This window comes from Python bivittatus, unplaced genomic scaffold (assembly GCF_059951505.1).
Source record: "Python bivittatus isolate LINGU-HERP-01145 unplaced genomic scaffold, Pbiv_v1 ctg000180_np1212, whole genome shotgun sequence".
Classification (NCBI taxonomy): domain Eukaryota; kingdom Metazoa; phylum Chordata; class Lepidosauria; order Squamata; family Pythonidae; genus Python; species Python bivittatus.
The window spans coordinates 737,196-848,687 of NW_028277047.1; the positions used below are offsets into that span (position 1 = coordinate 737,196).

At 57.8% G+C, this 111,492-nt stretch overlaps 11 protein-coding genes across 26 annotated transcripts in view; 6 read left to right on the plus strand and 5 right to left on the minus strand.

Moving 5' to 3' along the window:
* PI4KB (phosphatidylinositol 4-kinase beta) overlaps nt 1-8,003 on the plus strand; it is a 19,182-nt gene extending 11,179 nt beyond the window's left edge. For 4 of the 7 annotated variants that reach the window (XM_088137111.1, XM_088137112.1, XM_088137110.1 and 1 more), the window contains 8 exons: nt 2,435-2,662; nt 3,059-3,286; nt 3,543-3,652; nt 4,144-4,248; nt 4,613-4,736; nt 4,982-5,247; nt 5,503-5,635; nt 6,008-8,003. In XM_088137111.1, the coding sequence (XP_087993237.1) occupies nt 2,435-2,662; nt 3,059-3,286; nt 3,543-3,652; nt 4,144-4,248; nt 4,613-4,736; nt 4,982-5,247; nt 5,503-5,635; nt 6,008-6,412 (1,599 nt within the window). In that variant the 3' untranslated portion in view covers nt 6,413-8,003. The remainder of the gene's footprint in view (nt 1-2,434; nt 2,663-3,058; nt 3,287-3,542; nt 3,653-4,143; nt 4,249-4,612; nt 4,737-4,981; nt 5,248-5,502; nt 5,636-6,007) is intronic. The other 3 variants (XM_088137114.1, XM_088137115.1, XM_088137116.1) reach the window with 1 other exon arrangement.
* Nucleotides 8,004-9,566: 1,563 nt separating this feature from the next.
* On the plus strand, nt 9,567-27,727 carry LOC103058241 (unconventional myosin-Ie-like). Its single transcript, XM_088137119.1, has 28 exons — nt 9,567-9,805; nt 14,390-14,527; nt 14,776-14,865; nt 15,636-15,730; nt 15,820-15,907; nt 16,021-16,110; nt 16,726-16,857; nt 17,016-17,150; nt 17,839-17,971; nt 18,190-18,386; nt 18,913-18,993; nt 19,288-19,374; nt 19,827-19,913; nt 20,372-20,539; nt 20,627-20,712; nt 21,082-21,163; nt 21,499-21,605; nt 22,371-22,469; nt 22,695-22,839; nt 23,018-23,132; nt 23,941-24,110; nt 24,381-24,526; nt 24,813-24,959; nt 25,373-25,530; nt 25,660-25,740; nt 26,102-26,285; nt 26,636-26,817; nt 27,028-27,727. Exons 1-28 carry the CDS (start codon nt 9,803-9,805, stop codon nt 27,102-27,104), a joined length of 3,303 nt encoding a protein of 1,100 aa, XP_087993245.1. The 5' UTR covers nt 9,567-9,802; the 3' UTR covers nt 27,105-27,727.
* Nucleotides 27,728-28,366: 639 nt separating this feature from the next.
* ZNF687 (zinc finger protein 687) lies at nt 28,367-45,488 on the minus strand. Of its 2 annotated transcripts, none has more exons than XM_088137118.1 (10): nt 45,266-45,488; nt 38,113-38,210; nt 34,872-37,186; nt 33,997-34,175; nt 33,226-33,402; nt 32,896-33,058; nt 32,083-32,412; nt 31,650-31,762; nt 31,462-31,567; nt 28,367-30,645 (listed from the first exon to the last, which is right to left on the minus strand). In XM_088137118.1, exons 3-10 carry the CDS (start codon nt 37,164-37,166, stop codon nt 30,172-30,174), a joined length of 3,837 nt encoding a protein of 1,278 aa, XP_087993244.1. In that variant the 5' UTR covers nt 37,167-37,186; nt 38,113-38,210; nt 45,266-45,488; the 3' UTR covers nt 28,367-30,171. The 2 variants fall into 2 exon arrangements, with proteins under 2 accessions (XP_087993244.1, XP_087993243.1); XM_088137117.1 differs by having other exon boundaries at nt 31,426-31,567; nt 45,266-45,486.
* Nucleotides 45,489-47,679: 2,191 nt separating this feature from the next.
* Nucleotides 47,680-50,084, plus strand: LOC148216343 (uncharacterized). Its single transcript, XM_088137516.1, has 6 exons — nt 47,680-47,983; nt 48,081-48,230; nt 48,760-48,879; nt 49,252-49,362; nt 49,595-49,712; nt 49,879-50,084. The coding sequence occupies exons 1-6, from the start codon at nt 47,918-47,920 to the stop codon at nt 49,911-49,913; spliced, it is 600 nt and encodes a 199-aa protein (XP_087993642.1). The 5' UTR covers nt 47,680-47,917; the 3' UTR covers nt 49,914-50,084.
* Nucleotides 50,085-50,808: 724 nt separating this feature from the next.
* PSMD4 (proteasome 26S subunit ubiquitin receptor, non-ATPase 4) lies at nt 50,809-54,601 on the minus strand. The gene is made up of 10 exons (XM_088137120.1): nt 54,442-54,601; nt 53,981-54,121; nt 53,671-53,785; nt 53,022-53,108; nt 52,780-52,848; nt 52,470-52,685; nt 52,137-52,245; nt 51,701-51,832; nt 51,544-51,611; nt 50,809-51,158 (listed from the first exon to the last, which is right to left on the minus strand). The coding sequence occupies exons 1-10, from the start codon at nt 54,465-54,467 to the stop codon at nt 50,991-50,993; spliced, it is 1,131 nt and encodes a 376-aa protein (XP_087993246.1). The 5' UTR covers nt 54,468-54,601; the 3' UTR covers nt 50,809-50,990.
* Nucleotides 54,602-55,613: 1,012 nt separating this feature from the next.
* On the minus strand, nt 55,614-74,406 carry PIP5K1A (phosphatidylinositol-4-phosphate 5-kinase type 1 alpha). Of its 6 annotated transcripts, none has more exons than XM_088137122.1 (16): nt 73,226-73,419; nt 67,459-67,496; nt 66,610-66,699; nt 64,003-64,133; nt 63,758-63,875; nt 63,444-63,596; nt 62,899-63,198; nt 62,030-62,235; nt 61,731-61,814; nt 61,159-61,207; nt 60,727-60,811; nt 60,433-60,570; nt 59,921-60,050; nt 59,361-59,438; nt 57,908-57,992; nt 55,614-57,698 (listed from the first exon to the last, which is right to left on the minus strand). In XM_088137122.1, the coding sequence occupies exons 1-16, from the start codon at nt 73,284-73,286 to the stop codon at nt 57,696-57,698; spliced, it is 1,749 nt and encodes a 582-aa protein (XP_087993248.1). In that variant the 5' UTR covers nt 73,287-73,419; the 3' UTR covers nt 55,614-57,695. The 6 variants fall into 6 exon arrangements, with proteins under 6 accessions (XP_087993248.1, XP_087993251.1, XP_087993250.1 ...); XM_088137125.1 differs by having other exon boundaries at nt 67,459-69,887; nt 73,226-73,364; XM_088137124.1 differs by having other exon boundaries at nt 67,459-71,993; nt 73,226-73,341.
* VPS72 (vacuolar protein sorting 72 homolog) lies at nt 74,399-77,850 on the plus strand. Its single transcript, XM_088137127.1, has 6 exons — nt 74,399-74,585; nt 75,358-75,510; nt 75,696-75,807; nt 75,927-76,109; nt 76,517-76,661; nt 76,838-77,850. The coding sequence occupies exons 1-6, from the start codon at nt 74,424-74,426 to the stop codon at nt 77,217-77,219; spliced, it is 1,137 nt and encodes a 378-aa protein (XP_087993253.1). The 5' UTR covers nt 74,399-74,423; the 3' UTR covers nt 77,220-77,850.
* Nucleotides 77,851-78,926: 1,076 nt separating this feature from the next.
* TMOD4 (tropomodulin 4) lies at nt 78,927-86,979 on the plus strand. Of its 2 annotated transcripts, none has more exons than XM_088137130.1 (10): nt 78,927-79,035; nt 80,960-81,124; nt 82,143-82,299; nt 84,041-84,163; nt 84,758-84,847; nt 85,456-85,586; nt 85,866-85,973; nt 86,114-86,257; nt 86,433-86,577; nt 86,753-86,979. In XM_088137130.1, exons 2-10 carry the CDS (start codon nt 80,999-81,001, stop codon nt 86,773-86,775), a joined length of 1,047 nt encoding a protein of 348 aa, XP_087993256.1. In that variant the 5' UTR covers nt 78,927-79,035; nt 80,960-80,998; the 3' UTR covers nt 86,776-86,979. The 2 variants fall into 2 exon arrangements, with proteins under 2 accessions (XP_087993256.1, XP_087993257.1); XM_088137131.1 differs by lacking the exon at nt 78,927-79,035 and adding an exon at nt 79,107-79,404.
* Nucleotides 86,980-87,668: 689 nt separating this feature from the next.
* Nucleotides 87,669-92,790, minus strand: SCNM1 (sodium channel modifier 1). Of its 2 annotated transcripts, XM_088137128.1 has the most exons (8): nt 92,134-92,751; nt 91,424-91,494; nt 91,172-91,260; nt 90,615-90,712; nt 90,321-90,421; nt 90,045-90,202; nt 89,603-89,729; nt 87,675-89,515 (listed from the first exon to the last, which is right to left on the minus strand). In XM_088137128.1, exons 1-8 carry the CDS (start codon nt 92,599-92,601, stop codon nt 89,416-89,418), a joined length of 1,212 nt encoding a protein of 403 aa, XP_087993254.1. In that variant the 5' UTR covers nt 92,602-92,751; the 3' UTR covers nt 87,675-89,415. The 2 variants fall into 2 exon arrangements, with proteins under 2 accessions (XP_087993255.1, XP_087993254.1); XM_088137129.1 differs by lacking the exon at nt 90,045-90,202 and having other exon boundaries at nt 87,669-89,515; nt 92,134-92,790.
* A 35-nt stretch (nt 92,791-92,825) lies between these two features.
* Nucleotides 92,826-95,769, plus strand: LYSMD1 (LysM domain containing 1). Its single transcript, XM_088137132.1, has 3 exons — nt 92,826-93,142; nt 93,496-93,827; nt 95,052-95,769. Exons 1-3 carry the CDS (start codon nt 92,972-92,974, stop codon nt 95,221-95,223), a joined length of 675 nt encoding a protein of 224 aa, XP_087993258.1. The 5' UTR covers nt 92,826-92,971; the 3' UTR covers nt 95,224-95,769.
* A 534-nt stretch (nt 95,770-96,303) lies between these two features.
* TIPE2 (TNF alpha induced protein 8 like 2) lies at nt 96,304-100,230 on the minus strand. 2 transcript variants are annotated; one of them, XM_007435486.3, is made up of 2 exons: nt 100,015-100,230; nt 96,304-97,844 (listed from the first exon to the last, which is right to left on the minus strand). In XM_007435486.3, the coding sequence occupies exon 2, from the start codon at nt 97,696-97,698 to the stop codon at nt 97,138-97,140; it is 561 nt and encodes a 186-aa protein (XP_007435548.1). In that variant the 5' UTR covers nt 97,699-97,844; nt 100,015-100,230; the 3' UTR covers nt 96,304-97,137. The 2 variants fall into 2 exon arrangements, with proteins under 2 accessions (XP_007435548.1, XP_025027113.2); XM_025171345.2 differs by lacking the exon at nt 100,015-100,230 and adding an exon at nt 99,750-99,998.
* Between the last annotated feature and the right edge of the window lie 11,262 nt (nt 100,231-111,492).

Below are 111,492 nucleotides of genomic sequence, written 5' to 3' on the forward strand. Positions count from 1 at the left end.
GCCCGAGCACATCACAGGGAAGAAGACACTTTGAATTAAGCCTGGCGACACAGAGGAAGTTTGTGCAAATGTTACGAGGTGGGGCCGCATCTTTCCGGTTGCCTGGCCCCCCCTCAATTCCCCAATCAAAGTTTCCCAACTGTCTTCAAGGGCAGCCCCACGGAGAGCACATTCCAGTATCCAAGCAAGGCCTGGCTATTTTATGGCGCTCTCTTGATATGGGCATTGCCGCTCTACCCCATCTCGCCCCCCGTCCACTGACAGAAAAGCAGTTTTGTGTAACACAAAACCCTGCTTATTTCTACTTCACACTTCCTGTTCCAGCTCTGGTGTCCGAATTATGGACATGAACGTACGGAAAGGGATCCAGGTCCATTTTCCTCGGTTCAGATTTTTTGTTCTTATTTTGCTCCCTGTTTGCTTAGCCAGAATAAACAGCGGGGTGGTTTCATGAACACGCTCGCCCCAGTTCATCTCTCGGAGGTGACGCTGTCCTTAAAACGTGCGGAGTGCTGCGTGCCGCTTGGAGAAGCGCTCTCGGCGCGCAGTTTTGCAGCAGCCTCAATAAAAAAGGGAAAAAGAGGGGAGAGGAGAAAACAAGAAAGTTCAGGGGCCGCTTCCTTCCTAACATTCGTTCCTGGGAGTGGAGCAAACTTTACAAGCCCAGTTCCACTGCAGAATTTTGGAAGGAGCCGGATGTTCTCCATTTGGGCTCTTTCCATCAGTGATCTGTCTTGGGGTCTGCAGAAAGCAGACCACTTACTGAAAAAAGAGGAAATGCTGTTCTTGGGTGCCTGGCATTGGTTTTGATTTAGCATGTCCTGGGTTTGGTCCAAATTTTCAGCTGCTCCTTTCCTGCCTCAAATTAAAAATCGGTTTTCTCTCTCTGCTGAAATTTTGCTCTCGCCAATCACACCTAAGGTTTTTTTCCCCTTGCCTTCCGCAAAGCCGTACTTTTCCCCCTCGTGAAATGGGTAGGAGCGCAAGTCTGGGATATAGGGAGAAAGTCACTGGGGGCTTGGCAAGGGTTTTCAACCCCCCCCCGCCCCCAATCAGCAGCCTCTGCTTCTGCGTAAAAGTTATTCTCCTCTCCTGGATTCATAGCTTCTTTCCAGGGTGGGAGAGGACGTGAGATTGGGGCTGGGTCCTTGGTCACTGGATGGAGGTGAATGTTTTATGAGGATGGGGGGGAGTAGGAGAGCTACCTTGACTTTTGGGGCGTGCTGAGTACCTCTCCGTGGCTCCCCAGTCTTCCATGCTGCCTCGCCCACCCTCATTCCCTCATTCTTACCCCGAGCTCCGTGTGGTCAGTGAGGAGGAACATGGTAGCCAAGCCAGCGCCTTTGCCCACCTGGCCATGGCCCGGCCTGTTCCAGAAGCAGGGCTTCTCCTGCATCATCTGAGGGCACCACTGGAGATGCCGCAGGTGGCACCTGGGAACTTGCCAGGCGGCTCATCTGGGGGGTTGGCACATGTTGGTGGCTGGGACACAGCCGGGCACCAAGGGGTTGAAGCCGAGTGTTGCCCTCCTGGTACCCGGCCCCAGGCTGAGTGGGCGTTCCCACAGTCAGTGCTGCCCCCAGCTGGCCTGGCTTTGAGAAGCTGGAAGGGGGGGGGCGAGGTCTGAAGCAGAACCCCAAACTTGCTTTTCTGGGCCAGTGAGGTCTTCAGTTCATTGGGGCCCAGATTGGCTTAGGGATCAAGGGGGCACGTCCCTTTCGGGGCTCAGCTGGGCATGCTCTTCCCCCCACCCCAGCGCAGGCCTCTCTCTGTGAGCCCCGCTCAATTTGGGCTGTTTGGTCGCTGGTTCTAGGAGGGACAAGGAGCCCGTGCACGTAAGGTCTGTGCCCACCTGGCCCCCTGCCTCGGTGGGGAGAAGTTGGAGGGCTGCTTGGCAGAAAACGGATGGATGGATGGATGGATGGATGGATGGATGGATGGATGGATGGATGGATGGATGGCGCAGATCCTCTCCGAGGTGCAGGGCTGGGGATGGGCCTGCTTTTTCCATCCCGCAGGCGCGCTTTGAGAATCGAGGACATCTGCCCGGCCCAGCCTCTAGCAGGGGGAAACAGGAAACCCAATTCCTTTCTCGATCTTCCTCCTCCTGCTCGCTGCAGAGCAAGACTAAACGTACGAGCCCGCCACCAAGTTTGGGCTTCCGGCAGGGAGAATGGTTCGGTCCAGAGCTCGTTGCAAAGCTGGGGAGTTTCATCTCTCCCCATCTTCATGGGGTGCAGCGAGAGACGAGGCCACCCGTCTTCCTTTTGCCCTTTGTTGGCTTCTGCAGCACAACTGGAGCCTCTGGGGAGGGAATTGAACTTCCTCCTATCTCCAGAACAGGCCCCCCTGCAAAAAAAAAGCAGCTTTGGGCTTCACCATCTCTCTTTTTTTCCTCCCCTCCCCGAACACTGATCTCTTCCACCCCGCGTAGCCGGTCCGGCTTGCCCCTGAGCGAGAGTTCATCAAGTCGCTGATGGCCATCGGGAGACGCCTGACGACGCTGCCGACCAAGGAGCAGAAGACGCAGCGGCTGATCTCGGAGCTCTCCCTGCTGAACCACAAGCTGCCGGCCCGGGTCTGGCTCCCCACCGCTGGCTTTGACCACCACGTGGTGCGAGTCCCCCACACCCAGGCGGTGGTCCTCAACTCCAAGGACAAGGTGAGGCGGGGCGCACGGAGCTGCTGGGGTAGCAGGCGGGCCTGGGGGGTCGCGGCTGCCCGTCCGTTCTCAGAGCAGGAGGGAGACTTCGGGGATTGCTCCCAGGACCCATAGCCGCTCTCTGGGGGGCTCCTTCTGGTGCTGTTTGCTCGCGCTTTGGGCTTGCAGATTTGGGTCCTCCCCGGGGCCGTGATGAGCAAGCTTCCTCCCTCTGCAGACCCTTCAGCCTCTGCAAAAGGATTGGTCTCCAGTCCCCCCTCCCCATTAGATCCCCCCCAGGGCGCCTTGCCTCTGTGTAACGCGACACCCAGGCGGGGCAGAGCGTTCGTCCAGAGAACGGGGAGATCCGCCCGCAAAGGAGCCCCACTGCATCTCCCTCCTCTCCCCCCCCCACAGGCTCCTTACCTAATCTACGTGGAAGTACTTGAATGCGAAAACTTCGACACCACTAATGTCCCGGCCCGGATCCCGGAGAACCGGATCCGCAGCACGCGCTCGGTGGAGAACCTCCCCGAGTGCGGCATCACCTACGAGCAGCGCGCCAGCAGCTTCACCACCGTGCCCAACTACGACAACGACGAGGAGGCCTGGTCCGTGGACGACATCGGGGAACTGCAGGTGGAGGTGAGCTGAGGGGGCTGGCGCTGGGGTGTCCAGGAGGAGCGCTGGGGCAGCCTGGGGGGGTCCTTGCTCCTCTCCCGCCCCTTCCCTGCCCAGAAGACCGGAGAGGCAGCTCGAAGGGGGGAAGGTCATTGGGGGCCTGGCAGCTCCTTCCCCACCGAGCATAGCCCCTGCCAAGGGGGAAACTGGGAAGGGCAGGGCCATCAGGAGCCCCCGGCCCTCACGGCTGCCCCCCACTGGGCTTCCTCTCCCCCCCCAGCTCCCCGAGATGCACACCAGCAGCTGCGACAACATCTCACAGTTCTCCGTGGACAGCATCACCAGCCAGGAGAGCAAGGAGCCGGTCTTCATCGCCGCTGGGGACATCAGGTGAACAGCCCCGCCTCGGCCAGGCGGCCCGTGGCCCCTCACCTCTCCTGCCCCCCATGGCGGGGAGGAAGGAGGCTGCTGTAGTTCATTAAAAGAAGAAGAAATACAGGGTTGATCTTTTTAGGGTGGCCTAGATCATGGGCAGCTCACGTGCCTAAGGTGAATAAAATGGCTTAGCCGGCCGTTTTTTTTTTTTTTTTTAAACACTAAAAAACCGTGTTTATGCTGGGAGCTGCGTGTGGTAACTGGATTTTTTGGAGGGGTCTTAAAACACCACTGTTGAACGCCTACTGTTCTGGTAGCGATTTAAAACTGTAAAGCAAAACTTTAAAGCAAAGTCCGTCTGTCCGTCCTCTGAGCCAGCTGAACAGCAGCCAGGATTAGAAAGCTGGGGGTGAGAGAGGCCCGGCGGGTGCTGGCCGTGCCCAGGCTGCTCGGCCGCCGCCGCTGCCACCTCCCGCAGAACAGCTGAAACCGTCTCCCTTTCGCAGGCGACGCCTCTCGGAGCAGCTGGCCCACACGCCCACGTCCTTCAAGAGGGACCCTGAGGACCCGTCAGCCGTCGCCCTGAAGGAGCCCTGGCAGGAAAAAGTGAGGTGAGGACGGGGCCGGGGGGGGGCGCGGCAAGCGGCAGCTCTCTGTCGCCTCAGGCCGTGGGAGGAGGGCAACCACAGAAAAGTTCAGCCATGAGGAACTAAGGCGCCTCCTTGGATTCCTTAAACAACACTTCGTGGTGCGGCAGAAGCGAAAGCTGGGGAGTTTCCAGTCTTATGAAGCGGACTAAGAAAGGGGGCGTAAAGGAAGATGTATGGCAGGCCCTTGTTTCTGGAGGGCAGCCACCGCGTCCCGTTGGCTTCCTCGGCTGGTAGAACCGGGGCTGATGGATCGTCAAGACCCCCCAGCGGGGTGCCATCACGAGCGGAGTCCAGCGAAGCCTCAACCCTTCCCTGCTCTCCGCAGGCGGATCCGAGAGGGCTCTCCCTACGGGCACCTCCCCAACTGGCATCTCCTCTCCATGATCGTCAAGTGCGGGGATGACCTCCGGCAAGAGCTGCTCGCTTTCCAAGTTCTCAAGCAGCTGCAGGTAGGCAGGGAAGGAAGGAGGGAAGGAGAGAAAGAGGGAAGGAAGGAGGGAAGCCAGCCAGCCAGCCAGCCACTGGAGGGACTGTCTCCCCACAGGTGTGATGGGTCGAGGGGGTTCAAATCCACCTGCCTTTGGAATTAAGAACAGGCAGGGGGCAAAGATCACGCCTCCGATTCGCCATCGTTTGCGTCGGGGGCTCCAGCCGGGCTCCATGGCAACGCCTACCCTCCCGTCTTCTCTTTCAGTCCATCTGGGAGCAGGAGCGGGTCCCCTTGTGGATCAAGCCCTACAAAATCCTCGTCATCTCGGCCGACAGCGGCATGATCGAGCCAGTGGTCAACGCCGTCTCCATCCACCAGGTCAAGAAGCAGTCCCAGCTCTCGCTGCTGGACTTCTTCCTGCAGGAGCACGGCCAATACACCACCGAGGGCTTCCTGACCGCCCAGCGCAACTTCGTGCAGAGCTGTGCGGGCTACTGCCTCGTCTGCTACCTGCTGCAGGTGAAAGACAGGTAAGGCTCGGAGGGCAGGGGCGCTCGGCCTTTACGGGGCCAGGAGGCTCTTCCTCCGCGCGAGGCGAAGACGGAGGCCCTCTGGATCCTGCGCACGTCCTAAGTGCTTCTGTTTAAAATCTTTCATGAAGGAGACGGCTTCGCGCTTCAACTCGCACGAGCGGGGCAGGACTGGACTCCGTCTACCAGGAGAGGAAAAAGCCTTGCAAAAAGCAAGACGCCTGATTCTTTTTCCTCCTTCTCCCCCCACCCCAGGCACAACGGCAACATCTTACTAGACGCATATGGGCACATCATCCACATAGACTTCGGGTTTATCCTCTCTAGTTCTCCCCGGAACCTGGGTTTCGAAACCTCGGCCTTCAAACTCACCACCGAGTTTGTTGACGTAAGTTGCGCGGCGGGCAAGAAGTGAAATACGAGAAGAGAAGCCTCGAGGGGAGGCAGCGTTCCCCACCCGCACCCGCACCCCTCTGGATTTTTCGGGACTGTAAGTCCAGGAAGGGGGAATGGTAGTCCGGGCATGCGCAGAGGGCGGGGAGGCAGATTCAACGGGCAACGGAACAAGCCCCTTACGCTTCTCGGCAGCCTGTTTTGTTCCAAAGGAGCGCACTGAAGGCCGTGGTGCCTTCGACGCATAATCTGCGGGCCTCTTTTTCTAAACGCATTGAGGATTCCTCGGATCCTCCTCCCTGCTCCCCCCCGTGGGGCGTGCGTCTTCCTGCGTCGCAATGCGCGTCTTCCTCCCGTCTCCCCTCAGGTGATGGGCGGCATAGGCGGGGACATGTTCAACTACTACAAAATGCTGATGCTGCAGGGCCTCATCGCGGCCCGCAAGCACATGGACAAGGTGGTGCAGATCGTGGAGATCATGCAGCAAGGTAGGAGGAGGCCCTCTCGCTCGGAGCCACGGAAGGGGGGGCGTGGGCGCAGCCTGCCCCTCCTGGCGGCTGACTGGCGCATGCCGCCCGTTCTTCTGGCAGGTTCTCAACTGCCCTGCTTCCACGGCTCCAGCACCATCCGGAACCTGAAGGAGCGTTTCCACATGAACATGACGGAGGAGCAGCTCCAGCTGCTGATCGAGCAGCTGGTGGATGGGAGCATGCGCTCCATCACCACCAAGCTGTATGACGGCTTCCAGTACCTCACCAATGGCATCATGTGACGGCCAGCCGCGCCGGCCTCCCCCTCCGGAACCGGACCTTCCCCCCGCGGCTCTCCTCCTCCTCCCCCCCTCCTCCCGGCCCGGGGTCCGAGAGGCCCCGGATGCCACTTTGGAGGGGCCTCTGCCGGGCACAAGAGACAGGGAGGCGGAGGGTGGCCGCCGAAGAAAAACCAAGAGAAACTTGTGACTAGAAACGTGGGACGTTGACGTAGTGAAGGATCATGGAAGGACCTTGTCGAGATTTGCCTCCCAGAGAAAGGAGGCCAGGAACCTCAGAACCGTGGGTCGGTCTGCCCCCCGCGCCCCTCCTCCGGATCTCTCTCATTTCAGTATTACACCTCCACCCCTCCTCTTCCGCCTGTTTCCCAGCCCCCTCGCCAGCGTTCGGAGGGTCTGGGCAGATGGACGGGCTGGGAAGATCGTGGGCTTCTGCGCACCCTGTTTTTATGGCTCCTCCTCTCCCTTCTCACGTGCGGCTGGGGAGTGCCCCCCCTTTCCAGACTCATGCATGGCGAGAGAGAGTGCGCGTATGTGTGTGTACCTTGTGTCACTAATTAAGTCCCCCTGCCACCTGTGCCCACTTTCCTCCCTGCACAACTGAATGCAAGATGTCATCGGCGAGGACGTCGCACAGGAGCCTTCGCCTCTCCTCCTGGCCGCCCGAGGGCCCTTCTTCGCTGCTCGAAGCACAACTCCAGCCTTCCTGGAACCAGGGCTGGGGGCCTTGGCGCGGCGGCGTCCTGCTTTGCGTAGAAGTCTCCGGCCCCTTCCCTCTGCGGGGTACGGTCTGCCACCTTTTAAACTGCTGCACGTTTGTGTTTACACCGTTTATGCCAAGGGGCGGGGAAGCTGGAGTGCAGAGGATTTCTTGCCCCCCGAGTGCCCCCGTGCTGCTACAGGAATTCAGGCCGGTCCACAGAAGATTCTCTGGGGAGCACCGCCCCCTTTAGCTGGGACGTGCTCCACGTCCTTCCCCTTGGGGGGCCCCTCAGACCCCAAGGCTTCCACGCCCACCCTTGGCCAAACCAGCTCTCTTTTCCCACGGCCCGCCTCCAGGTCCGGCCCCAGTGGAACTGAGCAGAAAAGCCCCCCCCTTTCCAGGAGCCGTGTCTCTTTACAGGCAGAGCCCACCCCCCTTGCCTTTGGGACTGCGGAAAAGGGTCTCCCCGGCCTCTGTGCTTTGGAAAGTGTCCCTGGGAAACATCGGTGCACAAGGCAGTTTCCAGTATGAATTTCAGGCCTGGCTCTGCAGGGAGGTGTCCCTTTGGGATTCCTCGCCCCTTGGGGGGTGGGAGGGAGGCTCACCTTTGTCGATCCTTTGACTCGCTGAAAATGTGACTGTTTGTTTGGTCCTTTGCGACCCAAAGGAAGCCGATGGGCAGATTTGGAATTCGTGCTCTGAAGTGCGGCGGTATCCTAAGACCAGGGGAAATTGTGTCTGTTCTCCGTCTTTTTCCCTTTCTTGTCCGGTCTCCCCCTTTCTGAATATGAACTTTTTTTCACACTGTACCAAACTTGTCGTGTGTGCCTCGTTCCCCCTTCCGATGCTTAACCTCCCCCCCTTTTTTTAAACAAAAAAGGAATCTCTTGATTGTTGGCTGATAATTAACGTGGGAAACAGATGCATGAGAGGGGAAGGGAGGACAGGGCCTAATTTATCGGGGCCTTCTGTTTTTAAATTACCTCTGGGGTTCCTCCCCACACACACCCTGCACAAAAAAAGGGGGGGGGGGGAGAAGCAGTGATTCTCAGCCTGGTTCTGCAGCCAGGTGACTGTCGGGAAGCCTTTAAAGAAAACTTGGGCGTTTTCCTGCAAGAGGCCGGGAAGAGGGTTTTCAAGGTGTGCGTGTAATACGTTGCACATGGAAAACCAATTTCGCGTGTTCCTGCAGAGCGTCCCGGTGCAGCGCCCTCCAAATGGGTTGGATTGCAACTCCCCTCAACCCCAAGACTGTGCCCGTGTGGGTTGGAGAGGAAGGGAGTTGTGGAAGTTTGCAAGACACCGGGCAAGGGAGCAGGGCACAGAACATCTGGGGGGGCCTGCAGGGCAGGAAGAGCCCCGGTCTCCAAGAGGGCTGGCCCTGGCATTGCTTGGGAGAGCCATCCCTTGTGGTGCCCAAGGAAGGCACGAGGTCCCCTCCCACCCGCCCGGTTCTGCTTCCTCTTGAGGGGTTTGGAACTGTGGGCCGGGTTCGGCCAGGCAGGTGCGCCCTGCAGGGCGGGGGGTTTGGATGTCCCTGGGCCCAGCCAGGGTGGGCTCTTCCTCCGCATGCAACTCCGTTCCGCTTGGAGATGGGTGGCGCGTCTCCCATGGCAGCTGGCTGCATGGCCAAGAAGTTCTGCTGCTGCCAACTTCCCCCTCTCCTGCTGGTCAGAAGCCTCCCGCGCCAGGAGCAGACCCCGGCCCTGCTCTGTCTTTGCTTGCTCCCCTCTGGGGTGCCCCCTGCCCAGCCGGGGGTCCTCAGAGCACACCCACACGGGAATAAGGCCTTTGCTGGGGCTTCTTGGCCCCCGATGCCTCCTTCCTGGGTGGGTTCCCCTCAAGGGCACTTTTGGGGAGCAGTATAGCAATGGGCACCGCTCCAAGGCCCCGTGGAAGTGGGGAGGGGGTTGCGGTTGTGCAGGGCTGAGCACGGCCGCGTTCCTCTTCCCAGGTTCAAACCACTAGAGCGAGCTTAGGCGTCTAATTTTAAAAAAGCTTTTGGTCGTTTCCTAAGAAATGTGGGGCGGGGCTGGGCCTAGAGCCCCCAGCCCGCCGGGGCCGATGCCGCCGTCCCAGGGACCCCGGGGGAGCTGCTCGCCAAGCTGGATCCCGGTCTCCAGATCTGGAAAGCGGAGCGTTCCCACGTTCATCGGCTGGTGGCTCCTGAGTAATCAGAGGACAGGCAACGGTTTGTCGTTTAATCCAGACGACCCCGAGCGGCCGTAAAATCACACCCGAGCCCGGCCGACATCAGCACCGCCCGGGCCGAGCGGCTGGAGTCACGCCGGCAGGCGCTGTTCCCCGCCCAGGACTAGAAACTTGGTCGGGCGAAACCTCCGCCGCGCTCCCGCAGGGGGCGGGCGTGCACCAACCTCTGGCCCGCAGCTGCCCGCGCGTGGCGTTCCGCTCCGCCAGGGGGCGCCCGCCGGCCCCCCGCCCCCCCGCCCCAGCCCGAAACTCAACCCGGAGCGCCTACCTGTCGGAGCCCGTCCGGCCGCGTCGGGAAGCAGCCGCCAGCCGCGCTTTGTCTGCCGCTCCGGGCCGGGGAGCCGTCCGCCGCGCGCGCCCTCCCTCCCAGCCCCGGGCAGGGGCTTCAGCGGCGAGGCTCCCGGGGGGGCCGCGATGGACCCTTGACCGCCCCCTCCACCTGCGAGAGGCGCGCCGAGGAGCGCAGCCGCGCTGGCACCATGGTGAGTCGGCCGCCGGGGGCTCGGGGCCCCTGCGGGGAGGGGAGGGGAGGGGAGGGGGCTCACCCTCTCCGGCCGCTGCTGTCGCGGGCGCCGGGCGCGGGGGCAGGGGCAGGGGCAGGGGCCGAGCCGCGGAACCGGCCGCGCTTCCCCGGACGCCGCCTGAGCCCCGCCGCCGACCGGGGCCCCGCCGCGTCTGCGCCGCCGGGGTGCCTCGCCCGCCGGAGACCCTCGCCCCTGGGGCGCTGCGCCGCCTCGCCTTCCGGGCCGGCCCTCGGGGCAGCCCGGCTCCGGAGCCGCCAGGCCGGTTTCGGCGTTCCCTTCCTGCTTTCGGGCCGGGGCTGAAGCAGCCGCCCGGGCAGCCCGTCCGTCGCGCTCTCCCGGTCGGTCGCTGCCGATGAGAGTCGCGATCGCGCAGCGGCCGTCCGCAGCGCTCGGCTGCCCGCTTCCGCGGGGCGGGCGCTTTGGGGTCGCAGAGGGGCCCTTGAGGCCATCCAGCCCACCCCGCGCAGGACCAGAATCCCGTTGAGAGCCTCTCTCGGCCCCTCTTGCTTGCAGCGGCTTACGAGAAAAGCTCGCCGGGCTTTGCCCAGAGCCCTTCTGAAGTTAAGGTCTGTAGTACTGCGCCCCCCACCCCCCTTGCAGCGAAGGAAGGGGATTCATCCGAGAGGAGAAAGTTGCATCTTCAACTAGAGCCGATCGATCAGCTCTTTCGATACTCGGTATTTGGGGCAAAGTCCCCGTGGTCCTGTGCCATTGATTATGCTGGCACAGACTGATGGGATTTGAAGTCCCAAACTTCTGGAGAGGGCACTCAACTTCCATCTTGGATCGGAGACATTTTACCCCCTCGGGGCCCAAATCTCTGCAATGTGAAGCGCAGAATCTCCAGTTTCATCATTCAAGAGAAATGGAGCAAATGTAGGGAAGGTCTTGTCTGATGAATGAGTGACATGGGGGGGGGGGAGGCCGAGTTTTCCCCACTTCTGAGTCTGTCTGGCTCACTCCACAACAGGAGCCCCGCTCTTGCTTTACGGGAATTCTGGGAATTGGACCAATAAAGTACCCCGAGCATGTGCAAAGCGCCTTCCTTTACTAGGCTCTGTGCAATGAGATGTGGAGGCTGACGCTGGGGGAAAGGATTGTTTCAATCAGTCTGCAAATATTTTGGGGACAGAAAACATGTACCAGAGGAAACATGGCAACCTTTTTTTTCTCCAGATTATTTCCCCCCCCCCCCCAAAACTTATTTCCAGAAGATTTGGATTTTTCTGCTTTGGGTCCCTGAATCCTGGTGGGGGGGCGCGATGGGATACCTGGCGGAAGGTGTCTGGCTGGGAAAATTGGTGCCGTGACTCCCTAAGGAAGAGGCTCTCCTCTTGCTTCCTGCCCCGTCCTCTGGCGCGAAGCAAAAGCCATTTTCCCTCTGCCCTGCTTAGCTAATGTTTACCTGCTTGGTCTGCCGGGAGTTTGACACCAGCGGAGGGCGCATGCGCGGGAGGTGACGCGCCACCCTGTCCAGCCAGGTTGGACGAAATTATACAGGATGAGGCACGAGGCTGAGATGGCCTGGAATGCCTGCCCACGGCCTGACTCACCACGCAAAGCGCCTGCCTTCCCGGTTTCTTCAGGGCCCTCCAGTTGGGGACAACTGGAGCAGCCGCCTCCAGTCTGATTCAGAAGGGCGAGGCCTCGCCCACGGGCCTGCAGCCAGGCAGCGGGTGTGCGCTTGCACGCCTGCAAGGGTTCACACGTGGCTTCTTCACTGCGGTGGGACGGGCGGACCCAGCCGCTGGGTTTGCCCAGCCCATCCAATTTTTGCAGTCACGTTATTCCCGTCGCTGCCTCTTCCTCGAAAGCCGACTCGGTTCATTTGGAGCCCAGGTCCCAAGGATCCCACCAGGAAGCCCGCAGTCTTGTCTTTCGGTTGCTCGTGGTTAAAAATCCACTGTGCGTTTCATCTGGCCGTCTTTCTGCTACCAGATGCCATTATTACGATGATCATTCAGCAAATACTGGTGGTTTAAGATCAAGTTCAAGCTTCGTTCTCAAAGCCTAAGGAGTGCCAAAATATCATTGTAATATGCATGTCATGTCGTTCCAAGCAAAGGGGTTTTTTTATAAGCCGAATATGGCGAGGTTGAGTAATTTTGTCAGCTGTTTTGACAATTCTGCTGTGACTATGGGGAAAACTTTTGCTGGTTCATGCTATAATCTTTGTATTCCAATAGTTAAGTCCTCCTCCTCCTCCTCCTCCTCCTCCTCCTCCTCCTGCTTTATGCAACTCTGCTTCCTGGACATACTTGCAATATATTCCCTCCTGTATCTAAGATTATCCACTTCTGCGGAATTTTGGCTTGGAAACCAGAGAGGGGTTTTCTGCTCTTTCTTCCCTAAAGGCAAATCAGGCCTGAGAGCAGAATTTCTACCTGGCCTGCAAGGGTGGCTGTCGGTGTGCTGAAAAGTTTGAGTCGTTGGCTCCCAAACTCCGGACCCAGAGAAGCCCCACGTTCTGCATTGCCCTGGGGGGTAGGGGAAGCCAAGGGGATCCCCCCCTCATTCCTGCGTGGCACATTTAAGCCAGGCAGGTTTGTTGGGCGTACAGTCCTCACCGCAGAGTGGCGCAGGGTGGGGTCTTGTTAGCCCTGCAAATACTAACAAGTATTTTGCATTCTTTTCCGCGGCCTGGAATGTGGAGAACGGACACGGCAACCTTGTTTGCTGCAAAGCATTTAGGTTTGTCAAGTGAACTGACGTCGCACGCTTCCCCGCTGGGAGCTGCTGCTTCTGTGGGCTTTTTGGGGTGGGTGGTGGTGGGGAGAAAGGTTTTCTGTGGTCTCCTCCTCTTCCTCCTCCCTCTCGCCACCGTTGACATCCAGCCAGGGAGAACCCAACCCAAATGAATGCAGGAGAAGCCAGTTTCCCAAGCGCTACGAACAACATCCCCGCCCGGGTTGTGCAAAGGCGCAGACAACTCATCCCCAGCCTGGAGCAAAGAAACTAAGGAGCGTAAGAAAAGGAAGGAAAAAGAGACATGCAGAAAACCGAGGAAGGGCTGCGTATCTTTCACCGGCTCCAGCGAGCTTCGCACAGCAGATTTACCCTCTTTGACACTTTCACCCCTTTGCTAGGCTGGCCGTGACCATGCTCAAAAGTTTCCCTTCCCACAAGGCACCCTGACCCGGAATAGCCCCAGCTGAGCTTGGGAGGCTGTGTGAATGCACCTGGCTCGGCTTCCCTGGACCCAGTTAGGTGTGCTGTGTGAACGCAGCCCCAGAGACCATCCAAGGGGGCCAGGGCGTCGCTGTCTTTAAGGTGGCCGAAGGGGGAGAGAGTGGGACGTGTTCCACTGTCCTTTTGTTGGGGCTGGATTCAACCCGGGGTAGCTCCCCGATTTGGTTGGGTGGGCCAGGCACCCGTCCCCCCACCAACCCAGGCGTGCTTCCATTGCCGAACGGTGGAATTCGAACTCTGCTCCTGAGCTCGTGGCACATTAGACATTGTGGGGGGATGAGGGTGCCCCTCTCTTTGGCACAATCTCTCTCCATTCCGGGCACCGAACAGTCAATTGGCCTGCCGTCGTCCAAGCGCCCGGCTTCCTCCCGGCTGGTCGCTTGGCAACTCCGGACCGGCATTGTCTTTGCTGGCTAGGCTAGAACAAAACTTAGCAACCGTCTTTGGGAAAGTTGGTGTGGGGGGGGGATGTGCCCCGAAAGGCCACCCAGGTTTTGTGGTGCGCGAGAGATCGCCCGTCTCTGAACGTGGGGCGACGGGGAGCGTAACGGGGCCAGCCCAGAATCCCCAAACTCACCCCCAGCCCCACCCACAAGCCCCACTGCAAAAATGGCTGAAAGGCCAGTAAGAAATCAAACTCTGCGAACTCCGAGCCCCCCCCCAGCCCTCCCCCTGGAGCTTTTCGCCCGTCCGGCGGGCTCAGCCAAAGCCTCCAGATCTCAGCCCTGCCATGCTAATGAATGGCAAGTATTTTTAGCCAGCTCCTCCGCTGAAACCCAAAATTTCCTGGAAGCTGTTCCTTGCGATGGCAACCTGTTCTTTTTTGGGGCTAAGGCGAAAGTGGTTTGTTTGTTTTGCTGGCGGCTTTGGCCGTAATTTATCGCTAAACGTGGCTAAACAGGTTTTTGGAACGGCAGGGTGCTGGAAGGTTTGGAGGCTGCCGACCGCTGGCGCTGGCCCCTCCGTCCCATCTGGAGGCTGGGAAAAATGTTAGCGGTAGGCTTGGAGTCTGTACCCCTTGCCCCCCCGAAGATCGGAAGACAGATGTGACTTGCAAGGACCGTCCAGCTGTGGGCTTAAAGTACCAGCACCCTTCACTTTTTAAATTTTTCTTGGAGTTCGGCCATTTCTTTCCTCGGCTTTCAAGGGGTTGCCCAGTTCTGTCTAGATCAATATTTCCCAACCTTGCCCACTTGAAGAGGGGTGGACTTCAACTCCCAGAATTCCCCAGCCAGCATGGGGAATTCTGGGAGTTGAAGTCCACCCCTCTTCAAGTGGCCAAGGTTAGGAAACACTGGTCTAGACAGGGGGAAGGCGAGGACCCCCCCTCCATGATTCGTTCTTGCTTTTCAGGGCAGCAAACAGCGATACCACTGGCAGATGCAAAACGTCAAGCAGAGCGGGGTGGACGACATGGTCCTGCTCTCCAAGATCCACGAGGACGCCATCGTGGAGAACCTCCGCAAGAGGTTCATGGACGACTACATCTTTGTATCCCTTCCTGCGCCCAGGGCGGTGGGGATGGAGGAGGGGGGTCCCCAGGGAATTGGCCGTTGGGCACCCCTCGGGGTGGCGCGGTAGAGCCTCCATGCCCAGGAGGAGTCTTATCTCTGGCAGGAAGCCCAGGGGAAGGGGTGCTGCGGGAAGTGAGGGGCTGGACCCTCGGCGGCCCACAGCCGCTGACCTCAAGGCAGCTCCGGCCGCCTTTCCGTGGCACCCCTTAACTCGGAACCGGAAAGACGTACATCGGCCCGGTCTTGATTTCCGTGAACCCCTTCAAGCAGCTGCCGTACTTCACGGATCGCGAGATCGATATGTACCAGGGAGCGGTAAGTGCGGGCCGGGGGCCTGCTGGCACTGACGCGGCCCCTGCGGGCCATGCGCAGAGTTCCTTTTCTGCCTTCTGAGAAAAGAAGCGATCCTGCAACTCAGTTTGCAAACCTCTCTTGAGAGGGACTTTCTTTTGGGCTAAAATCGGCGCATCCTCTTCCCTTTTTCAACCCCCCCCCTCTTCTCGGCCACCTTCCTGCTTTTTCGTGGCCAAAAGCCTCATGGAGGACTTGCAGGCGTTGCACGGACAGAGGGTGCCAACGAGCTATCAAAAGCGTCAGAGGCCATAAACATTCAAGCGGTAACCACACTCCTTGTTGGAGGAGAATTCTGATTTTTCTAGGGCAGCGTTTGTCAACCTTGGCCACTTTAAGATGTGTGGACTTCAACTCCCAGAATTCCCCAGCCAGCCATGCTGGCTGGGGAATTCTGGGAATTGAAGTCCACATATCTTAAAGTGGCCAAGGTTGACAAACATTGATCTAGGGAGAACTGCAGCCCTTAAAGGCCTCCAATTAAACCCTTCCCAGCCCTGGAATTCAATCCTACCGTTGCTCCAGTGCTGAGCGGAAAAAAGACAGAGGTGTGCCCTCCAGATGTGGGGTGCCTCTGCTCCCAGAACGGCCACTGGGATCACGGGCACCGAAGCCTAACCGAACAGCAGAGCTTCCAGGTTGGGTCAGGCTGGACCAGATGACCTCTAGGTGCCCCACCCACTCTGGGATGCCATGATTCTGGCCAGGAGTTGCCCAGTGTGTTCCTCTCGCAGGCCCAGTATGAAAATCCCCCCCACATCTACGCACTGGCGGACCAGATGTACCGCAACATGTTGATCGACAGCGAGAACCAGTGTGTCATCATCAGGTGAGGCTGGGGGGCATCTGCGGGGTGTGTGTGCCAGGGGTCTGTTGAAAGCTCATTTCGGGGTCTGATTCCTCCCTTTCCTCTCCTAGTGGGGAGAGCGGAGCTGGCAAAACCGTGGCTGCCAAATACATCATGAGTTACATCTCCAAGGTGTCCGGCGGAGGGCCCAACGTTCAGGTAGCCGTTGCTCTGACGCCAAATAACCCCCACCCCGTTCCCACCGGCCCAGCCTTGGTTTGGCTGGCAGCGGGGCAGAGGGTCCCGTGTGAAGCTGCCCGTTTTCATTCCAGCACGTAAAAGATATCATCCTGAAGTCCAACCCGCTTCTGGAGGCGTTTGGGAACGCGAAGACAGTGCGAAACAACAATTCAAGCCGATTTGTGAGTGCCGGGGAGAGATCTGGCGGATCCTAAATCTTAGACATTCCGGTCCCAGTTGCCGTCATAAGTCGAGGACTATCCTGTCCATAAACAAGAAAAAAAACCCATCTGGTTCTCCAGAAATTGAATTATAGAGCAGTTCTCTTTTAAGGAATGATGGTATATGAGGGCGCATTGAATAGGTGGGATTTCTTTATGTCCAGATGTAATTTCAGTGAGTCAGGTTTCCTTTGAATTTATCTTCTGGTGACTCAATGGATACGTCCCAGGACTTTTCTCAGAAACATCGTGGAACATTTGACTGTTGTCTTCCTCCAAGGGGTTTTTCTGTCTTTCCAATCCAAAATACTTCCCCAGGATCTCCTGGTGGTCCCTCAACCAGGTCTGGCCCGATGGAGCTTTTTGAGATCGGCACACTCAAGCAAGTGCTGCCCCCTAGTGCGTCGGGTTCCAATTACAGGGTCCAAAGGGACCAGTAAATGCCTCACCCACAACCACAAACTTAGGCAGAGCGGGTGAAAATTACGGACGTGCAGCAGAAAAGGGTCCCCTTCAGCATTGGGAGCAGGGGGGGTGCGAAAGGGGGAAATTTAAGAACACTCCGTTTTCCCCCAGGGCAAATATTTTGAGATCCAGTTCAGCCGCGGTGGGGAGCCGGACGGAGGCAAAATCTCCAACTTCCTGCTGGAGAAATCTCGCGTGGTCAGCCAGAACCCTGGCGAGAGGAACTTTCACATCTATTACCAGGTGAGCGTGCCCCCATGGAGCGTGACCCTAACCCTCTGGATGTGTTCGACTCCCATCCCCATCATCCACACCCTCGCCCACGGCCGTCGGTTCTGGACACCCTGATCAAAATGCTGCGTTTTCAACCTGCCGCTTCTGTTCCCCTTGTCTGGACGCAGCTGCTGGAGGGAGCCAGCCCGGAGCAGCGGGAGAATTTGGGGATCACCAGCCCGGACTACTACTACTACCTCAACCAGTCAGCGGCGTATAAGGTGGACGACATAAACGACCTGCAGGAATTTCAGGAGACTTTGGTAGGGACACGTGGCTCGACGTGCTGCTGGTGGGGGACGTTTTCACCCAAAGCGTCTCAGCCTTCCAGGGAAACGCACCCGGACGTTGTTTGAAAAATGGGCTGGGGGGGCATTCTTCAACCCCCCTGTCCACCATCCTGGACTACGCCCCCCATGATCCCTGCCCACCTCCTTGCTAGCGGGGCCTGATGGAACCGTAGTCCAGAAGAGGCTGCTCTGAGGTTAGAAGGGAAGAAGCAGATTTAAAAAGAAGCCTCCGTCAGTCAGACCTTGAACATTTCTCCTGTAATATTTGACTCGGAGGAACTCCTTCCTCTGGGGCAAGGCCCATGGGGACTGGGGCAGGGAATCGTGCCCCTCTGCTGCGTATGCAACAAAGCTGGTTTGGCTCCCCGGGCACAGAGGGGACCCCAAGGGGCTCCCAGTCTGCACTAAAAATGTAAGAAGCAAAGAGGAACCCAGTTTTGCTGTTCAGGGAGTGGCTAGGGCTGGCGTGGCATCTGTTCAAAAGCAACGTTTACCAACATAAACTACCAGGCTGAAAGGGGAGTGGAGCCGCTGAGCCTTTGCCCAGGGCCCGCGACGTTTGGGTTGGCTTCGCTCTCGCTGTGCCGCGGGGGAGCCCCGTTTTCACGTGGTGGATGTCTTCCTCCTCCTCCTCCTTCTCCTCCTCCTCCTCCTCCTCCAGACAGCCATGGAGGTGATTGGCCTCTCGGAGGAAGAGCAGGCCCTGGTGCTGCAGATTGTGGCTGGCATCCTGCATCTGGGCAATATCACCTTCCGAGAGTCGGGCAACTACGCCGTGGTGGAGAGCGAGGACTGTGAGTCTGGGCAGCGTGACTGGCTTCAGCCGAGAGCGGTGGGGTGGTGGGCTTTGCAGAGGGTCCCAATCAGGGGCTCTGGGCAAGGCAGGGGCCACGGCCACTGAGGAATGGCTGAGGGCCCCACAGGGCGTGCCCTCCTCTGCCCTTTTGGGCTGGGTGGCCGAAGATCAGGGAAGGACATGGCCAGTTCAGCTGCTGCTCCATCCCTCCTGCAGTCCTGGCCTTCCCGTCCTACCTCCTGGCCGTCGACCAGCAGCGCCTTCAAGAGAAGTTGACCAGCCGCAAGATGGACAGCAAGTGGGGCGGCCGGCAGGAGGTCATCGACGTGACCCTGAACGTGGAGCAGGCCAACTTCAGCCGAGACGCCCTTTCCAAAGCCCTCTACGCTCGCCTCTTCGACTACCTGGTGGATGTGAGTTGCCGGCCGGGCCCCAACCAGCCCCCCAGGGGCATCTCTGAAGCCAGGGCGTCAGGTTTAGCTGCTGTGCGAATACGGGCGGCGAGCACCCATGGGCCGTGGCAGTGCGGCTCTCGCGAGACGGGGAGAAAGAGCAAGCTGTCGGTCGCTGCCCCTGGCCGACCTCGCCACCCCGCTTGGAAGAAAGCCGCTTGGGTGGGGTTGCCAGGAAAACTGCCTGGGGGGTGGCACGGGGTCGCCAGGCGTCTGATTCAGAGAGATTGGTGGCAGAATAGCCTGTGTGGCTTTGGGGAGCAGTGGCGGGCCTGGCAGTCGCCGCAAAATTCTCCCTGCAAATTCTCCCGGCTGTTTCTCCCTGAATGCAGACTTTCTGACGGAGGGGAACTCCAGGTGCGCTTCAGCTGGAAAGCGACCTTCCCTGTCTGCCGGAGGAAGAGTCTACCCCTCTTTTGTTCCTCGTTTTCTCCCCCTTTTTTCCTGTTGCCCTCCTCCCCACGCACTCTCTTGCTCCCTCTTCCAGGCTGTCAACAAGGCGATGCAAAAGGAGCATCAGGAATATAACATCGGCGTCCTTGACATTTACGGCTTTGAAATTTTCCAGGTAAACCTGTAGCGCGGCTCCCTCCATTTCCTGGGTCCCCAGACGGGGAACAAGAGATCTTCCCACAGAAACGTCTTCTCTGGGACGTCCTGCCCGTCACAAATGGTCACTTGAAGTTCAGAGTTCATCAATTTAATCGATCGAGCGGGTGCCACAAGAGGGGCACTGTTGCAAAGCAGCCCGGCTGGGCAAACACGACATCTTGCCTGGTTGCACGCGTTTGGGAGCTGAATTTGGGGAGCTCAGCGTGGCATCTGGCGTGGCCGGTCTGAGGTGCCCATTCTCTCCTTCCAGAAAAATGGCTTCGAGCAGTTCTGCATCAACTTTGTGAACGAGAAGCTGCAGCAGATTTTCATCGAGCTGACCCTGAAGGCTGAGCAGGCGAGTGCCTTTTTTGCAACCCGGGATCGCTTTGCACTTGGTTGGCCGCGGGCTGGGGGCAAACGTTGGACGGCGCAGGATGCTAGTCGGTCGGTCCCCTCGGAGGCTCTGCGGAGTGGATTTAGGAAACAGAAAGCAAGGAGCTGGATTCCAGAACTAATAACCTCCTTCTCAGTAATGGCTAGACGTACAACAAATGTCCACTTTATGGCGATCGTTGACAGTTCCTTGAGAAAACAAACGGCTGTGTAAAGTCATTCGTGATCCGGGGACTTCAGTGGGAGAGAACCGTAGATGGTCAAGGAGGATTGGCCGGGGCTGGGGACATCACGAACTCACAGCCACACGGAGACTCGTGTCTCTTTTTCTATCAATTTCTCCCTGTTTTATTCCTTCTCCCGTTCTCTGTCTCCCTCCTGTCCGTCTCGCAACCATCCCACTTCGGTCTGCAGGAGGAATATGTTCAGGAGGGCATCCGGTGGAACCCCATTGACTATTTCAATAACAAAGTTGTGTGCGACCTGATCGAAAACAAAGTGGTGAGCGAAAACCCGCCTTCCCCATGTAGACCTTATTTATTTAAACCACTATGGGTATGGCCCCGCTCCCCTCCGTTCTCGGTGGCTGAAAGGAACGCTAAAAACTTTTCGATTCTTTGCCGGGCTGAATTCCTTGCAAGGTGCCTGGATTTTATCGTCTGAGATGGTCCGAAGGAGGGTGTTTAAGGAGATGTGAGGGTCCTGACCTACCCAGGGAAAAAAGGATTTTGATTTTTTTTTTTTTTAAATTTTGGAGGAGAGGAAAATATTACCAGATTGCTTTAAATCTGCAGTGGAAACGTGCCACTTCTGGGTTTGCACAGTAATTTTTGCATGGTTTTGCAGGGGGAGAAAAAGACTTCCAAAGCACAGGAGAATCAGACAGGACTGCGGGGAGGAGGCAGAATTCCTTTGCTCCCTGCCTTTTATCTTGCTTTTCTCTTCCTTGCCCCCCCCAGAATCCCCCAGGACTCATGAGCATCCTCGACGACGTCTGTGCCACCATGCACGCCAAGGGCGAGGGGGCCGACCACACCTTGCTGCAGAAGCTTCAGTCGGCGCTCGGCACACACCCCCATTTCAACAGCTGGAACAAGGGCTTCGTCGTCCATCACTACGCTGGCAAGGTAAGGGCTCGGGGCGCCCCATAGGAGCCCGTGGGGACCACCCCGGGGCCAGCTGGACTTCAAGCAGCCCGTTTCCTGGCTCTGCAGGTGTCCTACGACGTGGAAGGATTCTGCGAGCGCAATCGGGACGTCCTGTTTACGGATCTCGTTGAGCTGATGCAGAGCAGTGAAATGTGAGGGCCCGTGTGTGTGTTGGGGGGGGGGGTTGCAAGACTTGATGGTCCCTAGAGCAGTTCTCTTCCTGCCCCTTTTCCTAAACCTTGGTTCTGCTCCAGTCTTCTTCACCTCTGTCCAAACAGCGCATCTCTGGAGGGAGGTGTTGCAGCTGAAGGACCCTTTTGAAGCCCACCTCTCTCCCCCCCACAAAATGGGAACTTTCAAGAGCCGATTTCCTCAGCCAGGGTGGGAGGAGGTCTGAAAAAAGAGGCAGGGAAGTGCTTGGAGTGTTAATAACGCCCCACGCGAGGCGCCCACCGGGCTCTGCGGGCGATCGCTCCCTCCCGGGGCACTAAAGTTCGCTGCTTCTCCGCCTCTCCTTCCAGCCCGTTCATCCGAGACCTCTTCCCCGAAAGCCTCAGCATGGAGAAGAAGGGGCGCCCGACCACGGCAGGCAGCAAGATCAAGGTATGGGGGGCACAGGCAAGGAAGGGAGCCCCTTGGCAACTGCGGGAGTGGGAGAAATGCAGACCCTCCTCAGTGCCGCTGGCCAGGGAAGGAAGGAACCCTTTTGCTCTTTGGGAAACTATTTGCACGTACAGTGATGGTGACTAGCGGCAACCTGGTCTTTCTTCTCTTCTCCTTCTCTTCTCCTTCCTCTTCCTCTTCTGCCTCCTCCACCATCTCCTTCCTCCTTTTCCTTTTCCTTCTCCTCCTCCTCCTCCTCTCCTTCTCCTTCTCTCTTTCTTTCCTTTCCTCCTTCCTCCTCCTCTCCTTCTCCTTCTCTCTCCTTCCCCCCAAAGAAACAAGCCAACAGCTTGGTGAGCACGCTGATGAAGTGCAGCCCCCATTACATCCGATGCATCAAGCCGAACGAAACCAAGAAGCCTCGAGACTGGGAGGAGAGCCGGTGAGGAGGCGCCTGTGGGGTCCCGGGCCCAGAGGGAGCGCGGGAGGGGGCTGCCCTATAGTTTTGCCCAATCCTTAAGGCCGGGGACACCTGGACTCTCAACCCCCGGGGGATCCAGTGCTGCTGTTCCCCCCAATCGGGCGCCCTCCCTCCACTGTTCCGGCCACTTTGGCTGCTCCCCCACCCTCTGCCAGAAACCCCGCTCGCTGGGGACGATGGCAGTTGGAGTCCAAGATTGCAGGAGAGATGCCCGGGAAGGTTACTTTCTGGGTCGCCGGCTGTGATTCTCCCATCTTGGCGTACTGGTGGGGCAAGGGGGTGCCAGCACTTGCGCCCTCCTTGAGAGGAGCTCCGTTGCCAGTCCCGCTGGGCAAAGAAATGCTGCGAAGTAGCTTAAGGAGGAGTGGATCAATTCTTGCCAAGGGAGAGGTCGATCCGCCATGATAGCTGAAAACGAAGGAGCCTCCACACGCAGAGGCAGTATATCCCTGAAGATCTGGCAGGGAGGAATCACCACGGAGGCTTCACAGCCCGCCTGCAAGCTTCACCAGGAGCCCTCGGCTGCCTGCTGACGGAAGGAAGAAATTAACTCTGACCCCGCGTGAAAAGGAGCAACCCGCTTCCCATTATATCAACCAGGATTGCTTAAAATGCATGTAGAGGGAGCCGCCTCCCGCAGGGACCCGCTATTTGCGTCGTGGGTGATGGCAGCAAGGGAGCAGGGCGGGGGCTTCAAAGACCCCTCAATTTTTGCATCCTTCCCAGGGTGAGGCATCAAGTGGAATACCTGGGGTTGCAAGAGAACATCCGGGTGCGCCGGGCCGGGTACGCTTATCGGCGCGTTTTCCAGAAATTCCTCCACAGGTGAGAGCCGCGTTCCGGCCTCCTGGCAGCCCCTCACTCACCCCGAAAATGTACTTCTTCGGCCCGCTCGCCCGCCTTTCGCCGAAGCTCGATCCGCCGGGCACCCTCTGAGGAACAGCTCTCTGTCCCGTGGTGCCAGGCTCAGAGATCCCTTTGGCATTTGGGGCGGCACCCGAGGGGGTCCACCAGTCCGGGGAGTCTCCCCTCCTCCTCTCCTTTGCTCAGGTATGCCATCCTGACGCCGGAGACGTGGCCCTCCTGGCGCGGGGACGAGAGGCAGGGCGTGGTGCACCTGATGAAGTCCGTCAACATGGACCTCGACCAGTTCCAGCTGGGACGCACCAAGGTGTTCATCAAAGCCCCCGAATCGGTGAGCGCGAGGAACCAGTCAGGGAACGCGGGCAACTGGCGTCGAAGAAAACAGTGACATGCGGAGAGACGCCTTGGGGAGGGACGTTGTGCATTTCGACCCCTTCGCCCTCTTGCCTCGTGGTCACACCAGGCCTCGCCGTGTGAGATTTCCCTCTTCCTCTTTGTTCTCCCTGCAGCTTTTTCTTCTGGAGGAGATGCGGGAGAGGCGCTACGACGGCTTCGCCCGGGTGATTCAGAAGGCCTGGCGCAAACACGTGGCTGTCCGTAAAAACATGCAGATGAGAGAGGAAGGTGAGCCGCCGGACGCCCAGCCAGCCAGCCCTGCGCACTGGGACGGGTGGCTGGCAGGCAAAAGAGGCCGTGCGTTTGCCAGGCTGCAGCCAAACAGCCGGGGGCACCCCGCACTGCGGCACCTTGCGCAGACCACCGGGAGAGGAGCCAGATGTTGGGCCGACGGGGCCCTCATCTTTTCCCAGATGCGTCAGCTACCTTTCTGCTTTGCTGGTGCTGTTTTTGGTATTTTAATGTAAAGCGAGATTCCCACCATCGGGCTAATAGCTGCTGAAAGGTCCTCTGAGAGGAGCGGGGGGCTTTAAATATTTTACCACAATCATCATGGTCTGCCACTAGTTTGCACAAAGCTCACTGAAGGGGGCTGGACAGAGCCGCATCCTACGAGCCCTCGGGTTTACACCGCAGTTCCCAAAACGTGGTAGAACAGAGGATGCTGGTTTTGGGGCTGAGATGGCCCAGAGGTGAATGCCTTCGTCCCACCCTTTCCTCCAGTCCCAGTGGGGGCCTTAGAAATGCTCCCCCCCCCCGAGGCTAAGGGGAGGAGAAATGGCTGAATCCTCCCCCTCATTTCTCTCCTCTGCAAAAGTTGGGTGCTGAATTCAACGTTGGGTTTGTCCAAGCGCAGTGACCAACCTGAGCCACCAGAGGGCAGCATTTCCCCTGCCCTTTGGAGCAGCCCATCTCCTCCTCCTGCAGAGGAACGGGGGCCCGGCGGCCTCTGAGCACGCGAAGAGGGGCTTACACCTTGCGCCCCGAGCCAACTGCAGCAGGGCCTCACCCGGATTTTTTCCACCTCCCCGCAAAGCTTCCAACATCGTCCTCAACAAGAAGGAGCGCCGTCGCAACAGCCTGAATCGCAACTTCATGGGAGACTACATCGGCTTGGAGAACCACCCTGAGCTCCGACGCTTTCTGGGCCGGAGGGAGCGCGTCGACTTCGCCGATACCGTCACGAAGTATGACCGGCGCTTCAAGGTGAGCCGTGCGTGGCTGGGTCTCGCTGCTTAACTGTTGCCTCCCATCGCCTGGCAGATAGGCAATTCCTGCGGCTGGAGGCTCTACACCAGAGCTAGCAAGGTGTTTCACGGCAGAATTGGGCCTCCCTCCCCCAGGAGGCCTCGGGCAGCTGCTCTCTCGGGTGTTGGGCTGGAGGGCCCCTGGCTGCAGCTGCGTGTTGCCCCTCTGAAGCACCACCTGGCGCTCTTGCCGGCTGGGGGTGCCAACTCTTCCCCGTTCCTCTGGCAGACGGTCAAGCGGGACCTGATCCTCACCCCCAAATTCCTCTACCTGATCGGCCGGGAGAAGGTAAAGCAGGGGCCCGACAAAGGGGCCATTAAGGAGGCCCTGAAGAGGCAAATCGAGGTGGAAAGGATCCAGTCGGTCTCCCTCAGGTGAGCGGGGAGGATCGGGAACGGGGCACGGGGTGCCTCTTCGACAGGTGGGAGTCAAAGGCCTTCCTGAGCCACTTGGCATCTGGGGAGGGGGCTGGAACTCCCTCCCGCTGGGCAACCTGAGATCCCCAGAGGTTGGCAGATGTTCCTCCTCCCAGTTCTTCAGCCAGCCCCAGCGTGATTCCCCCAGGCCGTGGCCCCGGCCCCTTCTTGGTGCTTATGGGGGGGCAATGCAAATAGGACACAGGTCCCCCGCCCCCTCCTGACTGCCCCCGGGTCCCTTTAGCACCCTGCAGGATGACTTCATCATCATCCATGAGCCCCAGTACGACAGCGTCCTGGAGTCCGTCTTCAAGACGGAGCTTCTGAGCCTGCTCTGCAAGCGGTACGAGGAAAGGACCCAGAAGCAGTTGCCCATCAAGTTCAGCAACCAGTACGTAGCAGCCTTCCTGCCAGGCTCCTCTCCCCCAAGGCTTCCGGGGTAGACTCCTCCTGGACATGGAGGATTTTTCCACGGCTCGTTAGGGCTGGTTAAGGAGAGAAAAATTGTTACGGTGGATGAGGCAAACTCACAGCCCAGTTCCTCTTGGAGCTGCTTTGGCCAGTCTCCCCAGAAGTAGGGTGGGACCTCACAGCAACATGGATGGGAGACCATGAGGAAATCCCAAGTCAAAAAACACCCCAGAAAGCAGCAGTGGCAAACTGCTTAGCGGTTACAAGGATTGAGGTCTTGAACCCAACCCTCATTTGCCACTCTGACCTGAGAAAGGCAGGACCCCAGTTTCTGCACCGCAGACCTTGCCTCGTCCTCTGAATCCCACCCCCGTCTCTGCATCTCCCTCCCAGGCTGGAGTTCAAGGTGAAGAAAGATGGCTGGGGACCCTGGGGAGCGGCCGGCTCCCGCCAGATCCAGTTCCAGATCTGCCAGGGGGATCTGGCTCTGCTCCGCACAAATGGGAAAGTCCTGGTGGTCAGCATCGGGCCCGGTCTGCCCCGCAATGCCCGTAAGTCCGGCGATGCGAGATTTGAGGCAGGAGGGAGGCTGAGCTCGTCTTCATCGCGAGTCCCTGATGGAGATCACGATGAACGGGGCTGCTGTCGGGCAGAGGATAAACATTTTGCAAAATTCCCAGGACCTAACCGGAAGGACACCCGGAAAAGCCGTTACTCTGGAGGAGGCCCCGCCCTCGGCTGGCACGCTCCAACCAGCGCAGGTAGCCGTTTCCTTGCCCGCTTCTGCTCCGTCGGGGTTGCCCGAGTGCCCCGATTTCACGGATTCTCATAAGCCAGCGTTTCCCAATCCAGGGCCCCTTGGAGAGACGGCCGACCCCTCTCAGAACCCCCAAAGTGACCCTCCTGGCTGGGGACTGACCCCCGGTTGGGAGGGGCTGTGCAGAAGCCAACAGCTGCCCCCAGACCCGGCGGGCTGGCTTCCCAGGATGACCGTTCAAAATGCCTCCTGGGTGTCTCTAGCATCTTTTGGCAGGGTGCCTGTGTCTGCTTTGCGGAGTTGCTGGACATGTGGCACTTGCCTTCCCAGCCCAAGGTGGCAGCTGACTTTCTCTTTCTCGGCAGGTTCGCAGTGGGGCCAGCGTGGCCGTGGGGCGAGGCCCTCCTTCCAGCACCGGCACTCCATGACCCGGCAAGCCAGCGTGGAGCAGCCCAGCCTGCCCCGCCAGGGTGCCAGCCCGCGTGCCCGAGCCTTTCCCGCTCAGCTTGACCTGGGCTTCATGAACGTCCCCGACCAAGGAGTAGCTGGGTGAGGGGGAGTCTTCCTTGGGGGGCTCAGCCACGCTCCTCCGAGGGTTCTCTTCCTTTTACCCCAGCTGGCCCTCCGTGGGGTTCACTGCCTTCAAGCAGGGACCTCGGAAGTTTTGCGCCCCAAGACTCAGTGCTTTGCTCACCTCTTCTGGGAGGCTGGGAACCGTGCTCTGCTGCTTCAGTCAGGGCACCGGGATGCCTCTCCAGGGCTGTGGGGCAATCTGGAGAGTGCTTCCTTGAAAGAGGGGCATTTTTGCCTTTTGCGTGCCAATGTCGAGGCGAGGCTGCCTGTTCCGGCAGAAAGTGAGACGGCCTGGAGCTGAGAGACCCCTTTTTCTGTCGTTGCAGCCTTCAGCGCCACCTGAGCAAGGAAACCAAGCCCATCCCGGGGGGAGGCCGGGCCAAGCCCACACCCAAGCCCAAACCCCAGCCGTGCCTTCCGCGGTGCAGGGCTCTGTACGCCTATGACGCGCAGGACACGGACGAACTCAGCTTCAACGCGAATGACTTCATCGAAATCATCAAGGAAGGTGACCCTTTTCTTTCCCAAAGCTCGAGCGCGTCCTTCAGCTCCTTGAGTCGGTGGGTGGGTCTTGAAAGAGACTACCAGGGAGTTGGCCCCTGGGGTCCCCAGAAGTAATCTAGCTGGGCTGGAGAGTGGGTCCAAGTCCAGGAACCTCTTCCGACAGCTAAACTTGTTTTTTTCCCGAGCGTCGCTAAGGTTGCCCTCCTCCTTCCAGATCCGTCCGGGTGGTGGGAAGGCCGCATCCGTGGCAAAGAAGGGTTGTTCCCAGGGAACTACGTGGAGAAGATCTGAAACCAAGGGCGTGACGGCCTTTCTCCTGCGCTGCGGGGGGGGACTGCCCGTGACTTCCGCCTGGTGGCTGGAAAAGACCCGGAGTTACCCCGCAGGACGCTGTGGTAGGGCAGCTGACCGACACCCGCAGGAGAGCGAAGAAAGGCACCTAGTTGACCTGGAGAGATTAGTACCCACTCCTCTGCGCCCCCTGAAAGCAGCCAAGATAACCCCCTTGCCTCGCCTTGTACTACGCAGGAACAAGGCTGTTTACGGCACACACCAACGGCATCCCGCTGTCCTAGAAGCCTCACCTGTGAATATCAGCCTGGTGGACCTTTAACACGGGGAGGCGGAATGGGTAGCTGGGGAAGGAAAAGAGCGCTCCACCCTCAAAACGCCTTAAAAGGCAGGGAAAAAAATGGGAGTTGCGTCACAGCACAAAGCCTTCAGCCAGCCTCCCTCGCAGGAGCTTGGGTTTCAAAATGTGCAACGACCCGAGGGCCTGGTGCCGTCCCCGTTTCCTGCCAACCCGTGCGAATCTGAAAGTCTTCTGAAAGAAAAGAACTGCAGTGGTGAAAACTTAGAAGCGGGCAGCAGAGGGAATGTAGAAAATACAAGTGAAATAAATTATGTACATCGAGGCCCTTTCTGAAAATGGGTTTTATTTGCAGCTGCATTAAAAAAAAAAAAATCACCTCGTTTTCCCTGGGAAAGGATTCCAGGACAAACATTTTCATAATTTGCATCGGGGCGAAACCCAGGTCACTATGGCTTCTTCAACAGACCATGATTAAGAAAGCAGGCCGGCTTAGCGTGATGCGCAAGTGGAATTACTGGCCGAAATCCGTCTCCTCCTGCTGTTAGAGCAGAGGGTCTGTAACTTCAAAGGTGCAAAGGAGCCCCGACCAAGCTCAGGTTGCGCGCCACGGAGACCCCCATGTTTGGCCTCTGGAAAATGGGAGCCGCAACCTTGAGCAAACGCGCCAGAGAGTAAAAGCCGCCGAGAGAGCCTTTGCAGGCTGTGTTTGCGGGAGAGGAAAATTCATCGAAGGAAGGCCTGGAGGATTCGAGACCACCAGCCTCTGGCCTGCCAGAGCTGCTAAGAATTCCCACGGAACCGAGATAACTATTTTGCACAATCCCCACCCCAGTAGTACTAAGACAAGCACCAAATTAACATGGACATCCTAAACAAATGATGATGAAAACCTAATTTTAACCCATCGCCCGCCCCCGCCCCCCTTTTTTGCCAAGCAGGAAAGGGTCTTTCTCCCCAGATGCTCCTTCTGGAAATAAGAAGTTACCACAGTCACCGAACCTGTTTGCTTTCGTTCGCTCGTTTCTTTTAAGTATATGTTACAAGATTTGTTTAAAGGACACGCGCTCGGTTAGTTTGCATTAGTGACAACTCAAAAACAAAACGAAACCCCAGAACTAAAATAAACACAAATCAAAAGAGACCCCCCCCAAAAGAAATACCTTAAGACGAAAACCAAAGTCATTTTCTCCATTCGGCACGATTCAAAGGGGAGGGGAGGGGGGTAAAGCACATGGAGGCCTAAAGCACGGAAATGCGCCTTTTTGAACCCGCAGCGGCTACCTAAACTCTTCCAATAAAAAAGGTGCCCGGTCCGACCGGCTGCCGCCCAGACGGGCTTGGAGTTTGACCGTTTTCCAGGGGGCTGAGCTGGGCGTGGTCGGGTGGGAACGTGGCTTCGGATTTTGCTTAAACAGTCGAGGAAAGCTCGGGGCGGGAAGGTGGGGGGCAAGGACGGTGCTGGGAATCGGGGTTTCGGTGGGAAAAGAGATGGGGGAGATCAGACTCCAAAAATCACTGTGGCAGACAAACACGTGATTACCCAGCCGATCCCTGCTGGAACATCAAGGATCCGACAAAGGGGAGCATAGGGACGGGGGGGGGCGTTGAAGAGCAGTACATAAGCCATCCATGAAAACGCCCTCCTGAGTCGGCTTGGCTACCTGCCCGTTGGGAGAGAAAGACCCCCCCCATTTAGAGGAACCAATTTCCGCCTGCTGCCCCCCACCCCACCGGGGTGTAGACGCGTCACACGAACTGGCCAAATTGTATTTGACAAGCAACGCCACGTCGTGGAGAACGTGCAGATTAGTCAGGGTGTGGCCTCGACTAACCGGGTTTGTTCTAAGCACCGGATGCTCTTGAGGTATTTTGGACTCCAGCAAAGACGAGGGGACAGAGATGAGCAGAGGGGAAGTCCCGAATACCGGGAGGGCACCAAGCTGAGGAGAAGTGGGGGCCAGGCACAGACCTCCAAACCCCGTGCCCTGGGACGGTCTGGGAAGGTAAAAACTTTTGGCTCGCTTTCGTTAGCCTTCGCCGTCGGTCGGCGGAGGGAACGCAAATCCACTTCTTCTGGGACACAAATGAATCAAGCCATGATTTGGGGTAGGAGACGGCCCCCTTGCCCTAGGAGCCACCCTTTCCAGACAGAGGGGGGAACCACCCAAAGTTTGAGAAGCGTGAAATAGCAAAAGAAAGACGGGAAGAGCCAGAATTCCTCTTGGGGGAAAACCTCTCAGAGCCTTCAAGCAGCCTTGGGGCAGGAAAGGAGGATCGGAGGGGGGACAGCCGAAGAACAGACGCCACCCGCCTTTCACGCCAGGGCGGTTTTTGCAAAACACACGTCCTCTTGACACATCGGGCTCCAACACCCGTGACATCCAGGCAGCACAGATGACGAGAGCTGACGTCCGGCCCCTCGGCGGGACACCCCCACGTGGAGACAGCCGACGCCCTGGGATCGCTTCTGGGTGCGGGGCGCGTGGAGGGGAGTGGATTTAATGCTTCTACTCTCTCTGCTACTTAAGCCCTACAACCTTTTACCGCAAGAGGTTTAAAAAAAGAGCGCGAGACCCCCAGCTCCACCCCAAAGTCGCCTGCCGAGGGAGGCTCCGACTCCAAGAAGCAGCCACCGAAAGCCCTTCTAGGATGACAAATGAGGCCCCTTCCCCAGCCCCAATCCCAGCACCTCGCACTCAACCCTCGGAAGAAGCCACGCGGGGGACGCCCCTCCAGTCGTGGCCCCGGGGCCCGCTCTGGGCCCAGCTAGTTCTCGGCCCCTACGGTCTGTCGGGCTTTGATGAAGGCCATGCCGTGGGTGCGGAAGTGAGTCTTGAGGTTGAGCTGGGTGTCGAAGCCTTTGCCGCAGACGGTGCAGGAGAGGTTCCCTTCGGCGGCCGAGGGGGAGCCTTCCTCGGGGCCCCCCCGGGGGACACCGGCCTCCCCCTCCCCTGTCCCTCGCTTCTTCTTGTGGGTGATGAAGCGGTGACGGTTCAGGGAGACCTGAGAGGTGAAGCAGAGTCCGCACTCGTGACACTGGTGGGCGCTCTCGCCTGTCCTGTGCCGCGGGATGTGCTCCTGGAAATCGGCCGCCGTGGGGGCAATGTAGCCGCACTTGCGGCAGTGGTACAGGGACCTCCGGTTGCCTTTGGGGGTCTTGGAGGGTGGGGTGGTGCTGTCCGGCTCTTCGCTGCATGAGTCCCCTTCGTCAGAGGAGAGCTTGCGTTTCCGGCTGGAGACCTGCAGCGCAACAGAAGGGGAGGGAAGCGAGAGCACCTGAGTTCGCAGCTGGCGGGCTCAAGGGCCCCCCGACCCTGCCAGCACCAAGAGACAAGTCACAAGGGGACAGCAAGCTTCTACCTCTTTCGCAGGATTGGAACGGAACCGGGAAACGCAACAGAGGTGCTAAGTCCAAAGGAACCAAATTCTACTTGGGTATAATCTCCCTAGCCGTGTCCCCAAAGCCTTCCTGCCTGACCTTCCCTCTGCCTCCCCCATTGCAGACCATTCCCTGAATCGGAGCGCTGGCCACCTTTGCTAGGGTACAGGTGACTTTGCAAATTTGCTTCCACTTTAACTCAGTATACTGTGAATCTCAGATTGGCCCCAAGACAAGATTCTCATCCTCACGGAGAGAAAAAATACAGATCTCTTTGTTCCTGCTGTTATCCCTCAGTGCCAGGTGTTGGACCTGAACACGGAACAAGACTGAACCTCCTCCTGAACCAAACCCTTTTTAATGGACTCGTTTGTCTAAATGAATCCCACTAAATTTATTAATTCAAACCCAAAATAGTGTTTTAATCTCGTTTGGGTTTAGCCACGTCAGAATTTGCTGTTCCTCTCGACGAACAGTGTGGTTAAACTGCCCAGAGAACGGTGAAAGGCCTGGCCTTTGGGGGGAAAGCAGGAGAGAAGTCGTGCCGTCAGCCGACCAACCGAGCGGAGCGCACGATCCCTTGCGGCAGAGATCCAGGTCTCTCAGACAGGGGAGGGGTCAGCCCCATGCAGCCCCTGTACCTGTGAGTTCCTGGAGCCCAAGCGGGTGGCGAGTACCTCCTGGCTCCGGTTGGCGTCGGTCACCTTGATCCCGTGCCGCACCTGGATATGCTTCTCCAGGATGAGACGGCTGCTGAAAGTCCGTTTGCCTTCGGTGCAGTACCTGGAAGGGCGGAGAGGGTGAGAGGCTGGAGCCCCAGAGCCCCCTCGGCCCTTCCCAAACAGCCAGAGGGCCGGGGACCTACCTGCAAGGGTAGACACGCTTGATGCCCTCATGATTCACCCGGATGTGCCTCCGCAGGCTGGGGGCGGAGCAGAAGGACCGTTCGCACAGGTGACACGGGAATTTCTTCACGCACTGGGGGGACAGAAGCTGGTGGCGTGAGGGAGCCTTCCCAGAGCCCTTCCTTCCAGGAAGAACGCAGGCTCCTGGGAACGACCCCCCCCACAACTCTCCCTGGCTGGGTTCACACGACCCGCGGGGCTGGCCCTGTGAGCGGGCTCACGTACCACCCAAGCTTGCTTAGAAGCTGCTGGACTTTTGCCCTTTGCAAGCCGGGGAGAACCTGCCAGCGAAGCTGGAACGCCAGCCGTGGAGACGCCTGGAGAGAGATGCTGCCCCAGGCCGCTTCCACCTGCTCTATCCGGGACGAGGGTCTCCCCCGTTCCCATCCTCACCTTCCCGTGGATCTTCTTCATGTGCACCACATACTCGTCTCGCTCCGGAAACCACGAGTGGCAGATCCCACAGGTCCAGCCATTGCTCCGGGACCTCCTGCCCAGCTCCGTCTTGCGCTGAAACCGGCCCCGCTTGCTCTTGCGCAGCTCGGGGGAGCTGGGGGGGTCGTCTTCCGAGGAGGAGGAGGAGGACGACGACGATTCGGAGGCCTTGGAGGCGGGAGGCGGGGGCTCCTCCTCGGCCGGCCCCTGCTTGGGGGTAATTGGGGCCGCGGCGGGGGCCAGCTTCTTTGCAGGCTCCTCCTTGGGCTTCTGCTGCTGGTGGCTGTTCTGAGGGCCAGGAGGAGGGAAGAGGCAGGTGGTCAGGCTGGGCCCAGCTGCCCTGCCCTGCCCTCCAGCGGGGTTCCTTCCCAGCTTCTGGCCAGTTCCCGTCCAAACATGCAGAGCTGATCACTGAATGGACTGTCCAAGTTGCTTTTAGGGCCAGAGGGGGCCACTTTCAAGTGGGGAGGAGGAAAGAAGCAAGCCCCCCAAAACTTTGTTTACTTGGGGAAGACGCTTCTAAATTTAAGAGAGCTCCCTTAAGAAAGAGAGTCTGAGACAAGCTCAGCGGCTCCTGTGATGCTGTTCTCGGTTCATCTGAGATGAAGCTCCCGTGACGCTAGATGGCGAACCTGCCTGAGATGTTTTCAGGGGCAGCCCCAGAGGAAAGATTCAAGGGAACAACCTGATTTGAAACGGGGGGGGGGGGACACGAAGCAGGTAAATACAGGAGCTGCGCACCCCCCTTCCCAGGGCAGGTCTCCTGCTCACCTTCAGGTGCTCCAGCATCGTCCGCTTCTGGGCGAAGAGCAGAGGGCAGCCGGGACACTTGAACACGCTCACCCTCTGGTTGAGCAGATGCTGGTCGAAGTGAGAGGAGAGCAGAGGCTTGTGGGTGAAGACCGTGTCACACATGGCGCATTTGTAGATCATTCTGAGGAGCAGACAGACAGGGGTGTAAGAGAGGGTGGCTGCGGAAGAACCAGAGGGACTCTCGCGGCTGGTGGGTGCAGCTGCCGTGCCCGTTGGCACCCCTCTGCCCTTCCTGGGCTGAGCCAGGACAGGCAGAGAGACGTAACAGCGGCTGGCCCGGCCTCTTACTTGGACTGCTGGTTGCTAAAGCCCGGGTGCTGGGTGTAGATGTGCGCGTGGGCGCTGGGGGCCGACTTGAACGCCATGGGGCAGATGGGACATTTGTGGAACACTTCACAGTGCGACGTCTGGATGTGGGACTTGATGGAGTTCACACCTCCAAACACGACAGAGCAGCTCGGGCACCTGGGAGGAGAGTAGAGCAGGGCAAGGAGGGGTTTCAGGACAGGCTTCCCCCACGCAGCCGCTTCTGCAGCAGGGAGATCCGCTGCCCCTTGCCTCACACACACACAAACACAGCTCTGTGGCCTTTGCTGGAGGGCTGGAGAGAGCTGGGGCAGAAGGTGGGGGAGGGGACGCAGCCCCCAAGTCGCTCCCTTTCCCCTGGCAAAGAGGGGCCTTGATAAAAGCTGGCAAAGGAGAAAGCCCCCGCTTGGCTTTCACCTCCTTCCCTTGAAAAGCAAGGCGAAAAAATGACAGGCTGTCCACAGAAGGGGTGTGTGAGTGGACGGACCGAGTAATTGCTCGGCCCTTGCCTCCCTGCAGACTGTTCCAGAGGGAGGAAGAGGGCCCAACGTCCAGCCTGGATCGAAACACACAACGGGCAGCTCTTTAAGCGCTGTAAGTGGACGCTGAGAGAGTCTGCGGATCGAGCCACAAGGGCTGAGTCCACACCGTTTGCCAGGCCCCAAAGGAAAAGTCACAGAGAGAAGAATTCCGCACCGTTCGACTGCCGTCCGACACCACCGGGGCAGGCGGCGAGGCCCCACCCAACCCTACCTGTAGCCGATCCTACGGGAGAAATGGAGGCAGGCGTCCTTCAGGTGTGCGTCGAAGTTGGCCAGGAGGAAGTTCCCCCCGCACTCAGGGCAGACGTGGGGCGGCCGGCTCTTGTGCATGCGCTGGTGGGCGCTGAAGCTGCAGCGGTTAGCCATGATCATCGGACAGCTGTTGCACACCTTGGGGGAAGCAGAGAGGGAGGTGCAAACACAGGGGGTTCCTTCATTAATGGGAAAGAAGATCTCCGTGGACCAGCAGAGCGAGCCCTGCCCTGGGTTTGGGTTGCCCACCTTCGTTCTGCTTCCCTGGAAGGGCTTTACCCCCACGTGGAATCCTGTGCCCTGGTGTGAACTGCCTCCTTGGCAGGTTGCAAAAGGAAGAAGTTCAGCTCTAGATTGTCTCCTGATATGGGACCTTTCAACGTACAGGTCGTCCTTGTTTAGCAACCACAACTGGGACTGGCAACTCGGTCGTTAAGTGAAGTGGCCGCTAAGTAAAACTGCAACTGTGTTTATGATCTGACTTCAGCTTTCCTTTGCTTTACAGACCTGAGAAGGTTGTAAATGCAAGGATTGGTTGCAAAGTTACTTCTTCATCACTGTTGTAACTGCGAACAGTCACTAAACAAGGCAGTCGCTCAGCAAGGACTACCTGTACAAGATCTTCCCAAAGTGAGATTTCCACCACCCGATACCCCTGCAAAAACAGGCTTAGAGCTAGGGGTTGGCAACCTGGTACCCTCCAGGGGAGCTGGACTTCAACTCCCGTCAGTCCCCTCTGGTACGTCAAAAGGACGGTGGGCGCTGAGGTCCCAACCAACCAGGGCACCCCAGCCACACAGCCTACCTTGCCCTCTCCCCCTTCTGGGCATTTACCGTGGAGGTCGCACTTCCGGTCTGTTGAAAGTGAGCTGCCAGGCCCGCTTTGTCCTTGCACTGCTCTTTGCACTCCAGGCACTGGCAAGAGTTGGTGGCTGGCTGTTCGGCACTGCCGTTCAAAGGCAGGACCGGCAGCTCCTGGGCGGCGGCCCCATTGGCCACCCCCGAATCAGGCGTGATGCCGGCAGGGGAGGCCGTCTTGCTGGCGTTCAAGGAGGCCATGGAGACCAGCGGGGCGATGTCCGGCTGGCCGATCATCTGGTCGAGGGCGATGGGCCGCATGACCAGGTGGGAGCACTGCATGACCAGCCCCTTGTCCTTGTGCTCCCGGGCGTGGAGGAGGAGGCTGCACTTGTTGAAGAAGACCAGCCGCTTGGCGCAGTGGTTGCAGGTCACCTCCACCCGCAGGCTGCGGCGGTCGTAGTGCCGCGCCAGGCTCTTCTCCAGCGCGAAGGCGTCGCCGCACTCCAGGCAGCGGTAGCCGAGCGGCGGGAGGGTCAGGCTGGCCTCGGCGGGAGGGAGCAGGTTTGGCTTGTAGGTGGGCAGCAGGTTCTTGCTGTTGAGGATCTTGTTGAAGGCCTCCACCAGGCTGGACTGGCTGCGGGAGATAACCGTGCCGGCGACGGGCGGCGAGGATTTCTGGGGCTGCATCACCACCACCGTGGTGCCGTTGACCTTCTGGCTGGCGGGGGTGGGGACTGCCTGGGCCGCCCCCCCGCTCCTGACCTTGGTGACCTTGGGGAGGGCCTGGGGCACCAAGCTGATGATGTTCTTGGTCAAAGCCTTGCTGGGCAGCACCACCGCTTTCTGCTGGGCCACGCTGGCAGCCATGAGCATGGCGCTGCTGGCGTTCTGGATGGTGGAGACCGGCAGCACCGTCCCCTTGATCTTGGTCCCGTCCCCCAGCTGCACGCTGACCACTTTGGGGCCTTCCACCACCTTCACCGGGCTGGCGGCCACGGCCTTCAGGCCAGGGTTCTCTGGAGCCGCCTCCTCTTTCTGGGGGACGGCAGGGACCAGCGCCTCCTCCGCCACTGGGGTCTCTGGCCCGCTGTGTTCCAAAGACAGCTTGGCGGCTCCGGCCTCAGAGTCGGACGAGACCCTCGTCACTGTCCGGGTGATGCTTCCAGATGACGTCTTAATGGTCTTGATCCTCACCTTGAGGGGTCGTGAAGAACTGGATGAGGGGGAACCGGTGCTCTGGTCCTCGTGGTCCTCCTCCCCCTCCCCCTCCTCCTCCTCTTCTCCCCCACTTGAAGGAACTGGCGGGCACTGCACTGGCTTTTCCACCGGCTCTTCCTTCAGGGCTCCGTCGCCAGCGTGCTTTGGGGAGGCCAAGGGCCCCGGGCTTACACCTTTTTGTGGGGAGCTTTGGAAAAGGTGATCCTGAGGGCTGGAGAGCGCGTTCTTGATGTCAGGAATGCCGCTCAGCTCGCCCGCGAGGTTTGCATCTGAGCCCGGCCAGGGGACTCTGGGGGACGTCTCCGCGGAGTAGCAGGACGAAGCAGACTTCGGATGCCTCAGCGGGCTGGACTCCTGGCAAGGCATCTCGCAGTCAACCTCCTGCTTGATCACGGGAGGAGCTGGGATGGCGGCAGGAGCAGGAGGAGGAGGAGGAGGAGGAGGAGGAGGAGGAGCAGGAGGAGGAGGAGTTAAAGAGAGGCCAATTCCACCAGCTGGACAGGCTTCGAAAGACGGAGGGAAGGCCGGAGGTGGTGGTGGCCCAAGGCTCTCTCGAACGGGTTCGGGGCAGTCCAAAGCTGAGGCAGAAGACAAGATGGGCGTTGGGGAGATGGCTGGCCCTGAGAGGCCCTGCTCTTTCACCTTGCACCCCCGTGGCTGGTCGATGAGGTCTGTCTCGCCCTCCTTGTGAGGCTCAGGGCTGAAGGGAGAAAAGATATCCAGGCTCTTCGACGCCTTCTCTTTCAGGGCCCAACACTCCCCATTCGCGGGGGCTACGGCTTCCGCGGAGGAGACCGGGGAGGCGCGAGGCACCTCGGGAGCCACAAAACCGTTCTGCAACAAGCGGGAGCCCATCGGGTGGCCGTCCTTGAGGCGCCCGTCCGCAGGCTCCAGCTGCTCGGGGCAGACCGTGTTCTTCACGATGACGCTGACGGTGGTGATGTCTGCATGCGGAAGGATGTGCTCCGGGGCGGCCGCCTCGATGGGGACGGGCCTGATGTGAGTCTCTGCCTCCTCGTGGCCAGAATGGATGGCCTCGCTGGTGTCGATATCAGGGATGTCAAAGGCCGCCAAGAGGTCGTCAAAATCTGGGGTCTTCATGTCCCCCATGGCGAGGAGTTGGGAAGGCTCTGGAACACGAGGGAAAGAACCAAAAAAAAGGGGGAAAAAGCCACTTTGCCACAGGAATAAGCAGCAGCTGCCCACACAATCAATGCCCGCCCCCCCCACTCCGTCATCCGTAGCAGCTCCCGGATGAGGCGGAAGCCGGGAGGAACTGAGTGTCAGCTTTTCGCAGAAGCCGCACACAAAGTTGGAAGCAGAGAAGCAAAGCGCCCGGCTTGCCGTTCTCCTCTGAGGAGGAATATTTTCTCATCAGGGACCCCTATGCCCAGACGGGACTTTTCTGACCGATCAAAAAAGCCCCGTCTTTTTGGCCATCAGATTGGTACGGGTTCTGAGCGGCCCTACAGAGTCATTCTGCGGGACGATCCGTCCCAGCCTGGCCCCTTCACCAACCTTCCCGGGGTGCCCCAACCTGCACTAGAGGATGCGAACACGCTTTAGTGGCGGACAGTTGGTGGAGAACTTCCAACCCGCCTCTTTTTCTCTGCTTACGGAGCAAGCTTTCGTGCTGGCTTTTCCAGCTGGGTGTTGGGGGGGGGGGTCTGCTTTACAGCCAGAAGTCCAGAATGCTGGTCTCTGAGTCCAGCCCCTCCTGAAGAGAGAAATCTTTCCCAGAGTCACTTCTGGGTGAAGCCAGTGGAAGCAACACCACTTTGCAACAAAAGCAGTGGGGTCTGAATGCACGCCAGCTGCTGTTCAGTCTTTCTGGGAGACGTGCAAACCATATATTCAAGAGCCCCACACTGGCCCTGAGCGGCCTGTGCTGGACGTTGCTCAGAGTAGGACATCCAGCCTTCCAGCCCTGCTCTTTGGGGCCTGGGCACGGTCGCTGAAAGGACAGGAGGAGATCAGGCACACCACGACACCTGCTCTGGGCTGCTGATTCTTTGCAGAGAGAGAGACTGATCAGATTTTTGTGCCTTGCTCTTACATTCAGGTTTCTCCCGGGGGAATAGCTGCACATTCACCCAGGCGTGGCTTCAGCATCCAAAGATCTTGGACTGTTCTCTGGGCTCTGCTCCAAGCTTTCTATGAGGAAAAAGCGAGAAATTAGTACAGTATGATGTTTATCCATTTTTTTATATATATATATATATATATATATATATATATATATATATAAAAAATAAGCTTTCCCGAGATGGGCAGCAAACATTTTAAAAGCACACATGTGCACGTGTATTTAGAAAACAAACAAGAGCAAAGCAGCTGCCACACAGCAAAAATAACCAACAAACAATTTTTATGCCAGGTACATAAAACGTGGACACCAGGAGTTCGCCTTGCGCGGGCTTATTCTGGAGACCCTCGGCTGAATCCCCACCACGCTGATTCCATTTCTCCACGCCACTTTGATCCTGGACTTTTGCTACCTTCAAACGCAGAAAGAAAACCCCACAACTGTGGGTCGAGAGAAGCGGCAATAGCTATGAAAGAACGCCATCGTGCTGGGGGTCTCAGGCAGGGGACCTACGATTAGAGCAGCCCCTCCCCTGCTGGACGGAAGCCCTGGCGCTGGCTGGCCGGCCCCTGCCACAGGCCACCGAGGGTCCCCAGCGTATGGAAAGACGTCACTCAGCTAAGGTGACAGGAAGGCAACTTTCCAAGGGCAACCTGTGCGTTTCTACTTGGAGGAGAGGAAGACATGCAAGGGACAGCCCTTATCCTAGTAACAGCTGCAGAAGGAAACATTGCCGACCGCCCCCATAAGCCGCAGCCCATGGTAAAAGGAATGGCTGGAAAGGCAAAGCAAAGCCAAGATGGGGAAAGTGTGTTCTGCTGGGGTAAACTGTACATCCTGCCCCAGCAGGCCGGTTAACAAACGAAGGGAGCCAAAACCCTCTTTCCCCACAATGAAATGCTGCAGAAAACCTCCCCCAAGCCGGGGGGGGGGGGGGCAAGGCTCTTTTTCTCCTTCCGAGGATATGCCCATGCTGACTGCTGCATTTTGCTGTGGCTTGTTCCACCAACCCCCCCCCCCCGCAAATCATTCAGAGGGCTGAGGAGAGAAAGCCTGGGGGGGGGAGCTTCTTCACTTCCCATCTTGAGAGGTTTCCTTCCCCTGGTACAGCCGTTTTCCTTCGGAAGGAGCAGAGGAGGAGCTGGGGGGAGAATTAGGGAGGCCCAACCCGAGGTGAAGACGTGTTTCTCTTCGCCACGCCAGGCCCCTGTGGGCACGACTCCCTCGACAAGGCCCCGGCCTGACCAGACTCAGGCATCTCAGAGGCCAATGCGGACGGTCAGGTTGCCACTGGCAGCACGAACCAACAGGGAGAGAAATCCCGCCGGACAAAAGACAGGGAGGGAACTGCAGCTGAAGAGGCCTCCTTCGGCCCCTGCTCCCATGTCGCCTCCTCTTCTCTCACCTCGCGGTGACTCCGATGCCAGCACGCCGAAGCCAAGGCTGGCGTACAAGGAGCAGTCAGCTGCAACCACTGTTCCTCCAGGTTAAAGTCATCTTAACCAGGCTGCAGGTCAAAAGCACGCGCACATGCACGCACACACGCACTGCCGTCACCTGCAGGTCTGGTGGCCGCTGGATGCTGGGGGTGGGATAAAGACTTGGGGCTAAAAACGGTTGCTCTTTTCTCTCCCAAGAAATAAAGGGATCAGGAGGTGCTCCCAAGGAATACAGTTCCTGTTTCAGATGCCACGAGGGTGCCGCAAAATTTCAGCTTGGGTATTTCCAGAGTTCGGGCAGGCAGCCATGCGCTAAATTACAGCTCTGCAAACATACCTGGGGAGGCCTTTCCAAGCCAAAACAGACATCCTGGAGTGACCCACACCTCTGTGGCTTTGATCTGGGATGGTACTTATTCTTCACCAATGTAAGTCAAATTTATGAGTTCAGCGTATAAATTTATAGGCTGCCAATTCTTAACAACTCCGGGCAGTGCCCAGGTTCCTATCATTTTTATTTCCAGGCTAAAGTGAGCCCACTGTCTGGGGATGAGAGGAACGGCCTTCCAATCCACCTGGAGGGCACCACCACGGGCAGGCTGCGTGCCCGCCTGATATGCCCTGCAGCCAGATTGCAAAAGTCACCTCGTTTCCTACCAAAGGCTTGTCGGGGAGCAGGGGAGAAGCAAGGAAAGCCGTGACCGGAAAGTCTGCCATTTCTCCCCAGCCATGTAGTGAGATGGGAACTTGCAGAATCACACCACTAACCTGATGAGGAAGCTCTCTAGAGGAATGGAGACCAGGAACCAGGGCAGGAGTGGAGGAGGCAGGCAGAGGAGCCGAGGAGGAGGAGGAGGAGGAGGGTGGCTGAGGGCCTCGGGCTCCTGCCAGGCCAACAAGCCAGGTGCTGCCCGAGGAGAGAGGCTGGCGCAGCCGCTCTGCCCGGCCTCTCAGCGCCAGCTCTTGGCGGGGACAGCTGCGGTGGGAGGAATGGGGAGGGAAGCGACGGAAGAAAACAAGCACCCAGCTCTCAAGGGGCCGAGCCAGGGAGGGGAAGGCAGGCTACCTTTCCTGCAGCTCCGCTCCTCTCTAGGCCCAGGCGTGCCAGCCACGTTCGGCAATTACGCTTCCCCCTCCCCAAAGGCGCCCTGCTCTCACCACTGGGTAACTTAGAAACCAAGAGGTGGGGACAGCACAGCCCCCCCGCCCCGTTCAGGGCACAGGGTGGAGTGCAGGAAAGGCCCAACCGGCTCCTGGTGAGAGATAAAATAAGGTCTGGCTGGCAACCCATTTTGCAGGAAGGGAGGCCCATTGCCAGCCCCACCGGGGTGAGGAAAATGCTCCACCATGCCAACAGGCTGGAGGAAAGGCCTGGGGATGGCTGGGCCCTTCATTTACCCCCCTCATCTTTGCCTTGGGGTGTGGGTAAGGTCTAGCAGATGAATGCAAGGACCTCTCAGAGGGAGAGGAAGATCTGGCCCAGGCCCAGGGCTGGGGAGTGAAGCTTCTGCTCCAGGAAAGGTTAGATAAACGCATGCCAACCTACTGCCACCCCGGCAGAGCTGCTTAGGAGCAGACAAACACACACCTCAGGCTTTCTCTCCCTGGCAGCAATGCAGTATTGGCTCCTCCTGCCAGCAGATTCATCCAAAGTTTCAGGCAACAGAAAGCCGAATTACTTATTTGCCGTGGCAGCCACTGGCCAGTGTAAGGTTTGGGCCTGATTCCAGGACACCCTGCAAGAAACGAGCGTGGCATCTTACCGGAAAAAAGGAAACGCTGGCAGTTGCCTTTTTTTTTTTAGCAAGAGCAGCTGAGACAGGGATCCCTTCACCCAAAGGGCTGAAAATCTCTGCGTGCTATATTTGGAATGAAGTGAGAGACAGGTCCGGCGACCATTTGTGTATAATACTGTGGTTGTTTTGCCTGGTACGGAACGACTAGAAACAAACATTTTCAATGTTTTTCAAGCAACTCCAGCAGTCGCCTGCCTGACCCCCATTATGGTTCGTCCAGCTTCTCCAAGGCACCTCTATTTTAGGAATATTCAGAAATAGCACAGGCACAACTTCAGTCTAAAAACCGATTTGTCCACACACCAAGTTATTCCACGGCTTGGTTTTTTCTAGCCCTGCTCGATACTTTATTTTTTCTGAAGTAATTTTACACGCACAGGAACAGCTGGTAACCACCCAGGATGGACTAAACCTAGACACTCTAGCCTTTCCCACTGCTGGGAGGGCTAGAGAGGAAAACGCCCTGCGATCCCTCGTAATCCCTGCACGTCAGTCCCAAACAGACCGGTTTCCTAGATCCGGAAGCCAAAGATTCACACCAAGATATACAAATATCTTCCTCTTCCAAAACCAGAAGCAACTCTCCTGCTCAGAACTGTTTAGCTAGGCCCAGCCAAACAGCACAGGAGGAAGAGCTCCCTTGGTTTAAAGGAATACTCAAAGCCAGGAACTCTCCTGACCTCTCAAACCTTGAGGGATGGACTTCCCCTCGGAAAGATTTAAATTTAAATCAAGTCATTGTTAGACTAAATGTGCGAGAAGGGCACCAAATGGATGGGCAGGGGTTTCGATACAGAATAATTAGCTGCCCTGCTATCGGAGGCAGATAATGGAAGAGAGGGCCGCTGGCTCTGAGCAAAAGCCTGGCTCTCTTGCTATTTTGCTCTGGGGCCAGCGTATTGCACACAGCCCCCCCACCCCTCCGGTTCCAAGAATGAGAAAACGTTTTGGACCCGTGTGATGGAAGATTAAGCTGCAACGTCTTTGGGGTTGGGGGTCTGCCACACTGGGATGCTGAAATCACTCGGGGGACAGCCAAGGTGTCAGAAAGATATTTCTGGCCCATGGTCAGAATCAACGTTGACTTGGCGTCGGGGTGCACAATACTATCGGGTCCTATTCGCCTGCATCCCACCCGAAGAGAACGGAGGAACCCTTCCGCCACGTTTATGCCCTTATTAAGCCAGACGCCACGTGTTGGGGAAGGATGGAAAATTAACTGACAGGACGAACAGCAAGGGCAGAAGCTGGGAAAAGAATCTGCAAACCCAGAAGCCCACCTGCTAAGAGGCTGATCAGATGTTAACTGAGATGCTATTTCACAGCCAGAGGGATCTTGGAAAGCCTGCTTCCGTTTCGTTAGCGCCCCGGACTAAGCTGTACATGTTTATCCCCCCCTCCCTCTCCCTTACGGCCCCCCTTCACCCTGCATCTACACTGACATACATTTGGGGCAGAGACCAAAAAAAACCCACGATGCACAGCAGCGACATCCAGCAGGGCCTCCCGAAAGTTGCAGCTGGAATGTGCCGCTACCTTTGAAGAGACTTCATCCTTGCACTGCTGGGCATGTACAAACTCTTGCCCCTTCTCCACCCTCCAAAGCAGAGGCAGATCACCCACTTCCCAGCTTGCCCAAATCAGACCTCCTTTTCTCCAGCATGGGGCTCAAAACCCACACTCCGCACAGGTTGGGCTAGAAGCCCCTTTTCATTTCCTTCATCAAGAGTTTACTCTTCCAGATTAAAGCCCAGGGCAGCTGCCCACCCCAACCTAGCCAAGTCTGGCAAGAGATTAAATTCCAGTCCATTTAAGAGAATTAAGACTAGACCATCTGCTAACTTAAAACACTAAGCAGGGAAGCAAAAAAAGAGTCCTCAGACCAACTCACGACAGGGGGAGGGGAGGTTAATTTTAATGAAAATACAATACCGATGGGCTTGGTAGGAGCCGGAAGCATAACAAACCAATTGCAGGAACAGCACTGGCAGCAGAATGAGGTCTGTGAGCCCACAAAGCACATTATCCCCAGGCACAAAGGGAGATGGCCACTTCTGAATAGCACCAAGTGATTTAAGTCTTTCCTGGATGGCACCAATTCAAATGCAAGCAACAGTAGGAAAAGCAGCATTAAGAAATAGACAGTGGTATGCCTGGAATTCGAAAGTAACATCTCAGCAAAAACACTTAACTTTCCGACAAGGCTACCTCGGGTACTGGCCCTGTCCATCACCCCACCCCATTCCGCCCCTCCCCGAAAGGCTTTTTGATGGGACTCAATACCTGGCATCTGATTCACAGCACCCCCTTCAGAGCACACCTCGCTTCAGAAACCAAGGCCCCAAGAACAAGTGGCTCTCTTAGCAGGAACCCTCTGGAAAAGCATAATAAAGGGGCTTGGGGTTCTTTTTGTTATACTAATGGACCGGTAACACAAGGTAACACAAATAGAGGGTTGGCTACTTCTGCAGCCCATAGATTTCTCAAGGATTAGAGGGACCCGATGTGAAAGTCCAAAGGAGGGGGGGAGGAAAAATCAATAAAGATCTTTACGCCTTCCTCCCCTAACAATTCGGCTTTTCTGTTTTGACCAAATCCACACAGTGTTGGCATTTATTTACTTATGGCAGAGATCCCCAAATTCTGCAAAGCCTGGTAGGACAGCACAAGTTTTGTCTGCTGGAGGGAGGGAGAGGAAAGAAGTTGCACAGGACTTGGGAGGAAAGCAGAAAACCAAGAACAAAGCCACTTAGACGTTAATTCCGTCCATCGCCAGCAGGCACCAAAAACGCAGCTGCTCAAAACTCCAACTTGGGGAGAGGGGCCTTCGCCTCCCCACCTCTCTGCCCTTCCCCAGGTTTCGCTGGGAGCCCCAGCGTAGGCCCTGCCGTGCCCCACGGAGAGAACGGGCGCTCCCTCGGCGACTTAGGTCCCGCAGACATGACCACGCACCGCCGAAAGGAAACGGGTAAGTAAACGCGACATTTCCAGACGCGCCTACGACGCCTTCATCTCCCGCACTCCGCCGTTTGGCGAATTTCAGAAAAGCCACCGCGGGCAGGGCAGGGCAGGGCAGGGCAGGGCTGGCCGCGCTCGCAGGGCGGACGGGGCTGGCGGCATCGGCTGCGCTGGGCGGCCGCTGTAGCATCTGGACAGGTGAGGCGGAGGTGCGCTGGGAGGGGCTCGCCGGGCCCCGCAGCTCTCCCTGCAGCGCGGCCGGGAGCTCCCTTCGTCCCCTTCCCGGCCGTGCCCCTTTGCAGGGCTGGGCCCCCCAGGCCTGCCCCGCCATGGCAAACCGCCCACCCCCCTTTTGCACCCGCGCTGCCTTGAGAGGACCCCTAAAGGCGCTGGGGGCCCCTTGCAGCCCCAGAGAGGAGCCTTCGCCCCCAGGCAGCCATTCTCGGGGCGGGCATTTCTTTCACGCCTTTGGGGCTGGACGGGAGGGGGGCCGGTTTGGAACCCCCCCCTTTTTAAAAAAAGGCCCAGATGGGGGGAGTTTTAATGGGCCTTTTTGCCTCTGAATGTAATTCTCGTTCCCCTCCCCCGGGAGTGAAGACCACAAATCCCATCCGCCGCAGACCGGGGAGGAGGATGGGGTTTGAAGTCCAGGGGCGACGGGGAGGGGAGGGGACGGGAGATGGGATTTGTAGTCCTCCCCGAAGGTTATGGGGCTCGCAGGTTAGCCCCCAGACGCCGCGGGGCGGGGGCTCCCGCTGACCCTGCGCTGGCTTGCGGGGGGCGGGGGGCAGCGGAAGAAGACCCCTCCCAGGCCCACGCGGCTGCCCCTGCCCTCCCCGCGGCGAGGCCTCGGGGGGGAGGGGAGGGGAGGGGAGGGGAGGAGAGACCCCCGGAGCCCCTCCGCCCCGGGGCGGCCCCGCGGCCTCCTACCTGCGCGGCCCCGGCCCCTTCAGCGGCGCGGCGTGGGGGCGCGGCGGTCGGCGCGGCGCCTCTCTCCGCTGCTCTGAGGGCCTCCGCCTCCTCGGCCGCTTCCTGCTTCGGCCCCCCCCCGCGCGCTCGCGACTCGGCATTGGAGCGCTCGCCCGCCACTCCACGGGGCTCCGCCGCTCGCCGTTGGCCGGGAGGGACGTCTGTCAAGGGCGGGAGCACGCGCTCCGGATGGCCATAGGGTCAAGGGGCCGTCGCTACAGAGGGACGAGCCACCCTCTTCGACCTCGCTGCTCATTGGAGACGCGGAGGCAGAGGGGGCGGGGCTGTTCCGGTCGCCTTCTTTATCTATTGGTTGTGCGGCCTGCCTCTCGAGGCTCGGCACGCCTCATCCGCTGGCTGGGGAGATCGTTTTGTGCGACCCAGCTGGGGAAATTCAGGCAGCAAGGAGATCTCCCCCCTCTTCTGTTCTATTGGCTAAGAGTGCCATAATTGCCCAGGGGTTTCTCGTAACGATTGGCTGTCGCGAACGTCACTCAGGCTGACACCGAACGTCGCATTTCAATTGGCGGAAACCCGCCGAAGGCGGGACTCATTAAATTGGCTCATTGCCTGAGAACACAGAAACTGCAGCAGGTGTAACGAACCGCCTATTGGTGTTCGACCATGGAGAGGCTGGGCTATTTATCGTGTTCCCGTCATTCTATTGGGTACTATTCCTGCCACTCAAATGAATTGCCCGCCCTCTCGCCCTTTTATTTTTCTATTAGCGAAGCAACACAGGAAGGCGGTCGATCAGACCAACGACTCCACCCTCCAGTGAATCGACCTATTGAAACTGTGGCATCTCGGTAGCAATTGGTGAAGGCGAACGTCCGTCATCAGAACAGCCCTCAAAGGTGGAAAACATGAAAAACACCAACTCGCAAGGCATGGTGGGAGGCCAGCGGCAAAGACAGCCGCGCAAAGGCGTCTGGGGGAAAATGACTCAGGCTCCTGAACAGAGCCCAACCAGAGGGGAGCGCAAGGGATTGTGGGTGACAATGGCCAACCTGCCCTTCTGGCTAGGAAAAAAATGTGTTTTTTTTAAAACATGAAACTGATTTCTGTTTAAATCCAAGCCAGAAGGACATTTAAAAATTGCCCGGGAGGAGGGAGACCCTGTTCAAAAGGCTCCCTTCCTTTTCACTCCAAGCCATGATTTATTGCACAAGCCAGCATGCAAAGCCCTATCCAAGCCAGTGTTGCTCTGCCTGACCGACCTTGCAGGGGTGTTGCTAGGATAAGACAGAAGATGAGGAGAAGCCAGTGAACAAAACTTTGCAGCAGGTGGCCTTTGCGCCTTGCACAACAACCCTGCAAGGCGGATTTGCCCGTGTGGACTCGAATGGAGGGGAGGCTGGTGCCTCAGCCCCGGCAGGAGAGCAAGACCCGCGTTTCCCTGAGGCGTCTTTGTTTCTCCACCTGCCTTGGGGCCGAGCCAGATCTCGATCCCCCCGGCCCTGCCCGCCGTGCCGGCCCAGCTTCTCGGGAACAATCTTCCTTTTGTGCTGCCCTGGAGCCGGGGCCGCTGCGTGCCCCCTCCCCAAGGCCTGGGCTTGGAAGCCTTCCGAGGGCGCCGTGACGGGGCGCTTTTCCCCGCATGGAGGGGGCCCAGCTGGGGCGAGCGGACGGACCAGAGCGCCTCTCTCAAAAGCGCCTTGTTTCCTCCGAGATATCAGGTGGTGGAACCTGAGCAAAACGACTGAAAACGGAGACGGGCCTGGCTGCCGAGCCAAGCGCTCTTCTCGGGTCCCGAAACAAAGGCCGCGCTATCATTTCGCCTCGAGTTACCCGCTTTTCTTGCAGATGAAGCAGGAGAGACCAAATGGGGCAAAGCCTCCTGTGGATGGCTTTGTTTTGGCTGGGGCTTGCTCTTCGAGCTCCCCTGAGCTATTTGAACCTGTAGATTCTCCTCTTTTTCTTTCTTTCTTTCTTTCTTTCTTTCTTTCTTTCTTTCTTTCTTTCTTTCTTTCTTTCTTTCTTTCTTTCCTTTCTTTCTTTCTTTCTTTCCTTTCTTTCTTTCTTTCTTTCTTTCTTTCTTTCTTCTATGAAAAATAAACACCTTATTAAATGGACATTGGATCGCAAAGGATGACACAGCAATGAGCTGACCTGCATCTTCCCTTGTTTTTCTGCTACTCGCTTATGGATCTTGGCCAACTGTGACCGAAATAACAAAGACTTTCTGGAGTGTCAGAAGAGAGAAATCAATAGTCCTTACCTCCAAGAAACCTGAACTCAACTCTAGTAACTTTCTTTAGAGCCAGGCTCACGTCTCCCCAAAAGAGAGAGAGTATCCCAAGACATTGGCAGAGTATCTTTGCTTTGTCTCGAATGAAGGGGCTTTCTTCCCTGGGAGGGAAATACCTGTTTTCTAATCCTGCCTCATGACCTTCCAACTGACTGGGTGTCAGGGAGGCAGCACAGGAGGATTCTAGCCCAGAGGATGTGGCCGACGATGCAGAGCTGGGAAATTTATAGAGAGGCGCATTGTTTGACTCGGCACCCGGCCAGGTGGGTAAGGACTTTTACAAGTCGAGCGCTATAAAAGAGGCAACGGAGCTCTCCTTGCCGTTGGGTGCTGTGCTTCCATCCCGAACCCATCAACAGGACATGGCAAATGAAGAGAAACACCCTGAGTCCTGGCCAGGAGGACTGTACCTGAAGACCCCTCCCTACGTAAGTGGTGGGTTCGAGGCACGCTGGATCCTTGTGGCTATTGATTTCAGGTGCTATGTCTGTTCTCTCTCTCTGAACTTCTCAATTTGTTTTACAGACCCTCCACTCTGGCCTGGAGCTATCAGAGACCCCTGCAATGTCGAACCACAAGCTGGTGGTCATGACAGTGGGCGCCCTCTCTGCTCTTACCGTCAGCATCGTTGGGGTCCTCTTGGCGATGTTCCTTGGGCGAACCGCTTGTGTCCAGGTACTGAAAGGGAGGCGGCAGCAGGACTGACTGAGGATGTCTCTGAGTGCTGCTGTTGTGGCCAGAAAAATAGGGTGCTAATTAAGAAGGGGCAGGAGCAGAGCACAGAAAACCCTCAGGTTTAAGTTTCTGAGCTTGCCAGGTTAAAAGAGGGAGGTTGCACCAAGCATCTGGCCCTGGACAAGGCAGCTGGAGCCAATGCGATCCTGAAGCGTGATAACTGAAGTCAAAACAGCACATTCTGTAGCAGCGTTATGAACAAGGAGCAGGATAAACACCCCAATGGGTGTAGGGGTACTGCTTCCCGCACACCCAATGTTGGATTTGTAAGACCGACTCAACCTAAACAGGTAGTAATGTCAGTGCCCCTGAAAAAGAAAGAAAAGAAAAAGTAGTAAGGCATTATTGGGAATGAGAACCCACAGATAGGGTTGTGCTTTTCGCTGTTCTGCTGGAGAAATCAAGGCAGCGTTGAACACCCCAATCTGACTGTCTCTCTACCTTCTTTTTTTGACCTCCCTGCTCATAGAGGGGCGCCTTCAGCTACCTGCCTCAAGTTAATGTCCAGAACGAAGCATCCTTGCTTCTGGCTCTCAGTGAACTCGACGGGCAGGGTCTGTCTCCCGGCATTACCTGCGATTTGAGAAACGTGAGTCACGGCATCGGCTGCGTGGCTGGAGCTTGGGAGGGGGTGAATGGGGTAGTCACACCTTTTCCCTCTTCTGGCCTAGCCTCGTTAATTTATCCAAAGTGCATTGGAATTACTGAAGGATGTTCTTCTCCCCCTGTAATCCTCCTGCTGCTATAAAAAAGTGTCCTCCCACAGCTGGGCAAATGGACTAGATTTAATTGAAGAGCGGTGGGGTGTATTGTCTGGACCCCGTTCTGCCAAGTGGGATTAACGATGCCACTAAAAATGAGGTGGGAGAGGAAGAAGAGGTGTCTAGTTTTGGATTACGGGGAGCAGAGATTACCTGTGGTGAATGCCAACCCCGTTGTCTTTGGGCTGTTTTCCCTCCAGCACCTGATGGTGTACCACGGACAACCGGAAGGGTGTGTGACCCGCAAAATGGAGCCATCCGAATTGCTGCCTTCGTGCCAAGAACTGGAACGCTTTTTCCAAGCTGTCCTGGTAACTCTGCTGCTTCGGGGGCACGGGGAGGGGGCAGGGATGCTACTCCCATTGCAGAGAGCAGACGTTCCAGCCCTGCGTAAAATGCTCCACCCGCACGGCTGGGTTTGTCGCTCTTTCTCCACCCCCTGCCCCCTCGTCTTCATAAGGAGAGAGGGGGGTGCAAAGGGAAAGAGGAAAGGGGGGGACCCAAAGCCATGTTTGCTCGACTCGGTTCCAAATGCTCTTGCAGAAAAACGTCACACTGGGAATCACCACGGAGGTACAGATGATGGGAACCGGGGCCCTAGGCGGCCTGGTCACTTTGCTGTGCAGCAACAAGCCGACATACCTGGTTGGAAGCTCGGCATGTAAGTTGTATGGAGAGGCCAGGCTGTGCAAAACTAGCCGTCCTCCCTGCATCCCGGACGGGGGCACGCAATGCTCTTCCCCACCCAAAACACGCCTCCCCTCCCCTCCCCTCCCCACTCGAACAAAGTCAGGCCCTTCCTTCTTTTCAACCCTTTTTTTCAGCAGCTTCTCCGAGGCATTCAGTGACCAGACCTGCTTAGGAAATGGACCCCCTTATTCCTTCCATCAAAATCTTCCCCTGCCACGGAAGAGGCAACAAGATGATCACATGGATGGCTGAGTCTACCACGGAAAGGGGGCAAGCCACCAAGATGGACCACCTTGTTCCTTGCCTTTAAAATGGCTGAATTTGTAGCAATTAAAAAAGAACAACGTGGAAGTGTTTTCTCTCGAAAGCAGCCTGTCTGTAGAATCCCTGAAAAAGGGCAGAACGTGGTTCAGTTAAGAAAAACTCTGTATTTCAAAGCAAAGCGTTTCCAACTTTGAGAACACTTGGGAAGTCTGTCCATAGCCACCGATCTTTAAATACTCTGCTAAAAACAGGAGTCAGTTCACCTGACTGGCAAAGCCAGGGGAGGAGAGAGAAAAAGGGTTATGCAGAAGGTTGTCTCTGATTTAACAAAATTATTAATAGGCTTAAACGTTTTTGAACTGCAGTTCACTTCATCAGATGCAGTTCCAGGCAGCTTCTGATATTTGGCTACCATCAGCTAACACGGTTGTCCTCTGGCAAGATCGAGTACATCCGGAACAAGCAGAGAGTTATAGTAGCTGGGGTAATTGGTGCAGCATTTTACAATCAATAGCAAGTAATGGTTGGAGGAGAGGGTCATGCTTGAGAGCTCCCTGGGAGCATCTAACAGACAAGGGTCCAGAAAGGGGTTGCAATAATGCCTGGAGAGAATTAGATCTGGAAAGGGGCTGAGGAGCTGGGGATTCTCCAGCTTTAGAGGAAAGAAAGTTCAGTTTCTCGCCTCCGTCAGTCACAGAGGCAGATCAGCTCCCTGCAAGCTTTACCCAACTTCCACTGCTTGATTTTAACCCAATCACGATGCTTTGGGAGCCCGCTTTAAAAAAAAACACACCGAGTGCAGAGAAAATTTAAGGGTTTTATTAACTGTTCAACCAGAAGCAAAATGAGAAAAGGACCCCACCCCCCAACAACCCCACATCCTGCAGACAGACAGCCCCTGAAAGATTATGGCAACCGACCACTATCGGGCCAGACAGCCCGGGAGGTACACGGGCACAAGGACAGGGAGGGGCTCAGCCCCCCCTCACTTCTTGTCTTCCTCCTTCTTGTCCTTGTTCTCCTTGGAGGCCTGGGAGGCCAGAGAGCCCATAGCGTTGCGGATGGCCTCGTTGTTGGGGTCGACCCCCGGCAGGTTTTCTAGAACGCTCTGCAGGAACTCGGGGTCCTGCATGACATCGTAGTCGTCTTCTTCCTGAGGGAGGGAGACCGGGGCCGTGCATCACAGCAAGCCGTGACTGGGTTAATCTGGGATTAGGGAATAAACCACAGGGGAGCCCCTCCACCATCTGAGCCAGGAGTCCTGTGAAAGCTGCGAGGGCAGGAGAGGAGGTCAGGCCCAGGAGCCCTCTGCACCACTGCCATCCTAGGCTCCTTGGCCCCTTTTAAAAATCAAAAATTGTCTAGAGAGCGTCCCCAAAGCTGCAACCACGACCCTAAATAAAACATGGAATGTGGGCCAGGGGAGATCCTTTCTCATGAGGAAGCCCTGAGAATCTCTTGAGCATTCGTCCTCTGGATCTGGCCCTGCCTTCAGGGCTGCCCCGTTCAAGCCCAGCTCGGTGCCCCCAGACTCAAACCTTGGCAGGTTCTGACGTGTCCATATCAGCCGAGCTCTCCCCCTCCGCCGACTCGCCTTGTCCAAACTCTGGGGACGGAAAAGAGACGGTGGCAGTGGGAGTCCCCTGGTCGAGGTTTCCATCCCTGGAAACGGCCCAGCCTGGCCCCCCCACTCACCGGCCCCCTGAAGAGACATCTGCATGGCGTAGGCGATCTGCTCCTCTTCGGTCATGGTGCTGAGGTCAGGCAGGCCAGCTCGGCCAAATTCTTGCTGCCCAATGGTCATTTTCAGCAGAGCATCATCTGAATCTGGGATACGGGAAAGGAAGGGGTGAGTTATTGTTTGTGGGTGGTCTTCGATGCTGTGCTGAGCAAGGGTTGGACTTCCATTTCTACGAAAGGGACTGGCTGGCAGTACGCAAATGCGTAGCCACCTTCCCTTATTTTCACAGATGTTTTTGAGACTAGTTCAGTTGAAGAGAGCTCTCTTGAACACACGCAAACGCAGAAATTCCATTCTTTCTTTTTTAGAAATGAGGAAAACAGGGAATAAGGGCCTCGGTGGGCTCCAAAGAGAAAAATGTCACCCTCCCCCTGCCAGTTCTTTGCTTACCATCCCCACCAGTGGCTGGAATACCAGCCTCGGCAGCCGATGCGGCGGCTGCCCTCCGTGCTTCTTCCTCCTGCCTCTGTCGCTGCTCTTCCATCGACACTCGGAGAGCCTGTGGGGGGGCAGAGGGACACATCAGTGACCACCCAGCATCCACAGCCCCTTCCCCAACACAACCACCCCTAGATGGCAAGACGTTTTGGAATCCATTTACCAGAATTCCGTAGACAGTCACAGCTAGCTCGGGGACTCTGGGAATTTCAAACCAACCCACTGCGAGGTTGGAGAAAGCCGATTTCCAGAGCCCTAGGGGTGCTCCCAGCCTCCATGCCTTACCAGTGCCAGCTCTGGGTCAGCGCTGGGATCCACGCCGAACTCGAAGTCGCTTGCTCCCAGGCCCAGCATGGCTCCTCCCTCCCCAGCCAAGATCGGGGAGCTGATGAGGGCGTCGGCCAAGCTTGGCCCAGGAGGCACAGTCACCAGGTGGGAGCCGGTGCCATCTTTGCCGTTCAAGGTGTTGATGAAAGCTGTCAGCTTGTCCGTGTTGGCCTCCTACCAGAGCGGGAAGGAAACGGGGAAAGTCAGGGAGGTCGCCGCAAAACTCGCTACGAGCCTGATTCTGCAAAGCGAGCCTGGCGCCCCTCACCTCTTCTCCAAAGTTGATGATGTCCACGTTCACCTTCTCCTTCTTCAGCCGCTTGGCCAGTTTCACAAGCTGTAAACAAAGGACCCATTTTGAAATGCAGGGCCATCAGGCCCCTTCACTGGACGGGCACCTGGGGCAACCTGAACCAAGGCAACCCGAAACAGCAAGAGGTTACGGGGACAGCGGCTCCGTCTTGAAAAAAGGCCAGAAATGCCATTTCTGGCAACTCTTGCGTCACTCACGTCTTTCTCATTGTCTTCCACGGGGCTCCCAACGAAGGCAATGATGCGCATTTTGTGGTTCTTCCCTTGGCGGTGCTTCAAAGCCAACTGAAATGGAAGAACAGCGTTGGGGAGGGGCTGCGGCCCCTTCCACTTGCCCCTCTTTCTGTCCGGCTCTTTGCTTTGCCCTTGGCCTGGGAGTCAGCTTGTGCCCGCTGCATCACTGTCCCGAGAGGGAACTGGGGGAAGGCCTGTGCCCGGGAAGGTGAGCAGGAGGCCCAGGAGAAGCCAGAATCAGCAGGCCAGACCCTCTCGGCAAACTGTTGTCCGAGAGAAATACCTTCTGCTGAGCTCAGAACCTGGGGCTCCTGAGAGCTTTCCCCTCCTGGACCCCAACAGGTCCCTATCTTTTATTTACTGACGACGCCATCCAGTTCCAAACGACCACCTGGCATCTGTCTGAATACATAGGCAGATAGAACCACGCAGGCAACCCAGACCTCTGGAGCTTTACCCAAAGCTTTTAAGCCTCTCTATCTGACGAGTCGAGAGCTCAAGTCTCTCAGCCAAGGCAAGAAGCGGCGGGGATGGCAGCCCCGTGGCCAACCGCGCCCGGGATGACTCGGTCCAGATGGCGGCCCGGGAGATCCCGGGGGAAGAGCCGGCTTACGTGAGCCACTCGGATCCCAGTGCAGAACGTGATCCTCCCTCTGGGCTGCACCGAATGCAGCTTGGACAGGATGCGGCCCGTGTCCGGAGTCAGGGTGGTCAGCACCTCGCAGTTGCTGGAACGAAAACGGACCGGCTTCACAACGCATCCGTGGGGGGGGCGGTCTGGGACAGGAAAGCCCACGCCGGGCAAACCACAAAGCCAGCATCGTGCTGTTCCCTCCGCGGCCGAGGACGGGTTCATGCAGTGCCGGGAAGGCCCCGGTGAGAGCCCGGGACCGAGTCCGGGGTGCCCGGGGGGCAGGACCTACTTGGCCAGCGTGATGAGCCCGACGTTGTTCTCCGGGTTGCTGCGCGTCTTCGAGTGGCAGACGATGTTGACGGCGTCCTGCTGCGCCTGCAGGCGGGTGGGGAGGAAGTCCCCGTTCCGCATGTACTCGCTGTTGTCCACGCTGGGGGGGCAGAGGAGGCATGGCAGTGCCAGTCGGGGCACGGGCACGGCTCGCCCGGCCGGGGGGAGCAGGGCCGAGTGGGGGCTGGCCCCCAGCCCTGGGGAGCCCCCATTCCAGGAGGGCCCCCCCGCGAGCAGCAGGGCGGCAGGGGCAAGAGCAGCCCCGACTGCCCCCCCTCCGGCCGGGCGCCCCAGACCCCGCCGAGGTCCCCTCCCTCCCCGCCATGACTCAGGGAAACGCGGCCCCGGGCCCCGCTCGCCTCCCGCCCGGCCCGCCCGCCCGCCGGCCGTCCCTCCGTCCCTCGCCGCCCCCGCGCTCACCAGACCATCGTGCTCTCCAGCACCATCGCGGCCCCTTCTCGCCCCACCGGCGCCCTCCTGCCTCGGCTTCCTGCCTCTGCCCCCTGCCTGCCGGCGGCCGCCGCGCCACCAATCAGCGGCAGCCTTCTTGGCAGGTCGGCGCGCGGAGCATCCCGGGAGGGGTAGTTCTAGCGCCTGCGCCGACCGCTCGTGGGCGAGCCGCGGACCCCGCTGCGCATGCGTGGGATTCCCTGAACTTTCCCCCCCTGCGCGTGCGCGTTGCGCCCCAGGTTACCTATGTTTATTCTGTGCACGGTGGCACTTACACGTGTATAGTCAAAGCAGCGGCGCCCCCGATTGCCAGACCCCCAAATTTTATCCTCCTTGCTGGCTGGAGCTCACGGGGACTGAAGAGCAAGGGGCGGGGCGGGGCGGGGCGGGGCAAGCCGCTTTGGAGGCACGGGAGGGAAGAACCGTTCGAAGCGAACGAATGAAGCTCGCGCCTTGCGCTGCCTGCGGCGGCGTCCTGCCAATGGAGGGGCGCTCAGCGGGGCTGTTGGCGCGCCTTCGCCCAACCAAGCGGAGCGCCCTCCGGGCGAGCGGAAGGCTTGGGGATCGGCGCCGAGGAGACCCGGCGAGCCGCCGGGGAGCGGGCGCAGTTTCTGGCCGGCGGCGCGGGCGCGAGGCCCCCCGTGTAACGGTCACCTCCCGCGCGCGGCCTCACTGGCCGGAGCCGAGAGGAGACTTGGGCACCCCGCGTTCTCCCCGCGTCCGCGGGAGGCTCCGATCCCCGAGCACGGCCAGCTGGAGACGGCCGTTGAGCTCCCGAGCTCGGACCGGCGGGAGGCGGCCAGTGGGGCCGGGGTCGAGCCCTGCCAGCCCCTCGGGGCGCCGGGAGGGGAAGCTGGCAAGCCAGGCGCGCGGGCCACGAGGACCCCCGCCGGCATTGCCATGCTGAGGAGGCATTGGCAGGAAAGGTGTGACCGAGGGAGGGAGCCGGGGCAGCCTCACCTGGGCATTGGCGCAGCTTCGCTGGCCAAGCCAGGGCCTTGCAGCAACCCCGAGCTCGCCTTCTGCCCCCACGGCACTCAGCCATGGGCCTGTGCCCCCCACCCCATCCCTGAGGGGCTGTGGGAGAGGCACGGCCCCCCCGCCCCTGGCCGCAGCTGCAGCAGCTTCAAACTCACAGCCTCTTACTGAAAGAAAGCTTTATTTGACTGCTTACATCCCCTCGCTTGGGGGCAGAGAAAGGTCCAGTGTCCATTTGGGCAGGCATGGTGGGCTTTGAGGCACCCAGAAGGCTCTCAGCGGGTGGAGCCCCAGGCCGGCCCCCTCCCGTGGCACCAGGAACTGGCCAGCAGCCCCCGGCCAGGAGAGGGCAACAGGCCAGGCGCCGCCCTGAAAAGCCAAGTCCATTCGCACAACCAGCGTTGCTCTGTCAGGCTAGCATACATGCTGGAAGCAAACTCGCGGCACGCCCCTCTTCCCAACAAGCAGTTTGTTCCCTGAAGAATCAGTCAAAGCAACAAACGATGCACCGGGGCCGCCTCTCCCGCTGGGGAGAGAGCGGGGCAGCAGAAATAAAATATAAATTCATAAATACAAACTTTGTGGCAGGAAACCCCCAAGTGAAGTGAAGAACCTTGTTTTCGTGTAGGACAGTTTCTTAGGAGCTCAGCGTCTAATATAGACAGTTCCTTAACATGTAACAGACTTTGGGGACAGATTCAAGACTTAAGTTGAACAAGACAGCCCCAAGTCTCGAGGCAAATCCCCCAACTATTTTCACTAGCCATCTGACCAGACATCAGTTTCTAAGGCTGTCTTTTAAACTCTTTTTAAAAAAATAGAACTAACCATTTATATATCCTGATCTCGCCTTGAGGACTCCATGCCCCTTCGCCCATTTTCCAGTACTAAAGTCTAAGTCTGCAGTGATATTAAATGCTAGTCTGCTTGCCATTAAATGCTTTACTGACATTGTTCACAAAAATATCTATAAAACTCTTGCTGCGAAAACAATACTTTTTTTTCCCCTCCTTGCCCTTGAAAAATGGGTTACAAGAAATATTTAGATTTTTTATAGATATTTCTTTCGGACACAGTGATATATTTCTCTTGATAGCCCGCTAAACCTCCTCTGGATAGTTACTACTCCAATGAATTCCTCAATGAGCTGCAGACACCCTGTTGGGGCAAGAAACACACTTGGGACCCGGAACATGACCTCCAAAGCCAACTTGTGAGAAGTTGAAAGAAGGAAAAAAAGCCTAAGTGTAGAGTAACTAAGGGAGTTGACCGTTCTTATAAATTGCTAAAAAATATTAGCAACCAGAAAGGTGGAAGGAAACTTGTGGCATAGCTATAAAACACAGAAAAGGGGGCGGGGGGGGAAGAAAGTGAGTCCTGACTGTTGTGAAATGTTGTGAGCTTCTTAAAAGGATTTAATACTGAACATCTGCTGCCACAAAGCGAGACTCGGGAGGTTAAATTTGGTCCGTTAGTACAATACTAAAGCTACTGGAAAACTGTATTGGGCGAACACGCCTGTGTGAAGAGCCCCTTCAGACGTATCTGGGTTACAGCCCCTTCACGCTTTGCAAGAGTGGCTGAGGGGCGCGGAGGATGGCAAGGTTGGGCCAGCTGGCGCGGGTGACCAGTTGAAGCACGGGGGCGACAGCTCGGCGTGTCTGGGAGGGCCGTCACCTGCCTTCCACGCTGACGCTGCGCTGGAAACAAGGCTTCTCCCCCCGGGCACGGGCGTGCTAGCAGGGGGAGCAAGAGGGTCCTGGGCTGAGCCACCTACGTTTCAGCAAAGCCCCCTGATAACGGCAATTCACAAAAGAAGCTTCGATATGCTTTAGAAAAGTAAAACTAAAATTAAAAGAGCATTCATCTTTTGCAAACGTCTCCAAGTGGGCAACATTGCGTCTGTTTTGACGCCCCCTCCAGGAAGCGAGGATGGACCGGATGTTGTGGCGCTGCTCTCCTCTGAAGCCCCCCGGTCTGTGTGGCTCCGTGGGGGTCCGCCCTCTGCCCGGGCCGGAGGGGGCCGGGACGCCTTCTGAGAGCCCCGAGCTGGGTGTCGTTGGCCACCTGAAAGGTTTAAGGGCGGGAGCCCAGCCTTCAGTCTGCTCAGTTCGGTTTGTGGTATCAGCAGCTCCAAAGGGTGGGGGGCTGGTCCCCCCTCCCCGCAAAGAGACAGGCCATGCAGAGTGTGGAGAAAATCTTCTGCTTGTGTTCCCCCAAAGGAAGAAAGGAATCCCACTGATGTTTCACTGAAAAATTAAAAAAAGAAAGAGGAAGGATCAGATTCAGGAAGAAGAAGGCAGATGCCGGGGGTGGGGGTGGCCCTGTGTGTTTGAGATGAGGGCACACTGTGAGATCCAGGCTGGATTCAGGGGCTCCGCTTTCAGCTGGTGGCCCACGTGGGGCCCTTTCCCCACGTCCCCAAAGGGCCATCCAAACAGGGAGGAAAGAGACTTACACAACTGATTTCCATTTCGGCCAAATCTCCAAGTTGCTGCGTCAGCTCAGATGGCTGCCCTCGGCTGGCAGGGCTGGGCGAAGCACTGGGGGAGGAAAGCAAAGGGGCTGAGTGGGGCGGGGCAACCGCTGCCAGCTTGTTCTACGAACCCTCTCTGGGCCAAAGTGACTGGTGCCAGCTGGGGATTCAGAAGGCCGTGGCTAACCCCTACTCTTGTCAGCCAGTGAATCTGGGCTGAGGAACGCTCACACACACATACACTCTTCTAAGCCAACATGTGCCCCCCACACACACACACTTTGGCGCCCAGGACCCAGCAAAGGCCAGTGGGAAGCACACCTGGGCATGGAAGCGTGCAAGCCAGCCAGAAAGCTCTTCCAAGCTGCAGAGAAGGATCTAGCGCCCTCCACCACCACGCACCCTCGCTGGCCAGAAAGGCAGTTTTGGGGCTCCCTGGAGCACTGAGTTGCACCCAAGTTGCACTCGTGGCCCTGGGGGATTACTTGCCCTATGGCATGGCTGCTTCATCTGACTAGATTCAGTCTCACCTACTTGAAAACATCCTGAACTAGCTACCTCCGCAGATAACTTGTCTGAACTGATAAATTCTTCTCTCTCTGACCTATGTGGAGATTAAGAGACAGGCCTTTTGTCAATGGAGGAGCTGTAGAAAAGAGACCCTTCCCCCCATCCCTTTCCAAGGGGTTCAAAATTTTCAGAGGCCAGACACTTTGATCAAACGTCCGACTAAGCTGTTCTCGAGAAAAATACGTTGGGACAGCTAAGAAATTTGGAGACCCATCAGACCAGGCCAGCAGGAATGCAGGAACGGGAAGGAAGAAACAGATTACAAACCAGGGCGTGGGAGATGGAACTTTTCACGGCTTGTTAAATACAGATCAGACAGTACAAACCTCTCTCTGTGTTTGTAAGGATCTTATTCTGCAATCAGAAGCCCAGGATGCTATGACCTTCCCTTACGGGAGTCAAAGTATTTGTCCCTTTGCTCTCCAGAATTCTGGGGATTCTGGCACTGAGCTTTGGAGAAAATCCTGCGAGGGACAGCCTGGCGCCTTAAAGAGGCAGTCCTGAATTTCCACCAGCGATGCTGCCGGTGGGCACCTGGGGATGGGGGTCCAAAGGCTCAGACATCCTGCTCAGGTTTCCCCCAGTGGTTCCTCCTCCCTGGCTGCCCTCAGCACACTTCAAACCAGCCCACCCCCGAGGGCTTATTTTGGGGAGCAGGACTGGAGAGTGCAGCTGCAGATGACAGGAGGAGCGCTGGAAGCAGGGAAGACACCCTGTTTCAAAGCAGAGGGCGACCTGCGTCTCCCCTTTCATGCCTTTCACACGCACTGCAGAGTCGCAGGCAGGGTGGCTCTTGGGGGCCCCCGGGAGATGATGTCATTGGAAAGTGATGATGTCCCTTTGGGAGTCTCCAACCCCCCCTCACCTAAGGGAAGAGCTTTCTGGAGGGGGCGCAGCCGGGTCCTTTGGGGTGCCTGGTGGGGGTGCTTCTGCTCCTGCTGACCTGAACGATGGAGAAAAAGGGGAGAGTGAGAAGGCAGCAGCTGACCCCCAGTGACGAGGCTGTGCTCTCAGGGCAGGAAGCGGGGAGCTTGGCGACTCTAGGTGACAGCCCCCTCCCCAAGCATCACCTCAGCCCCAGGAATGGGCAGGTCCCACAAGGGAAACACCGGGGGAGATGGGAGGAGGCAAGCCCCAGCCCCTCCCTCTCTGACCCCTTTCCCCATTCTTGTCCTTGGGTAAGGCCAGGCCTTTCTGGGGAGCGGAAGTGCTGGAGGCCCGAGACTTAAGGCACGCTGCCTGCAGTGAAACAGCTTTGGGTGAGCCATCGCTCGTGAAGCAGCCCTCTGAAATCTCACGCCAGAGCAGAGGCCGTTCTTCCTCCTGGCCGTGACTGTCAAGCAGCACGTTGGTTGGAGTGTCCCTCTGACACCCGGGGAAACCTTTGCCCTCCTGCCCCCCCCACTGCTGGGGACAGCAACTGACCGGTTTGCTGGCGAGCTGTGCCCGGGGCTGCCCAGAGAAGAGGTGGATAAGGTGGTCGCTGCTGAATCGCTGTTGGCTTCTTCGATGGGGGGCGTCTGGGGAAGCAGGTCGGGGCGGCCCAGGTGGGAACCTGAGAAGGCGAGGTGGGAACGGGGGGAGGCTGAGCGGGGGCAGTGTTTGGGGAAAGCTCACACTGCCTGTCCAGCAAGGCTGTACCCAGGGCAGGGCTTCCCTCCCAACTGGGGTGGGAAAGGAAGCACCTGGTGCTGGAGGCTGTGGTTCTTCTCCAGAAGGCATTTTAGAAGAAACCCCAATGGATGCTGGCTGGGGGGAGCAGCCAGCCTCCCTATCACACACTGGCCAAGGCCACCTCTTTGCTTCCTGCCGGCCCACCCCCGATCGGGTTTGCTAACAAAGGGGCAGGAGGGGGCTGCGTTTGGAGCCTCTCCCCAGTTCTGATGACGGGGACGGGGTTGTACGCGAGGGGCGCTCACTGGCCTGAGGCCACCCACCTGGCTCCACCTCGGCCTCCATCGTGACCTGGACTTTTGTCTCGCCCTGCCCCAGCACCTGAGAAGGGGCTCCGGTTTGGCCCGGCCGACGGGGAGGGCCCATCCCGGACCGGCTCTTTTTCGAAGGGGAGGATTTCACTTTGGGGAGAAAGAAACAGAAATCAGCTAAAAATTGTTCTGAGAGTCTCCATAATGACCCTGCTAGTATGGGGGGGGAGAGAACACAGTCCCACCCCAGCACCCTTGCCCCCGCACAGCAGGAGACAAGGCCAGCCCGTGACCCAAGGGACTTACAAGGGATTTTCTTGAACACCGCATGACACATGAACTGCTGGAATCTTTCTGCATAAAAACTCGGCCGGTGAACCGAGACTGTATCCTGCAAGCAAGCATATGAAAATTACCCCAAGGAGAAATTAAGGGCTCCAGTTTGCTGCGGAGGGCCTGCCCCCCCCAAACTCTGAACGCAGGGGGGCAGATGCAGACTTGAGCGTCTCAAGGTGTGAAGCCCTCGTTTTGCCACCAAGGCTGGGCTGTCACAGCCTCCCTCCATCTCATTTCTGGCAGCAGGAGGAGAGCGGCCCCCTCCCTCCATCCGCTGATATGGGTTCTTGTGCTTGGGAGGCCTGATCTCCCCCCAACAGCCCGGAAGAGGGGAACAGGATCTTCTCCTGCTTGCACACACTCATAAAAACGAGAGAGGCGGCAATCAGTTTGGCCTCTTACCCCATCGTGAACGAGCGCCTTCCAGGAGTGCTCCAGCTTCTTCATAAACCTGAAGAGATTGGAAAGGGGGAGATAAGTTAATTTTAAAATCAGCCTGGGTTTCAGACTGGGAACTGGCTGGGGCGTCCTGCTAGAATCATCTTTCCCGAGGAGAGGCTGGTCTCCTTCTGGAGGCCTGCTTGGGCTGACCCTGGCTGTCCTGCTTTCCTTTCAGGCTCGACCGCAGCCTGCTCCCTGTTTCCACGGGCCTCCCACCATTATTCACTTCCGGGGTGTTTTCGGCAACTAACTGCTGAACCTGACTATGCACAGCTGTAAGAGCTTGTCCTCCTTGGCTGCTTTGTCAGCGTTAATTACTTCCTGCAGGCCGGGAAGCTGTCTGTCTGCCTCACCGGGAGAGTGAGAGAAACTGCCCCAGGCGTCTGAATTCCTCCTCTCCTCCCTCCATTAGAGCCAGCCTCCCCCACGAGACTGAATGCGCACGGACCTGGCATGAATGCACTGAGGCTGACATCCTACAGGGCCCCAACCGTCTAATTTCCCCAGGGAAGGAGAAGTCCAGGTTACTTTACCTGTAGGACTGGAGCACATCTATGATCCCCACGTAGAGGAGCAGCCTCTCCCCCTTGGCGTTTCGGGCTGGGATCCCCCCCATCCTAGAGGAAAGAGAAAACAGAGGCGTGCAATGGAGAGGCCTCGGACTGGAGCCGGCCTCAGGCGGAGAAACAGCCAGAGAACAACCTGGGGAGGGGACCCCCGCCCAAAGGACACCGCTTCTCCGCTCTGGAGACCCAAAGGCTTGGCCCGCAAAGGCCAAACCAGTGCAGGGCCTGGTCTGAACGGCCCCTTCTCCTCGGCACTGCAGACTTACTGGTCATCTGTCTCGATGGTGCCCCCCCGCCGGGCCTCTCCTTGGATGGACTCCATGGCGGTGGAGTAGAGGGCCCTCTGGCCCGCCGGCCGCCGCATGTCTGCCTGGGAGGCCCCGTCCGCCACCGCCCGTTCCCGCTGAGCCAGGTCCAGGTTGTGAATCGCCACGAGCAAACTGTAATCCATGATCTTGAAGCTCTGCAGAACCTGGGGAGGTGGAGGGGGGCAGAAGAAGGAGAAACCCCCAGAGGAAGCCATGAAGCCACGATCCAGGCTGGGCTGCCTTCGGTCTCTTTTTCCACCAGGAGCAGCGCAAGGTCAGGTGAGTTGAGAACAAAAGGCAGACTTCATTCCAGGAAGTTATAAAAGCCCTTCTGCGCAAAGATCCACTCGTGCTGAAGAACCTTAGACAAGCCTCCTCCTTAAGGAAATCCAGGCCAGGTGGAGAAACTGCCCCTCCCCACGCCTTCGTCACAAAGCATCTCCCTGCCCTTTTAACCCAAATGCAGCCCGCGTGTCCCATCCCAAGGGCCCTTACTTTTACCCCTACTTGTAAAAGTGGATTAAACTCTCTCTCTCTGATTTTTAAAGACAGGGATTACCTGCTCTCTGCTTTTCAACAAAGCCAAGAGCTTTGACTGGTTTGGCAAAAGAAACCTCCAGCCTCAAACTCAAGAAGGCCCGATTGCCTTCCTGGGTTCAAAATCTGAATCCAAGTCAGGAATCAGAAGAAAAGGAGATCTACAGCTGCATTTCACCCGGGGATCCACCCTTCCTATCCCGGACACCCTCGTATGACAACAACGTAGGTCCTCGGGGATCCCCAAACTGGCCGGCACCGACCCAGCCCCCCAGCTGCCCCCAACCTACCAAGCAGTCCCTCTGCAGGGTCTTGCATAGGGCGCTGTACATATCGGCATCCAGGAAGAGACCATCTTGGATGTCCTGCAGGAAGTCCAGGTCCTTGTAGGTGGGAAAGACTTTCTCGCGCTCCTTCTGCGACGCCCGGCGCTTGTAGGTCGAGCCCTTCAGGTCGTACTTCTGATGCATCCGCACCGACCGGGGGAGCAGGTTATTCATCACCACGATGCGGATGTTCTTGCCCCCCGCCTGGACGCAGTAGAGGCCGTAGAACTTGGGGAGCAGCGTCCGGGGGTTCTGGTTCAAGTTCTGGGAGGCGGAAAGGAGGGGAGTTCTCAGGGCAAAGACCCCCAACGCCAGCTCCAGGAGAATGGCAGGGACCACGAAGTCCGTGGTCCCCAAGAAGGACCAGAGCTCACAGAGCATCACTGCAGGGAGCTCGCAACTCCTGGGCGGGGAGGAGAGACTGGGGCTGGCGCCTCTCGCCCCCAGGGTCACCCTCAAGGGAGGGCATTCAGCCTGGGCTGCCTCCCTGTTCCACTCGCCCCACTCACCATGTAGTAACCCGGCAGCAGCTTCTGCAGGAACTCGGCTTCCTTGTGCTGAACAGTTTTGATGATGAATTCATCGTCGCTGGAGACGTAGAAGATGGAGCCGCTGGCCCCGGAGTTGGAGAGCTCAATGAGGGGCTCGCTGCAAAGGGAGCACTGGGGGTGTGTGAAACAGAGGGTTAAAAGACCAGCGCTGCGAACCTCGTCCCCCCAGAGTTCCCATCCAGCCCCGCCGGGCGAGTTCCGTCCTGGGACAGGCCCAATTTTCTCCCCGTGGCTCTCCTCAATCCCAAGGGGGCCCCCCCGAGCCTGCTCACCAAGTAGTCATCCGGCCGGATGCCAAAGAGCTCGCGGAAGTAGCGGAAGGCCACGGGGGCGTAGGTCTTGAAGCGGAAGTCGTTGTAGTGGTGGGCCGGGGTCAGGTTGCTGCCTTCGCTGCAGGGAGGGACAGAGAGGGGCCGTGAGCATCACCCGCCTCGGGGGGGGCAGATGAGGGAGCGGCTGCGGAAGCCGCCTGGCCTGGCTGTGGTTCCCCAGGCCAGGTGGGCAGGCAGTGGCTCACCCGGGGAAGAAGATGCTCTCCACCATGTAGAAATCCTGCATGAGAACATCCCGCTCTGGCTTGGTGCTCAGACTGCCCACCGTATGAGTGATGCCAAGCTGGATCGCGCCTTTGAGAGCCGAGGAAGTCGTCTGGCGGGGAGGGGACAGAAAAAGAGCCGGTGCTGATTTGCAGTCCAAAAACATCCTTTTGCAAACAGCCCGAACGCGTCACCCTCGCCTGGGTTTTGCTGAGCCAAGAGACTTTAGCCTGTTCTTGCTGCCAAATCAGCATTTTAACATGATTTGGTCATTCCTTTAGACAGACATTTCAAAGGAAGACCCTGTTGCGAAACCATCTGGTGTGAGACAATTCCACAACCCTTGGAGAGCGGGGGCAGGGACTGCAAATCCCATCTTCCCCTGCCCACCAGCCTCGCCTCCGGGGTTGAGGCACTGCGTCTCAAACTGCTACAAAACACTTCGGTTGGACTGGGTATCCGAGGGAAGTTAGACAAGTTCACAGTGAACCAACCACATTTAAGATTTGGGCCTGAAGAGGAGAGCAGCCGGGGGCTCCCAACTTTCAATAATATTGTCTATTTAGCATTCAACATTTCATTGTAAAAAGATGGCCCATTTGGGAAGGGATCCAGACACCATATCTGAGACCACCATAACCACCACAAAGCTTCCGAGTTCTCTAAATCTTTTCTTCGGGCTGAATTTTACAAGAAACAAAAGAAAGCAAACCCCCCAAAACTTTTAATCCGGCTAAACCTGCTAAGACACAGGCATTTGGGAGTGAAGGGGAGGAAACAAAAGGAGGCTCTGATGGCTACCGTAGCAGGTCTGCCCACACCGCTTCTTGGTTGTAGGAAATTCCTGACTGCCACAATTATCAGGGAAAAAAGAAACTAGTTTGCTTTAAATCTCTCCTACGTCAAAGGCGCGGCTCCTTCTTCAGCAAATACCTTCCCCAGCGCTTGGAAATCCCCTTTCCGTCTTCTCTTCCTGCTTCCCCTGCCAGACAGCTCGGAGCCTGGGGAAGATCTTCCCACTCCACCTGGGGGTATCCAGCCCACTCCTCAAGCCCCGCACCGTTTCATGCTAGGAGAGGCTGAACTTTCTGCTTCTCTCTCAGTCCTGGGAAGATCCACCCAGAATCACAGACAGCCTGGGACCCGCTTCTTGCTCTGGGCAAGTTTGGGGGCCTTCTAATCTTCCTTCTTCTTTGCTCTTAGGATACCAGACAGGTGTCCTGAAATAAAAGACCTGTCTCTGACGGCTAGGAGGCACTGCTAAATTCTGGGACCCCCAATGGCTCTCTGGAAATAAAAACAGGAACACCGCGCCAAAGCCAGCCGCTGAGGTCAAGCAACGTCTTCGGCTGAGAGTTAGGGATGCGTCCTGGAAGGCTGGAGAACCCTGGGACGCAGCTGCACGAGTAGAGGCTTGTGCGAAGCTACAGACGCCGCGTGCCAAAACTTGCAGCACAGCTCTTCCCATTCTGTGGGAAGACGAAGCCGTCGGACGGGGCTGAGCACCCGCTCTTCGTCCACCGTCCCCTGATCTCGCTTTGCTCACCGGGGACCAGGCTCCGGAAACCCACCCATCAGCCACCGACTGACGGAACGAAGAACCGCGGGAGAAAGTGGGCGGCTCCTCCATGCGAGGGGCACGCTTCAGAGGCGTGGGCAGAAGCGACGGGCCGCACGGCACGGGCGGCAAAGCAGCTGCCACGACAGGCCAACCCGACACTCCGGGCAAAGGAGGAGCCCGCAAACGCTGAAAACACAACAAAAGGAAGCCGGAAACGATGGGCTCCCGGCCTCACGCACAAGTCTGGGAGGAAGGGAGGGGCACATTTCTAGCGCAGGCTTTGGGGGAAGCCGCCCTCTGCCTGCGCTGCTCGAGAGGGAATAGCCTTAGAGCACCGTCTGTTCCTGATCTCCTTGCCTGACTCTGTTGACTGAGGAAAGAAAACAAGGGAGAAAAGGACTCCTCCAAACTCCCCTGGGCATTGTTTCCCCACAATTCTTGGGCCCCACGCATCCCCCACCTCCCCGGTCTCCAGCCTATCTCTGGGCAGCAGCAAGAGGGCCACTTACGGAAAAAGGCGGCTTTCGAAAGGAACCGGCCCGGCTAATATCCATTTCATCCAGGGATCGGGAGCAGGTTCCGAGGCAAAGCCAACTGGAGCATCCCGGCCCCAATCCAAGCCACGCTGGACCCGGGGGGTGTCAGAGCAGCCCCCCTGCAGAGGAGAGGAAGAGGCCACGCATGCTCCAGAGAGCACGCCTGCGTTTTGGGCAGGAAAAGAACGGACAAGTGAAGGGAATCCCAGATCGTCTAGCTGTCTCTGTCCTCGATAGCCCAAACAACAACAACGGAAGTCTCGACAGGAAAAAGGAAATCTTTCGAAGCTTTAAGAAAAACCCCTCTCTTTCACCAGTGACAGGCCTTCAAAATCCCTGGGATCTCAGCCTGGGCCGCTGGAGATCAGCCTCTGACATCTGACGTTTACCTGCGCCTTTTATGCTGGGCAGGATGACTCAGGCCCTTCAGAATGCAAGGCGGACCCTGGAGAGGAAGGGGAGGAGAGCAGAGAGGCACCGGCAGCGCCTACCTTTTTATATGTGGTCTCTCCGGTCGAATCCACGCTCCGGTGGCCCTTCTTTATCGTCTGCAAGGACATGTGCCCGGAGGAACCTGGCACCTGGGAGCAGAAGAGAGGCGGCTGAGTGTTTTCAATCACCCCACACTCACGGCAGCGAACAGCCTCCGGGGACGAGCAGGGAGCGGGTCCCAAAGAAAACAGGGCTTCCCACCCACACGGGGGGAGCACCAGCCCGCCAGCGGGGAAAAGGAGGGTTACGCCTTTGCCTCCTGGGGAAAGGGAACCTTACACTTTTGGCCCTGTCCTCCACAGCTCCCAAGGCAGCTTCGGTGCGCCTGGGACGACGCCAGCAGTGCCCTCCATCCCAAAGGCCGGGCACACCCCACGCTTGGAAGCAGCGCCACCCTGGATCCCTGCTATTTCTGATGTGCTCCAAGGCCTCTGAAGTTTGAGGGCACGCTGGCTCGTGTGGTGTTCACTTCTGGCATTCAAGCGACCCCGGTGGGGCAGAGAAAATGCCTCTGGTCAGCTGTCCCTTCCTGGGTTACTGTCCCTGCTCCGCAAGCCTCTCCGTGCCCTGGACTGCTTTGCTTTGCCAACAGCTCCACGTTTATAACAGGGTGTAAACGCAGAGGGTGGTGTGGTGTTGGCACCGCACAGGATGACAGTTTGCAACTGATTATTGCCCTGCCATCCCACCCCCCCAAGCCTGCTCCGTTCCCGAAACACTGAGCTTTTACGAGGCCGTTACGGCGGGTCTGCTTACGCTGAGCTCCCCGGGAGCACATTCTACCCCAACCAAGTCTTCGTCAGCACTTCCAGAACTACCTGCTTGCTGTTTGTTTAACTGTAACTTACCTCCAAGGACTTTTTGAAGGTTGCTGCTCCTGGTGCCCCTGCAAGCGAGAGGGGGAGGGGGTGAGAACTGCGGCAGGTAACAAAGAGGCGTTCAGAGATTACGCCTCCCGCCGAGCCAACTCAAAGGCCTTTCCAGCGATTTTTTGGCTGGGGCGCTGGGGAAGGTCACCATCGCAACGCACACACTGCACGGGATCCAGCGAATCCAGCATACAGCGGTCCTCTGGCTGACACCTGCATAGGACTGGCTTAGTCCTGCCAGTCTTCCCCTGCCCAGGCTGGAGAGAGAAACCTGCTAAGGGCCCTGCTCCCTCGAGGCTGCCCATCCACCTCTCCCCCCTCTGCACCCAGCAGCGCTTTCTGGCTGGCGGCCTGACTTTTTCAAACATAACCATGGCCGGATTCTCCAAATTCCAGGCATTTTCTGCCAACGGAGTGACACACATCATTCGGAGCTGAGTCACCCAGATGCCAGTGGCTTGAGCCCTGGGCCGAGGTGTGGACCCAGCCGTGGGAAACTCCTGCTGCCTGAGAGAAAGCCCTATAACAGTTCAAAGGAAGGCCTGCCAGCAGCCGCTGGCTCTCCACCGCCAGCGCCCTTGTTTCCTTTGGCCGAGGGTGAGAAACGCCAAGCCCGCAAACCTTCCACTTGAGCAAGCCATTTGCCCCTCTCTCCTCTGGGTCTGGGAACACATCCCACCCAGAAGGGATGTGGGCACCGAAAGCGGCCCCTCCTGGATGGTTGCCTGCCTGTCTGCCCCTAGGGCACCCAGTGATCGGGAGATGGAGCTTCCTCTAATGGGGTGCCCTCTGGCAGAGATGCCAAGAGAACGGCACCCTCTAGTGGGCGGTGGGAGCCCCAACAGCGCTGCAAGCCCAGCCCAAGACGGGGATGTGGTTAAACCGAGAGAGGGAAAGGCGCCCTCAATCAGCCCTCCCAACCTCCTCTCACGCAGCAGGCAAAACCTTGGCTGGGCAAGGAGAATCGCTGAAGAGCAGCTCTTTGCAGGGCTGGGTTTTCAGCGGGGGGAGCCAACTTCACTTCTCAGCCTTCACTAGGCTGATGGAGAACATGATCTCTGATCTGTCAGAGTGGGCAGCTATAACACAGTTGAACAGACGATGACAACGCTTTTCAAAATGCTCGTGTCTTTGTTATTCCTCTCACTGTTGTTCTCTGCTTTGGGAATTTGCCAAAGCAACTTGCAACTGCTTGCAAGGCGCGGCGCGCACGAGATTGGGTTCTCGAGGGCCCCTCTGCCGCAAACCCCAGACTCTCACAGTCAGGGCTCCACACATTTGGGCTGGCCTCAACGCCCAAAGAAGAGAATTGCAGGCCATCTTCAAAAGATGGGGCTTTGCTTCGGATCTCATCCTTTGGCTCTGGGATTCGGTATGCAGCCAGACATCGCCCAACCCCTTGTGGGAAGGGAGAGCTGAGGGGCGACGCTCTCCAGGCACTGGAGTGAGGGAGTGATGCTCTGCCATCCATGCTCCAGCGTGTAGGGAGAATTATTTAGGAGGTGCCGAAATGCAACAAATCGGAGTAGGACCCTCATTCGACTCAATCTTCTCCCAGGGATCCATATCAGACCACTCCTATTTTAAAGCGCTCTGCAGAGACATTTTCTGGGCGTTTCGAGTTTGATTTGGAAAAGAAAGAGAAACAGAAAAAGGAGGAACCCCAGCCAGACCAAGCGCAACAGCTCCCAGCCTTCAAGCAGGAAGACGTGCTGCAGAAGCAGGTGAAGCTTGGCCAGACATGCGCTGAATTTGCAAAAGCTCTAAAGGAGAAGATGGCATTGCCCAGGGGCGAGTCTGTGGCCAGAGGCTGCTGAACTGCGGCTGGCTAGGCAGTTTGACACCAGGGGAAAAAATTGGGTTAGTGGCACATTTTCCTACCATAGCTGACTCCACAGCTCTAGCAAGCTTGCGTCTGGAAGGGCCTAGCGAGGGTGACTTAGGACCCTGGGAAAGAGAGATTTTGCTGTCCCAATGCTCTGAAAGAGGCCTGGAATTCCCTAGGCTTTGCCTTGAGGCCTCAAGCTTTCCATCTCTAAAATGGGGATATACGACTAAGCAGCTTTCCAGGGATTAGTCTGCCAGGCATTCCTGAGGCTAACCCCTCGACTCTGCTACAAAGGCCATGGGGTCAACCCAGAAGGAGCCTGAGCACAGGACGCTGAGGCCCCGCTGGGGACGAGGGCTCTTAAAACCAGCGTGGCGGAAGGGGGAGAAAGGGAAGCAGCTGCTTCGCGCAAAAACAGCTCTCGCAGAAAAATGCAAGGGCATCACCCGGTCACTTCCACACTGCACGCAATGATGGGCCAGGCGGTTTAGCACAGAGGAGGGTCATGCTCAGGCCTCGGTTTTACCCATACATCTACGTCTTCGAGACGGCACCACGGAGCAGCAGAGGAAGCTAAAGGCTGGGCAGAGAGGAGAGAGAGAGAGGAAGCAATACAGTCGTTCAGGAAGGGAAGACCAAAGGAAAGGCAGCTTTTCAGCAGACAGTTCTGATAAGGAAGGTTTGACGCTCCGTTAGGGAGGGGGGGAAAGGCTGTCGACAAGAAAACGATTGTAAAAGTTGAGCATCCCCGTGGCTTTCCATACAAGTAGGAGCACCAGCCACTCTGCCCCCCTTCCCCCTTTAGCACCCTTCTCGATCTCCTCAGCAGGTAGGCAAGGGGCAAGGACTATGCTAGAGTTGCCCAAAAAATCACAAGGAGGTGCCTGGGGAGCTCCCAGGAGCTCCGCTCAGCGGAGACCTTATTTTCTATCGCCTTCCTCATCAGACGCATCTCCACCTCCACAAGGCCTCCAACGCCCTCTTATGAAAATTTTCTACCATGAAACACCCCCCCCCCTTATGATGCTCCTGCTGAAGCTACCTTCACCGAGAACAAACCTTCTAGCCTCTGAGTTTAAAATTTAAAGCTGGGAAAGAACTGTGTTCACCTTTTTAAAGGTTTTTGTAAGCTGTCCTTTAAGGCACTGTCCTAAATAAATAAATCTCCAGAGCCTTGTATCCTGAATAGTGGCTTAGATTTCCAGAAAAGGAAACTCTGCCCTGATCAAAATGGTTCCCTCCCATATCGACAGCACAGATTTAGAGCGGCTTCCCCTAGCCTGGGAAGTCTGAAATGGAAGCCTGAACACAACTGAAGAACACGCAGGGTAGAGAAGCCTAGTTTAGAGATGCAGCTTTCAGACGCTCCGAGAAAAATGTGCAAAGTCAGCTTTCTGCCTGAGTGAAAACACCACCCTCTGTGCAATGCAGGGCGTGCTCTGCCTCCTAGATAAGGCCCAAAGAGCAAAATCGGTTCTGCTTTAGACAGACTGGAGTCTTGAGCACAAGAATGAGAGAAACAAGGCATCAGAAAAAGGGAAATGGGAGCTTATCTGCCCTCAAATGAACCATTTCTTGACCAAATCTCCCTCTGATGTGGACAGCCTTCTGAGGGTACCCCTCCCTCCTTAAACTAAGGCTGAATTTCCACATTGCTCGAAGGAATATTAGGACACATCAGACCCAAGATGCTGAAGCTACGCACGACCCACGCGAGACTCAAAAGAAGAAAAGTGTTTTGTTTGTTCCGCTTGTTAAAGAAGGAACATGCAGTTTCCAAGAAAGGGAGGAGAAATCAGAATTACTTTTACTGGAGAAGCAAAGAGCATCCAGAGGACTTCAGGGCAGGAGCAACGCAGAAAAGCTGACAAAAGGGCGTGGAGCATATTCTGGTGGGTTTGTGACCATGCGGTACAGAATCGAAATGCTTCCATGCAAAAGGTTCCAGAAAAGGCCCTTGTCCTCTTAAGTCGCATTAAAGGGCAGAAGGATGGTTCTAGGGGCATTCAAGGCTACCAACAGGCTTCTGACATTTTGACCCCACAATTTTGCAACATCCATTTGCAAAAGTTCAGGTGACACGTTGGAGAAAAAAAGGACTGTAGTCAGTGCTATGCTTAAGCTACTGTTTCAAAGACCAGAATTGCTGCAACAAGAAGAATCAACGTCTATTTTTAAAAGGCAGTGCCTAAAATAGCTTACTGGAAAACTGAAGATTTGGGCTGCCCTCAAGGGGAGCAGCCATTGGGAAGGAGGCTGAAACAGCGGGATATCTGCCAGAAAGGAAAGGTGGTAGGAAGGGTTGATCCCATAATCTTCAGAAGCTATCCCAAACAGCTTTTCTAACAAGTTCAAGTATTTTGGAAGCTAGACTCCCTTGGAAGAGAAACCACCTGGAATTAGAGGCCACAGCAGAAAATAGCAGCCTATACCCACAGCACAGAAAAATCAATAAAAATATTTGCACAGAAAAGGTATCCCAGCCGGTCCAATTTGCACGGCATGGTCAGAACTTTATTATTTTACGCAAGTATGAAACATGTAAGAGTCAGAATACCAGTTGCAACTAGAAAAGTTCCTAAATGCCTTTCCGGTTAATGAGTTATTCTTTTAAAATCTTGTCTCCAGTTTGGTTGCTGACTTAGGAAAACCCAGGCTGACATTTGCTTTCTTATCAGGTCTCTAGCTGAGGATCAAGAAGCAGGGGAAAGAAAAAAGCAGACATATATAATTCATACATTCTAACTAATATTTGGATTTATCTCAGCTATACGTTTCGAAGCCCTGAATTGGCTGGAAAATGTATCTGCTTGAACAAGTCACTGGCGTTGCTCATCCTTGACTCTTCCTGCTTTCAGCTTGGGGTCAAAGAAATGCAATCGTCCGACCCACTTTTAACGCTCTAAGGGAGCCAGCAGATATTTTTAAGAAAGCAGAGATGCGCATTTCCATCCTGAACTGCAGACAGACAGACAGACACCGTCAAGCAGAGCGCCAGTGGGGTGGGTGAGGGGTTGGCGGATGCCAGCTTTCCCCGCCGCTTGTGACTCAGGACCAGCTCCTTCGTGGCACGCCAGCCCCCCTTCCCGCTTCATGGCCAGTCTTGCCAGAGGAAGCCCACGGAGGGGGACTCGATGGGTGCCCGCTGCTGCTTTGCGACCGCTGGGTCGGCTCCTTGCAGCCCGGCCGGGAACCGGAAGGTGGGCAAGGAGAGGCGGCAGGAGGCCTCCCCAGAACGGGGTGCTCCCCAAGACCCCGCAGTGCCCATCCTGGGGCCGCCCACGCCGCCCCGGCAACCGCTGCACTGCCCTGCTTCTTCCCCAAAAGGATCAAGCCCCCTTCGAATGGCAGGACGGGGGGCAGTCTCGGGAAGCCCCCTCCCCTAAGGGAGCCTGTCCGTCTGCTCCCGGGGGCAGCCCCCCACCGCCACCCCACCGCCCAGGCCCCTCCTCCTCCCCCACTGGGGCACCCGATGGCCGAGGCTGCTCCCTGCTCCCCAGGAGGGGGCTGGGGAGGAGACCCCAGCCCCAATGGCAGGGCTGGTGCCCCCCAAAGCCCCCCAGCGAGGGGGTGGATCCCAAGGCAATCCATTCGCTTCAAAGACCCCCCGGGCCCCGCCGGCGTCTGCGACCCCCTCCCCTTCCCGCGGGCGCTGCGCCCCCTCCCTCGCTCAGCCGGACCCCCTCAACGCTTCCCCTGCAACGCGCCGCATCGCCCCAACCCCTCCCCATCCCCCTTCTTCCGGTCCCCCAGATTAAGAGGGCTCACCCTCAACCCCCTCACCTCCATTTAAGGGGAGCTCACTGAGGGCCCCTCCCTCGGCGCCCCGGGGGTCAATCTGAGGGAGGGGAGGGCCCCTCCGTCCCCATGAGGTCCCGCCCCCCGGGGCGAACCCACGCCCCCCCGCAGGCTCCTTACCCGTGGCGGCGCCGCTGCTGCTGCTGCTGCTGCCCCCGGATTCGGGCCCGGCCGACGCCATCTTAGCGCTTCTCCTCGCCGCCCCGCCTCCTTTCCCGTCTTTTCCTCGCTTCCCCTTTTCCTCTCTCCTCCCCCCGCGCCGCCCCCCTTGGTCTCGCCCGCCTCGCTCCGGTCGCCGCTATGGGCTGTGCCACCCTCGCGCCCGGAGGGGTGGCCACGCCTCCTCCCGGTCGCTCCCTCGCCGGCGCTTCCCCCCTGCTTCCTGGGATCGGCCCGCCCGAGAGGAGTCGGGAGAAACCACTTGGCGCCGGCGGGAGGGAGAAACTGAGGGGGCAGCGTCGCCTTGTTTATGCCAACGGAACGCCGACCGTCCGGAAAGGGGCGGAGAAAGCGGCCCCGCGCAGGCGCAGAAGGGAAAGCGGACTGTCGCGGACCTCCGCACGTCAACGTTGCAGTGGGCGTGCCCTCTTCTGCGTCACAGAGCGTGCTCCTTCCGAACGGGAGGCGGAGTCCTGCGAGGCCCCGACGCTCAGGCACGCCCGTCCCCATAGCAACGCTACCAACGTTCCGTCCCCGCCTCGTGATAACGTCATTTTCCAGACACCAGTGACGTCAGACCCTAAATCGATTTATTTGGAGATTCTACCATAAAACAGTTCGCTGCATTCTGCCTTCCGGGATAAAGGTCCCCTCGAGGCTTAAAGCAATACATGAAGCGGCCTCTATAAACACACCCACATTATCATGACAAGCTACAACCACCGCAGGATCTGATTTTGACACTTGGGCTTGCCAATTCCTAGCACTGATTGCGATGCCAACAGAGCACAGAAAAGGGGCAGGCGCAGCGCCAGTTCCAGCCGCAGCGGCCCGCTAATGAATCGGCACAGGACAAAAGTGGAACCTCCACGCTCAGTAGCAGTCTACCTCCCAAAGCCGTATTCCACGGGGCGCCCAGCCAAACGGGCCCGCATCCCGGAAGCCGCTCGATGCCCGACGTTGAAGGGAGGAGGGGGGCGCCGCGGCCGCTGCCCAGGCGCCCCCGGCCTCCACAGGCGCTCGGATCGCTCCCTCCCCGCTCGCGGCATCGGCGCTCGACCTATCGCGCCTAGCCGGCCCGCGCGGCGCTTCCCTCCCCGCAGGCCGCGCAGTGGCGAGCCGAGCGCATCGATTCCCTCGCAGGGCAGGGAGGAGCACGATGGCGGCGGCGGCGGGAGCGTCGTCGTCGGCCTCCGCGTCTTTCGCAGGCCTGGCCGGCGGGCGAGCGCCTCGACGCACGGCGGGGAACCGGCTCTCGGGGCTGCTGGAGGCGGAGGAGGAAGACGAGTTTTACCAGACGACATACGGGGGCTTCACGGAGGTCGGCGGCGGAGCGCGGAGGGGCGGGGCCAGCGCTGGGGAGGCGGGGCCTGCGCAGGATTGGCTGGAAGAAGGCCGGGGGCGGGGCCGCGGAGTCTTCCAGGACGCGCTTCCCCAACCTGTCGCCCCTTGGCTGGACTGGACTCCAGGACCCATCGTCTCCATCTCACGGCTCCTCCTGGGGAGGCTCGGGTGGGAGGGCGTTGCTGTGGCATAGCCGCAGCCTCCCCATCGCGCCCCTCGGAGATGGCGGAGTACAACATCCATCCCTGGTAGGTGGGTAGGGGATGGGTGTTGTAGTCCAAAGGGGTCGTTCCCTTTCCTCACCGCCGCAGCGACCCCTGGGCCTTTCCACGAAGTCATTTCCCACAATCCCCTTATTTTCACCCCGGGTTGCCTTTTGGTGCACGATCCTGCCTTGTGCCACTCCTCCCCAGGCAGCGCCATCCGGGGGCACAGCGGGGCAGCATCCTGCTGCTTCTGTTTACTCCTCTCCTTGCCATCAGCACCTCTGTCACTTTGATCTTTGCCAAACGCCAGGAGAAGCTTAGCGGGACCAGCGGCACGGCGCCCCCCACGGTGCTTCGTTTGGTGGGGCGCTCCTGCCAGGAGGTCTGGGTGTTGAAGCCCCCGACCCCTGGGGACCCGGATGGGGGAGAGGGTCGAGATGGGCACCCAGGGAGGGCCCATCCGCACCTCTGCTCAGCGCTCTCACCACCGCAGCTGGGAAGGAACGTGCCCTCTGCCTAAACGTCACTTGGGGTGCTTGGCAGGAATCGGGCGACGACGAATACAAAGGGGACCAGTCCGACAGCGAAGACGAAGTGGACTCGGACTTTGACATCGACGAAGGGGAGGAGCCCAGCAGCGACCAGGATGACAGCGAGCCCAAGCGGAAGCGGAGGGTGGTGACCAAGGCCTACAAGGTGAGGTGGCCCCCCCAGAGCCGCCTGGGCTCGGTTTATTTCCGAGGCTGCTCTGGGAAGGGCAGATGCCGTTCTTCGCGGTCCCGAGACGTGAGGACCCGCAAAGACGACGGTCAGGTTTTCGTCCACTTAGCGACGTGCAGCTGATTGTTCTGAGACGCTGAGCGAGTCTGCACCTTTTGCAGGAACCCATTAAAAGCCTGAGGCTGAAGAAACCTGACGTCCCGGCCTGCAGTTCGCAGAAAACCAGAGAGGAGAGGTCAGCGCCAGTGGAGCTCCTGGAAGACGCGGCGGACAGTAAGTGTCCCTGGGGGGCCGGTGGGGGTAAAACGCCACCTTCCCTCCCCAGCCTGGGTTGGAAGCTCCCTTGCTCGGCTTCCCACCCCCTCTGCCTGCCTTCCTCCTCCACTCTCCAGGCCGGAAGCACATGCGTCAGTCGACCACGGAGCACACCCGCCAAACCTTTCTGCGCCTCCAGGAGCGCCAGGTGCAGTCCAAGCGCAAGAAGGGGGCCGGCCCAAGCTATGACAGACCGCTGACCCAGGAAGAGCTCCTGAGAGAGGCCAAGGTCACCGAGGAGCTCAACTTGCGCTCTCTGGGTAAGTCGCTCGCAAAAGCAGCTAGTCCACAAGGAGGAAGACGGAAGCTTTCTGCCAGGCAGGATGCAATTCAGTAATAATGAGGTCTCCGTTGTTGAACTGTTTCAAGGGGGTTCACCTGTGTTCCCCTCATATTTTACGGAATGTGTTGGCCGGTGTGAGGGGGAACCTGTTGGTTTCTGGGACAAACGATGTGGAGGCTTTGGGGCAGAAATAGCCATTCTGAAAAGAGAAATGCTCTCCATTCCAACCTCTGTTCCCAGCTCAATCTTGGTTTAGAAAGCAAAACGGATTCCAGGATTTGGGGCCAGAGATTTCCCAACCCTGCCAGAAGGGTTGGGGGCCAAACCTGGGAGCACGCCCCGTGCTGCCGAGTCCTGCCCTTAGAGCTTGGCTTTCCCTTGCAGAGACGTACGAACGCTTGGAAGCAGACAAGAAGAGGCAAGTGCAGAAGAAGCGGAAATGCACGGGCCCCACCATCCGCTATTATTCGGGGACAATGCCCCTCATATCCGACCTGGGCTACAAGGAGGAGAACGTGGATGTGGAGGGGTAAGTCCCTGCTTCCAGCGGACGGCAGAGAGCAGCAGCTTGGCCCAGCCCTCTGACGGCACTGAGGACTCTTGGCTGCCGTTGTGGGTCCTGCCCCAAAGGCCACTTCACAGCAAAGGTCCTCAGGCCCTTCCGGATCTGAGAGCCAATCTCAGCGACTCACTTCTCCCCCTTAGGTTAGAGCAGGAGGCTCACCCGGAGGCCCCCTCGGCTGCTGCTCCGGCCGGGAAGTGTTCCCGCACCTTCGTCACGTTCAGCGACGACGAGACGTTTGAGCGGATCTTCCCCAAATCCCCGCCCCCCAAGCTGCCCGTGAAGGAGATCTGCCCCGTCACCCACAAGACTGCCATCTACCGTGACCCCATCACAGACATCCCGTACTCCAACATCCGGGCCTTCAAGATCATCCGGGAGGCGTACAAGAAGTACATCACAGCCCATGGACTGCCCAGCGCGGGTGCCTCGGCTGCCCTGGCGGCAGGCTCGCCGGTGCCGGACCCTGGCGTGCGGGCCACCAGGCAGAAGATCATAATCAAGCAGAGCGTGCCAGCCACCTAAATCACAGGCGGCCTCTCCGTTTCCGCAAAAGGGTCTCCTCGTGCGAGTAAATCGGTGTCATCTTTGGCGCTCTCGAGAGGCAACAAAAGCAGCGTTAACAAGCTTCTCCGCTTGTTTGGGGGTCGTCTTATGCCGCCTCAAAGCCGTCCTACAGTGCCAGCAGGGTCCAAAGGATTTCGTTTTGTTTCTGGTTTATTCCTGTCCAGTTGCTGCACATCCAGATGGTGGAGCTACCCCTGAGCACAAGCAAAACTCTGATCTATGGTTAATAACCAGACGTGTGCCACGATAGGCGCTGCTACCAGCTCATTCACAGCTGTCCTGCAACCGCACTGCTTCTTCCCTAAAACATCCTGTTTGATTTTTCTTCTCTCTGTTGTGACTCTCTTATTATTTATTTTCTGTCCTTCCGTGTCCCGTCTGGGTCTAACGTAGAAAGTTGCTCGTCCACTCTGCTGGGAAATCCTCTCCCTGCTCCCCCCGTGAATCTTCCAGGCTGCAAGTGGGTGCAAACGCACTGCCTTGGACAGCAGCGGGATTGGGGTGGGGGGAAACTTACCATCCCCACCATGGCTTGTAGTCTTCATTTGCTGGTATCTCTTTTTGGAAAAAAATTAAAATGATAAACCCATGGCCTCCCGTGAAGTCCGCATTCCTAATCGAAGGCAAACTGTCAAAGCCCGAATGGATCTCTCAGCCTCAACCGGGCACACGATCAACTGATTGTTGATGATCAGTTTTAGGAATGTTTTCCTGGCGACCAGACTGAGAGTTTGCACTCAAGTACAGGCGTGTAGGTTTTGGGCGTGAGAAAGATTCAAGCAGGGAGGGATCGGGGAAGAGCAAACGCTTGGATTTCCTCATTTGCCGGTCAAATCAGGCCACAGGAGGCTGGTCTCCCAACTGATCAGATCGGCGAATGAAAGAAAGTTTTATCAGAAATATGAACGTTAGAACTTGATGACCTGGAATAGCAGCCTCTTACAACATTCCCTGCGGAAAACTCAGCCTGGTCGGAAAGCGTAGCCCTGTCGATGGCTGCCGGCTACAGGATGCCGCATGGAACCTCCAAAGTTGGGGGCACTGTACCTGTGAAAATAAAATGCAGACCCCAAGCCGGGGCTGTTGAGTCCCTGTCCTGTCTGCAGTTTTCCTGGAGGTCTCTCCTGTTGGCCACTGGAGGAAGACAGGTACTCATTTAGACAGGCTGGGGCTGTTTTGATCTGGGTGGCTCTTAGCAAAACCACGGAGGCTTGGCTATGAGCAGAGACTCCAAGTTCAGGGGCAGTTTACCCCTAACCATTGCGGGAGCTGGACAACAATGGCTTGAATTTGCAGAGCGCTTCTTTTTTTCCCAGCTGACCACTGGGAATCGGGGGCCTAAACCAAGCAAAGGTTTTGTCTCTGCTTTTTAATGGCTTGGCAAGGAGGGAGGGAGGGAGGAAAAAGGAAGAGGAAGGAAGGAAGGAAGGAAAAGGGGAGGGAGGGAAGGAAGGGAGGAAAAGGAGGAAGGGAGGAAGGGGTCTCCCACGGAAGGCTCTCCTGGGCTCGGCCACTACCGGCCGCGGCCGCTGGAGGCCGGCCGGCACCGAGGGCTGCTGCTGCTGCTGCTGCGGAGTGATTGATAAGGGAGTCTGCAGGGGCGATCCCTCGGGCCGGCTCCCCGCCCCGCCCCGCCCTCCTGCCGGGCTGCAAAGCTAAAATAAAAAAATGCTGAGCTCACCCTCCCCTCGGGCCGCCTCGCCATTGGCCGCCCGGCTGGGTTCACACCGCTGGGGGGGGCGCGGGGGACAGGCAGAGGCTGCCGCTGGCCAAGGTAAGCATCCGGAGGCGCTCGCCTCGCTCGCCCGCCCGCAGACCTTGCCGCGGGTCTCGCCGCCCGGGGCAGGGGTCCCCGGCTTCGGCCGGGCTGGGTCCCGGCGGGGCGGGCAGGGTCGCCGTGGGCGAGGCGCGGCCGCGCGGGGCCCGTCTCCGGCGCGCCCGGGCTGGCGGAGGCAGCGCGGGCTGGGCGCACCTCACCGCCCGCTGGCGAGGGCTCTCTGGGTGCAGCTCACCCGAGGGTCCCCTGCGAGTTGGCGGGGAGGAGAGTCGACGACATCCGCCAGCTCTTCTGCGGAGACGGAGACGGAGACGGACCCGGCGCGGCTGCGGCTGCGGCTTCGCGGGCCGGGCGGGAGCGCTGCGGGTAGGGCCACCTGGCCACGCCCGTGATGGAGGGAGGGGGCCACCCCGGGACAGGAGGGTCGCTTGGGGCCGAGGATTTGGGGAAAGGGGGCTGATTTCTGGAGGCCGTGGAATTAGCTTTGACCTGGTTAGCCGACTACAGAAGGATTCTCGGGTCCGGGGGGAGTTTATTCGGGGGATTCGACCTCGGGGGGCGAAGCGGCGGTTTGGAAAGAGATCTGCTCTTCAGGAGCAAGAGCGCCTCTGAGCTTACAAAGCTGGTGGCTCTGCTGCACAAAAGGCCACCCTCCCCCCCATAAGAAAGGGGTGTTTGACTTGAGAATGGGCTAAAACCCTCTTCCAGGATGTCGGCAAGAGGAATTTCCTCTACAAATGTACATAAATAAAACATCCTCCATCTTCCTACCATGTCTGCTCTTCCAGAAGCAGGTGAAATTTCCAGCATCCTTCATGCTGGTCCTGCTCGGCGCCATCTGGACAAATGCAGGTTTTCCACCCCTGGGAGGTGGGGGGGGGGGCAAAATGTTTTGGCAACATTCTCCCAAAGTTGTAGACGGAGCAAAGCAGAAGCCACAGGCAGGAAGCTTGAGAGAAGCCTCTTCCCCCGTTGGATATCCGCCTCCTTCTCAAAGCCGCAGAAAAAGGGGAGAAGTCCCATGGGCTTCTTGCCACACCGCAGGTCACAAGCGGCCAAGACAGAAGTTCAACCCATCCAGCTTGAATTTCTGCTTGTTGGCAGCTGTGAAAAAAGGGAGGAGAGTGAAGATCTGCTGAACTCATTTCTCTGGTGGCAAATCTACCCACTTAGCTGAGAGCAAGTGAGCAAGGGGCTGCCCAGAAACATGGTCCACGACTCCATGCTTCTCTGGGAGAACTCAGGACCGGGAGTTGGAAAAGTCTTGGGGGCGTCTAGAAAGGCAAGAGGGGCAGATTTGCTGAGACCCGCTCCTGCCAGCCATCTCAAATCTGGCTACGGCTAAGGTGCTTGGGCAAGACGGCTTAGTTTTCCATGGGCAGGGAGCTTTTGCTAAAGTCAGGGCAAGGCTGCCCAGCTTGCATTTCTCAAGACATAAAAGGAGGCCTTGGGAACTGGATCCCAGCCGTAAGGCGGGTGGAGAGCACAGTCAGCTGGTCGAATAGCTCATTCAACACTGCTTCTTCCTCTCCGCAACATGGCCCGCCGGCAGCTGGCAAACGCGAAAGGCCAAGCCCGTTTCCAGCCAGCTCAGCGGCCGCGAAAGCCCTGGAGGCTGCTAAGTGCTTCTCGGCGCTGATTCGCTGGCCCGGATCCTTGAAATGGTGGCTGCTGAGGAACCTGGAAAGTAAAGCATAGAGTGCCCCGCGTGCAAGTGTCATCCGGCCTTGCCCACACTCCTGTCCTGGTATCCAGGCAGCCCCGTTGCCACCATTCGTGTGATGGAGCTTTCAGAGAATCACGAGGCAGGGAGTTCCCCTGTCCCGTCCACCGACCGTGGCCCCTTGGCTCTGTAAACAAGCTGTCCGCCGTTGTTCTGGCTTCCCGCAAGCTGCAGTTCTTCACCTGGGTTTCTTTGCAGGGGAGACGCTCGGCCAGCTGTGTATTCGCTGCGCTCGCCATGACGACTTCGTACCGGAAGGAGCTGGAGAAATACCGAGATATCGATGAAGACAAGATCCTCAGGGAGCTCTCCCCGGAGGAGCTGGACCAGCTCGACCTGGAGCTGCAGGAAATGGATCCAGAAGTGAGATCACGGGCCGGGGAGGAGGGTTCTACAAACTCTGGATTTCATTCCAAAGGTTTCCAGAGGGGGAAGTCGAACAGATTAGAGATGGCCTTTGCACCTCGGAGTTTGGGGCGCTGGCAATCCTGCGCAAAATAGCAAAAATGTGCAATTTCGGATTTTGGGGAGAGCAAGGAAGCTGTTCCTGATCCCGGGGACTCCATTCCACACCACTACCTCCCATATTAAGCACGCTGGGTCCTCTATAGGCTGATCTGCCTTGGCTCCAGTGTCCTTCATGAGCATTCAACAGGTGAAGCTGGGCAGAGCATTTGAGGGAGGCTCTTCCATCAGCCCAGTGGACACCCTTGCGAATTGGAGCACTCACAAAACGGCACCCCAAAAGCCTTGTGTGTTCACAGCGCCGTTGCATCCTGGGTATGCTGGCTTGCAAAACGACCCCTGTACAGATGCAAACAGCGAAGTTATCCTGCTCAGCCCTCCAGGTTGCTTTTGATGACCTCAATTAACTCTAATCCTTGGCGGGGGTTTTGCCAGCTGGACACACTACTAAAGCAAGCTTTGGGCCAGGGCCCCCAACATTTTTATTCCCCACAAATAATTCAGGAGCCTATTCTCAGAAATCAAGGTATTGGTGCAAGGGGGAAGGAGATAGGGCTGAGATATTAAATAATTAATTAATCAAGTAATTAATTATAATAAAAAATATCCCAGGCCCTTGGGAAGGACTCGATAGGTGGACCAAACTCCCAAATCCAGTCTAAACATCTGGCTGATGGTGCAACCAACCATAATTTATTAAATTTATACGCTGCCCGACAACCCAGCATTGCAACGCAACGCCTTTTTTCTTTCTAAAAAGAAAGGGGTCTGGGCGGGGAAACACCCCAGAAGGGACTGTGCCAGGGCCAAGAGGTGCCCCCCTGCGGAGATGCCCAAAGCTTTCCCAGTTGGGTTTTACAGGGCACGGCGAGGAGGTTTTCCTATCACGCACCCCGATTTCCGCTCTGCCTCCTAGAACGTGATGCTTCCGGCTGGGTTCCGGCAACGGGACCAGACGAAGAAAGGTCCCACCGGGCCTCTGGACCGCGATGCCCTGATGCAGCACCTGGAGAAGCAGGCGATGGAGGCGAAGGAACGGGAAGACCTGGTGCCTTTCACCGGGGAGAAGAAAGGTAAGGGCTGTGCTTCCTGCCTGACTCTGCGGGCCCCACCGGGAACGAGGAAGCGCTAGGACGACGCCTGGGGTCCCTCCCAGGGGGCTGCGCAGACCTGGAAAATCTGTTTCAGGCCCCAGAGGGAGAAGGGGAGAGCAAGGTCCCCCTTTGAGAAAAACCCAGGAGGAAATGCCTTTCAACCTTCCGTGCGGATTTCCGTGCCCCCAATTCCACGCAGCCGTTCCAGCAGGGACATCGGCTTGGCCAACGGAGAACGTCCACTGGCAAGGGAACCACGATGCTCTGAGCAGGTGCAGAAGAACTGGCACCCGTGGCCTGTTGGGGTTTGGGGGTAACGGCCCCAAGCCCAGGGATTGAGCAAGAACTCTTGCGGGGGTTCAACCCCTCCGGGCATGTCGGGTCTCAAACAAAGGCGAAGGGTTATATTTAACTAGAGCAGCCGAGGGTTCAAAATAGCCCAACGTGCAGCTCGGATGCCCCGCAAAGGGTTTCTTGCCCAACCTGGGAAAACCTTCGGTCGATGGAACAGCAGGGCCAAGCAGAAGCCCTCTGTGAGGGATCCCCAACAGGGCCGGCGGGCCAACTTGCCCGCACCTGGTGCTGCTGAATGTTTTGCACTTCGAGTTGTAGACTGGGGCATCCATCGGAGGGGACGATGTGGCCCTGCTCAGATCCAAGGCCTTGCTGGGCGGCTCTCCTGGGGGCTGGAAGCAAACGAAGGCAGTGATTTGCAAAGGTTTTCCCCAAGGGAATGGGATCTTTTGGGATCTTCTGGGACCTATGGCGCCTCTCCAAACCTCAGCCATGCTGAGTTTTGCAAGGCCAGCAGTTGGTCTCCCTTTGGTTACAGATCCTGCTTCGTGATCAGGCGGGCTCCTTCAGCCAGAAGTGGGGAGACCCAGTCCTCCCTCCTTCCCTTCCTCTCGGTTCCTGCCCCCATTGACACCTTTCCTTGCCGAATCGATAAAATACCTGACCCCTGGGCTGAGCAAAGATGCAGGACATATTCTCCCCATACCTCTCTTGCTCAAGGACTCCATCGCTTGGGCCAAAACAAAGACTTTCCCAAAAGGTTAAAACTCTCCTGCGGTTCCCCCAATCCTTTTCACTCCCCTTGCTTCCTAGATTCATTTTTAAAAGAGGAAATCAATTCCCTACCAAAACACAGCGCGTTTGCAACCTTTCTCGTCCCGTTGTCAAACTGTCACTCTTCTTCCCTGCTCTTTTGGGCTCAGAAAGGAGCTTGGTTTAAAGCAGACCGGATTGGCTCGATGTGGATATCCCGCCGTTTACACCAAGGGTGCCTTTTCCTTTCCCCCTTCCATGGCTGGACCGTCAAACATCAGACTGCTATTAATAAATCTGGAACTTCCTCCGTGTATCCAAATTGCCGGCATGAATGAAGGCCATTTCAGGGGCATTAGAGAGGGACTGAGTCCAGCCAGCGTGACACCGAATTGTCAGCGACTTGTCTGGAATCCCCACAATGTTAATGTTCAATAGGGGGCATAATTTTGCAGAGTTGATAGGAAGGAAGGAAGGAAGGAAGGAAGGAAGGAAGGAAGGAAGGAAGGAAGGAAGGAAGGAAGGAAGGAAGGAAATATTTTGAGGGCTCTAGTTGCTCATGAGAGGCTGCCTGTTGAAACCCTGCATGAGTCACCCACAGAACTTCATATTACTCTGTTTGCATCCGCCTCTCTCTCCCGATGTTCATCATTCTCCGCCTCTCCCCCTGCAGGGAAGCCTTTTATCCCAAAAGATCCCAAGAGAGAAAATATCAAGGAAGAAGATGTCATCCTGGAGCCGGAGCTAGAAGAAGCTTTGGCTAACGCCACCGATGCCGAGATGTGCGATATTGCAGGTAAAAGGCCCAGGGGGACGGGGTGGGGCTGCGTGGCGCGCGCGAGAGAGTTGCATCAGAGGATCAGCGGAACCTCCCTCTCCAGAGGCAGTTGGCCTTGAACTGCCCTTCACCGCTGGCGCGGGAAGGGCAGAATCCTGCTTAGGACCGATGCATGAAACGTGCTTCTAACGTTAAAGGTTTGGCTTGGGGCGACGCAGCCGATTAGCCGACCTGCAGACCCCACAAGATATAAATTCCCCCCAGTTTCATGGAGAAGACAGCCTTGCCTGGTGCAGCCAGTCCCAGAGAAACAAGGTGGGGGGGGGAACAGCGCTCTGTCCCACATCAGCAGTCGACAAGAAAGTCGCTTGGCGCTCCCCTCTGCAGGTGTAAGCTGATAGGGCACCAGAGCTCAGTGTTTCTGATTTTAGTCCGTGCCCGGCGCTCTGCCAGGTTGTTTCAGCCTTCTGGCCGGCCGCTCAGCTTTAGGAATCGGAGCTGGCCAGGGCCCGGCCAGGCCTGGCCGGAGCAGGCAAACCTGCCCCGATGTGCAGCAGGCCTGTTTTACTGACCCCAACACTGACGGGTTATCCTCCTTCTGCTTCCTCGCAGCCATTCTTGGCATGTACACCTTGATGAGCAACAAGCAGTACTACGACGCCATCTGCACCGGCAACATTACAAACACGGAAGGCATTAACAGTGAGCACCTTTGGGCAGGAGGGGAAAGGCTTGGAAGGGAGAGGCGTCCCATCCGCGTCAAGGCCCCAGCTCTCAGGGCAGCGACGCGTCCCCCTGCCCCGGCCGCGGGCACGAAAGAACCAGAGGAGCCACGCGGGCGGTCCCCACGACGGGCAGGGCCATGGAGATTAGGGTTTTCCCATCCTGTCATTGCAGGGCGTTTCTAGCGGTTTGGGGAGGTAGAAACAGCGCAGTTGGTCCCCTGCCAGCGCCAAGGGCTCAAGTAGGCATCCCGCTTCTCTCGGAAAGACGGAAATGTTGGACGGATCCCCCCACTCCGTTCACCAGCCCAGAATGCCCCCCTTCCCGCTTGGGGTCAGGGTGGGGGACCTCGTCCGTCTTGCTGTGCAGAACCCCGTCTCCTCTGCCACGCAGCTCATCGTGCCCTGCTCCGCTGGAGAGCCAAGGGGAGGTCCACCCGGAGGGCAGAGAAGCCTGGTTTTCAGACAAGGGTATTTGGGCACTTCTTCTTGCCCAGGCAGGAGGCGAGAGAAGGCGCGATTACCCAGCCCTGCTCCAACGGCACGCTCTCTTCTTCCTCCCTTGCCCGCAAACCCCCCTCCGCGCAGGTGTCGTCCAGCCCGACAAATACAAGCCTGTCCCGGATGAGCCCCCCAACCCCACCAACGCCGAAGAAACCCTGGCAAAAATCCGGAGCAACGACAAAGCTCTCGAAGAGGTGAACCTCAATAACATTAAGGTCAGTACCAAACCCCACGAGGACCCAGCTGGGGACTGACCAGGGACAGGTGGAACAGTCCTATCCTGGGGCAGGTTAAATCTAGACGGTTTCAAGGGTTTCGCAATTCTCGCCTGCCACCGGCTAACCTGAACAGGAGCTCAGTCTTTGTCCAAGATTGATAAGGGGAAACATCCGAAAAGGAAGGCATGGCATAAAAGGAAAAATGAAAACCGGTGGGGAGGGAAAAGGAAAAAATGACCATCCAGGGTGTCACTTTTCCCCTGTTCTCTGGGGCAGGACATCCCCATTCAAACGTTGAAAGAGATCTGCGAGGCGATGAAAACGAACACCCAGGTGAAGAAGCTCAGCCTGGTGGCGACCCGGAGCAACGATCCCGTGGCACATGTAAGCTCAGAAGGTCCCCTTCCAGGGTCTGGCACGCAGAGGGGGCTGAGTCCGGCTGCCCCCCCGGGGCCGGGCCTTCTGGGAATGCCCCCCAGCGATGCCGCGCCCTCAGCCGTTTCTCCTCCGGCCGGTCTTCCCAGGCGGTGGCCGAGATGCTGAAGGAAAACAAAACGCTCCGGAGCCTCAACATCGAGTCCAACTTCATCACCAGTGTGGGGATGATGGAGGTCATCAAGGCCATGAAGGGAAACACCACACTGTCCGAGCTGAAGGTGGACAACCAGGTGAGGGGCCCTCACGGGAGCGGCTCCGTGGGCCGCGCGGCCAGCCCCCGTCCCCACGAGCCACCGAGAAGCCGCTGAGTCGGGATCTGGGGTCCTGCATCCCCCCCGTTTGGGAACAGTGGCGTCTCAGGGACCCCACGCGTTTCCACCTCTGCTGCTTCTCTCCCCCCTGCAGCGCCAGAGGCTGGGCGACTCGGTGGAGATGGAGATGGCCGCCATGCTAGAAACCTGCCCCTCCATCATCCGATTCGGGTACCACTTCACGCAGCAGGGGCCGAGGGCCCGGGCGTCCATCGCGATCACCAAGAACAACGAGCTGCGTAGGTTGGCAGGGCTGGCTCCCCAGACGGGCCCTTCCGGGGTCGGGGGAGAAAGAGAGAGAAAGGAAGAAAAAAGCAGAAGCGGGATGGGAGAGAACCAGCCGGGGGGCGTTGGGGTCGGGGTTAGGGTCCCGGCTCCTGCCCTCTCGCTTCCCAACTCTCCTCTTCTTTGCAGGCCGCAAACAGAAGAAAACATAAGGGCCTGGGGCACAATCCCCCTTCCCCAAGCTCCATCGCGTGGCTGAATCCATCACCCCCGGCTTCGTCCGCCAGAACTCCAAAGCCCGACTCAGGCTCTTTCTCCCTCCGCATCCAAGAGCCTCCCCGTCTTTTAAATACCTCTGTAAATAAAGAGACCTGAGCGATGCCCCCAGAGGGATGAACTGGCTTTGTTCTGAACTGGCTTTGTTCTGCGCTACAGAGCGAAGGCATTTGCCCTCTTTCCTAGACGAAAGCCACTCTGAAACGATTCGGCGCTTGACTGCCTGGGAGGAAAGCGTAATTGCGCCCTCATTGTGTCTTTGCATTACCTCTGGAAATAAAGGGATCTGGGGGGATGCGACCCAGGCGGGGCGAATGGCCTTTGCTCTGAACTGGCTTTGCCCTCCACTCCACAGCAAAGGCAGTCGCAATCGTTCTGAGCTTGGCAAAATGATCGTGGCACAATTAGGCACTAGTTTGCCTGGGGAAAAAGCCATCGTCAGATTCCTGGGTACTGATAATTTTGAGTGTCTGGCAGCCTCCTAAACGTTCATGACAGCGAGGTGGATTTTCCCACCCGGTTCCCACTTTGCTTCATTTAATCGGAGCAACAAAGCTGTTCGCCAAGATGGGCGCGAACGCTCCCCCCGCACCAACGCGTGGCTACCCCTTCAGCCAAAGGGTTGGGATCACACAGCCCAATAAACCATCGATTATGGTTTCCAAGCAATGTTGGCTAAATTCCCCCGGCCTACCAATCGAAAGCCCAACGCCTGGGGGCTGGGGCCAAGCCCAAGTAATTTCTCCCCTCTTCTACCAAAAGAAAACTCACTGCGTAGTTGAAATGTAGAAGTTTATAATAAGAAAAGATCAAACATGGAAATGGGTTTGCACATTCGCCAGGCCTCTCTTTCCCAAAGATTCCCTCCCTTCCTTCCTTTCCTCCCTCCCTTCCCCTTCAATTCTCCTTCCTTCCTTCTTTTCCAATTCCTTCCTTCCTTCCTTCCTTCCTTCCTTCCTTCCTTCCTTCCTTCCTTCCTTCCTTCCTTCCTTCCTTCCTTCCTTCCATCCATCCATCCATCCATCCATCCATCCATCCCCAGGCTCAAATGGCTCAAAGATTTGGGGAAGCATGATGCGTCCTATCTAGCCAACGACCTCCAACGTGTGTGTGGGGGGGGGAGACTGGGTCTCCAACCCTCTTGGGACTGGACCCAGCTCTTCATGAACTGCAACCAAAGTTCAGGGGTTTGGGACCATCACGAGTTGTCCTCGTTCAACCCCCTCCTGGGGCTGTCATGGAAATAAGAAACAGTCTTGGAAGATGACAGAAAGACCCCCAGCAGGACAGACAGCGTCTTTGCCAAATGACTAGCCAGGACCCCCGGGAGCAAACTCAGCTCTGTGGCGTCCCTCCCCCCGGCAGCTTGGCTTTCAGCGGCCTCAGGCTGCGATCTCAGCCTGAAACCAGAGAAGAGCAGAGCGGCAGGGGTCTCCAAGGAGCTGCCACTCGGAGAGTTATCCCAAGCAGGTGCTGCTGGGGGCGACCCCCTCCCGTCCTTGAGACGCAGCAGGTGAAATGGGAGACCGGGCGGTCGGGTTGCACAAGATCTGGCCACGGAGGACAGGGAGGAGCAGGAGGGCTCTCAGCCTTTAAAGACGGCTGGCACGATGGCTCCTTTAGGGTGCTCTGTCCCGTGGCGTTGCCCGCTTGCCGCCTGTCCCCTTCGCACACGCCTCCAGCCCGCCCGCCCGGGTTGCAATTCACGCAGCCCGAGCCTGCTCTTCCCCTCACCGCTGACAAGCCACGATGGGAGCCGTGGAACCAAAGATTACGGCGGGGTCACAACGCTCTGATATTCCCAAGGACGGTGCGACCCCTCGCCTGCAGGTAGCGCACGAGGAACGCCGTCTCGGCTTTTACAAGCGGCTAAATAAAGCGACGAAGAAAGAAACTGCATGGTTTAAAAGGGCTCTGGCCACAGGTTGTGGTCTATGAGCTGGACAAAGGATGGGAATTTAGATGGCATTAAACTAAACCAGTATCGAGTCTCCATATTCTCAGGAATAAACCTCTCCCCGGTTCTCCATGGACATTGAACCTAAGTGAGTCTGGGCCTTTTTACTTTCCAAAGCAGAAAGTAAGATTCCAGTCCTCATGGTTCTGAATTTAAATAGAAGCCCCTCACAATTTCCTGACGCCAAACTCAGATCTTTATCCATCCGGCTGCATAGAAGCAGTTCCCCGAAATCTATATTTATTTTAGAGATGTCTTCATGGCTTTTTCTCCAGCAGCTGCCTTGCTCAGGGACGGAAGACCGAATGGAGATCTTCTGACAAACCCAGCGTCAGAAAAGCACAAAATACACCCTGAGCAGGGACAAAAATGGAAAACGCAACCAGACAGGAATTAAAACGAATCACGGTAATACCAAAAGCCAAAAAACAAGGCCTGCAAAGTGAGGTTTGAAACGCACGAAGGTCGCCGTGTCAGGGCCGGAAGCGTTTCGTGCATTTTCTGGCAGATGCCAACTTTGTGCCCTTCAGTTCCTGATTCCCGGGTGCCCTCCGCACGTCTCCAAGGCACAGCCGGTGGAGAATCGCTCGTTTGCCCAGGGGAGCAAACCGTCCCGCCGTCACAACGGAGGCAACACTGGGGGATCTTCCTCGTCGGAGTCAAATTCCACGTTCTCGTCTTTGACCCACTTGCCCGACCCATCTTGGATCCACCCCGAACTGCCAGAAAAACAAGGAAATGCAGCTGAGAAAGGAGACCCAGAACAACAGCCCCCCAAAGCCCCTCAGGGTTGTTTCCAGAGTTACCTTTTCAGCTTCAGGTAGTGCTCCAAGGCTCGCTGCTTCTCCGGATCGCTGGGCCCAGAAGGTTTCCGCGTCGTGCGGCCCTTTCCTTGACGGGCAAACTTCTTCTCTCGAGTGAGCTCTCGAGTTTCTGTTGATCGAGAAAGAGCAACAGTGAAAATGAGATTGCACTCGCTTGTGGGCTGTGGATGGCAAAGGCGGGCATGTTGTGCAAATTAGACAATAAGCCACAGTTAAGCAAACCGCCATGCACAAACACCGATTCGTACACCTAAGCCGGATCCCGCGTCCCACGCTCCTGTCCTCTGCGCTTCCCTGGCTGACTCTGACTCTAACTCTGATCGTAACGGATTCAAAACCGCAGGCGCGCTTCATGTCCAGCAGGAACACGGCTGGCCTTGCGGTTGCAACGTTCAGCGCCAGAGATGCAAAAACGGTTCCTGACCTGCCGCAGCGAGTCTGCAGCCGGGCAGACGGACGGCGGGGCTCGCTTCCTCCCCAACTGGCCGCTCTTCATCAGCCAACTCAGAACTTGAGGGCTGGGGCAGCCCCGTGCGGTCAGCAGCAGTGCTGGCACCGGCACCAGCCTCGCCCCTGGCCTCCCTGCGCCAAATCAGAAAAACCACAGAGATCTGGATGGCCATGTTAACCCCCCCCCCCCCGTAAGATGGCATGGAAGGCAAAGCCCAAACCGCCGGCGTTCTCCCAGCCCGGATCTCACCTTTTTGGCCGGCAGCAGCTGCTGTAGGGCACGGTTTTCAGCAGGGCGTTCTGGGTGATCTTCCGGGTCTGGGCAAGCAAAGGGGCTGGCCCTGGAGCCCCCTAAAAAAGCAAAGTCGGAATCTGGGGGGGGGGTTTAGCCTAATTTCTCGACAGCGACCCTAATGCCACCTCCGTGCTTCGCCTGCCGTTTGGAGCACGTTTATTTCGGGAGAAGGCCTTATTTCTGAAAAACACACGCCGTCGGAAAGAGCAGCGGGGGTGCCCTCCCAGGGCCAAGCACGGCAGGACCTACCTGGGCGCCGTTTTCTTCCGCTCGCAGGTACGTCTGGTGCTGACGTTTCTGGACTTCGTTCTGGAGGGAACGCTTCTTCCCATAAAACTTTTGCAAACCTGTTACGGAGAGGGTCAAACGGGCGCTCAGTGGGCGGCCTCTTAAATCATCCGGAGGGAACAAAATCCTGGGGCCTCGGGCTTCCCCCTCTGTAAAAAGGGGCTAGGTCCTCTGCGGTTTGCAAAGGCGAGCAAACGGATTTGGGTTTGCAAAAAGAGTTAAGATTATCCGGTTACCAAAATGGCAGAACGGTTTCTCCTGGTCTCGTCTCCTTCCCTGATTATTCCCCACCGCACTGCCATTCCCGTATTAGCATCCCTCTCCCTGGGCAACCAGGCGGCCGGCTGGCTGGCCACTTGTTTTTCTCCTCCGTCTCTTAATTTTTATTCAAGAGGCCCTTTGCACGTGTGACACAGACGCGCCACCCTTTGCCGTGGCCCCGGGGCCTCTTGAGCGAAGCCGAGCGTGACGCGGAACTCAGCTGGATCCCAGGTCTGGGAGGATCCCGCCAGACTTACTGGCCAAGTGTTTCTTTCCGGAGCGGTGAACCGTGAGCATGTCCAGAGTGTCAAAAACCGGCCTTTGGAAGCAGACAGTGCAGGCGTACCTAGAAAGGGGTGGGAGCAACGTGGGGACCAACTCTGACCACCAGGATGGGGCGTCGGGATGGAGAGGCGGGCTTGGCACCCACCCGCCCCGTTACCCCCCGACGGCACGCGGAGCAGGCTCAGGATTCGCACTCGGAGCTGAGTCGGCAAGCAAGTCCTCACCTGCCATCGCGCAGCAGCAAGGCTTCGTCCTCGGGGATGTAATTGGCCAAAAGCTCAGCCACCCTCCGCTTCTGGAGAGGGAGGAAAGAAGGCGGAAGTCCAGCAGGGCAGGATGATGGAGGAAACAGGGCAGAGAGGCCCCAACTCTCCCAAAGGGCACCCCCGCGTGGGTGTGTCTTGGGGCAGCAGGCAGGCAGGACCGAGATGCCCACGACTGGGGCAAAGCGATTAGGGCACTGACCCGAGAGGGGTGCCAACCCCAGCCCTTTGAACAAAACAAAACCTTCGGTGCAGGGTGCGTCTGAGCACACGCAGAGTGCAGGGCTGCCGTTCTAGGGGTGAGGCGTTTCCGGGGGTCGTCTTCCGGCCACCCTCCCAACAACCCAGCGAGGGTCGGCTGCGGTCATGCTCGGGGAGGGGGAGGGAGGGGTGAAAGAGAGGGGGAGGCCCCTCCCTTAGCCCAGCCGCCCCCCCGATGGTGGCCTTCCTGAGTGCTGGACTACAATCCCCATCTTCTGGCTGCGGACGATTGGAGCTGCAATCCAACCCTTCCGGAGGGCAGCCCCTTGAGGAGCGATCTGCACCTGCAGGCTCTCTGCACGTGCTCGGCAGCCCCGGGCGCTTAGGAGCACGCGCAGAGGGCTCGGACCCAAGGACGGGGGGCCACGAGCGGAGGACCCCAGCCGTGCCCCGGCCTCCCCCGCACTCACCTTGAGCACCTTCAGCTGGCTGGGGTCGTCCCCCTCCCGCTTGAAGGACATGGCCCCCGTCCGCCCGCCGCCCCCAACTGGAAGAGGAAAAGGCTCCCTTCCCGGCAGGGCAGAGCTCGGACTACATTTCCCAGCAGGCCGCGGGCTGGCGCAGCCCTTCCCGCTCCGCCAATCAGGACGCAGTCCCCGGCGGGCCGGCAGAGGGCGCTCCCGGGGCGCCTGCGAAGACGGCGAGGGACTCCATTTCCCGGCAGGCCGCGCGGGGAGCGTTGCTGGCTTTGGCCCTGCCAAGGCCGGGCCCGCGCCGAGCCCCCGAAACCCTGCAAAACGGTCCTCAAAAAAGCCCCAGCCGGGAGGCCTTTTCCCCCGCGGCGCCACGGGAAGCGCCCCTGGACCCCTCCCCTCGCTTAAAAAGACAGGCGGGCTGCAGGAGACGGCCCTTCCTCGCCGGACTACACCCCCCGTCATCCCTTGCGAGAGCGGCGCGACGGGCCCTGTAGTCCGCTCTCCGGGACTGCCCTCCGCCCGAGCGCAGACGAAGGGCCGGGGGGCGGCGGGGGGCGCCCTCCGCGGCCGTCCAGCCCGGGCCGGCGCCCGGCGGAACTTCCGCCTCGGCAGCTCGCGCGGGGGGCGCAGAGGAGGCCGGCGGCGGCGGCCGCGCAGGACCACAGCTCCCAGCAGCCTTTGCGGCGGGCGAGTGGGCGGGGCCGGCGGCTCCGCCCAACCGCCAGCTGGCTCCGCGGGCAGCCCGGGCAGCGGCGGCGGCGGCGGCGGCGGGCGAGGCGCCCGCTGAGATGCCCGCGGGGCGCGCAGGGGCGGCAGCGCGAGTGCGGGCAGGATGGCCTCCCCCGCCGGGCAGGGCTCCCCGGGCGCCGCCGGGCTGCTGCGCGGCAGCCGGGCGCGCTCCTACGGCAGCCTGGTCAGCTCGCCGGCGCGCGAGCGGCGGGTCGAGCACCGGCTGCGCCCCGGAGACACGCTGCAGGGCCTGGCCGTCATGTACGGCGTGACGGTGAGCCGGGCGGGGGGGGCGAGGCGGGGGGCGTCGGAGGCGGCTGCCGCCCCCTGGGGAGCTCCGGGGCGGGGCGGGGCGGGGCGGGGCGGGGCGGGGGGCGGCCGAGGCAGGCGCCCCTCCCGGATCGTGGGCTGGGGGCTCTCCGGAGTCGGGGGCTTTTCCCGTGCAGGATCTCTCCAGAGCCAGCCGAGGGACCCGCCAGCGAAGCCCGCATCTGGCACAGCGGGCCGGCGGGTTTGCGACTTCTCGGCCCATGAGGACTAGCGCCCTGATTTGCCTGCTCCCCCGGCGGAGCCCGCAGCGGCGCCTAGCAGCCCCTTCCCTTCCCTTCCCCTCCCCTCCCTTTGCAGACGGAGCAGATCAAGCGGGCCAACCGGCTGTACACCAACGACTCCATCTTCCTGAAAAAGACTCTCTCCATCCCGGTGCCGGCCGAGCCCAAGGCTTTGTCCAACGGACTGGACTTCGAGGACGAGGACGAGGAGGAGGGCAGGGAGGCGGCGGCCGAGGCCGTCCCGCCCGACTCCGCCAAAAAGCCCAAGCCGCCCCGGAAGAACGGCACTCCGGGGGGGTCGGTCCCCAAACACGACCTCTCCGCGGCCGATTTCCTCTTCAAGCTGGATTCCGAGATCCGTCGGTCCAAGCAAGCGGCGGCCAAGAAGCTGCGCGAAGGGGAGAGCGCGTGAGTGGGGGGTCTGCAGGGGCAGAAGGTTCCCGGAGGGGGCTCTCCCGCCGACGAGCGCCGAGCAGCGGTGCAGGCCCAGGCCGCTTGCAGAGGGTCCTCTTTTAGGTAGCTCGGGGCAAGCGAGCCAAGCCGCATTGGGGGAACGAACGATATGAACCTTTTCTCCCCTCCGGAGGCTCCATGTTGGAGGCAGAAGTTATCTACATGTGTGCGCTCGGGAGAGGGGAGGCTTACCGTAGCTTTTTATTTATGCTTTATTTCGCCTAAAAAAGGGTTAAGGAGCCAAGGGCCTGAGTCAGGCTTGGATGGGGCGCCACCAGGTGATCCCAGGGCAGCAGGATGTTTGGTATGAAAGTTCAGGGACGGGTCCGTGAGCCCAGCTCAGGACCCTTTTGTTAAACCGGGCTTATGCTCAGGGATAAGATGGGCCTCCGTTTGGGCCACCAGGGGGCGCCCTTGCTCTAAAGCCGCATCTGTCAAACCCTTTCTGTGAGTTCTTGCAAAAGACCCGCGTGTTGTAACAAGAGGACGGTTGCAGACCTGCTCTTAAAACACTGGTGGGGAAATGTTCCACCTTCCTGCCTTCCCACCCCGCCCTTGTTTGGATTTTTCTTTAATGACTTATTTAAGCCCCGCTGAGCTGTGCAGCTTGGCTGGCTGGCACGAGCAGGCTAGGCGTTTGGGGGCGTTGCAGACTTGGTTTCTCTTCTGGTACGGGGGTGGGCGTGTGGGCCTCTCCGTCTGCCGCACGTTGGGATCCATCCACGCGGGGGGCAGGGTGGGCTGTGGGAGGAAAGAGATCCCGGTCCAACTCTTGGGGTGGGTGGCTGGCTTACTTCGTTGTCGAGACGCCTGGAGCATGTGTTCACTCGCGGTGCGCATGAGCCCTTGGCGAAGGGGGGCCTCTACGCCCGTCAAGCAGAACCGGCCCAACTGAATTCTGAATTCTCTGCATCTGGTCCTTGGTGGTAGAGTGCCCCTCGGCCTGGAGGTTCTGCATCCTTGCCACCCCCGTTCATCCCTTCCAGCTAAAGGATTTTTTAATTTTTTTTTTTGAAATGCCAGCTTCTGCTTCAGCTTGCCCACCCCAAGCACAGGAAGCTGGGATGGCAAGGTGTGGGTGCTCGCTTTCCCTGGCGCTGCACTGGATCTTCAGGGGAAAATGCGACATGGGTGTAATTTCTCTCTCTCTCTCTCTCTCTCTCTCCTTCCCCGCTGTAGGGTTTTGGGGGACGCGGCGGGCATGAGCCCCACGCCTGCCCCCTCCAGCTCCTACCAGGGCGAGCCTTCCCCCCGTGCCCAGCAGCGGGCTGTGCTTGGCCCCGTGCCGCTCACCAGAATCGCCCGTGCGGACGCCCTGCACGACCAAGAGGATGAGATCTTCAAGCTCTGAGGCTCCCCGGGGCCGCCGGCGTCACCCTGTCCCCAGGCCCGGCCCCCCCCCCGCGCCACGGGAAAGAGCAGATGCCACCCCGAAGGGCCCCCCCGGAGCTTCCCAGCCGCAGCGGAGGACCAACCCCTCGCCTGCTCTGATCCCTCCCCGACTCTGGTTTCGGTTCTGCTCCCTTCGACCCCCCCAGGACGACGGGCAGCCTGAGTGGGCTCCTTGTTGCTTTCGGCCCTCCCCATTCCCCCCACCCACCCCCCGTATTTATTGCCTCAAGTGCTTCTTCGCCCACGTAGCTTGACCTTGAGGGCAGCGGCCCCACGCTGGCGCCTCCTCCGTCTGCCCTCCCCAAGCCCTCCGGGTCCATGCTGGGGGGGCAGGTTCCTGGGAGCGGCTGTGGAGCATGGGCGTCCCTCCAGGGTTGCCGGAGGGGGGGCTAGTGAGTGGCTGCCCCCCACCCCTCCGTCTTCAGCCCTTTTGATTTTTCTCTGAGGCCTCGGCCGAGATTTGTGGCACCCGACTCTCTAATTAAATAACTACAGGTTTTGCTGATTCTGCGTACCGCTGTTGGGCTCTGTGCGCGCGCTCGGTTATCTGAAAGGTTTCGGCTAGTGGCACCCAATGCCTCCCTGGGGGTCGTCAGCAGCCCCAGGAATCAGCCCGTGTCCCAGAGTCTCCCTGTTGCATCTGTGTGATCCCCTCGCTCAGCTAAGATTTATCCGAGCGGGGTCGGATTACCGTACCGACACTCCTGCCGTGGAGGCTCTATAGAGTGGCTTTCCCTTTGGGAGGGTGCCTGCTGTCTCTCCCGATGAGTCACTGGCCTGAGGTGGCCCTTTCCCCCCCAAGCAGGCGAGGGAACTTCCCACGAGAGATTCGCTTGTAAAAAGTGGAAAACTTGGTGCCCCAGAGTGAAATGAGGAAGGTGTGGGTGTTTCATGTTCGTGATCTGGGGGAGGGGATAAAAAAAATTAAAAATCAAAACTTGTGCGGATGTGAGACTGAAGAATCTGAATCTGAAATTGGGGAAGGAAGAAGATATTTTGGTAGTCAGGCGCTCAGAAGGAGCCAATTTTGGAGCAGAGCATGGTGAGAACCTCGCTAGACAGAGTGCCTTTTTCTGCCCCCCCCAAAAAAGAGAGAAAGAAACATGGCATTTAAAAAAAAAATAGAGTCAAGTTTATTTTCAGATCCTGCATTCCCTGAGACAAAAATTACAGACGAGGTAATGTGGCTGATGAAATTCTCAGAGACGTCCAAATGAAGGGTTAGGGAAGAGACCCCAAGGAGGGGGGAGGATTTCTGGGTTTCCACCCCCCCTAAAGCCAAGCTAGAATCCATTTTGATGTTTTCCATAGACTCACAAAGGGGCTCCCCCTCTTTTTCAGGCAGTTCTAGCGAAAGGGAGGCGGGGGACCCCCGTGCCCCCAAAGCAGTTTTGGCCCCGAGTTTCAGCCCCACAAATGCCAGGTACCTCCAAGCGTTTGGCTGCTTGCTGCGAAAAGGAATGAAAGGGTTCCACTTTCTCTCTCCCAACCGACCGTAACCCCCCCAAAATCCAACCCCCCTGCACCCCTCAACCAGAAAGAATTGAAAAGGGAGTTGGCCCCGTTGGCATCTGGGGACCCTTTCAGCCTGTTGGAAAAGCTCAGCTTTCATCCTAAGCTTTTAGTCCTCCTCAATTGCAAAGGCGGCCCGCCGATCCTCCACGAAAGCGAGCTTGGGGGTGGGCTTCTGGGAATTTGGACCCTCCCCTTCAAAATTTCCCTGGTACGAAATCCCAGGGATGGGAAGGGTCAATAGCTGAAGCGGGTGTGAGTTCCTTTGGCCGTTGGCCCACCCGCAGGCCCCCACCCACGTGGCCTCCAGGGTGCTTTGCTCCCCTCCCCAGCTCCCCCAGGACCCCCCCTCTTGGCGGGCTCACAGCTTCCCTTGGTCCATGAGCTGGTTCAGCCCCTGGCAGACCTTCTCCAGGTGGGGCTCAAAGGGGCCCCCCGGGCTGTACAGCCGGGCGAGGAGTTCGGGGTTGGCGAAGTGGTCGAAGACGTGGCGGATGCGGCCGTGGGACTTGGCCGTCAGGTGCTTCTCGACCAGCCGGAGCAGCAGGTCGCGGCACTCCTCCAGCAGCTCGACCAGGACGGCCCGCTCGAAGGTGAAGGCCACCTGGTGGAAGCTGACGGCCGTCATGGCCCCCTGGCGCAGCTTGTGCTTGAACTCCTCGGCCAGGGCCAGCTCGGGGTCGCTGAAGCGGTGGTTCCGGTACAGGACAGAGACCTTGACGGCCACCTTGACGAGGTCCTTGATGACCTTCTGGGACGCGGCCCGGTCCTTCGTGTGCTCCTTGGAGATGCGGTAGAGCTCGTCCAGGACGGCGCCGCTGGTCTCGTCGATGAACATGGTGACCGTGGACTTACTGGCCATCCGGCTGAGGATCTTCTTCTCCGCTTGCAGGGCCAGGTTGCGCGAGCTGAAGGCTTCCATCTTGGCCGCGGCGGGGGGGGGGGAGAAGGGGTGCCCGGCTCCAAAGGGGCAGCCTCCCCGGGTAATGCCAAGGAGAAGTTGCAGCCCCGGTCCAAACAGCGGAGGAAGCTCTGTGGCTTCTTTTGGGCAGCAGGCGACCGATGCAGCTTATTAAAAACAAAACCCCAAAAAACCCAAATTTGTTTGGTGCCTCAAATCTGTTTTTGACATTAGGGGAGTGCATGAAATGGATGCTGCCTTAAGTAAAGCTTTATTTTTCTGCAAATCCGTCCGCGCGCTCGCTTCAACTCCCTCTGCGCGGGGAGCATGTTCCCCTTCCTGCCTCTCCCGCCCCTCGGCTCTTCGTTCCCTTTTGCCCAAAAAAGAGACCTGCGTGTCTCCAAAGCTGGCCCGTTTTGAAGGGAGCTCTGAGTGGGCCCTGGTAGAAAAGTTGGAGAGCAGAAGGGACTCTCCAGTCTTGCCGAATCCGAAAAGGGGACTGGCCAGAGTCATCTTTTCAAAGAGCGAAAATAAGAGGCGGCGTGGGTTTGGCCAGCCCCTTTTGCAAAGAGCCTGCCTGGGGCTTTATTTAAAGTCAGCGTTTCCTTTCTTTGCCCCCCTAGCCATCCGCTCCCCCTGCTCCAGGTACCACGGGGCTTTCCTGCTTTAAGCTGTTTCCTGTCGCAGAACAACCTCAGTTCCTCTGAGATCCTTTTCGGATCTCCGAGCAGGGAGGCGCGTTGGCCCTCGATGCTGAAAAAGCGTGGAAAATGCAGACCCGGGCAGAGACGGGGGAGGACTCCAGAGCTGTAAAGCTTTGGGGGGGGGGGAATGAACAGCGATGCCATCCCACTTGGTCTGTGGTTTCTGCCCCCCTGCCCTCCCACGGAGCCCCAGGGCGAAAGGTAACCCACAAGGGAGGACCCGTTTTTGTAATCTCATTTCTCTCACTGGAGGGGAGAGAGGAAAAGTGTGCCTCTGAGCATCTGCAGAGGGCTGTGTTCCCAAAGAGTCAGGAGCCAGGAAGCGCCTTGAACAGCCTGGTCCAAAGAGAGGCTGCGGGACGGGCCAGAAGGGAGGAACCGGAGTAGGCGCCTGCTAAGCGGCATCCGGTGTGTGTCCCTTTGCTTTCAAAGCAGCTGCTCTCCCCCACAAGCCTCAGCTCTGCAAGTGGGGGTCCCAAGGTGCTGGGGGGGAGGAGGCAGAGGAAGGGCCTGTGCTGCCCCAGTGCTGAAGCAGAAGCACGTGCCCTGGGCACGCTGCTGGCCCCTTCATGATCAGTCCTCAAGGAGGCTGCAGGAATTCATGTAGGGGGTGTGGAAGGTTGTGGCCCACCAGGTAGAGCCCCAACGCTGGGCCGGAAGGTGTGTGGTTGGCTTGTGGGACTCTGGGCCACAAGGTGGGGTGGGAGCCATTGCTTAGCAAAATCTTTAGTATTCTTATCGCCATACAAAGTCACCAAAGAAGAACCCCTTATTTCTACAGCTATCCTCGGGATAATTAAGAGGGTCTTCCATGTCTCAGCTCGCTCTGTCTTTGCTGTTGTGCACGTGGTGGGGCAATAGGGGCAGACTATCCTTCCCACGCCCTGTTTCCTTTGCAAGGGGACCCCGCGCCCATGTCGGAAGCGATGCCAGGATGTCGGTCGGGGGTCTCGTGCAGCCAGACATTGTGTGCCAAGCTGGAAAATGATGGGCCTCTCCCTTTGCCCCAGGCACCCAGCCCCTCACCTGCACATTGCCACGGAGCACACACCTGTTCGAGTCTTGAGGACTAACCCCTTGGAAAGGGCCCTGTAATAAATTCACCCCCGGGGTGGCAGGATCACCAGCACTCTGGACACGCCTCTGGCAAATGTCTTTCCTCCGCTCTGCTCCCTCCCCCACCATCTTCTCTTACAGGACTCCCACCGAGGCAGCCCAGCGGGATACTCTCTTTTCCTTTCTGGCAATTAAAAAGGGTCGGGTCGGGTCGGGTCGGGTCGGGGTCGGGTCGGGTCGGCTTGGCGGGCCTGAAAGTATCCGTCCCCTGGACGTCGGGGGGGGGGGATGCTCAGGGAGGGGGAGGCTCACCCTTTGCATATGCAACCCAGAGGCACCACGATTGTCATCTAAGCCTTTCCGCGCCGCCCAAAGCCTTGGACTGAGCATCTTCGAGGAAGAGAGTCCAGCCCCAACCCTCGGCCCCGGACTTCTTCTTTCCTCGCCCCGGGACTCAGTTGCAACACCGGGGCAGGCGGAATGAAGGCGCCCCCTCCCAAAGGCGAGGAAGAGCGCCATCCGCGCCCCAGAGAAGCCGCCCCGCTGCCCGGCGCACCCCGAGGGGCGCATGACTCACCGGGCCCCGGAGTCCTCCTGGCGCGTCCGAGCCCTCCTGCCGGCGTTGGGCACCGCGGACGGGAGAGAAGCCGCCGGGCGGTCCCCGCTCGCCCCGCCAAGACTTCCTCGCGCCGCAAGCCCGCCCCGTCAGCTGACGAGCCGGGGCTGAGCTCTGCAAACGCCGGCGAGGCCCGCGCCACGAGGGGAGCCGAGGCCGGGAACCGGACGGCCCGCAGGCTTCGCGCCCGGCGTCACAGGGCGCTGGCCCCGCGGCCGCCTCCCACCCAGGGAAGGCAGCGCGCTCCCCTTCGAGCTGGCCGGAGGCCGAGCAGCGTCGCCTTTAGCGCGGGGCCCCCTTCGAAGGGCCGGCCAGCGGGAGAGGCGCGGCCAGCGAAGTTCAGAGCTTGTCCCCCCGGGGGGATGCGCTGCCCTCTCTGCAGGCCGGAGCAGGTCTCTGCCCGCAGGGGGACCGCAGTCTACGCGGGACCACTGTCCCTCAAGGCAGGGAGGAGAGAGGCAAAGTTTGGGAAGGTGATGTGAAGGTCCCTGCTTGCTAGGAATTTACAGTCCAAAAGCACGCTGGGGAATGCAGTTGCCCTCTCCACTTGGATTACGGCCTTGTGCAGCTTGGCTCGCTCACTTAAGCCATGCTCTGCAGATCCCTTCCCCTCCTGGCGTTCTCTTTACAACTGGGTCCCCCCCAAATCACTTAGAAGTGCAACCCCAGGACAGAGTGATATTTGGGTTGAATCTCCTATCATGCACCGTTTCCCCCCCCCTCCTGATTGAAACCTCAGCCTGGGGTTGTGGGGGGAGGCCCAAAGCAGCCAGATTTGCCATGCTTGCAACGAGGCTGAAACTGACGACACTTCTGTCCTTCCGGCCTCCTTGCCAGCAAATGCGGTTTCTCTAAAAGCAGCAAAACAGCATAAAATCTGGCCGCCTCTCTTTGCTTCTGCCTCCCTTTTCTCGCTCATTAAGAAGGTTTTCGAGGGAGAAATTCTTAATGAGCAAGAAAAGGGAGGCAGAAGCAAAACCCTTCTCACCCTAAGATGGGGAGAGGCGCAAGGAGGGGCACCCTTCGAGCCCCCTGGCTCTTCCCCCACCGTTTGGGACTGGGTCTTCAGCCCTGCCCGTGCCGCCGTCTGAAGGGCTCTGCTTACCAACTCAGCCCGAAAGCCGGAAACGGAAAAGAGGAAGAGCTGAAGGAAACCGCAGCAGGCAAAAAGGAAGTTACTGGGGTGGGTGAGGAGCAGAGAGAAAGGGTGTTTTGCGAGCCTGGGCCATCGCGATTATGCTTCACTCTTATTTTCTAATCTAGCTATCGGCAGGCAGGAGCCCCCCAGGAGTCTTGCTCAGGGGAGAGAGATTGCTTTTGGATCAGCAGTTGTTAAAAATAAATGTTCAGCATCTCCCCGCCGCGCACACACACACAGATAGGGGAAACCGTCCAGAAAGAAAGGACTGGAACCATTCACAATTCGGTTGGCTTCCTGCTTCCTGTTGGGGCATTTCAAGGGCTGCATGAAAGGCAGAACGAGGGTGCCCCGCCCTTCCACTTTCCTTATAACAATATAGAAATGAGAGATGTCGATGATGTGATATGATATGAGCACCTTCCTAAGGTCTAGAAACTTGGCCCACTTCTGTTATTTGCCCCCAACTAACCAACTTCCAGCTCGACACCAATTTCCTTCTTTAACAAGCTGTTCCTTACTTGCCATCCCCATCGATCTGAGAAACACACCAACAGAAGGACGTTGCCGGGGAATTAAATTTATTCCCTCCCTTTGGAGGAGGTCATCCAAGTGGTTCTGAGGAACCGAAAGCGGAAACCCAGCCACAGCTGAAATCTGGAGACTCCCTGTCTGGGCAAGAAGAGGCCAGGGGCCAGGAACAGAATCATGAGGTCTAGCAACACGGATTTTCTTTTGAAGGGAGGTGGCAAGGAGAGAGAAATGGGCGTGAGAAAGATGGAAGGAGGGTGCAGACAAGGAGACATCCCCAACTGCTGCTTTTGAAGATGGAGTTTGCTTCCAGGAGGAAATGGGGACGGGGAGTCACTGGAAAAAACAGCCTGCCAGCTAGGATGGGCCCCCCACCAAAGAACAAGGCACTGGAGTGGGCCAGGAACCCCCCCATGCCCACTTTTAATGCTTCAATGCCTCTTTGCCTTGGAAGGAGACCTGGATGCCAGCCCAGGGCGGTGGGGGTGGGGACCTTGTTCCCTTACTGTCAGCCCAGCCCACCTTGCAAGGTTGTTGTGAGCATACAGACAGCTCCACAACTGCCGAGCCAGCCTGGATCCACAGCTGGGTCTGCGAGCGATTGGGGAGCTCAAGGGGCAGCGGGGTCACCCCAGCGCCAGCCGCCAGAGGGCAGTGTCCGCCGCCTTTTGGAAAATCTACTTTTCCTCCCAAAGGGATTTCAAGCTGAGGGTGAATTTGGGGAAAGGTGTGAAAAGCGCAAACAATTCGGAACAAGGTGGAGGTGCAGCAGCAGCAGCCCCAGAGGTCAGGTCCACTTCCTGCCCTTGCAAGCCCCAGTGCCTTTCTTCCTCTGTTGCAATCTGGTTGCTATAAATCAGTGTTTTTCAACCTTGGCCACTTTAGGGCGGGTGGACTTCAACTCCCAGAATTCCCCAGCCAGCGGTTCTCCCCTGTTTCTGCTCCCCCCCCCCCCCCGTCCCACTGGAACAGTCAAAGGTAAACTGCTTCTAACCAGAGCGGTTTGATTTGCTGCTTGGAGGGCCAGAAATTCTATACATTTCCCCGCTTCATCATATTACCTTGCAGCGAGGTAAGCTCCTTCTGCCTTGTGCCAAAGGGGTTCCTTTTGTCCAGCAGTGGGCTTCCTTAAAAAGGATTCTCCTCCCTTGTCCTTATGGCCTTTACAGGCTCCTACATTTTAGAAAAAGAGATGCACTTTGTATATGCCCTGGAAGGGACTCACTGTTTAGATCAGCCTGTCTGCTCTAGAGCAAATCTGCCCCCAGCTGGCAGTTTCTGCAAGGCTTCAGCTCCTGATGCCAGGGAGCAGCTGGTAATCAATGTGGGGGGGGTTCAGTTGCTCCAGGCCAGATTTGGCCCTTGGGCCATTAGTCGCCAACCACAGGTGTCGCTCTGCTCCCAAGAAAGGCCTCCGTGCCCTCTGGTTCCAGGGTGTCAAACCGTCCGGTTCAGCCCCTCTTGCCGACCTGCAGAGCGGGCCAGCTGCCTCCCCGTTTTTTGTGCCTGGCAAACCTCAGCAGAAAAACTGCCTTTGCACCCAGGAGCAGCAGGGAACGCAGATAACAGCTCCTGGAGAAGAGCCGTTTTTCCTCCTGGCGGTGTTTCCAGCTGGGAAAATGCTGCAGCCGGGCACGCGTGTGAGATGACGCGGCTGGCTCCTGCTTGAACGCTAGTGGCACTGCCAGCGTTTCTCCCCAGATCGTCGTGTGCCAGGCCTGTTTACTGAAGTCGAACTGGTGTGTTAGAAAAATCAATTGCATTGCTTGATGGGGTTATTTCCCCCATCTTTCAGTGGCAAATTCTCTGGGATCCATCTGGATGAGAGCTACTCTGGAAAAAAAAAAATAATAATAAAGGAGGATTTTTCTGCCTGGAACTCAGGTGGGTTTTGGCAAAGGGGAGCCAAGGGTCTGGGGTCTGGCTGTGCCTGATGAAACGGCACCTGCATCTTCCTGCATCGCACTAATCCACGTGGAATTTCAGGACCCCAAAAAACCAGCAGGAATTTTGGATTGAGAAGCAAGGTGGGTGGAAAGAAAGATGTTATCCAAGATCAGAATTGGGGCAGCCATGGATAGGGAGGCAACGGAGCCAGATCTGAGCCAGCCTGAATTATCTGGGCCTTGTTTCCTTCAGAGGTCAAACTGCAAATTCCCGTCCTTCCCAGCTGGGCATTCATGGACCCCTCCTAATTCTGTTTTTGCAGATTTAAGTTTCTAGTCCTCTTGATCGCATTGCCACGGGTCTTCTGCCTGCCCAGGTGAAAACAGGGGCTCGGGGTGGGGCAGCCCCACGGTGGGGCTTGGCTCATAGTCCCCCTCCTCCCATTCCATGCTCCTTGGCAACCTGCCACGTGTGCCAATGCGTGCCTGTGCTTTCGTTCGGTCTTCCAGCTGGGGGCACATCCTGCCCGCCTACCTGCGTTCAGCCCTGGTACCAGGTGGCTGGCGGGGGCGTATTTATTAAGTTCTCCAGGTTGGCTAATTCCTCCCCTGCACGTTTTTGGCGTCGCATCGTTGCTATTCTTAACTTGCCGTGCCTGGCACAGCTGGCGGCGACCCTCCCTTTTGCCCCCCCTGCAGTTGTTATGGAGGGACTTGAGGCCAAAATGAAGCTGGCACTGGGAAGCGGAGGTGGTTAGACTGGGAAGAGTGGGACAGCCCCGACATCTCTGTTCCTATCTCCACCTCCGTGGTTCGGTCCATGCCCGTTTGCCATCTGAAGCTGCAGACCAGCCTGGACCCTTTTTGCTCCCAAAAGATGCCTGCCTTGAATTGCCACTGAGAACTTTGCCCAGGCTGCCTTCCTGGGCATGAGGAACCCTCCAGATGTTTTCACCAACGCAACTCTCCCCGGCTCCATCATGCTTGAATCTAACTGGGGACAGGACATCGTGTTTCTAGTCCTCATGCATTTATCTCTGTGCAGGTTGGTTCTTTAGGGGAAAAATGTACAGCAGACAAGTACGAAAAGGGGGTTCTTCAGGAGGGGGCAGACCTTTGTTTTTTCCTTCCTGGAATGAACCAGAAACGTCTCAAGTTTGAAAATCTAATTTGGTTTTCTTTATTTTCTTCCCTCCCCTTCCAGACCCTAAACTTGTTCTTCTGCCCTGAAATCTTAGGGCGTTTTTCCTGTGGGCTGGAAGAGGGGTGAGCAGAAAAGTTAAACTTCTTAAACGTCCCACCAATTTGCATTTTAATAAGTTTCCTTCCCTTCATTTTCCCCCCGCCCCTCCCAGCGCCCCTGGGAGAAACCACGTTCTGAAAATGAGAAATGGAGGCGGGGGGGGGGGATGAGAGAGGAAGAAACAGGCCGAGGACATGAATTGATCAGGCAAAGTCTTATGAGAAATTATTGCTTTGGGGACTTTAATAAAACAGGGAGCGACGTTCTGCGCCAGCCGAATAAATTGCGAAAAGGCTTCAAAATTGGAAACGCGAGTACACCCAGCGCTTGAGCAGGATTGGGCTCCCGCTAAGACAGAATCGACAAGGCAGAATGTCGATTCAGTTCAATTATTTCGTTTCCATTCCACAATTCAAGACAGAATTGATGCTGTCCAGAACTTTTCCTTCCTTCCTTCCTTCCTTCCTTCCTTCCTTCCTTCCTTCCTTCCTTCCTTCCTTCCTTCCTTCCTTCCTTCCTTCCTTCCTTCCTTCCTTCCTTCCTTCCTTCCTTCCTTCCTTCCTCCTTCCTTCCTTCCTTCCTTCCTTTCCCCCTTCCTTCCTTTTCTTTCTCCTTTCCCTCCCTCCCTCCCTCCCTCCCTCCCTCCCTTCCTTCCTTCCTTCCTTCCTTCCTTCCTTCCCTCCTTCCTCCTTTCCCCCCTTCCTTCCTTTTCTTTCTCCTTTTCCCTCCCTCCCTCTCTCCCTCCCTCCCTCCCTCCCTCCCTCCCTCCCTTCCTTCCTTCCTTCCTTCCTTCCTTCCTTCCTTCCTTCCTTCCTCCTTTCCCCCTTCCTTCCTTCCTTCCTTCCTTCCTTCCTTCCTTCCTTCCTTCCTTCCTTCCTTCCTTCCCTCTGCTTTTTTCTTTTTCTCTTTTTAAAACGTGCCGTGCTGCTTGTGCAGCCGAGCCAGGGAGATTCAGCAAGAAGAGGCCGTCTTCCCAAGCCGTTTGCGTCTCCTCTGGCTTCCTCACCCTGAATGCACAAATAATTATATATTTACATGACGTAGCTGCCTTATTCGATCGCTTAAACGTGCTATTTGGGGACTGCTTGCCCGTTGATTTTCTCCGTCGGCCTTGATCTATATTGGTAAACGCCCACGCGCTTACCTTGAGATCCTTGAGGAAAGCTTGGCCCTGCAAGGTGGGCTAAAAATACCTGAAATAAACAATATTCCCGGTGCAACGTAAGGTGAACGTTTCTCTGGGCCGAGAATGTGCAGATCTGAATTGAGAGAGCGGGGCGGAGAACAGGGGCGGGAAGAGATTTGCACTTCAGTCTTTGGCAACCGTTTTGGAGAATCCCGTCCGGCCCCAGTCAGGAACCTGGCAAGGACGGAAGGACGGCTGTGGCTGTGGACGATGGGCAAGGCGACCACACGAACTCGATTCTTTCTTCCCTCCTTCAGTGACGGCAGCCACGCCCTTGCCAACCCAAATGATGGGTTTCCTGCCCTGCCCTGCCCGGCCCCACCCGCTCCCCTCCACCTCTTTGTGGACTAGCACCTTGCGCACGAGGGTTTGCAGCGGGTTGGCAAGGCTAGCTCTCCTTTTGCCAACAGAGGGGTGAGAACGGCTGGAGCAGCCCTTTTACAACGGGGAGCGACTCCTCTCTTTGTCTGGGTGCTTTTCCTGGGGGTGTCCCCCAAGGCTGAGTCTCTGCCAGCATCCCCAGAGCTCTCCGACTCCCCCTTTCCCCGGTAACTGCCCCAGGTTGATTTTCTGCCAGCCTCTGCAAAGAGTGCAAGTCCTCCTCGTTAATGAGCACGATCTAATTATCCAGCGTCTGCCCTTTGGTTTCGCTGTAGGCAAAGGGAGGAAATTGAGGAGGAAGAACCAATTAGAGAGGGTGGTGGGTTTCTGTCTTTTCTCCCCACTGCCGCCCAGCGGGGGTGCACGAGCCCCCCACTGGCTTGGCATGGACGAGACGCGTTCCTGGAGTAGAGGGTGGGCAGCCATGGAAAGCGGCATGGAGCCTCCACCCTTGGGAGCAATCTACCTCTTCCTGCTCGGCCGCAGAGGGAGACCCGTCCCTTGCTGGGGGTGCCTGGGGGATTGGCAGAGGCGGCCCACCGGAGACGTCTCAGAGAGTGGGAGAGGAGGAGGAGAATGAGGCAGAAAGACGGAAGCCTTTCTCAGTGGCAGGAAGCGCATTTCGGCAAGCCTTGGGCCTCCCACCCGGCCACTGTTTCCTTCCTGGAAGAGATGGCCCCACTCTTCTACCAAGCGGCCTGACCAGGTGGTTTTCATTCCTGGCCCGTCTAGGGGCACCTCAGCAGAGACGGAGATGCCCTCCAGTGGCGCAGGGCTAGTGCCCACCTGGGCACGGTGCCCGCTGGGGAGGCCGAGACAACTCCATCAGAGCGGATGCGGGCCAGGCTCGCGGGCTGGCCTTCGGCCAGATGCGGTTTTCACTCCAACTCCCACCCACTTTCCTGCAGGACTTTTTCCTGAAATCCCAGCAGCAGGAACCCCCGGGCCTTCCGTCCCCGCGGCTTCCATTGTCCGAGCGTTTTCCCAAGGGATCGATGCCACGTCCAGCCCCGGGTTTGCTGGACGGGGCGGGGCGGGGGCCGTAGCTTGGCCAGGTCTCCCCCGTTTCCAGCAGGAACCTCCGAAGCAAAGGCCAACATTGTTGGTTTTTCCATCCGGGAGAAAGGTGGCATTGTTTCACCTTCCCCGCCGCCAGAGCCGAAAGAAATAAAGAAATAACAAACAGCCATTGAGAAAAGAACACGAGCGGCCGAAAGCCGCGCTCTTCCGCTTCCAGTTTTACAATTTCTTTTCCTGCACAACTGCAGCCATTCATTGTGCATTCTCTGGGCGCATCGTTCTTCTAGGGATATTGTTGTGGCCACGGTCTGCTGTTTTGCAGGGGGGCTTCTCTGCCTCTCTCCTTCCCAGCCGGGCCCTGCCCGGGCATCCATCTGCATCTGTGCGCGGAGCGAATTGCCCTGGCAGCGCAAGAGCGAATCCCCTTGGGATCGGGGACCCCTCCCAACTGGATGGTTTTCCGGCTGGTTGGCTAGATGGCTCGGGTGCACGGGCGTGTGCGGGCGCACGCACGGGGGCTCCTGGCTCGCCCCGAGGACGGTGGAGAGAAATCGCCACCTTTATGCTGGGGCTCGTCGACGGTGGAAAACTTGGCGCTTCCTTTCACAACAGAGCGAGTTGGGGGTCAGCGAGCCTCTCCGTGCTCTGGGAACAGGAGGGCCCCGACTTCAGAAGGAGAAGGGGGGAGGAAGGAGCAAGATCGATCCGTCCATTCATTCTGGTCAAAGACAAGAGCAGGCTGCAGGAGTTCAGACGCCGCTTCCTGGCTTGGAAGGTTGTGTATTTCACGTAACCCCCGTGTCTGCCACGGACCTGCGCCTTTTTACAGAAACCCGGAGAAGAAAAGTTTGCTCCTGGCATCGGGCTGCTGTTTACGATCGGCGTGGGGCTGGAGCGGCGCGCCCGTCCTTCTCCAAATGAAATAAGATCTCATGAAGCCGGCCATTGAAGTCATTGGTCTTCCCAGGACGCACTGAACAGACATTGGATCCAAGTTGGTGTTGCTAGGATGACGGATTGGCGGGGCTTTGTTCTCAGGCACAGCCCATGCAGAGAAGCATTGCGTTTCCAACTCACGGGGACTTGCACTCTGCACATCCCCTGTTACCATTTGCATCTCCCTTCGTGTCCCCCCGCCAATTAAATCCCTCTTTTTTTCTCGCTCACCCAAACAGCGGGTTGCGTGTTGCCGGAAGCGCGGCAGGCCGAAGGGAGTGGCGCAAGGGGCCGGAGACGCCGTTTCAAGACGCGGGATGCGCTTTATGTCTTTCACACCCTCTGATTCAAGGGTGCTAAAGTGGATTACTTTTGCTCCACCCTAAAAATAGACCCTAATCCTTGCTGAAACAGATGAGGGTATCTGGCTGTCATGCCTGCCTGTCAAGGAAGCCGCGGTACAAAGAGAGAAGTTGAGTTCGCTTCTCACGCCCTGTGCTAAAGTGAGGGTGCAAAGCAGAGCAGCCCCCTTGATCTGAAACAAGCAACCTATTTGCTGTGAAAAGAGGGGTGAACAGAGCCTATTCAGAGGGAGGGCAAAAAAGGGGCACCCTCGTTCGGATTTGGCTTTGAAATATCATCGACTCTCGCTCTGAGGTGACTTGGCGGTGTTCCCTGATTGGCTAGGCCGCGCTGATAGGTCAACATCCCGCCTGCCTGTTCCCTGATGGATTGGGCCTAACAAGCAAGGGTGGAAAGGCAACGGATCTTAGAGAATTTGGGGTGGGGGGTCCTTGAAACCCCTTTTCGCATTAAATAGATCTGCCTGTGAACATCGTTTTTCTTTTTTCCTTTTAATTCTGGCTCCTAGGCTGTCGCAGAACCTGAAAAGATCCTTTCTTTTGAGAAAGATGAGCCGGACTTTCCCCATCTGTCTTTATCTTGATCCACTGATCATCTAGAGCGGTGTTTCTCCAAACTCGGCCCCTTTAAGATGGGTGGACTTCAACTCCCAGAATTCCCCAGCCAGCGGCCCCTTTAAGATGGGTGGACTTCAACTCCCAGAATTCCCCAGCCAGCATGGCTGGCTGGGGAATTCTGGGAGTTGAAGTCCACCCATCTTAAAGGGGCCGAGTTTGGAGAAACACCGCTCTAGATGTATATCTAACATACATTCTTTAAAGAAATAAATAAATGCTCTGCCCCTTCAGTGCACCAGTCCGATTTAAAAGCCCGGTGCAAAAAAAAAATAAAAATCCCCCAAAATCAACTTTAAAACTACAAACGAACGGAAGGTAGGAAAAGAATACGTAAAGGCTGGCGCACGAAGCCCAAGACGGAAAGCAAACCTGAAGAGCGAACGTGAGCCCTTTTGCCCGCTGCCAGCCCCAGCGGGACGCGAATCCAGCCTCGAGAGAACAGCGGGCTCCTGAGCATGTCTCAAGTGCTTCCCTCAGCACCCTTGGGTGAAGAGTCGGAACTGGGTGAATTCTTGGAATTGCACGCACAATTTTTTTTGGGTAGGGGAAGAAATCGGGCCAGCGGTCTCCCCTGTGGCCGCTGGCCGTGACTCTGGCCTTCCTCCCGGCCGGCCAGCTGGCTGGCCCCCCGTTCGGCCGGCGAGGCGCCCCCTCCGCTCTCCTAAGGGCCAGCCCGAAACAGCTGCACGCTGCAGATGGTTCTGGCAGCCCTGCTAATTGTGCCTGCCTCTAATTGTGTTAGCGTGATGGATGGGCGTAATGACAAAAGGGTGTGGGTCGGGGTGTTGGTGGGTGTGCAGGAAGAGTGCTATTGTTCTCCGACACACAAGTGGAAGGAAAATTGCTCCTGCGACAGCAGAAGGCTAAGAAATCTGAGTGTTGTTCGCGGGGGGGGGGGGGCAGGAACGCAGAAGAAATGTGTTCAGGGGCTTGGGGGGTCCTTGTGCATCCACCCGGGGGGGGGCACGCAGGCTTGTTTCCTTCCCAAACCCCTTCAGCGCAATTCTTTCGAAGCTTCCTTCACCGGCTTCCATCTTTGTGGATTGCCGCCCAGATTCTCCCCGAAGCGAAGTTTCTAGTCCTCATGAAACAGGTAAATGCGTCCGGCTGTTCTCAAATCTCCAGCTCAGAATTAATCCGCTGAGCAGAGCAGAGGCTCAGATCAGATTTGAACCCAGGGCCTTCCACATAGGAAACAGGCCCTCGGCAGCGAGTTGGCCGAGCCCACGAGCCTTGAGAAGCCGGGTTGCAAGCGGGGTTCTCCCTTGGACTTTCGCAGGCAGCCTTCGCTCGCTGCAGCAAGCCGAAATCCCAACCCCTGGGGTTGAAACCATGGTTTACGGCTCAGCCCGGAGTGCAAGCCCGTCCCGTTTTGGGGTGCTCAATGCACCGTGGCCAAGCACGCCATCATTTCAGGAGCTGTGTAAACTGTGGTTTGATAGCAGGCAGGCTCAAGCCATGATTGCTTGGATGCCGGGCTTCTGAGCGCAACTTTTCCCCCTGCAGACGGATCAGTGGACCCCCCACTCCCACCCCCACCCCGGCTGCCCCTTCGCCACTGAATTATTAATTGAAGAGGGCTAACGCCTGCTAATCTTCAAACGCACAACCTTCCAAAAACGAAAGGAGGTTATCTACAAACTCCAGCAAACCGCCAGGCTCCCCCCCCCACCTCGCCCCCAACGATGATTCTTGCTATTTCCGGTACCAAAAGGCCTCCCTGTCGTGGGGGGGATGATTAATTCCTGCAAGAAGACGGCCAACTTTTTAATTATCTCTATCCAAGGGACCCCTTTATACATAAGCAACACTATCATCGCCAGCTCCTGCCAGAGATCGGGTTTCTCCTTTTTCCCACTCTCCTTTTTTCTTGAAACAGCCAAATATTTAGAGTTGAAAGTTTTTAAAACATGGTACAACATCTTTCCGGCTTTAAATGACGTTTTTCTTACTCTGCTGTTTGTCCGAAAGGCAAAGGAGTTGGTGGACGCCGGAATGGAAATGCGATTGTCCCCTCCGCAGGGTGTTTGTTCGGGGGGGGCGGTCCAACAGCCCCTCCTTGACCAGCAAGGGGGACACATTTAACCCAGTTATAGGAGGTCCGTTGGGGATTCAATCCAACTCAGGTCTGTTTCTGT

Bases quoted from the DNA above. Each gene is read 5' to 3' on its own strand.
- LOC103058241 (XM_088137119.1), top strand. The intron at 14,866-15,635 runs GTAAGTGCGGGC...TTCCTCTCGCAG, and splicing joins TCGATATGTACCAGGGAGCG to GCCCAGTATGAAAATCCCCC. The intron at 17,151-17,838 runs GTAGGGACACGT...CTCCTCCTCCAG, and splicing joins AGGAATTTCAGGAGACTTTG to ACAGCCATGGAGGTGATTGG.
- ZNF687 (XM_088137117.1), bottom strand. From the start codon at position 37,166: ATGGGGGACATGAAGACCCCAGATTTTGACGACCTCTTGGCGGCCTTT. The intron at 33,059-33,225 runs GTAAGAGGCCGG...TCTGCTCCTCAG, and splicing joins TTTAGCAACCAGCAGTCCAA to AATGATCTACAAATGCGCCA. The intron at 31,568-31,649 runs GTAGGTCCCCGG...CCGCCCTTCCAG, and splicing joins AAGCGTGTCTACCCTTGCAG to GTACTGCACCGAAGGCAAAC.
- LOC148216343 (XM_088137516.1), top strand. From the start codon at position 47,918: ATGGCAAATGAAGAGAAACACCCTGAGTCCTGGCCAGGAGGACTGTAC. The intron at 47,984-48,080 runs GTAAGTGGTGGG...TTTGTTTTACAG, and splicing joins ACCTGAAGACCCCTCCCTAC to ACCCTCCACTCTGGCCTGGA. The intron at 49,713-49,878 runs GTAAGTTGTATG...TTTTTTCAGCAG, and splicing joins CCTGGTTGGAAGCTCGGCAT to CTTCTCCGAGGCATTCAGTG.
- PSMD4 (XM_088137120.1), bottom strand. From the start codon at position 54,467: ATGGTGCTGGAGAGCACGATGGTCTG. The intron at 53,109-53,670 runs GTAAGCCGGCTC...CTTCCATTTCAG, and splicing joins CTGGGATCCGAGTGGCTCAC to TTGGCTTTGAAGCACCGCCA. The intron at 51,833-52,136 runs GTAAGCAAAGAA...CCCGTATCCCAG, and splicing joins TCCAGCCACTGGTGGGGATG to ATTCAGATGATGCTCTGCTG.
- PIP5K1A (XM_088137121.1), bottom strand. From the start codon at position 73,774: ATGGGGACGGGCGTGCCTGAGCGTCGGGGCCTCGCAGGACTCCGCCTC. The intron at 63,597-63,757 runs GTGAGCAGGCTC...ACACACCCCCAG, and splicing joins TCCGGCCGGATGACTACTTG to TGCTCCCTTTGCAGCGAGCC. The intron at 62,236-62,898 runs GTAGGTTGGGGG...CCACCTCCCCAG, and splicing joins CCCTGCAGAGGGACTGCTTG to GTTCTGCAGAGCTTCAAGAT.
- VPS72 (XM_088137127.1), top strand. From the start codon at position 74,424: ATGGCGGCGGCGGCGGGAGCGTCGTCGTCGGCCTCCGCGTCTTTCGCA. The intron at 74,586-75,357 runs GTCGGCGGCGGA...GGTGCTTGGCAG, and splicing joins CATACGGGGGCTTCACGGAG to GAATCGGGCGACGACGAATA. The intron at 75,808-75,926 runs GTAAGTGTCCCT...TCCACTCTCCAG, and splicing joins CCTGGAAGACGCGGCGGACA to GCCGGAAGCACATGCGTCAG.
- TMOD4 (XM_088137130.1), top strand. From the start codon at position 80,999: ATGACGACTTCGTACCGGAAGGAGCTGGAGAAATACCGAGATATCGAT. The intron at 81,125-82,142 runs GTGAGATCACGG...TCTGCCTCCTAG, and splicing joins TGCAGGAAATGGATCCAGAA to AACGTGATGCTTCCGGCTGG. The intron at 85,974-86,113 runs GTAAGCTCAGAA...CGGTCTTCCCAG, and splicing joins GCAACGATCCCGTGGCACAT to GCGGTGGCCGAGATGCTGAA.
- SCNM1 (XM_088137128.1), bottom strand. From the start codon at position 92,601: ATGACGGGGGGTGTAGTCCGGCGAGGAAGGGCCGTCTCCTGCAGCCCG. The intron at 90,422-90,614 runs GTAGGTCCTGCC...TTGCTTTTTTAG, and splicing joins CGGAAGAAAACGGCGCCCAG to GGGGCTCCAGGGCCAGCCCC. The intron at 89,516-89,602 runs GTAACTCTGGAA...TTTTTCTGGCAG, and splicing joins CACTACCTGAAGCTGAAAAG to TTCGGGGTGGATCCAAGATG.
- LYSMD1 (XM_088137132.1), top strand. From the start codon at position 92,972: ATGGCCTCCCCCGCCGGGCAGGGCTCCCCGGGCGCCGCCGGGCTGCTG. The intron at 93,143-93,495 runs GTGAGCCGGGCG...CTCCCTTTGCAG, and splicing joins CCGTCATGTACGGCGTGACG to ACGGAGCAGATCAAGCGGGC. The intron at 93,828-95,051 runs GTGAGTGGGGGG...TCCCCGCTGTAG, and splicing joins CTGCGCGAAGGGGAGAGCGC to GGTTTTGGGGGACGCGGCGG.
- TIPE2 (XM_007435486.3), bottom strand. From the start codon at position 97,698: ATGGAAGCCTTCAGCTCGCGCAACCTGGCCCTGCAAGCGGAGAAGAAG.